The sequence below is a fragment of the Elgaria multicarinata genome, chromosome 1, assembly GCF_023053635.1.
Source record: "Elgaria multicarinata webbii isolate HBS135686 ecotype San Diego chromosome 1, rElgMul1.1.pri, whole genome shotgun sequence".
Classification (NCBI taxonomy): Eukaryota; Metazoa; Chordata; class Lepidosauria; order Squamata; family Anguidae; genus Elgaria; species Elgaria multicarinata.
The window spans coordinates 129,340,385-129,462,280 of record NC_086171.1 but is presented as its reverse complement, the minus strand read 5'-3'; the positions used below and the strand labels follow the sequence as shown (position 1 = coordinate 129,462,280).

The 121,896-nt window shown below is 43.2% G+C and overlaps 2 protein-coding genes across 5 annotated transcripts; both read left to right on the top strand.

The window, feature by feature from the left end:
- Nucleotides 1–9,262: 9,262 nt before the first annotated feature.
- Nucleotides 9,263–44,951, top strand: LOC134405460 (calcium-activated chloride channel regulator 2-like). The gene is made up of 14 exons (XM_063136707.1): nt 9,263–9,347; nt 17,546–17,683; nt 21,806–21,956; nt 23,861–23,969; nt 24,161–24,329; nt 27,627–27,854; nt 29,215–29,442; nt 32,042–32,219; nt 34,167–34,273; nt 36,294–36,515; nt 37,000–37,270; nt 40,108–40,278; nt 41,808–42,044; nt 44,355–44,951. The coding sequence occupies exons 2-14, from the start codon at nt 17,549–17,551 to the stop codon at nt 44,750–44,752; spliced, it is 2,604 nt and encodes an 867-aa protein (XP_062992777.1). The 5' UTR covers nt 9,263–9,347; nt 17,546–17,548; the 3' UTR covers nt 44,753–44,951.
- A 7,247-nt stretch (nt 44,952–52,198) lies between these two features.
- LOC134405418 (calcium-activated chloride channel regulator 1-like) lies at nt 52,199–96,558 on the top strand. 4 transcript variants are annotated; one of them, XM_063136666.1, is made up of 16 exons: nt 52,199–52,310; nt 64,133–64,251; nt 65,713–65,897; nt 69,996–70,136; nt 73,209–73,356; nt 74,427–74,535; nt 75,510–75,678; nt 80,596–80,817; nt 81,206–81,427; nt 82,564–82,741; nt 87,461–87,567; nt 89,128–89,358; nt 89,601–89,871; nt 91,745–91,909; nt 94,169–94,408; nt 95,509–96,558. In XM_063136666.1, the coding sequence occupies exons 3-16, from the start codon at nt 65,742–65,744 to the stop codon at nt 95,979–95,981; spliced, it is 2,832 nt and encodes a 943-aa protein (XP_062992736.1). In that variant the 5' UTR covers nt 52,199–52,310; nt 64,133–64,251; nt 65,713–65,741; the 3' UTR covers nt 95,982–96,558. The 4 variants fall into 4 exon arrangements, with proteins under 4 accessions (XP_062992736.1, XP_062992743.1, XP_062992750.1 ...); XM_063136673.1 differs by lacking the exon at nt 64,133–64,251; XM_063136680.1 differs by lacking the exons at nt 64,133–64,251; nt 65,713–65,897.
- Nucleotides 96,559–121,896: the final 25,338 nt, after the last annotated feature.

The window sequence follows — 121,896 nt, the reverse complement described above, 5'->3', positions numbered from 1 at the left end:
CACACCGCCGCATTGTGTACCCTCGTGCTCTTTTCCCGCCCTCTTCACACTTGAGCCGGGAGCGGCTCTCCAGCTTTCACCTCAGCGAGTGAGCGAGCGCCTGGGTGGGCGGGGCGAGTCGCCCTCTCCCACCCGCATTACCCCCTTGCTCGGGCTGCCCTCCATCACCTGCTCACCACATTCTGGCCTTCCTTATCACATATCCCCCCCACACATAAAGACAACGGTGCTTGGCCTCTGTCTGCTGCCGCCTTTCGAACACACGCGGGGCTCGGGCACACACCTCTCGCGCCCGCGCTGCCTACCGTTGTCTGGGAAGCGCGCAGGCAAATGGACGCTGAGGCAGAGGAGCTTGAGAGGGAGGAGAAGAGGCAGCCCATCATCCACCAATGGCCCTTCTGAGAAGGGAGCGGAAGGACGATGACGGCGGGGAAGTGGTGGCTTCTGCTCCCTGAGGGAAAGCCTTTGCCCAGTTGGCCTGAGGTGGTCGTATTCTTATGTTTGTTTAGCCCATCCCTGTGGGGGGACAACACCTATAAGCACAGGTGCTTGCGTTTTGCTTTTTTCATCTTCCCTCCCAATCCCTTTTCCTTTTGTCGCCTGTCTGTTCTATTGGAAGTCTGAGGGCAGAGACTGTCCTATGGTTTGATTTTTGTAAGTTGCTCTTGGAGCCTTTTTGCCTGTTGGGGGAAAGGGGTTAAAAATGCTGAGGAGGGAGTTAATAAAACCCAAAAGCACCACCAAAGCCTTCTGCCACCCCTTCCCTCTACCAATGGAGGCTGGTGGCTCCTATTTCAGTGGGGCTGTGAATCAGTTTTGGGTTTCAGACATAACTCTAAAAGAGCTCTCCAAAGTGCTGAGCCCTAATTCTCCCATGGTGCAGTCATCTAGCGCATCACAGAGTGAGGTCTAACATAAACTGACAGCCAGTGTGGTGTTGGGATTAGAGTGCTAAACTAGGGTTGGAGAAAAGTCCAGGTTCACATTCCCACCCAACCATTAAGTGCATAGGGTGACTTTGGGCTGCTTGCTGTCCCTCTGCCCAATCTACTTCATAAAGTAGTGGTTGTTGGAGGGGGGAGAGAGAATGCTGCCTCGAGCTTCTTGGAGGAAAGGTAGCATATAAACACAGCAAAATGAAATAATTTAAATACTGCATGAAGAAAATATTTTATGCGAGGGAACAATGAAAATCTGTGACCTGTCCCCAACCTGTCGTTTGAGGTTCTTAAATTCTGTTCTTATACCACGCCTACCTCTAATTCCATCTGATACAAATACGCCTTTCAAATTCAAAAGAAGGCAATTTCCTATACGTTTAGCTTTTTCAATGACAATAAGTCACAGGGACAGGCTTTTGACAGAATCTGCCTATACCTTCTGAAACCTGTATTTAGTCACGGACAGCTATATGTTGCTCTCTCAAGAGTTCGATCATTGAGCTCATTAAGTGTTGTATCTGAGAACAACGAGATTGTAAATTGTGTTTACAAAGAAATATATGACTGAATAAAGAAATAAAATGCAATGATATTTAACGGCGTATGTTACGCCGGGTACAGCTAGTTAACAGAAGTATAGTTTCCAAATCATGCAAGTTATTGGTTTCCCTCTATTTGACACTAGTTAGGCTTCATCTCGAGTATTGCATCCAGTTCTGGGCACCACACTTCAAGAAGGATGGAGACAAATTGGAGCGTGTTCAGAGGAAGGCAATGAGGGTGATCAGGGGTCTGGAAACAAAGCCCTGTGAGGAGAGACTGAAAGAACTGGGCATGTTTAGTCTTGAGAAGAGAAGATTGAAGGGAGACATGATAGCACTCTTCAAATACTTGAAAGGTTGTCACACAGGAGGGTCAGTATCTCGTCTCGATCATCTCAGAGTGCAAGACACAGAATAATGGGCTCAAGTTACAGGAAGCCAGATTCTGTCTGGACAGCAGGAAAAACTTCCTGACTGTTAGAACACTACAACAATGGAACCAATTACCTAGAGAGGTTGTGGGCTCTCCCACACTAGAGGCATTCAAGAGGCAGCTGGATGGCCATCTGTCAGGGATGCTTTAAGGTGGATTCCTGCATTGAGCAGGGGGTTGGACTTGAAGGCCTTATAGGCCCCTTCCAATTCTACTATGATTCTATGATTCTATAAAATTTCATGAATGACTTCAGTCAAAGCCTGGACCATGTCAGGTGAGATGGGGTGTGCCTAGAGTTGGGGAAGGCATCTTGTCTCCTAGATCTGAGGCTCCAGGGGACCCGGTGAATGACTCGAACACAGAAAATCATCTCAGCGGGCGTCCTTAGCACCCCCTTCTATACCTCCATCTCCCCCTGTTCCTCAGCCACCAAGAGCACAGGACTACAGAACCTGACAGTGGCCCTTGAAGAACTCCAGTTAGTAGACAACATGGGGGGAACCACTGAAAGACCAGGTGCAGTCAGCTGTCTTAAGGCCAATGTGGATTGCAGACCTTTGCCTGAATAACAGCTCCTCATGGGAGAAGCGTCCAGTCAGCTTTTCATGCACTGTGCTCTCCAAGGTCCTGCTCTGCCTCCAGCCTTCCCTGATGTGGATACGATGTGTACACCGCTTCCCCTGGGCCTGAAACCAGGTGAGGACACCCATTCCTAAAGCTTCAGGGGAGGAAGCATTTGCAGCCAATGTCCCTCCCTTCATCCCATTCAAGGGAACATCTCCATCCTCCTCCCTCGTCTCTGTCTCCATGTGGCACAACGAAAGGTGCTTGGACTTGGCATTGGGAGAGCCTGCAATGGCAGACAGAGTGAAGAGGTCAAGGGACTCTTGGAAAGGCTACCTCACATCAAACTCTAAGCCCTCCCCCTTATTCAAAGGGGGTTTAACCCTGCATCTGCTAGAAGCCCCACCCTATCCCCGGACGTCCCAGATTGAGATGTCACCTGATGGGGTCATGTGACTCCTCTATGAATTTGTCCATTAAGCCCCTGCCATACATCTGGGACAATAAAAGCAGTTAGATACTGTGGTTAGGAAAGTCCGTCACCAAGAAATCTGGCCCTTTTGGGCTTGCTGGACTTCCGTGGCACGCCTGACTCTGGTTTGCTTTTGTGAACCGAGTCGTGCGGGTTTACAGATTTTTTTAGGGTTTTGGCTTAATTTGTGCAAATAGGGATTTGCATATATTTCGCCTGTAAATTATGCAGATTTGCATAATTTGCAGCCAAATTTGGGCAATTTTTTTTTTAACAGAGAATTCCACCAGCTGGCCCGACTCATTGCGCACTGAGAGGGGCCAGTAGGTGGAAGACATAACAGAGTTGGTGGGGCTGAGCTGACAAAAGCTTGTGAAGCTCCACCCTCAACATGGATTCCCTGACTTCCCTAACTGGAGTTCATGCTTAGGCAGGAGGGGTCGACATAGCAGTCAGGGGACAAAACACAGTCAGGCACTCACATGCGTTACACAGTCCGGAAGCAGAGTCACAGAGGAGTCCAAGGGTCAGGAGAACAGAGCATCCATTACAGGGCAAAGTCTGGGAGGCAAGGTAGCAGATATGGGATCATTTCCAACCCCATCCCAAGAATTTCCAGTTTCAAAAGTTCTGGCCTGGACAGAGGGTTTACTTGATGGGATTGTGTGACCCCTCTACGAACTCCTCATGCTATGGTGGCCGAATAGGACGACGTGGCATGATGAGTTTGTAGAGAGGTCACATAAACTCATCAGATGATCCCTTCCTCCAGGGTAGGACTTCTGGGCATAGGGTTGGAAATGGCCCCTACTGGATCTCTTCCATTCCCCCACATGTACAGCAGTGCTCTCTACCCCTCCATCCTATTGGTCCATGGATGTATGATGACTCATCTAGGAGTCATATGACCCCTATCCAGTGATCCTTCCTTCCGGGGCAGGGCCCCGGAAGTGGGATTTCCAGGGATGGGATGGGATCGGACTTTCAACAGGGGCGGAGTTAACCACCTCTCCCATTAAAATAAGGCGCAGGGCTTGCAGTTTGATGCGACATAGCCTTTTTCACTCCTCTGGTGCATGTTGTGCCCAGGGCTTGTGAGGGGGACATGACCTCTCTCTGCCCCATTGCAGGCTAAATGAGCAACAGACATGGTGTCCTTCTGAGGAGATGAATGGGGCACAGTGGAGAAGGAGGAACACCGTCAGAAAATGCTGTGGGAAATAAACGACTGGGATGGCTCAGACTCCCTGGGCATCTCTTCTTGGACTGGAAGGAGGTATATTTTCCAGAAAGGCAGCTGTGGAAGCAAGAGGCAAGCTGAAGCTGAAGTGGCCTCAGAGGCTCTGCCAGACATCTCAATGCACCAGTTGACTGCAGCCCATTCACCATAACAACAACTCCTTCTGGGAGTAACGTCCAGTCAGCTTGTGATCCAGAACAGACAGTGAACGCTGTGTATGCACTGCTTCCCGTGGGCCTGAAACCGAGTGAGGGCACCCATTCCAAGAGCTCCAGGGGAGAAAGCATTCGCAGCCACTGCCCCTCCATTTGTCCAATTCAAGGGAACATCTCCATTCTCCTCCCTCATCTCCGCCTCTATGTGGCACAACGAAAGGTGTGTGGACTTGGCATTGGGTGATCCTGCAATGGGAGACAGAGCGAAGAGGTCAAGGGACTCTTGGAAAGGCTACCTCACATCAAACTCTAAGCCCTCCCCCTTATTCAAAGGGGGGTTTAGCCCTGCATCTGCCAGAAGCCCCACCCCATCCCTGGACGTCCCAGATCAAGGCGTCACCTGATGGGGGTCATATGACTCCTTTTTGAATTTGTCCATTAAGCCCCTGCCATACATGTGGGGCACTGGAAGCAGTTAGATACAGAGGTTAGGGAAGTCCGTTGCATAATTTGCAGCCAAACTTGGGCAAAACATTTTTTAACAGAGAACTCCGCCAGCTGGCCCAATACATTGTATGCCGATTGGGGCCAGTTGGTGGAAGACACAACGGAGTCCATGGGGCTAAGCTGACAAAAGCTTGCGAAGCTCCACCCCCAACATGTATTCCCTGACATCCCTAACTGGGGTTCAGGCTTAGGCAGGAGGGGTCGACATAGCAGTCAGGGGACAAAACACAGTCAGGCACTCACATGCGTTACACAGTCCTGAAGCAGAGTCGCAGAGCAGTCCAAAGGTCAGGAGAACAGAGCATCCATTACAGGGCAAAGTCCAGGAGGCAAGGTAGCAGACACGGGATCATTTCCAACCCCATCCCAAGAATTCCCAGTTTCAAAAGTCCTGGCTTGGATGGAGGGTTTCCCTGATGGGATCGTGTGACCCCTCTACGAAGTCCTCATTCTATGGTAGCTGAAGAGGATGAGGTGGCATGATGAGTTTGTAGACAGGTCACATGACCTCGTGAGATGATCCCTCACTCCAGGGTAGAACATCTGGGCATGGGGTTGAAAATGCTCCTATGGGGTCACTTCTAGTCCCCTGCATGTACAGCACGGGTCTCCATCCCCATCCCATTGGTCCATGGAGGTATGATGACTTCATCTAGGAGTCATATGAGCCCCATCCATTGATCCCTCCTTCGAGGGCAGGACTCCGGAAGTGGGACTTCCAGGGATGGGATTGGACTTCCAGCAGAGGCGGAGTTAACCACCTCTCCCATTAAAATAAGGTGCAGGGATTCCAGTTTGATGCGACGTAGCCTTTTTCACTCCTCTGGAACATGTTGTGCCCAGGACTTGTATGGGGTTAAGGCCTCTCCCTGCCCCATTGCAGGCTCAATGAGCTACAGGGATGGTGTCCTGATGAGGTACCTTATGGGCACTGTAGACCTGCACCAGTACTCAAGACCCAGTGGGGGTTGGCACCACTGGCATGCAGACTTCCATCTTGCCCTGAGAGGAGAAGAAACAGAATCAGCTTCTCCAAGACAAAGAGTCGTTCGTTTTTTTTAATTTTTGATTGCACAATTTTATTGATTTAATTGACTCTTTCATTGTCATTGTAGCCTCGTGTGGCGCAGAGCGGTAAAGCAGCAGTTTCTGCAGCTGAAACTCTCCCCACGGCCTGAGTTTGATCCCAGCGGAAGCTGGTTTCAGGCAGCCAGCTCGGGTCGACTCAGCCTTCCATCCTCCCGAGGTCGGTAAAATGAGTACCCAGTTAGCTGGGGGAAAGGTAATAACAGCCGGGGAAGGCAACGGCAAACCACCCCACTATAAGGCCTGCCAAGAAAATGTCAGCGAAAGCTGGCGTCCCTCCAAGAGTCATTAATGACTCAGTGCTTGCACGAGAGGTTCCTTTCCTTTCCTTCATTGTCATTGACTCTTTTATTTGCCTGCTGCCTCAGTTTGTCATTGTGTGAAATAGGCTTCTTCCTCTCCCACCTCCCTTTGCTTTCAGTAAATGCGCTCTGCCACAAATGGCTTTCTTTTTGTTATTCATGAGGGGTTTCTGAGAGGGGTGATCCCCTTGGCTCTGCCTCCAGGGAAACCACTTTCCGCCCCACCAATTAGGGTTAGGTGACTGAAGTTTGGGGTGGAGGCACACATAACTGCATCACACTTAAAACTCCTGATGCCTAAACTTATTCTTGCCACTTCTCCACTGCTCCAGCACCAGCAGCCAGAGCCAGCTAAAACACCCTCAGAAGAATTAATCTGTTTATTCCATGGATCTCTTCCTTTTTTCCTCAGGACAGTAGGTCAGGAAAAATGAGAGGGGGAGGAAATAATTAATCTGTACCTTCTCCACTGTTTACTCATAAATTAATCCCACCACATTCGATGCCTCTTTTTTCTTTTACTCCATATTACAAACAATGGATTGCAATAAAAAACACCCAGCTTCATCTTCCAAAACCTCATCTTTTGGATCTTTAGATTACTATTTCACATACATTGGGTTTCCTAGGTATACAGGGCCCAGGTGTCTCGGTTTGCTCTTACTTCCCTTACACTAAGAGTCTACCTTCCTGATTCTGCCTGCACTTGTTCAAAAGTAACTATTTCCTAAGAAAAGTGTTCTGTCTGTTTAATCTGTATGTCAAGGAAATGCTTGTGTAGTGACTACTTTGTTTGAAAGCACTTTTCCTTACACTAACTTGAATTTGGCTAATACATGCAATATTTTTTTAAAAAAACCTTATTCAATATATGATTTCAGAATATATGGTTAGGATGGCAGTTTTAGTGTGAGATATACCGTTATTTTTCTTTCAGAGATCTGAACATGTGGGATACAGCCCGCCTACCTAGAAATATGCTTTGCCCCTTCTGTGCCCACCCCCCCCCTGATTTTTTTTCTGGTGTCGCCACTGGACCAACAGCATAGCACTCATGGCAAGCCTGATCCTCGGCTTACGTAAGTGCACACACTTTCACTGACTGAAGTAATCACAGGGGAATGATGAGTAACTAGTTCATCAGTATCCATTTGAATGTTCAAGACAGCTTCCTGGGTGTTTCTTTGCCCTTAATGGCAATCTTGCAGTGATTTTATCCTCCTTGCTGATCAAATGATAAAGAAATGCTCAATGAAATACTCTCTCTCACAAACCAACAAGTCCCTTCTGCCCCATGAAAATCCACTCTGGGGGACAGAGGTTCCTCCAAAACAGTGGAGGAAGTGGTGTTGAGATTTGCAGAGCGAAGGGGGAATTAGTGAAGATTGCCCTCAGCACTTCCTTGTCGGAATAAAAGTTGTATCCAGCCAAGCTATTATTAGAATGGTAAATAATAAATGTTTTTGCTTACAGCTGCTGAGATATTATTCATTGTTCTCTCTTCAGTGTCTGGTTCAAGCCTAGGCTTGCTAGATGCTTGGGTTTACCTAGGCACTTCAGGGTTTGTTCCCTGTTAACACGTTAGCACGTTTAGAGTCTGTAAAGGTATAGGATTGAGAAACGACCCTAGGTAATCTATATTTGAAGTTCAAACAGAATACTATTCATATACCTGAAAAGCAGTAACAACAAGCCTGAAGACGCTTGACATAGGCTTCGTGCTCATCTTGCTATCCCTATTTCTATTGATCCAACAGAAGTGTTGGGTGGATACTGCAAAATACAGTAGTCACTGAAAATCAATTTGGACTACACACTAGGTTAAAAGTTAATGTACATTCAATTCTATGGTATTACCTTACAGTCACAGTATGGTGGTAGTGGGTCTTTTTGGGAAATGTGGGTGGAGAATTCTATTATGTACCTGTGTTTATACTCTGAAGTAAGTCCCACTAAGCCCAATAGGGTTTACTCCCAAATAGGTGTGCATAGGATTGCAGCCATTCAGTGTAATCCTAGACATGTCAACTCTAGCGTAAGTCCCATTGAGTTTACTTCCAGTAAGATTGAATAGCATTGCACCCACAATTCAACAAGTGACTTTTCCAACAGAAAGAAGAAGACCAGATGGGAGTTTCTCAACAACTTAAGATTTTAATATTGTATTATGTTGTTGTATTTTATGGCTTTAAATTTTATTTTGTAACCCCTCCCACCAGGACTTTGGCTATTGGGAGGTATAAACAAACAATAAATCAATAGCTCTGTTTTAGACAGCAGTCTTGTACACATTTACCTGGGAGTAAGTTACACTAAATTTTATTGGGCTTCCATTTGAGTAGACATGAACAGGCTTGCTCTCTGCACGATTAACTGTGCAGTGTTGGCTTCCTCTGTTTTATGCCTTTCCATGAATTTTCCTAAGGAAGAGCAAAGGATGAGTCAGGAGCTACACGGCTCCCACCGAGAACACAAATAAGGGCTCGATCTTATGCATGTTTAGACAGACAAAAAGTTCTGCGACTCCCAGCATTCCCAAGCCAGCCATGAGAGTTTTAAGATTTCCCCCCCTGTCTAAACATGCATAGGATTGTGCCCTTAGAAAGGATCTTTCTCCCCCGGAAACATCCTGATCTAGGACACAATAGCAGAGGGAGGGAGAGAGAGAGAGAATGATCAAGTTCCAATCTGCCAAGCCAAACAGGAGTTAAGAAACGCTTTAAAACATTTCTTAATACGATCCGCCTTGTTTTGCAATTAAAAACATCAGCAACCGCCGCCCGCTCTTCCTCCTGTTTGTTGCATGTAGCCGAACAAAACCTGTTGGACACTGGCGGGCGGGCGGCGGCTGCAAGGTGAAAGCGAGCACTCACAGCAGTCCTCCGAAGTGGCATCTGCGAGATGAATAGAAAAGCCACCGAGGCTGTTGCTGCAGCTGCCGCCGTCCGCCGTCGGCGGCAGTTGAGCCTGGGCCTCCTCGCATTCCTCCAGCTGCTTGTAGGGGGCGCCGCCGTGACGCTCCAGGGCAAGGCGTACCACGGGCTGCTGGTGGCCGTAAACCCTTCCGTGGCTGAAAACCACGAGATCGTGTCCAGCATTAAGGTAAGAAGAGACCAGAGGCCCAGCTGGGGAACAGCATCTTTTTGTCAGGACTTGCGCCACCGAAACGTGCCTTTTCCTAAAAGAGGCTTCGTTGTGAATTCAAGCATCTCTTGTTACATGTGTGGGGATTTGTTCCTCAGTCCTACGTTTTAGACGACTTTCAGCGTTTCATCTCTGTTTTGTAGTGATTTGTGGTCTTATTGCATTGTACTGATTGCATTTTGTTATATTGCAATTTTGTTAGTAGTTTATTTCAATCCCTGTAAATCGCCTAGGGAACTTTAGTAATAGGTTGGTCCATAATTGGTATATACGTACGTAATATGTGTACGTATAAATGATACAGTCTTATATGGGGCTCGTCCCAATAGTATTTCATCTCACTGTTTCCCCAACTTTTAGACTGTGTCGTCTTCTGGGCAGGGACCTATTCTCTTGTACTCTCCAAAACGGTGTGTGTGGGGAGGGGAGGGCATACTCAACCTTTCTACCCTCAGGACCTCCTTGATAGAGCAGGAAATGATGGGAGTCCCACAATTTACAAAGTGATGTCGTAGCGCTGGAGCCAGTCACAAAATGGCATCAGAAAGAGGCGGAATTTGGTATTATCAGCTGGCAATTACTGATATAATCTTAATATGCAGTCCTTCTTTGGAAATTGCTACATTCTTTGCCACAATGATTTCTTTGTAGCAGGGAGTTCCATAATTCCACTGATGTTAGATACAGACATGGAGCGTCATCAGACAGAGGGAAAATCGTGTTTTCCTACCGTCGCTTTGCCTCCTGCTTCAAAGACGGCATTGTCAAAAGGACCCGCAAACATCCATCAGTGGACATTAACAAGCGTGCTATAAAACACACATCTGATGATGCTCGTTGGCTCTGGTTTGGAGGTATCATGATGCATTTCAGGCAGAAAGTGTTCATCTGGAGGACTTTTTATTTTATATCTGTCAGAATATCCTTACTAATTTCCTGCCGTTTCTTCTCTCCTGCTTTCCCCACACTGCTAGTTTCTTTCATCTGTCCCTTCTGCTGGAGGTACTGGGTGGGTTCACTGAGTCCCACCTGAGAAATGGGTAGAGACACACAGTTTAGGAAATACTGCTCTGAAGGTCTATGCACATTGATAGCACTGTATAATAAGTAATAACTACTGGCCTGTGCCAACCCAATTTAGGTTTAATAGGGCTGCAGCATCTGAGGTTGAAGAAATTAATGTTATATTCCTTACAGGTTTTTCTGAAAAGTCCCTCCCCCCACAAACCCATTTCAACAAAATCTTTGTCGTCATGTAACTTCATCTTTTTCAACACCAGGTTAACTAACAGTTTTAAACATATGCAAAGTATATTTTAATAAAAGGTGTCAGGGTGCATTACCACTGACTCGACTTTTTTCTCAGCCTATCCTGCCAAATGATATACAGTAAACAAATGTGGCTTGGCTTAGCCAGGCACACACACAGGGTTGATTCTGAATTTAGGCAGGATTGCCTGTTTCTTATTTATTTATTTATTTATTTATTATTTATTTATTTATTGCACTTATATACCACTCCCATAGCCAGGGCTCTCTGGGCAATTTACAGCAATTCTAAAATTAAGATAAAAATGAGTATACAAAATTTAAAATTCTAAAACACAGAACATACACACATAAAGCATTAAAAACCATTAAAAAACTAAACATGTGGGTGATTTATTTATTTATTATTAATTACATTTCTATACCGCCCAATAGCGGTATAGGCGGTTCACAAAAATTAAAAACATTCAAAGTATAAAACAACAGTATAAAACCATAATATAAAATACAATATAAAAGCTCAACCAGATAAGAACAGCAGCAATGCAAAATTACAAATTTAAAACACCAAGTTAAAATTTATTTATAGACTATTAAAATGCTGGGAGAATAAAAAGGTATTTTTATTATACCTGGCATCTAAAAGCATATAACGTAGGTGCCAAGTGAACCTCCTTAGGGAGCTCATTCCACAGCTGGGGTGCCACAGCAGAGAATGCCCTCCTCCTGGTAGCCACCTGCCTCACTTCCTTTGGCAGGGGCTCGCGGAGAAGGACCCCTGAGGATAACCTTAGGGTCTGGGCAGGTACATACGGGAGGAGGCGTTCCTTCAAATAGCCTGGCCCCAAACCGTTTAGGGCTTTAAATATCAATACCAACACTTTGAATTGGGCCCGGACCTGGACTGGCAGCCAATGAAGCTGGAAAAGGACTGGCGTGATGTGGTCTCGTCGGCCAGTCCCTGTTAGTAAACATGCTGCCCTGTTTTGTACCAGTTGAAGTTTCCGGACCATTTTCAAAGGCAGCCCCACGTATAACGCATTGCAGTAATCTAAACAAGAGGTTATCAGAGCATGGATAACTGTAGCTAGGCTATCTCTGTTCAGATAAGGGCGCAGTTGGTATATCAACCTAAGCTGATAAAAAGTGCTCTTTGCCACTGAGTTAACCTGTGCCTCAAGTGACAGTCCTGGATCCAAGAGCACCCCCAATCTATGGACCCGATCATTTAGGGGGAGTGCAACCCCGTCCAGGGCAGGGGAAACATCACCTCGCCGGACAGATGAACCACTCGCTAACAGTACCTCCGTCTTGTCTGGATTGCCCCGCCATATACCTGGGCAAAGAGGAAAGTCTTAACCTGGCGCCGGAAAGATAGCAGTGTTGGTGCCAGGCGAGCCTCGTCAGGGAGATCATTCCATAGTCTGGGGACCACCACCAAAAAGGCCCTGTCCCTCATTGCCACACTCTGAGCCTCTCTCGGAGTAGGCACCCAGAGGAGGACCTTAGATGTTGAACGTAGTGACCGGGTATATTCACGTCGGGAGAGGCATTCCGTCAGGTATTGTGGTCCCAAGCCGTGTAAGGCTTTATAGGTCAAAACCAGCACCTTGAATTGGGCTCAGAAACATACAGGCAGCCAGTGCAAGCGGACCATAGCAGGTGTTATATGGTTGAACCTTCTGGTTCCCTAAATCAATCTGGCCGCTGCATTTTGCATGAGCTGCAGCTTCTGAACCGTCTTCAAAGGCAGCCCTTGGTAGTGTGCATTGCAGTAATCTAACTTGGAGGTTACCAGAGCATGGACAACTGAAGCCAGGTTATCCCTGTCTAGATAGGGGTGTAGCTGGGTCACCAACTGGAGTTTGTAGAAGGCACTCCGTGCCACTGGGGTCACCTGAGCCTCAAGTGACAATGATGGATCTAAAAGAACCCCCAAGCTACAAACCTGCTCCTTCAGGGTGAGTGCAATCCCATCCAGAACCGGTAGAACACCCCCCATCCTGTCAGCGGAGTCACCTTCTAACAGGAATTCTGTTGGTGACCTTCTGTGACCTTTGTAACTTTCTGTTCCACCCAATTTCTCCATGTCTTACACACTTCATGGCAGTGGTTCCAAAACATTATGAAATCGCACCTCTTTCTGAATTTACCAGATGTTCTGGATCTAGGCTAGAAACCCCATGCAGTATACCTACCCAACAACTTTACATCCTACATGTTGTCTCCTGTCAAGTATTCAACTAGCTCCTACAGTTTTCTGTGCCACTTCCTCCTCCTGACTCCTGCATCCTATCTCTTTGCACTGCTTGTGCTCCTCTGCCCTTAAGTCACTGACCTGGATCCCAGACAGGCAGGGACTTGTAACCCTGTTCTTTCTTTTCAGTGAAGCCATGATCTGCACTTGGGGAAACTGATTGCTGGTGTGGCTATTGCCAATGAGAAGTGCAAAGCTATGTCCACATAACCCATGTGGCAGCTTTTCTTAACCTGCTGCCCTCCAGATGTGTTGGACTGTCATTCCCATTGCTCCCGTCTGGCATGGCCAATGACCAGGAGCAGCAACAGATGTATTATAGACAGCCCTGAATATTGATGCCAATGGAAGTCCCCCCACTCTGCTTGATTGCCACGCAGGGCACAATTTTCACAGGGGATTTCCCCTTCCTACATGCTGCAACATCCTCCCCCAAATCTTCCCCTGCATGTCAATTAAGCTTAGAAAAAAACCTTTTCCATTGGGTTGGGATGATCTGGGCCATGGTGCAAATTAATTGAAGAATTTATTTTATTTGACATGACTTGGGTGAGAAATGATTTGGCTGGCTTTGCCTCCTCTGAAATTTAAACCCTAGTAATTATTTTGAAATTTGCATTGTGTCCGAGGGGCCTGAACCGCAACTCTTTTCAGTAGCTAGGAATGCCTCTGCCAATGGTCAAGTTAACCAGGAAAAAGGTATCAAGTTGGGGAAGGCTGCTGTATGGGACCCCAACCCCCATCTCCAAATTGCCAACCTCTGCTTTTATGGGGATCTCCTCTGTCATTGCTGTCTCTGACGGGGCATGCTAAGGATCCAAGCAAATGTGTCTAGGAAGGTGTGGGGGGAGGGGAATTAAGGCTACAATCCTATTCTTACTTACATGGGCGTAATCCCACTGAACAGAGTGTGACTTATTTCTGTGTAGCTGCAACCCTACTTACCAAGGAATAAAACACCTTTGGAGATGGTGGGACTTTGGAGCAAAGATGTGTAGAATTTCATTGTACATCGGTTTCTAGAATTTATTGTGACTTTCTTGTCTTTGTTGTGCGAACAGAATTTGTTCTGTCAAGGGTAGGCCCAATCATGACAGTAAACTTGTTCCCTTTGACAAAATAATTACTAGAAATTAATACAAAAAACTCACAAAAAGGACCAGCTTGGTTTGATAATCTCTGTGGGTTTCATAGCAGAAACAGGTGCACTATGTTGGTACTGCGGTGCTTGAACATTGATATTAAGACGGTGGATTTAAGGAGTGGCCTAGAAATGCCTGAAGGTATACATGTGAACCTGCAGAAACAAGAAGCCAATTGTGGCTATTTAAGTCAATGTCTATTGTTCCGAAACTTATGAAAGCAATTATAATTGCCCAGGCAAGCTATTGGCAGCTTAAGAATTGAATCACACTTTGCTAAAACTGCCTGTGAAGTGTGCAAAAGTTCTCCTCTTCAAAGTGGCGATATGAAATGGGTAGGATAGTCCTTGTGCTATTGCACTCTCTGGCAAAATGTCTGCGCAATTGTCTCTCTTTAGTTATCATACAGCATGATGGGCAATGTTTTCATAAGCATCAAACGGTTTCAGGAATGTGTTATTCCTCAGCCATTCTGAGCAAAACTTCATTGGCATTTTTCCTGCTTTCACCAGGCCTGCAGCTGCTTATTATCATTTCTATTTCTCTCTCCTTCCCCCTCTCTTAGGTTATATTCAGCCTACAAATTTATATTAGTTTTATATCAGTTTGTCATGACTTGTCCCAAAGAATCCTTCTTGGGTTTTATCCCTGGGTTGTCCCTAGGTCATCCCTGTGCATCCACATGACACACAGGGAATCCCAGGAGCAACCAGGGACAACCTCTCCATTCTCCTGGGATAACTGGTTCCCCAGTTATCCCGATTTTCCCCACAGTCCCAGGGCTGTCCCGAGACCATGGGAGGTGTGGGCTCCTGTCCTGCCTTGTGCTCACTTACTTGTGAGTAAGCATGGCACCAGAAATGGGCACAGAGCTGCGCTGTGCATCTCCGTGCCCATCAAGGAGTGGGTGGCAGCAATTTAGCCACCCCTGGGATGGCAGGGAGGAGGTTTGGGAGCTAATTTCGGGGGGAAAGTTTTCTTCCTTACTTTTTGTTGGAGTGGGGCCTCGTTCTTGCACAACTGGCCCTGCTGTTTCCAAATTTGTTTTTTTACAAAAATGGTGGCCATGATGTCCTTCTTCCTCCCTGGACATCGCACACTGCATGTGAATCTAGGGAGAGGATCTTGCGATCACCATATTGTGAGAGACTCCCCCATCCCTCCCTAGGTGGAGACATGCCCTATATCTTCCCTTCTCAGAACAATAATTTTCCAGGGTTCAAATCAGTTGAATTCTGTAGGATAGAAATCCCCTTAGGTTTCTTCCACAGCTTGGCTCCCATTGTTGGGCTTGGAAAGGTAGAGGCACCTCCAGGCATGCACCAGCATGACATTTGGCAACCTTTGCTTTGGGCTATAAGATTTTGGCTATCTGAAGCGGTCCTCAGTTCAACGCCTCCAGCATGACTTGCAGCCCAATCTTATGTATGTTTATTCCAAAGAACATTTTATGGTATTCAATGGGGCTTACTCCCAAATGAGTGTACATAGAATTGCAGCTATGTAATGCAAGCCCAAGCATATTTACCCCAAAGTAAGTTCATCTGAGTTCAATGAAATTTAGGGTGCTTCCACACAGAGCGTTCCTCTTCACGCTACCAATCAAAAGGCATTGTGTACAGCTATCCCAACTTTCCCTCCTTAATGGACTTTTTGTGGAATGAAAAAAGATGGAAGAAGCAATGAGAAAACATGGGATGGTTGCCAACAGAAGATCACAAAATCTGGATTCCCTGTAAAATTCTGTGAATGAGGCAGGACAGTTACAGGAAAAAAGCCTTGTTGGGGAGCACCTTAGGATTCGGCTATTGGGCGATAAGCTTCGCCCAATAGCCGAAGAGAGCTTCGGCTATTGGGCGGTATAAAAATGTAATAAATAAATAAATAAATAAATAAATTCAGAAGCATGTTTAGGACTGCAGCCTTAGGTTTTGATCCTAAGTACTTTTATTTGGAAGTAAGCCCTATTGGATGGATGCAGATAGTTAGGCCCAGGGGCCAAATCCAGTTTGCCTGGGTTCTCCGTCTGGCCCTCTGCATTTCCCCAGGCTGCCATGCCCACTTCTCCCCAACCACTGAGTGTTTGGTGTTCTCCCTAGCTTTGGTGCTGTTTCCCTGTTCTAATCTAAAGGATTGAAACGACTCCAATAACGTGTAGTTGCTGGCAGTAAGAGCTTTAAGCTAGAATATACTGGTATTTGCGGGTGGGTGGGTTGATCCCATTCACCCCTGGAATGCAACCCCTCAGAACTTAATCAAAAATGGAATTCAGCTGTCGGGCTGAAAGAGGCTCTGCGTTCCTGCCGTACTGCAATCAGTTAGATTTACTTCCATGATTTGCATCTTAGCACTTCATTGGGTTTCCACTTCACATTTATTATAAAGCAGGCTCAGTACTTGGCTGCTTGATGTATAGAACTAGTGTGCACGACCAAGAGATAGGTACTCCTGAAGACTGATCACATGTGATCTGAAACTCCCCCAAGAAGTTGTGTGTGGGGGACGGACGGACAGAAAGTCATGGTACCTCAGCTTTGAAATTCCCTCCTCATGAAGGTTCACCTGTCACTGTCCTTGTTTTCTTTACTGCTTCAAGTGAAAACCTTGCTGTTTACCCAGGTCTTTGAGGTTCTTGAAGGCAGTGTTATTCCTGTGCTGGTATTTTATGCTGTCTTGCTGGGACATTTTATTGTGTATTACATTACCATATCGTTTTATTGCTTGATTCCAAAAGGTACTCTGAGAGCTTTGACTGAAGAGCACCTAATAAATATTTTAAGCAAAATAATTTAATCCATGTCTGATTTGGGGCTGGTGGAAACAAAGTACCTTACACTCTACTCACATCCTACCTTGGGGTTCCTTTTCTGAGACAAATTTGCTAGAACGAATACGTCTCAGTTAACTTCAGAGCAACATTGCCAGAACAATTTTTCCTGTCTATTTATTTTCTCTGGTAAGAGATGTGAAGGTGACCAATGGATAGGCAGGGCTTGTAAGGGCCTCCTCCATCACTACTGAAACATTGTGGATGTTCATCTTCCTGCTTCACAAAATTCTATAAGATGCTATTGGATTTGAATTTAAAGTGGCTGATAGGTGATGTTTCTTCTCTTCAGACCAGCAAAAGTATTTCATTTGTTTTGAACAAACCCTTGCTTATGATTCGGGCTTCTTAGGAGAGCAACAAGCCAGGGATCCCTGTTTGGACATAATGCTAAACCATGGATGGAGATTTCCTGGCTTGTTTAGTTGCTCCTGGTGGCAGGAGAAGAGAAGTACCAGCATTCTTGTTCATTTCCGATAAGACAGATTTCTTCAAGATTCTGTCTTGTTGCATACGAACCAGCCTTATAGTAATTTACCTAAGGCCACCTCCTGAGTTCATGGGGATGAAATCTGAAAACGGGATTTCTAGATTCACTCATATTTGCATGACCTATTGATTCTTGTTAAGACACTTTCCTGTTATTACATTCTCTTATTAGGAAATGATGACTGAGGCTTCTTTTTATTTATTCAATGCTACACACGGAAGAGTCTATTTTGGGAGTATCAAAATCTTAATACCTGCAACATGGAAAGCAAACACTTATGCGAAGCCAAAACAAGAGCTATACACAAAGGTAAAAAATTAAAGCCAATATCTCAATTTTCCAATTGTTCATTTAGAAAGCTTTCATTTATGTGGAACGTGAATGAGGAGTGTGGCATCACCAACCTCAATGATGACTATTATCAAACCTCTCTTTCGCTGCCACCACCCTTTTCTAAAAGAATGAGGAAATATTGTGTATGAGTTTGCATATGTATTGTCTACCTGAAGTAATGCAAATGACTGAGCAGATGTGGTTGTTAAACAAAATAATAACAAAGTTTATTCATATAGAAAAAGATTTTAAATGACTCTTTAAGATTATTCTACTTTATCCACGTACATCTACCTCCCTCAACCTCCCAGGGAATACTAACCACCTCCAAATCCTATAATCCCACTTTACTATCTGGAAACAAGCTTCTACTAAACTTCACTCACTCCTACCCTCACTAACTCCTTAACCCTGACTAACTGCTCAACATTCAAACTGTCTTCTTACTCCTCTCCATTCAAATCAACCAACCAATCAGAGGATACCATTCACACTGCTCACCATTCTAACTCCCCCCTCCCACTTCCCATTTCCTGAAAATAAAAGAATTGAAATCCAAACCTGAACCAAACACTTAAATATCCACATATAAAGAATAACATAATTTATCATTTCGTCACAAGGAGCTGCTTGAATTCAGGTTCAGGAAACAATTACCCTGTCAGCAGACACTAGTGAGAGAATTACAGTTGAGACAAGACACCATATTCATATAGCAAAGAGATGGGGAAGGAAAGTTAAAGAGGTTATACTTTACACTCTGTAGCATAGTTGCCTCTTTCCTTGCTTACCTATGTGGGGTATCTACCCTGACACATCCAGTTGTTGGAGTGGAGTGGGCTTGGGTGTTGGGTATTTGTGTGTGAAGTCTCAAGGTGAGGTACCACTATGTTGTCTGGGGAAGATAGGAACTATAGTCCAAGACATCTGGAGGGGACCAGGTTGTGGAAGGAAGCTGTAATGGTTCTAGGAAAAGTGTTAGCAATGTGTTCAGATTCACGTTCTGGAGAAGGGCTGTTCTGTGCAAAGTGCCCTTTTCCCATAGTATTTCCATCACCAGAGATCCCCTCCATGAGCTTTAAGTGTCTGTGCTCTGAGGTCATAGAGTTAAAGTACATGCCACACATCCTATCACCATCAGCATCATCTAATTTGTGTGCCACTTTTCCAACGTAAAATGATGCTCAAGGTGGCTTTCAGCACCATCAAGAAAAATACATAAAATACAGCAACTTTTCCAGATGACTAACAACTACAAATTACAACAAAATGTAAATAATCATACAAATAGGCTAAACATTTCAGGGTAAATAAACACCAAAATGAAATAATCTGCTACTAACAAAAGTGAAATACAAAACAATTTCTATAGGAATAAAAAATATTTTTCTCCTCTAAAGCTAGAGGTTACCTAGCCGCCAAACCTGATGTTCTCTAGGTGCCTTCAGCAGCAGAAGCAGCCTTTGTAGCTGGAGTCAGTTGGGGTCCTGTCCTCCCAGGCCAGGTGGAAAAGAGCCAGGCAGAGGAACAAGGTTCAGGTCCTGCAGAACCCCCAGTGGGATGGCCTCTAACATCTGAGATTCGTACTTCCTGCAAGGCGTTTAAATACTCATGGTGGTGTACTGTGACTAGGTGCTAAGTTACACCATGCCGTATGCTCTGTCATCGCAACATGGAGTTGATCTAATGTACCTTCAATAGGGGTACACCCGAGTCCAGAGGAGTATAGGAAAGGTGTAACAATGCTGAATGTGACTTCACCCTGTTGGGCTATTCTGCCAGCATATCTTTGCTAGCAGAACAGCTTCAGCAGCAGAGTGTTCCACTAGCATATCAGCCATGGCGACAGTGTATCTCATGTTTCGCCGCAGTGACAGAGTTTTTGACAAATCCTAGAACCCCTTGGCCCAGTGTAACTTGGGTATTTATTATATAATAAATCAGACTATCATCCTTAAAACCTTTCAATTATAAATCTTATTAAAACAACTGTGAGTGTGTGTGTGTGTGTGTTTGTGTGGGAGGAATACAAAAGAAATCTTCAATAATAATTTTAAAAATTAAGTTGGGAATCCTTTTTCCCTTGCAGCAAATTACCAAAAGCAATGGGCAAAATTAATTTAAAAATAATCAAGAATTTTTCCTCTCCTAAACGTACAAATGAACCTGCAAAGAAAAACAACAAGCTCAGAATCCTAATTCAGCAAAATTGAGATTAAATTGAGAGTTATTCCAGGCAACTCATATAAAAGCCTTAAAAATGGCTCTTTAAAGTATGGGAGTTTTTTATCATGCAAAAATGGGCATTTCAAATGAAGAACATGTTTGTGTCAGTGTGGGGTATATTAATGTATTTAAAGAACCCTTTAATAACTTATTTAACACCACTGAATTATGTATTGATGTTAAGATTAGTAAATGATTACTGTGAGATATATCTAACAATTTAATGTTTGTTTGTTTTTCCTTAAAACTGTGTGTCATGTGTTGGAGTTGCATGTATTATATTGCAGCATTTTATTGTACAATAAAAAGTAAGAATAAAGTTGAAAAGTTGACTGAGTTTAGGGATAAGGGAGGGTAGAAGTGGGGGATTAATGGACTACAGTGCCTGGGCACGGTAATGGACTGGATGAGGGCTAATAAACTGAAACTCAATCCAGACAAGACGGAGGTACTGTTAGCGGGTGGTTCATCTGTCCGGCGAGGTGATGTTTGCCCTGTCCTGGACGGGGTTGCACTCCCCCTAAAGGATTGGGTTCGTAGTTTGGGGGTGCTCTTGGATCCAGAACTGTCGCTTGAGGCACAGGTGAACTCAGTGGCAAAGAGCACCTTTTATCAGCTTAGGTTGATATACCAACTGTGCCCTTATCTGGACAGAGATAGCCTAGCTACAGTTATCCATGCTCTGATAACCTCTCGTTTGGATTACTGCAATGCGTTATACGTGGGGCTGCCTTTGAAAACAGTCCAGAAACTTCAACTGGTACAAAACACGGCAGCACGGTTACTAACAGGGACTGGCCGACAAGACCACATCACGCCAGTCCTTTTCCAGCTTCATTGGCTGCCAGTCCAGGTCCAGGCCCGATTCAAAGTGCTGGTATTAACTTTTAAAGCCCTAAACGGCTTGGGGCCAGGCTATCTGAAGGAACGCCTCCTCCCATATGTACCCTAAGGTCATCCTCAGGGGTCCTTCTCCGCGAGCCCCTGCCAAAGGAAGTGAGGCAGGTGGTTACCAGGAGGAGGGCCTTCTCTGCTGTGGCACCCCGGCTGTGGAATGAGCTCCCTAAGGAGGTTCGCTTGGCACCTACATTATATGCTTTTAGACGCCAGGTGAAGACCTTTTTCTTCTCCCAGCATTTTAATAGTCTATAAATAAATTTTAACTTGGTGTTTTAAATTTGTAATTTTGCATTGCTGCTGTTCTTATCTGGTTGAGCTTTTATATTGTATTTTATAGTATGGTTTTATATTGTTGTTTTATACTTTGAATGTTTTTAATTTTTGTGAACTGCCCAGAGAGCTCCGGCTATTGGGCGGTATAGAAATGTAATAAATAAATAATAAATACTACAGCCAGGGGACTTTTTGGCTCAGAGTGCGGGGGGCGGGGGCGTAAGAAACATTGGCCCTGTTCAGACAACATGCTAAACTATGATGGTTAAGTGTTTTGAGCTAAACATTACGGCTTAGCATGTTGTGTGAACCATTCATAAACATGTGTCAGGTACAGGTACAAGGCCGGCCTTGTACCTAGTAGGTACCTAGTAGGTAGCTTTATTAGGAAATAGTTTGAGAACTCATTAGGGTTTACTTTTGAGTAGATATGCATTAAATTGCACTGTTTGAGTAATTCCCTTTTCCTTTAGATAATAGAGGTGAATAAAGAGGGTTCAAATTGCTATTATTGCATTAAAAATATACTTAGTGTATTTTCCAACAAACTTGTTTACCAAGCCTGCTGGAATAAAATGAATATTATTATGAAATCTGTATATGACACAATAGTAATGGTGGGATTGCAATGTCCTTTCCCCCATTATTTAATCAATCTACTTATTCAAACTGGTTCACAACATTTTTCTTTGCTTTTAGGCAGATGTCATTGTTGCTCCTCCTTACTGGAAACATGGACATGATCCATATACATTACAGTATGGAGGGTGTGGAGAAAAGGGGAAATATATACATTTCACCCCTGACTTCCTAGTAAATGATAGTTCAATTGGAATCTATGGATCACGCGGTAATTCTGAATGCTTCTCTTCCTTTTATTGTTGTTTGTGTTTTGAAAAAGTACATTTTCAAAAATCTCATATTGTTCTCATCAGAATCAACAAAGAGTACAGTTAATAACAGAAGAGTACCAGTATGTGCCTCCTGTTAGTTTTTCATTAATGTTCACTACGCTGTAAAGTACTACATATTACATCCTATATATGTCAGTAAGATTAATCCAACTTTAGATAACATTTTGTTTCGAAACAAGGGGATTAGTTCTTCTAAAATCAATATTATATAGAAATAAAATACTGATTGTTGCTGAATTGCATAGGAGATTTTATAACTTTTCTTGCTAATACCCAATATAACTACTTGGGACATATAGTATGTCCTGTGTGAACCAAAATATTTTGGGGGCCTTTCTAGACTGGAGTGGGGAAAACATAATTGCTTATACCATCATATTCCCATAAATCTCAGAGTATCCCTACATACTAGTGAGGCTGCAGCAGAGGGAGAAGCAATGGGAATCAGGGCCATTCCATCAGTTCTGCTGAAATAGGGTGACCATATGGAAAGGAGGTCAGGGCTCCTGTATCTTTAACAGTTGTATAGAAAAAGGAATTTCAGCAGGTGTCATTTGTAAGCATGCAGCACCTGGTGAAATCCCCTCTTCATCACAACAGTTAAAGCTGCAGGAGCCCTGCCCTCTTTTGTATCTGGTCACCCTAGCTGAAAGAGCAGCTCCATCAGACTTCTCCTCTCCATGAACTGTTTTCAGGTAGTTGCTACAACTACTACTATTTATCTTTAAGAACTGGCACCGGATTTTGTTTTTCTCTGTTCCCTCCCTGTTCCTCCCCCCCCCTTTGTTCCATACCTTTTGGACATGAAAGCCTGTGGGCAGGGACTGGCTTGTTTTTACTGATTGTACATAAGCCACACTTGGCTGAAAAGCAAGATAAAAATGGTAATGCTAATAACAATAATAATAATAATATCTTGTCCTCACGCAATGAACCGGGAGAGGCGTAGCTAAGCATCTTCCAGGCTTATCAACTGCAGGCCTTTTTGTTGGTTGATTTTCTTTTAGCAATACTTACTTTTAAGTAAATAAGTTTAGTATCACAACTGCACGATGTTTATTCCCTTTCGCCAACCAACCCTTCCAAGATATGTAGTCTGTAGTTCTGTTTTACAGGTGACGAACTATGGGTTGTATCCATTGCTGTTGCTCCACTGACAGAACCAGCTCTGTCAGCAGAACTGGGAAGGGGGGAATTTCCCCACCCCTTGTGCACCCTCAAAATTCTTAAGAAGCCCCCCCGAACAGATTTTGGGGCCGCGTGGAGGGCTGCGGGGAGATAAAAGAGGGAGAATGTCCTGTCATACTAGGAGATGCCTGTTAATGCAACATTGGATTTAACCCTAACGCTGCAAACCTATAAATACTTATTTGCTCGCATTAAATCTTGTTGAACTCAATGGGATTTACTTCTGTATAATCATGTAAAGGCTGTGTATTGTGCTCATGGATGCTTGAACCCCTGTTTTCTGGGTCTAAATCACATATTGCCTTGATACACTAGGCATCAAAACAGAATAGAAGATAGTCTTAAGTGCCTGAAAACTTTTTAATATGCCCTATGCATTTCAGAAAGGACTTTCCTTCCTCAGGGCCCCTTTATCTTTCTCCAAATACAGCGCGGATAAACTTTCCAATGTTTCCTCTGTTTCGAAATGCTCAGGCACCTGAGAATACAGTGTCTTCTCTCCTGTTTGGGGATACATAAATGCCTTCCCTTTTTACTGTTTCCCTAATATACTAGGCTGACCCTTATTAACATTTGCTACTGATCTCCTTTGGACTAAGTTAAAGAGCTACACCCAAATGTGAATTTTATGTGATTTTTGTGCTTTATACAGGTAGACTTTTTGTCCATGAATGGGCCCACCTTCAGTGGGGGGTATTTGATGAATATGATAGTGAAAAACCTTTCTACATCTCAGGACAAAATCAGGTTAAAGCAACAAGGTAACATTTGTGTGAAAAAAAAATGTTTTGTGGATGATTGCACAGATAAGTTTCCCTCCCGTAATAAAAAATGATCTCTTTTGAGTATCTATATCTGTTTTAAACATTTGTTTCCCCCCACACAAGTAGGTTTGCAGTTTCTTTGATAGGCTGACCTGTTGAAGTCCTGATTGCCCTGTGTACATTTGTAGGTGTTCCTCTGAACTTACTGGAATTTACGTCTGTGAGAAAGAAAGCTGCACCCAAGGCAACTGTGTCATCGACCAAGGGACAGGACTTTTAAAGGAAGGATGTGTTTTTATGCACGATAAGGATCAAAATGCATCATCTTCCATAATGTACATGCAAAGCTTATCTTCTGTAAGTAGAATCAGAGAGATTATTTACTACTTTGCCATAATTGCTGTTTCTTTTTTAATTATAAAATGCGTAAACCTTTGTTTCAATATATGAGGTTGGAAAGTGGAGCAAATATGAGCCCTTGAAGGAAGCAGTCATTTAACTAACAGCCCAGCAGTATGAATGCTATCCAGGGAACATGATAATTCTAATTTAAGGGGCAGCTGTAGCTGTAGTTTTGACCCACAAATCCGTACAGCCTCTGTCAGCACTAGCTGATGATCATGGAGAACAAAACAATCCCCCAAAAGGTGGTGGTGTTTTTTTTAATGCTAATTATTTTCCTATTGAGTCTACTGAAATTCATTGTATGTTTCTCTCTCTGCTTATAGCCTGCTTTTCAGACAACTGCCTTTCTGGGTGGCTCACAGCATGATAAACCATTAGATTATAACAGTCAAATGTCATAAAGCAAAATTGAAACAGCCATAAAATGACAGATAAAAACAGCCAGTTCAGCAAAAGATAAAAACAATATAAAATGGAGCAGAAAGAATTAGTCCTCCTCTGGCTGCTTCATTCCTCCTCCATCCCTCCCAGTGCTCAGCTCAATGGCAGCTACTGCAGAAAGTCCAAACTTGTGTTCCTTCCCATGCAGATGCCCGGAAGGAACACAAGTGTGGGAGCCGGAGCCTCGCAGCACCATAGCACTGCCATCAAGACAGGGGCTGAGTTAGTTACATGATGCACCTGCTGCTTCACCAATTTCCCTGAAGCTGCATGTTGGAAAATTCAGGGCCCTTCTGCCATGTGACCTCAATCTGGGGTCATTCCTGGGCAGGTGGTGACCGGTGAGAGAGCAGAAGGCGGGCTCCAGAACCTGGATGACCACTGGGAAGCTCCCTCCTGGAGCGGGCATTTCCCTCCCTCATCCCGCAGCAGCAATACCACGGGTTTCAGGGGGAAGGAGCAGTGAAGTGGTGGCATGAAAACAGGCCCCCTCTCTCTAACAAGCACTCCTCTCCTCTCTGAAGGTTTGAGGCACCTGGAGAGAAATGTCAGAGGAAGACGTTAACATGCAGGATTTTTCATATGGGCAGGTTTATTACTAGGTGTGCACCTTATCAGCAAGATTATTTTCCTGGTATTACATTCTCAGGAGTGTTATTCAGAATGAAAAGGCCAAACTACATGTAATGTAATGTAATGTAATATTAAATGGATCTTTGTATTTAACACCCAGGTTTTTAAAAATCACAAATTATACTAGCCCAGGGGACTGATAATTAACAGAATCACAGCAGGCAGGGGAATTCCCCCCCCCTCTGAAGTTGGTAATTGCATTTGGAGAAATTCCCCCCACCCAACTGATATCAACTTCAGAAAATTTATTTATTTATTGCATTTTTATATTTCCCAATAGCCAAAGCTCCCTGTTTGCATTTATTGTTGTGTCTCAATCATCTTTCTCTGTTCTCATACAGTGCAATTTGGACAATATGAAGTCATGAATAGTACCAAAAGGCATGTCTTTAATTAACAGCAGTGACTTACTGAACAAATGCATATATTTGTTCAGTGGCTGGCAGATTTGAGGCAGGAGCTCGTAGATCTGCCTATTTCAGGAATCTGACCAAGGATTGTGACTGAGGCGCGGGACCTGGGTGTTATTCTTGACCAGTTCCTAACTATGTCATCACAAATGGGGGCCGTGGTTTGGAGTTGCTTTTATCAACCCCATGTGCTCCGCCAAGTTCGCCCCTTTCTGTCAGAGGCTGATCTTACCACCGCAGACCAGGCCCTGGTTCTTTCCAGATTGGACTATTGCAACCTGTTGTATACAGGGCTTCCCTTGAAGCAAATCCAACGCCTACAGGCTGTACAAAATGCAGCAGCCAGGTTGGTCAAGGGGCTCCCAAAGTGGTCTTCTTTCACTTTGGTGCTTCAAGAGCTCCATTGGCTGCCGGTGGCTGCTATGGTGCGCTACAAGGTCTTGTTGACCATGTATAAAGCCCTGCATTGCTTGGGTCCTGGATACCTGAGCATTCTCCTTTCTCCTGTGTCTCACCATTGGCAGACTCGCTCTCAGGAGCAGGGTGCCCTGATGGTCCCCCGCTACAAATTGGAATGTGCCGGGGCCAGGGCTTTTTCAGTGGCTGGTCCCGGGTTATAGAACAATGTGCCACTGGAGATTAGACAGGCTCCCACTTTCAGTTGCTTCAAACGCCTTTGTAAGGTGTTTTTATTTTCACAAGAGCCTGGGGTTTAAATTGGGGTTGAGGGCTTTTAATGGTTTGAGGGTGAGGGTTTTAATGGAATTGTCTTAATGTGGGTTGAGGGTTTTAATGGAATTGTTTTATATGTTATTGTAAAGCGCCTCGATGCCAGAAATGGTGAGGCGGCGCTATAAAAATACTTTAAATAAATAAAAATAAAATAAATAATATATAGGAAAGAGGACTTCTATCTCCCCTGGTGCTTACTTGATATCTTGAACATAGTGCCATTAACCTATTCACAGTGCTTAATTTTTTAGTGGGGGCGGGGCGAGACGCAGGGCTTCAAGTCTCTCTGCAAACACCAACCTCTGATCTGGAAGCCTTTCTGTCGTTGATGCATTTTGGAGTCCCTGTAGGGCTAAACTATACATTGCATTAAATGCCTAGCATGCAAATGATCCTAATTTTCTATTTTACATTCAAGTAAGTTCACAGTGCCCTGATCTGCATCGTGAGTGTTGGAGGTTTAAACTTCCCATCCAGCCACGTTCTCTCCCTAAGTTTGTCCCGCTTGTAGGGGCAGGGACTCTTTTTAGCCCCCATGCAGGGCAGTGAGCAGCAAATTTAGAGGAAATCGCTTCTGTTCCTATTTCTCATCTTCTACAGTTGAACCCCAGCACAAATGAAACCCCTGATTCTCTAGTTCTGTTTATTTGCCATTAATGTTAAGTCTTCCAAGATTTGAGGCCAAATTATGCAACCTGCAGCCAATGGGAGATGCATGCAGTGGGCTGTAGCCAGATGACTAAGTTAAGTCTCATTGATTTCAGTGGGGCTTCCCTAAGCGTGACTAAGCCTGGACCCATCCCAGTGTGTACGTTGCTAAAGGAAGGGCTGTTTATCAGCTCAGGCTACTCTACATTCACAGCCGCTCTCTGGAGGAGTGTGTGGTGTGTGTGGATGTGGGTGTGTGAGTGATTGTTCAGCCCTGATCTATGAAACCTCATGATGAGAAAAGATCCAAGTGCACTTTCTTGAAATAATCATTGCAATCTGGCCGTGTGTTGCTACATCTCTTTTGATTGTCTCCTGCTTTTAGGTCTTTGAATTCTGTGATGCAAGCAACCATAATACCGAAGCTCCCAGTCCTCAGAACAGAATGTGCAGCTATAAGAGCACTTGGGATGTAATCAGAAGCTCTGATGACTTTAAATTCAATATTCCTCTGAACAGCAGCAACTTCCCTTTGCCTCCCACTTTTTCATTATTACAGGCAACGGACAGAGTGATCTGTTTAGTCTTGGATTTTTCCAATAGCATGACTGAGGTAAAGTCTTACTCTTTAGAGAAAAAGTGGGCATCTCTTGTAGAAGTTTAATGGGCTTTCACTTTTTGATTAAAAGTGTGCTTGAAAAAACCAAACATATAGTTTATTATAGATCATTTGATGCGTATGTAAATGTCAGAGAATAATAAACATAACAATGGCCATGTCTATATTACACTGCTTTGCATCCTGATTGTCCCCATGACTACTACAAAGTGGCATGGATTTGTTTAAAAGGCAGGACTAATGTGGACCATCCAGAGAGGAAAAATCAGACAGTGGGAATGAGGAGCAGACCAAAAACAGCGAAAACCATTTTTTTCAAAGAACCCTGCACAGCTCTGAAAGCCTGTGGTAGTGCAGCTGCTCAGCTACAGTTCATTGAACTGATGTGTTTGTTCCCTAGACTGTAATACAGCCATGGCGGCCATTACTCTACTTGTCCAGCCTGCCCCTGCCCTGGTTCCTGCGCCTACCCTGCAGTGGGAACCCCCCTAGCTAGCTACACCTACTTTCCTAATCGGAAGTGAAGCCACCAGTGACAGAAAGAGGAAACAATGAGCTCCATTACACGGGGCAGAGGGGAACATGCTCCCTACCGGCACTTCTCCGCCTGTGTTTTCGTTGCTCAGTTACTTCCGCCTTCAAAAGAGGAAGTACACAACGAGCACGAAGCCAATTCAGTTGGCTGGAGAGCAGGAGAGAGAAGCAACTTTCGGGTTTAAAATATATCGGACTTTGTGGAGAGGTTTTTTTGTCACGCAAGGAAGGGAAGAAGGGGCGGAAGGCGTGCGGGAGGCAGATGATGTCATGGGAGGGACCTGCAAAAAATCCATGAGTGCCCAGTAATGAGCATGCAATGAAACGCTCATTGGATGGAGCTCAATGTGGTGACATCAGGGCAACTGAAAAAGTTGTGGTAAAACAGCATCATGAGAAAGCAGTTTCGGGGCGGGGGGGAAGCCCAACGAGGCTGTAAGCCTCTAGGCAGGGTATCGCTGTTTTATTTGTATATTTTGTACAGCACCAAGTACATTGTTGGTGCTATATAAAATAATAATAATAATAAGAAGAAGAAGAAGAAGAAGAAGAAGAAGTTGGTGACTGTGTCATATAAACGACGCAGCACCACTGCACAGCCATGATGGGGTAAATAGATCATATAGACATCCCAACAGGTACGGTATCTCACCCTGCCCTCCAAGCCAGTCTTCTCTTTTGGATTATCATATGCAGGCTTCTATGTTTTACAGAACTCTTGATCAAGCAGCGTATTCTATCTAACATTCCTCTATAGAAGCATGTGAAGTTATATTACTCTTAATTGATAAATGAACAAATGATATTTTATTTTGTATAGAACAATCGGCTCAACCGGATGCGTCAGGCAGTGGAAGCATATCTACTGCAAATTGTGGAAGAGAATTCCTATGTTGGGATTGTCACTTTCAGTAACGTAGGAGAAGTCAAATCTCAAATCCAACAAATAATCAGTGCCAATGTACGGAAGCAGCTTGCGTCAGACTTGCCGGTTGCCTCATTTGGTAAAAAGACAAATGTTTGCGCTGGATTAAAGCTGGCCTTGGAGGTGAGAGCTGTTTATTCTTGCTACTTTTGCCATATCTTAGCTCATTGTAGGAACATATTGGGTGTGCCATATGACCTAACTGGTCAGGAAATTGCACGGTTGCCTATTTGTGCTTACATGACTGAAAGCAGAGAGAAAAATGTGGCATTTGGAAGAGATATGGACCAAAAAACCCACCAGTCCTATCATCCAGGGCTGCGGTTCATGAAAGATGCTGCTTCCTAGAAGGGAGAGAAATGATGCAAGTCTCCTGGTGTAACAGGTGGCAGTAGGGCAGTGCCACAGGCAATAGGTAGGAGCAGAGTACTGTACCTACAACTGTCTCTGGCTTAGTGACACTGTGAATATGGGGATCTAGTATATTATGAATTGTGTTTGTGTATGTGAAGGGTGGATGTAGGTTGCTCTAGCTCCCAGCAGCATAGGTAGGGACAAAAGGTTGCTCGGGCTGAGCACCAGCCCAGAAAGGTAGGCTGCCACCACCCCTTACATCCGCTGCAGTCTGAACCAGGAGACTCCTAGACCTTACAGAACACCCCAAGGCGTAGGAAATAAGGAGTTGGACAGACTAGCACCTCTGTTTCCAAGGCTTAGGCCTGAAACCTTAAACAGTAGCACTAACCAAGAAGAAGACTCTGGATTTAGTACTGAAGCAATTTAAAATGAAGCACCTGGACAACCAGATCTGAGAGGTAATAAGTTTATTGGGAAAGGGAAATAAAAGGCACACAAAAACCAGTGTATGTTTGGAAACAACACTTCAAGGAAAAAATCAAGGTATCTAGAACTGTCCGTATGTACCTAGGCATGTGTCTTCAAATAGGACATGGCCCAGACACAAATGCTTGGAGTCCAAATCAAAGATTAAGACAAAGATCATGGGCAACTATAATCATCTTGGTTATATGCTTAAGTTCCTGGCAACTCTAAGGTGATCCCGTAGTTTTCTCCGGCCCCTAGAGGGAGATGAACATGGCTAAGATCACTCAGTCCAATTAACTGGGCCTTGCTCTGACCTTGGGGCTAGAGACATCACAAGATCACACACTTATGTAGCTCACCACTACGTGCAGTTTCAGCCTTGCGAAATGGCAGGTTGCTAGGATGCAAAAAGAAAAATGGAATTCTTGACTATATATTTCATTGTGGTGACACACATGGGCAGCAGCATATAATTAAGGCAATCCTGCAGGCGCCACCTATTCGTTCATTTGTTTGTGTATTTTATTATACCATCACATGTACCTTTGGTCCCCAAGCAAATGGATACCTTGAGGATAGTGTTTATATGTATGTGTGTGAGAGAAAGTCAGTGGCTCTTTTGAATACGCAATAATGTGACAGTGACTGTATGCTTTGGTATGCTCCCATCTATTCACCATGCAAAACGTTCAGGAAGAACTGGTCCGAAGGTGCCCTTCTCGACTGTTGTACAGCATCATTGGCTTTGTGAGGAGAGTGTGCACAGCTTCGTACTGTGATAAAATACACTCGATTGATGTGTTTCAGTGGTAGGACAGTGGGGACCACCCCCAAAAACAGCTGTGCAGGCTGTATGTGGCTCATGGGCTGTTTGTTGCCCAACTCTGTGATAGTGGATTGAAGTAGCCAAAGAAATGTATTTGCGTTTGTTTATTTTTAGATTTCCTTCCTTTTAAATAAATAAATAAATACTAACATCCCCAAAGAGGTTCACAACATTTGTGAGATACAGCAGTTCCATACAATTTAAAAATTAAGTCCATAAAAAGGGTAGTGCTTTCTATTTAAGGTACTTATTTATTTAAACATTTATGAATCACTTTTCTTCCCCAAAGGAACCCAAGGAAATATACATCTTTAAAAAAACAATCAAATTAAAAACAGGGCAACATATCTTTAACATTTCCAGAGAGCAGGATAAAACTATTTTAAACCCATCAAAAGCAAATCTAAACAAAACAGTCTTTATGGCCTGGCTAAGGTGAGGTGAAAATGGGGCCTTTCTTAGGGAGGGAATTCCACCATTAGGATGCTGCCACTGAAAATGCCGTCCTGTGTCCTCACTAACCTAACCTCCCTGGGTGGTGGGACACGAACAGGGTCTCTAAAGAAGATTCTAAATTACAGACTGGATTCTAAATTACAGACCGGTTTGTATGAGGGAGGTGGTCTTTCAGATATCCTGCCTGCCCCCCGCCCAACTTTTAAGTAAGAATCAGCAGCTTGAATTGGGCCCAGCAACAAATTGGGAGCCAGTTATATAGTTGGTTATATAATCTAGAAAGCATAGACCCGAAAGCAATCTGGTTGCCACATCTTACACTAGCTGCAATTTTGGAACAGTCATCAAGGGCAGTCCCAAATAGAAAGCACTGCAGTAATCTAAATTGGAGAATGGTTCACTGTGGCCAGATCCACCTTTTCCAAGAAGAGGCACAGCTGAAACTGGGCAAAGACACTCCTGGCCACAGCAACCACCTGATCTTTCAGGAGTAATGCTGGGTCCAGAAGCACCCCCCAAGCTGCTTAACTTATGACCTCCTTAACTTGTGTTCATCATTTTCTTTGCCTAGATAATTTACAATGTGTGTGTTTAATACTGAATTGTTTGCTTCAGGTACTTAAAAATCATGATGGAAATGCTTCTGGCTCTGAAATCATATTACTGACCAGTGGAGGAGACAGCACATTAAACAAGTGTTTTTCTGATGTTGTCAACGTTGGCCTAATGGTTCATACCATTGTTCTGGGACAATCTGCCTCCAGAGAACTGGAAAAACTGGGAAGAATGACAGGTAGAGTCTCTGCTTTATCCGTCTCTCTTTCTAATACCAGTTGTGCACATCCAGGCAATCAAATTGTTAGCCAGAATAGTTTAAGGACATGGTCAGGGAAAGTTCATAGTTTGCTAGCTGAGTGTGTAGTTTGCCTGCAGATTTGTCCAGTGGAGAGGATCTTTGATACTAGGGCTGGTAAAATTTTATCTGGGACCTTGGACAACCATTGCCAGTAGAATATAATGGACTAGATTAGTGGTGGGCAACTTTGGGGGCTCTGGGAGGTACTTTCAATCCCCCCGCGATATCCCCCACAGACTACTTTCCTGCCACAGCCCCACCACCGAATTCTGTGGTGGTGGTGGTGATGGTGGTGGTGGTGGCAAAAAGTAACTTCAGCTAAACTTGGACTTTTTGCCAAACCACCAGGGTTTTTTACTAGTGGAAATTTCAGCTGCCCATGGACCACATGTTGCCAACCCATGGATTAGAGGGACACATGATCTGACTATAAGGCTGTGAACTGCCCAGAGAGCTCTGGCTATTGGGCGGTATAGAAATGTAATAAATAAATAAATAAATCCTTCACATATTACATAGAAGTGCATCCCATCAAACTCCGTGGGGCTTTGATTAGACATGCATAGGATTGTATTGTGTTGAACGCAAGCTTCTCGCGTTGCCATAACTAATTTGTTTGTATTAGCGACTGATGCTTATTTATATTACAAGGATTCCTTGTGGGATGAGGGGTTGGGTTCTATTTTTATGGTGGTGTTCATTTTACATTTCTAAAAAAGCAGAAACAAAATGTGAAAGTTGTGCATTTCTGATATGTAAAACAGCAAAATTGGGGACAAAATTCCATTTGGTGTAACTTCTCTTTTTTTGTGGGGGAGGGAGAGAGTATATTTTTAATATTTTAAATTTAAAAAGTTGTATTAAGCGAGCTCATCTATTTTTCTTATCAGCTTGTAATTTTCTTGGTTAGTGGGTTAAAATGAAACGGCAAAAGTAGTTTGTATGAAATTGAAACTTCTCAGAATAAAACATCTAATTCACAAAAGCCATTTATTCATCAAAATAATTCACAGAACGATCCTAAGGGGGGCAGAAGTGAAGCTGTGGTGATGGGGTGGGGGATACTTATGTATTTTTTTCCTCTGGCATTTTTTGCTCCCTCTCATTGGTTTCAGTTGTAGGAAAAATGTTTATGCTAGCCAGAGGCCGGGTGTAGGCAAGGGGCCTAATGCTGGGTCCTTACTAGGGGAGTGGAGGAACCATGGATCCAATGGATCCAAGGCTGCTCCTACCTAGAACACCTTGTTTTGGAGCCTACTGCCAGTTGGAATATCACTAACAATAGATTTAAATCCACTGAGCTTCTGTTGGTGTAATTGGAGCCTCTGGGATGGATACTGGCCCCTCTGCTGATGGAGATCCTCTCCCACCAGTAGAGGAGTATTTCAAGCTTTTCTACACAAGGCATTTTATTGTATGCTCATGATTGCTTTCTCATGGCTCTTTACGGGTTCTTTAGATGGTGTAATGGTATGGTTTCTCTTTCCTTTCCTTTGTTTTTAGGGTGGGGAAAATGGGGCATTATTTCTGAAAGTGAAAGAAAGGGTATTTCCCTACTTGTGTAATTCTGTTATTCTGCTGTAGAACAGCGCCACCTACAGGTTATGTAGTGGAAAAGCAGGAAAGAAAAGGTCCGTTTTGTAGTTTGTATCCCAGTTCTGTGACGAAAGAGAAAGTAAATGGAGCAATTAACAGCCGTGTGTGGAAAAGCTCTTCCTCCGATCCCAACCCCAGCCATCCGGCTGATCTAGAGGCTAGGATTGCTCTGTTAGTGCAGGTTAAAGTCTGGACATTTTCATTAAGCATCGTGAAAATTCTACAGCAGTCAAATGGAATGAAGTTTTTGTTAAACTTTAAAAAATCTCTAACTCTGCTGTCTTTCAGGAGGCCTGACATTTTTTGCCAGCGATAGACCGGACTCCAACAGCCTAATAGAAGCCTTCACAGCCATTGTTGCAGGTCATGGAGATACCAGCCACCAGCCTGTCCAGGTCTGTTCATATAGATCCTCTTGCTGTATGTCTTGACATAATCCCAACCTGGAGTTCCCTAGGTGCATTGGGTGACAATCCCCATGATCTGGAGAGCACCAGGTTAGGAAAGAGTGGTACATACAATAAGCAGAATACGTTTATAAGAAGGGTTGGAAGAAGTGGTCTTGGGAATGATGCATTCATTATCCATTATTTTAGAATGCCACAGATCTGTAAGTAGTAATAATAATAATAAATTTATTTCTTACCCGCCTCTCCATTTTGATCGAGGCGGGGAACAACAATAAACAATAAAATGCATAAAACTGAATTAAAACATAATATACATTGTTAAAAACGTCCTAAAAACATTCTAAAAACATCTTAAAATTCCACTGGATAGGCCTGCTGGAAGAGATCAGTCTTTATAGCTTTCTTGAATGCTAGTAGACTGTTAAGTTGACGAGTCTTTTCACAGTCTGGGAGCAGCAGAAGAGAAGGTCCTCTGGGTAACAGTTGTTAATCTAGTTTTTGCTAGCTGAAGTAGATTTTTCCCAGAGGACCTGAGTGTGCGGGGCGGATTGTACGGGAAAAGGCGATCCCACAGATAGCCTGGACCCAAACCATGTCGGGCTTTAGAGGTGATAACCAACACTTTATACTTTGCTCGGAAACGAATTGGCAGCCAGTGAAGAGATTTTAAAACTGGTGTAATGTGGTCACCCCTAGGTGTGCCGGTGACCAGCCTGGCTGCCATATTTTGAACTAGTTGAAGTTTCCAGACTAGGCACAAAGGTAGCCCTATGTAGACCATTCAACCAATGGTTACAACAAGCATAATAAAAACAATGCTAAAACAAATTATACATGCAAGATCAGAAATTTTGCTCCATACATTTGGGCTGTAAGAGTGAAGTTGGCCAATGCCAATATGACAGTCTTGTTATTGCATGTAAACAAAAAGTATATTCAGACCATGAATCACAGATCTGTAAAATAGACTGGGTGCCTCTTATTTCCCATACCACAACTCTCATACTTTTGTATGTTTTTAATTTGATAGGGCTACTTGCAGGGCTGGATTAAGACATGCTGAGGCCCTAAGCCATAGCAGAGACCCCATACCAAAAAAGAGGGGGGAAAGTGTCTTACATTATAGTAGGATGGGTAATGAAAGGGTATCACCCATCGTTAGGTGATGCTTGTAGTTAAACAGTATTTGATAGCCTTCTCGGAAGATGCTTAAAAGCACAAATAACGTAAATTGATCTGAACTTCTTTTAAACTGGCCCTAGTTTGCGCTTATTGTCCCCATTACTAAATGCTGCATTGCTGCATTTTTCTCTATATAGGGCAACTCTGCTATAAGTTTCAACATACTGTATTTCAACATACTGTTTCAACATACTGTATTTAAACCAAAGCAATTTCATCTATACAGAACTGGGCACTGCAATGACACATCTTATTACGCCTCATAACCACTATTTGAGAATATGGCTGTGGATAATTTTCAATCAGTTTTTTAAAAAAAGTTATGGAAGCAGAGTACAAGCTCCGACGGCTAGGCTACTGGCAGTGAGAGCTTTAAGCTAAAATAGGCTGGTGTTTTTTTGTTATTTTGGGGCTGCCCCCTCTGTCTTTGGTGCCACCCCATTTTCTTTTAGCACTGGCCCCCCACTGGCATACGGTCCCCAAGCACTTCTCAAAAATGGAATTAGGCCCTTGGTTGAAAGAGGTGCTGCTGCTCTGGGCTACAGGGAATGGAGTAGGGTAATTTTTTTCCAGGAATCTGGCAACCCTACAGAGGAGAAACCTGATCCATGCTCTGTATATCTGTTACATGGCCTAAAATTTTAGGCACCAGTGGCATGAAGGCACTCAGATGTTGTGCTGATGGTGATAATTGTAATAATAATGAATATAAGTTGTTAAACAAAACCTTTTAATTGGATGTTTCATTTCTTTTAAATTACTGCATGGGGAACGATGCAATGTTAAAGCTAATAAGAAGTACTGTCATTCTGATTCTGGACAGATTGAAAGTGCTGCTGAACGGGTGAATGGCAACAGCCAGATTAACAGGACAACCACAATTGACAGCACAGTGGGAAAGGACACATTCTTCCTAGTCACATGGCAGACAAAGGAACCTGCCATCAATCTTCGTGACCCCAGAGGAAAAAGCTATACCATTGGAAATTTTAACATTGACCCCATTTTGCACATCGCTCGTCTGCAGATTCCAGAGATAGCAGAGGTAATAAGGAATTATTCCCTTCAGTTGCTTCTAGCAGGACTCCTCTTTGCGAGGGAAGGCTACTTAAGTGGGGCTGTTCACACAACACGCTAACCCACACAGTGGTTGAGTGTGGGTTGTTTTGAACCGTGGGTTGTTTGTTGTTGTTGTGTTGTCTGAGCGCAGCAGGGCAGCTTGCTGACCATGAAGTGTGGCTTATTTCCTCAAACACGCCACCTTGAGAACCTAGAGTTTGTTGTTGGGTTGTTCGGGGTGGTTAACAAATCACACTACATGGTTGACAAGCACCCTAGCTGCATTCAGACAACTTGATAACCCTCCCTGTGGAAAACGTGCTGTGTTCAAACAGCAAGCTTACCCAGGATTCAACAAACAACCTGTGGTTCAAAACAAGCCACACCCAACCACTGAATGTGGGTTAGCATGTTGTGTGAACAGCCCCAGGGTCTATTACAGAGGCTGAAATTTAAAATTTGTTTTTCAGGTTGGGGATTGGACATACACACTCACTAACACTCACCCATTCCCAGATGTCTTCACAATGACCGTGACTTCTCGAGCCGTAAAGCCTGATGTGCCTGCCATCTCTGTGAGAGTCCACACAAATAAAGATACAAACCTGTACCCTAGCCCAGTGATCGTGTACGCACAGGTTAATCAAGGCTTTTCTCCCATCCTTGGGGCAAATGTCACTGCTGTTATTGAGCCAGAGGATGGGGACCCAATTATCTTGGACCTTTTCGACAGTGGTGCAGGTAACGAGCAACTTGTGAAAACACATAGGCAGAATGTAAGTGGTGGTGGTTTTTTCCGTTTGTGTTTTAGTGGTGTGTGAGAAGTACAATAAGTGTGAGATTTCTGTGCAGCGCAAGATGCTCTCAGGGGCTGCATTCCAGTAGTGGGCAGGGCTGAAGGGAAAAGGGCCAAAAATGCCAGCATGTTTTAGCTTAAAGCTCTTATTGCCAGCGATTAAACCTTAATTAAACCATTTCAAGCTGTTACAATGGGATACAAATTGTGCAGAAGCTGGGAAGCTACCAAACTATTGGTGGTTGAGGCAACCGTCCTCCAGTTGTCCGGCACCTCACCCATCTTCTATGATTTCGCAAAGATAATACACAGTGGTTCTGAGAGTTCTTTTGCTAGCTCCTTCATTACTGTAGGATGCAGTTCATCGGGCCCTGGAGATTTGAACTCGTTCAAAGAAATTAGGCATTCCTTGACCATTTGTTTATCAATCTCAAACTGATATTCTTCCCCCTCAGCTTGTGCTTTACTTTTTCCAGGGGGGTCATAGACCCGCTTTTGGGAGAAGACTGAGCCAAAGTAGGAATTGAGCACTTCGGCCCTTTCTTTGCCATCTGTTATCAATTTGCCATCCTCATTAAGCAGTTGAACCACCATTTCTTTCCTCTGTCTTTTACTATTCACATATCTGAAGAAAGCCTTTTTATTGCATCCTTATTGCATGTTTAGCATCCCTCGCTAATCTCAGCTCATTCTTAGCCTTCCTGAAAACATTTCCTGCAACATGTTTGCCTTTGCTGCTTCCTGCAGCTTTCCTTCTACTTTCCTGCTACCCTATTTTTGTGGGTCCCCAATGAAAGGCCATCAGTGTTTCTCCAGTCTTACTGTCACCCACTGCATCATTTCTAAAAAGAAAGGTGCCAGCTGGGTGACAAGCACAGGGCTGTCTCATATACAAGCTTCAAGGGTGAGGCCTGGTAAGGCCAGGCACAAATTAAATCATGCCCTTATTTGCAAAAAACAAACAAACACCAAAACCAATAAAAATGCCAGTGCTTCTCCCCAATAATAGGCCTGTGTTGCGAGAGGCACACAGTGCAGTTTCTCCCTTCTCAATAAAGAAGCTTTATTTTTCCCTTACATGACCCAGGTCCATCTCATAAACTGGGTCCAAGGGTGAGGCATGGTAAGCCCTATGTAAATGAAATCATGCAATTATTCTCAAAAAACAAGCCAATGAAAATGCCAGGGCCTCTTTCCAGGAATAGGCCTGTGTTATGAGAGCGACACAATACAGCTTCTCTCTTCTCCATAAAGGAGCTTAGTAAAGACGTTCCTTCTCACGCTCTTCACCAGTTACTGACATTGTAAGAACAAAGTTCTGAATCTAGTCATTGAAAGGAGGGGCCGTAGGTCACTGGTAGAGCACATGTGTTGCATGCAAGAAGTTCCAGTGCAATCCTCAGTATGTCCAGTTAGGATTGGAGAATCTCCTGCCTGAAATCCCAGAGAGCCACTTCCAGTCAGTGTCAGCTATACAGGGCTTAGATGGATCAAGGATCTGACTCAGTATATGGCAGCTTCCTAGGTACCTCATACTCACTTGTTGTGTGGGCGGGAATAGAAATGCACCTGAACTATGAGAACGTCTTAAGTCAGAGTCTGCATTACCACTGATTAGTACAGGGAGAGCAAGGCCTCAAGGTCCAATCCAGCCCTGAAGCTGTTCTTTCCTTTACCAGCAGTCTGTTAGAGAAGGGTTGTTTAGCCCAGGAGCCCACTTTCCCCTCCCCTCCTAAGCATTGAGCTCCTCCGTCCAGAGCTGAATTATGATGCTCACTCCAGTTTAATATTAGGGTCCATAAACCAACATTTAAACACTCGTATATGAGAGAGCAAAAATGCAGATATATTGTAGTATAAAGTGACATCAGCGACCCACAAGAATGGCCCCTGGGGGAGTTTCTGGTGCTTAGATTTCACAAGGTGGGAACCGATAGGAAAAGAATGAGTTGGTGTGACCTCAGAGTGCCAGTAAACTCTTCGGCTGAAACTAGATGTGATGATGTACACCCAGCTGCTAACAAAAACAGTAGCTACATGTTGAGTTCCTCTTCCCCCTTCCGTAAGATCTCTAGTACAAGACCTCTATCCTGATAGCACCGCATTGAACATTTCTTTTCTCCCCACAACAGCACCCAACGATGGGTGACAGAAACATACCTGATGCCATGGCATCAGGATACGATACCATGATCCAGCAGAGGCTTTTCTCAGCAGAACAGGGAGGGCAGAGATTTTTGTTGATTCTCCCTCCCCTCTACAGCCCCTGTGACACCTCCCCCCCAGAGCCATTCCAGAGGGTTGGGGGCCTCTTTGGAACAGCATGGGAGAATGAATTCCAAGTAATACACCTTTGATTCTTGTAGCAAGATTTGTAATTATAATGTATCTATCTATATCTCACCTTACCTGAAAATGGTTGCTCAATGAACCACAAAAACAAAAAAACCCACAGGTTTCCTGCCAATGCACAACTCCATTAAGTGGGTCACGCTTACTGGTTGTTGCTTCCTTGTCTGTCAGAGTCTAATGATAGGTTGAACCCTACAGTTTGGTGGTGCTTTTTTCCTCACAGTGACCTGACTTTGGCTCAGGATAGGTAGGTTTGGGTTCCAATACTGCCATTAAAAAAATGATAGAATTTATGGCTCAGAGCTACAAAATAGGGCCTGTGTTCTCAGTAGCTACTGAAGCTCTAGCACTCTCTTTGAGATGTAGATCAGACTGGAGTGTCTCCTTGTATAGAATAACATTTGTTTTTTACATTCTCTTGCTGCTGCAGGTGCAGATATTATAAAAAATGATGGCGTATATTCTAAATACTTGTTTTCTTTCACGAGGAATGGAAGATATAGTTTGAAAGTGCATGTTCAGAGAGACAATAAGGCCATTGGTGCATACCCTGCGACGTTATGGAGTCATGCCATGTACATTCCTGGCTACATAACAAATGGTAAGACACAGAGATGTCAGTCAAGCTGTGCTCTTGTGTGTTGCTTGTGATCATGCTTTTGTTCAGGAGAAGTTCAAAGTGGGTTATCTCCTTGGTGGGAAGAAGTTCTGCTTTCAGTTCACTTGTACAAGCACTATTAAAAGAGTATTGAAGTAGAGAACTAGTTTGTTCCCAACAGCTGACTCTTTGAATTATCCCTGTGGTGATAATCCTGTGGAAATATTTCGTCAGAATGTATCAGCTATTCTTTGCTGAAAGCTGAAGTTAGATTAAAAAAGAAAAACGCATCAAACTGATTGTGGGCTTGTACACAGTTGTGCCCCATCGTTTATAGGACGTAGCCGCCAACGAAACTGCTTTCTCTTAAGTGTCGATTTATCCCGATTTTTTCCATTGCTCTGATGTCACCACAGTTGTTTCTTGTCTGTCAGTGGTGGCTTCAGTTTGGGTTTTAAAAGTGGGCAGACCGAGGGGTGAGGGAATGCAGGGCAGGGGGTGGGCCAAAAAGCCTTGGAATGGTCGTCGAGGTGATGTAAAAACCGGGGAACAAAAGTCAGGGAGTTAAAATAGATATCATGCATAAATTAAAGGGACTGTAGTTTTCGAAGTTGTGCAGAATTGCCATAAAAAAGAAAAGAAAAGATTTTCGTTGTTTCCCTGGTTCCTCGAAATTTGCTCCCAATTTCCGCTGTCTGACAATGGCGCTGCGATTTCCCCCAGGCTGGATAGCCCTCACTCACTCCTGCCATGTAACTCTTTCGATTCTGCTTTGCAGCTTCAATGCTGTGGGGTTTGGGGGGAGTCAGGAGGCAAAGCGGAGTCTATAGAGACACGCTTCCGGTTTGTATGTTCATCTTTGAGTAAGGTACACGATGGTCCATTATGACGAAATCGTTTCATACACAGTAATTATTCAGAAAGTCATGATACCAACAAAACAAAACAAAACAGTTGATAATTAATGCTCTCTTTTACTTAATCTAGAAGAGCAGGGTTGGGGAACTTCTTTAGATATTGTTGGATGGGAATATTACTGGAAGAGGCTGTAGCTCAGTGGTGGAGCATCTGTTTTGCATGCAGGAGGTTCCAGGTTCAATTTCGGCATCTCCAGGTAGGGCAGGAAAAACTCCTGCCTGAAACCCTGGAGAGCTGCTGCCAGTCAGTGTTGATAATATTGGGCTAGATGGACCAAGGGTCTGACTCCGTATAAGGCAGTTTCCTATGTTCCTGTCCCTCACCATAGGCTATGCTATCTAGGCTGGTGGGAGTTGCAGTTAGATCACATCCCACCTGATACTGGGGTTGAACCTGCATGGAACCTGAGAACTTCTACATGGAAAGCATGGACTCTACCAATGAGATATGGGCTCATCGCTTCCAGTCTTTTGTTGGTTTTCTAGCCTGCTTGCCCAAAAGTCCATCAGTCACTACTAGATAGTTCTGTAGCTAGCATGCATCTGTAAGTCTCTTCCCCCACCTCACTCTCTCTTTTTCATATATTTCTATGTACATATATTAATGTGGCATAGGTACAATCCAGATGAATGCACCGAGGCCACTGATGAATAACGAAGATACGCAGCTCAGATCAGGGAGCTTCAGCAGAATAGCTTCAGGATGCACTTTCATGGTATCTGCGATTCCCACTGTCCCCTCTACTGATGTGTTCCCACCATGCAAAATTATTGATCTTGATGCTGGAACAGAAGATGATAAAGTTGTTTTAACCTGGACGGCACCCGGGGATGACTTTGATCAAGGACAAGGTAGGTTCAGTGTTTGCTCATTTACTGTGTTAGTAACTGAAAATAAGTTTAAAATAGGTGTTTTTAACCCACATTCATAAAACAAGCAAGTGAAACCCTTGGGGATGTCTATATACGTAATTAAAACAATGGTTGATGATTGTCACTATAAGCTTTGCGTATATGAACCAATTTGCTTCTGAGTTCTCAGAATTAGCTAAAACATCTAAAATTCTAATTTAAAATGGCTGTCTGTACATCCCAGTCATGCCATTCCATACTTGGACTTTAGTGATGGTTACTTACCTGACCCGAATAATTGCAAATCAAATGCTATTGAAGGAGCGAAGCCAAATAATTTCTGCCTTGTTTGTTCCTTCTGAAATCTTAAGCAAAACCAATGAGATCTGTGGATTGTGAAATACATATTGACTGGGCTTGGACGATCGCATTGGGGGAAGAAGCCATCAGGGCTTCTCCCCGCAGCCCTGCACGTGCTGTATGCACGACGGCCATGTGTGTAATTCTCTGTGCTCCAGCACAGGTTGGCATGTTGTCCGAACCTGGCACACAGCATGGTGGGGGTGACTTTGTACCCACCCTGCAACCCATGATGTGCAGTAGAGGTTGGAGGGTGGGGATGAAGCCACTGCCACACTACGTGCCAGGTTCAGACAACATGCCAATCCGTGATGCAGCACGGGGAACTATGCAAATGGCAGTCATGCCCACAGTATGCGCAGGGGCGGGGGGAGAAGCCATGATGGCTTCTTCACCCAATGTGATCATCCGAATACTCCCATTTTCAAGAGTAGTTAACCCTGGCCCTTTGTTTCACTGGTCCAAGGGTCCTCTTCCTTGTGGAATGACTACCCTGGGTTTGTGGATCAGTTGTTCAGCATGCCTTTTCTATGCAAAAAACAAGAGCCAGGGATCTTTTTAAAAAAGATCCCTGGCTCTTGCTAGATTCTGCTGCCCATAGATAACAGAGGGACCTTGTGTGCATTTGCAAGAGCAGTTCCTTCATGCTCAAGGAATTGTTTTATGTGAACATAGAAATAACAGTGATGAAGTGACGATGGCCAGTTCTACTCCAGGCTGAGTATTTGCATCTCAACACAGTGGCAAATGCATGAACTTTTTGCTTTATTTCCTATGTTAATAATAAGGTAAAAATAAAGTTTTTAAGAGTAGTACAATCAGTAAAATCAACAACATAGGAGCACAACTGCATATGTGCATCCAAATAGGTAGAAATAATAATCAGTGTCCTTATGTGTCTGGGGCTGGATCTACACTATTGCTTTAAAGCGCTTTAGAACAGTTTTATAGTGCATTAAAGCAGTTAAAGTGCTTTATAACTGTTATAAAGCGCTTTAAAGCAGTAGTGTAGATCCGGCCTGGCTCTCTTTGAACTGAGTCCATTTTTTTCACTAAAGTTTTCTTGCTCACTAGTACTGTCAATTTTTAGTGGACCAAGCCTGTAATCTTATGAGCACTGTAAGCCCATGGAAACACATACAGCCCAAACCTAGGCCTGTTTACCTAGAAATGGTTCAGGCCGGAAGTGTTTCATTTCTGAACAACTGGGCCTTCATCTTCACGACGTCCCTAATGCTGCGCCCGGCGGTGCAAGCCGGAGTGCAGCCACCGCTCCTTCCAACCATCTACATTGGAAGGAGCGCAGTCGTGAGCTTTCCTGCCCCCGCCGCTGCGCCCACCCACACGAGCACTAATGCCACTAGTCCAGGGCGCCTGGGAGCATCGGTGCCCCCTCTTCGAAGTGTAGATTTGTTTTTTTAAAAGTGGGACTGGGTGTTTTTTTATAAAAAAGCTGTATATGCGAAGGATTGCATTGGGGAACAAGGGGGTGGGAACAGGGTGCTCCCTCCCTACTGGGATTTCCACACCCCCTTTATTTCTTTTCTTTTCTTAACAAGGCTCCGCACAGGCGCGGAGCCTGGCTCCAAGCTAAAGCAGTCAGGGTAAGTCCCCAACTTTTTTAGAGCGGAGCTTTGGGGCTTTGCCCCTGGATTGCATCAGAGTGACAGCTGCATCATGTAGATCACCTGCTGCCACTCCAAAGCAATCCAGGTGCAAAGCGCCCTTGTGGACAAGCCCTGGCTTTCAGTTTTAAAATGGCTCAGTCAGATAGCTGGTGCCAGCTATCTGACTCATTCAGTTGTATAGCTGGCATAGCAAAACAAAACAAAACAACAATTTCTTGATTTTAAGCAGCATGTCAATAACTTCACTTACACGAATTAAGCATATCCTGCAAAAGTCTGTCACAATGTGTGTGTGTTTTGTTCGTTTTGTTTTGTTTTTCAGCTGGAAATTATGACATCAGAACAAGTGAAAGTCCCCTGGAATTGAGAGACAATTTTGAAATGGCTGCATCCATAAATACCTCTATCCTGACTCCTCAGCGGGCTGGCTCCAAGGAAGCATTTGTGTTTAAACCAGAAGCTTTCACAAACATGTCTCTCATTTATGTTGCTATTCGCACAACTGATAAAGCCTTCCTGTACTCTGACGTATCCAACATAGCACAGGCAGTTATTCTCCTCCAGAACGACAGGCGTGTTGCTCCTGCCAAGTATAGCGCTTTAGCAATAGTTCTGACTACATGTGGGTTGTTGTCCCTGGTTGCTTCTTGCCTTATTCTAAGCACAGGTCTATGGACTTTAAAGAAAAGAAAGAAAGAGTCAGTTGAAGATGCACTATGACACTCAGATGTATTATTCTGTTTAGGTTTTTGTGTGTTTTTAAGTGGGAATAAATATACAGATATGCATTTCTTAATTATGGAGGAAGAATGGGATAGATGTACATCATTACCCTCTTTCACACAATGTAGAAGATGCAACTTGGCAGATTTGTTATTTGTCTATGGGTAGCAAATAGTAAAAAAATCCAAAATTAGAATTTCTCATTGTGCGGTTGATAAATGTATCTTCCACCAGGTCACAACATGGTTGCCCTTGGGTGGATTTTGAGCAAAGTTTACAACATGTGTTTGTGGGGATTTTTAGTGAAGATGAAAGCAGATTTTTAAACTCTCCGAAACTGGAAATAAAGCATCCTGCCCACTATTGGGGAAAATGATTTTGGGGTTGTTGTTTTTAAAGAATAGATTTCCCATTAACATTCACAAACTTCCAGTATTGCTTCTCTAACAGAAGATTCTCAGAAGCCCGTCAACATTCACCTCTACAGTCCCATGTATTTGGCTCTGTCACATTATTTACATGTGTGTCCCTGCATCGTTGCATTATGCTGAAAAACACAGGTGGGAACCTATTTTGGCCCAAGGGCGGGTTCCATTTCAGAGAACTTCTTGGGAGCTACATTCCAGCAAGGTCTGGGGCCACAGGTAAAAGTGGGCAGGGCTGAATAACCCCAAAACCCCTAATTCCTTTATTACCAATTTAAAGTAAGAAGCATGTCTATTCAGAAATAAATATGAGCAATAGGTCTACTCCGAAATAAGCAGGATGGGCCTCTGTGTGACTACTCTGAAGTCATAGAATCAAAGAATAGTAGAGTTGGAAGGGGCCTACAAGGCCAATGAGTCCAACTCCCTGCTCATTGCAGGAATCCACCATAAAGCATCCCTGACAGATGGCTGTCCAGCTGCCTCTTGAATGCCTCTAGTGGCCACGACCTCCCTAGGCAATTGGTTCCATTGTCGTACTGCTCTAACAGGAAGTTTTTCCTGATGTCCAGCTGGAATCTGGCTTCCTGTAACTTGAGCCCATTATTCCACTTCCTGCACTCTGGGATAATGGGCTCACAGGAAGCCACATTCCGGCTGGACATCAGAAAAAACTTCCTGACTGTTAGAGCAGTACGGCTAGACATCAGGACTGAATCACTGAGAGCACTTTCAAATGGCATTTCTACCCAGACACAGGCATGAGCATCACGTCAACTCAGAAGTAAACAGGGAAAGCCTCTTCAGGACAAGGTTCAGAAGGGAGTAGAACTGGGTCCCTGAGCAGCAGTTTCCTTCCCTGGCTGTACCCCTTCTGCAAGGGAGAGCTCTTATCTGCAAGCAGCAGCTGTGAAGGGGAGCCGTTTTTAGTACTAACCGGGAGAAAGCGCTTATCTTCAATCACCATTTCCCTCTGGTAGAGAGCACAGGACCAGAGGAAGAGGTTGCCTGGCTGGATGAGGAGCCCAGTGGACTTTGGCAAGCCTTTGGGCTGGAGGTTCCCCAACCCAGCGAAAAGGCTGTCATGGTGCAGGGTTTGCATGTGAAGGAAGAAAGTAAGATTACTAGACCAAATATAGCACCACTTCCAAAAATAATGTGAAATAACACCTAGGGATGCTGCAAACATGGATGTGTGTATGTGCACGCAGTCTCTCTCTCTCTTTCTCTCTCTCTCTCTCTCTCTCTCTCTCTCTCTCTCTCTCTCTCTCTCTCTCTCTCTCACACACACACACACACACACACACACACACACACACACAGAGAGAGAGAGAGAGAGAGAGAGAGAGAGAGAGAGAGCGTCAGTTTTGCCGAGTTCAGTTATCTGAAACTTTGATAAATGTATCTGTCGTGGTTTGAGCTTTTCTGTAGGAGAAAGTAAAACCGTATCGCAGTTCATTTAAATGGCTAAACTTGGCACGACTGTTGCTCCTTGCTATCTAGTAGCAGCAGCATCTGTTCAGACTAGGAAGAATAGGCCAGGAATGAAGAAAGTCCACCTTGTGACCAGCGTGTTCTGCTGTGGTCCAGCTGCAGGATGTGGGAGGATTGTTATGTTCCCTTGCATCGGAGTGCAGAACCTCAGGTCCGTGGGCCAAATCTGGCCCTCCAGGGTTCCCCAGAAGCCCCACCCCTTTCCCCATACCACATACGTTTGGGTGGTTTCCCAGCTTTTGTGCAGGTTTTCCCCATTCCAAAATTTCTCTCCTAAGGGACTGCATCTCTCACTGTACTCCTCCAGGTAAAGATTTGTGCATAACACAATTCCTAATGACTATCCAAGCCCTGCTTCTTTGCTGGCCTAGGAGGTAGCAAGAGATATGTGTATACCAAACTTCACTTATGCACACACACATTGGTTGGCATTTTGGGGGGGGGGGATTTTCATTGTTCAGTTCATCAACTGGTGGATATATTTTCCTTTCCAGGATAACTTTGACCATAAAAATGTGTTGCTTGAAAAATTGCAAGCCTCAGAAGTACACTGGTTTAGCCTGAGTTTCTCCTCCCTACCTTAATTTAAGTAGTGGTTTATGGTTTAAGTATGGTTTATGGAATATTGTCTTCAGATTAAATATTTTACTATGGAATGTGTATCACTGTGATAAAACATAGGCACCCTACAAAGTCGTTAAAGTAAAATAAATATCTTGAAGGAGCAGAGCATTCGCTCCACACACTTTGAAGACTTGCGTTCCAGTTTTGTTTTTAGGTGTTTCCACAGATGTCGTAAAGAAAATGTAGGGTTCATGTGGTGAAGAAGATGGCTCAGGTTCTCTTCTTAAGTCGTTTGAGTTGCTGGCACTGGGGAAAGAGTCAATGGCTAGATTCACACAACAAGCCAGAGTATAGTTTGAATAATAGTTGAGTGTGGATTGTCGTTGAACCGTGGGTTGTTATTGTATCGTGGACTGTTGTGTTGTGTGAACCCAGCCACACATGGTTTGTTAAACATGCATAAACCAAAAAGAGAACCTATGGTTTGTTGTGGGGTTATGAATTGTGGGTTGTTCATAGTTAACAAATCATTATTTGTTAGTGCAGCTGGGTTCACACCACACAACAACCCATGATTCAACAACAACAAACTGCTCAATGACAATTTACATTCAACCTCGTCATGTTGTGTGAACCAAGTTAATCGCTGGACCCCCTTTCATAGGGAGATCTGGCAATTGTGTTCTCTTCTTCAGGTTACATGGCTAGAGCAAGGCTGGGGAATGTAGAAGTCCTGAAGCAAAACCCTCCCAGGACTTATCCAAATCAACAACCTGTCTGTTACCATGGCTAAGTCAGGTCAGCAGCACTGGTTTGAATCATAAAGTGTGCATATTGTTTGTTTGGTTAGATCAAGGTGCATATGAACATAGCATAAAAGAAACCAATTAAACCTTTGTCCAGATTTCGGAAGCATGATAAAATATTGTTAACTCAATAAAACTAGTTGATAGGTGATATAGCAATTTTGACTGAAGGAGAATGAGGGGAAAGTGTTGATTGGAGGAGAAGGTGGTTTTTTTTGAGGTTCACAAATGTGAAACACTTGCAAGTTACCTCCATCCATAGATGTTGGTTTAATTGGTGGAGGGGTGGGTAGGTCTCGTTTACATCATTCTTGCACAATAATTACTTATATCTGGTCTCTTTGCTCTGGGATTGGGAACTGACTCAGCCTCTCTGAGTGATGGTGGGGGTGGGTAGCAGCAGCAGTTATTAGCGCTGCTTTATGGCACTAGAACACCATGCAGCTGATTTTTCAGGAGCGGATGGAATGGGGAGGAGTGAGGATTTGCAGGGACTTTAGTGCAGAACCAGTATTGGGTGTTTGAACCACATCAACTACTGCATAGGATGGATTTGGGCTGAAAGTCTTTATGTGATCAAAAACTAGACCCTGCAACATAGAGACCCTAAAATCTTGATCCTGTGACTGTAAGATTCTATAACCGTTGCTACTTGTTTTACCTTTCAGCCTTAAGAAATTAATGTTTATATGTGCAAAGTTGCTACAAATGAGTGGCATGGAAATTTATGGGTCAGACAAAACATGCTGCAGAGATTCCGTGCGTAGTATCCAATGTTAATCCTACTTGGAGTGGAACCATTGAAATGAATGGGACTAATGTTAGTCATGACTATCTTAAGCCCCATTCATTTCAATGAGTCTACTCTAAGTAGGACCAACATTGGCTATTACTCTGTTTTTGTTGTTTTATTATATAAAGCTGGGCATTCACAATATGTTTTCTTTCTCAAAAGAAATTTTGAAGGCATGGAAAAAGCACCACATTTTTTTTATTTCCCCCTAGGAAAAAAAGCTGAACATATTTGGGATTTTTTTAGAGCTATTTACAGATCTAAAGTCATTTTGTTACATTAGGAATATTAAATGTATTATGTATAACTTGGTCTGCTCATAAAATTATCATTAAAATTTAAAACAATTGAAAGTAAACTCCAGTTAATTTGTAATTAATGTCTGAATAAGCTATGCTTTTAAATTTAATAGATGAAACACAATTATTTTAGGAGCAAACCAAGTGATACATAATACATTTTAAGGAACGTCACATTTTAAGAAACATCTGAATGGAACCCAGAAGAAGCAGGAAGAACTGGAGGCTGAGGAAGGCTGAGGAAGACTGGCAGACTGGCATCTCTTCGTGTTTTTGAGGAATTGGTTGAGCTGGTGTTTAGAGAAATCTGGTGTGAAGGAAAAGCTATTGAGAACTCATTTATCTGGGGAAGACTCTCCGGCCTATTAGGAATGATAACCAAGCATATTTAATTTCAGAACGGTGAAGCAAACTTAACCTATTATTTGAAGAGTAACATTTTCCCTCATATGTAAACAAATACCATTAATAAACATATTTTGTTCATTTTGAAATATTGTCTCTAGTGGTGATATCACTTCCATGCCTACAACCTGGGACCTCAGTTTCCTTTAAGTACAAAGGGTTTATTTTGGTGGCAGTGGCTAAAGATTTTATAGCTGAGGGAATATTCCCTAACAGTAAAGGCTAACTGGGAATTCTATTAAAAACTGGCAATGAGTTCCATAGATGCAAGCCTCAAAATTGTTTTTTTTTTAATAAATAAATGTAGGTGGGATAACCCACACGTCACATGTAGTGCCAGTGGCCGGATAACCTAGAATTTTTCTCTCAAATGTGGGTTTTAGAACTACTTATATTGGCTGCTAAAGCATCTAACTAGAACAAGCCCAGAAAAACAGGCCTCTATTATAGAACCACACTATTCAGAATGCCCATTTTCTTCACATGTTACGACAGAGTGACTCTAGTCATATCTGGGGAAATTGAGCAGGCCTTGGCGGAATTATTTCCCCAGGGCTTTCACATGTCTAGGTAGGATTCAATTGGATCAGGGTTGGGTGGAAAAGGAGTTAGCTCTGTGGCTATACTCCAACTCAGTTAGCCACCCAAAAGCATGTTCTGATAGTGTCCTAAACACTAGTTCCAAGTCTCCAAGTAGTGATATACTTCCACAGGATGTATTGCCTAAGCCTAGGTCATGGATGTGGAAGAGTGCACTTAGGGAGTTCCTGGGAAGAAGGGGAAACACCACAATGAATGTTCTCCATGAGTTTAGATTATTGGTTCACACATGGAGCTGCCTTCCATTGTGGTTTATACTGCCATGCTACCCACAGAACTGATTGAAACTGTTCTGCAAAGGTTATTTGGCAGCTTTGTGTAAATTATGATTCAACATTAAAGGGATTGTACACATGATCCAGGGCCAGCTTCATCATGAGTCAAAATGAGCCAAAATGCTCAGGCGGCAGATTTGGGCTCCTTTTCCATGGGTCGTGCCCAGACACATCCCCTCGAAACGTTGGAATCAGCCAAAGTTGCTGTATTACATGAATGCATGCATTCAATTAACTAGGGGGACAGTGGAAACTGTTATTACCCATTGCAAGCAGTGGGGTGGGGCAGCAACAACCGTGGTTTCCTGTCTTGGTTTTCGGATTCTTTTAGAAAGACCTTGCTGTGGTGTGTGTGTTGTCCTGAAGGGAGCCTAGCATCAGATAAGCACGTGTGATCTGTTGGACCACACATCCGTTAGATAAGGCTGGCTGCCCACTCACCTCATTGCAGGAAGGGGGGATCATCCCTTAAAACCAACTGGCTCCCACGCCTCCCCAGAGGACATGCTGCTGCTAGCAACTCCCAGGCTAGTCTATCTTGAGCTCTGCCGGTAAGTTTGGTTCCCTTTTGCATTTCCTTTTCTTTAGCTACTCTTATCGTTTTCCTGCACAGGAGCCTTTATCTTGTGACCAGAATGCACTACTGTATAAACCAACCTTGCACAACACCATTCGTTCTTGCTAGGCAAGGGAAAGAGTACTGTCTTGCCACAAGAATTTTGCTGGCAAATCACCGCTTTCCTCCTTTGCCTAGCAAATGCTAAAGACATTGTGCTAGAGTTGTTTAGCACTAGCATTGTGACAGCATTAACTCTCTCTGTGATTTTAAGGCAGCTTTGAGGACTAGCCTTTTCCGGCAGGCCTACCCAGACAATGTAAAATCAAGAATTTTTAAGATGTGTTGATTCTTGTACTAATGTTGTTCCCCGCCTCGATCCAAAGGGAGACGTGGGTAATAAATAAATAAAATTATATTATTATTATTATTATTATTATTATTATTATTATTATTATCTGCCCTTTGTACTGAGCAAGTCACCAGGTTCCTTTTATCCCAAATATACTGTACGTTGCTATGGTACAGATACATTATGACAACAGTTGCTCAAATGGTAAACATTAAATTAAAAATATAAAAAAAATCAAATATGGATTGTAGGGGTGGGTGGCAGATGAATTGAACTGAATACCATGGATTCATTTCATCTGGGCTGGGCTTGTTCTGTAATCCACAGTGATCTGCTTTGTGTGGATTCTGACTGAGCCCGTGTCACATACAGTATAACCCAGTCCCTGTTGGCCTTGAGGCCTACAGCTTGTGTCAAGTTATGTTAAGCAGCTGAGTAAGTCGGTTTTTAGAGAATGAATGAAATGGATGAGTATCAAACAGCTGAAAACAAACCACGAAGGGTAGAAAGCAGGAAAGAAGCTGGTAAACAAGAAAGAACTGTTGCAAAATCTACGGGCACAAGGTAACGAAACAGGCGTTAAGGCTTATTTGCACAATGCAATCCCCAGCTGTACCGAACATTCAGAAACAGCAAGGCACCCCCCAAGGGCACAAAGAAGCAGCAGGAACAAAGATTGAAAACTATGTGAGAACTGCACAAGCAATGCTGGGTGACAGCTGAGGCAAGCTGATAACGGACCAAGGCAGAAGAGACCACAGAGATCCCAACCTACGTAAGACCACAGGAAGGTGTTGACATTTCTGACAGCCATCCAGAGTGGCATAGATGGAGAAGCAAGAAACTAGAAGAGAGGGCCTCAGAGGGGGGAACTTTGAGAAGCCTCCATAACCAATGGTATATGTTTGTACACATGCAGCCTGCTTCGCCATGTCCCATCCTTCAGGACATGGGCTTATGGGTTGGCCACCCTATGCGGTGTGGATGTAAGTATGATTGCAATGCTTAGGGATTAGCTAAGCATTTAGGACTACTTTGGCTTGCTTTTAGTATATGTGTACAATTCCTTCCGTTAAAGTTATACGGACAGTGTTTTAACTATAAATACTCATGTTGGGATCTCATTCTACCCTAATAAGGTCTGCTCAACTTGAGTAACCTTTAAATTAGCTAAAAGCGGTGTGTCACGATGCCTTCACGAATTATTCTGCGGTTGGGCTCACCTCTTTGCATTATATATTTATTGTTCTTCCTTTGTGCTTGGGCTTGTCTAGACTGGCACTTTCCTCCGCGGTAGCTTCCGAGTGGCAGCAGGTGATCTACATGACACAGCTGCCACTCCAAAGCAATCCAGGGGCAAAGCCTCAAAGCTCCGCGCTAAAATAGCCAGGCACTTACCCCGACTTGTTTAGCTTGGAGCGAGGCGACGACAGCATCTGCCATCTGGCACTCTTGCTACGGAGCTGTTAAAGAAAGAAAAAAGTAAAGGGGTGTTTGGATATTCAGTGAGGGAAGGAGAACCCTGTTCTTTCCCCCTATTCCCCCTCCATTTAGCTGTAAATGTGATCCTTTGCATTTACAGCTTTAAAAAGAAAAGAAAGAAAAATACTAAACTTAGACACACACACACACACACACACACACACACACACACACACACACATCTCTATCTATCTTTCTATCTATCTATCTATCTATCTATCTATCTATCTATCTATCTATCCATCTATCTATTAGATTGTAAGCCTATGCGGCAGGGTATTGCTATTTACTGTTTTACTCTGTACAGCACCATGTACATTGATGGTGCTATATAAATAAATAAATAATTAATAATAATAATAATAATAATAATAATATCTATCTATCTATCTATCTATCTATCTATCTATCTATCTATCTATCTATATCCTTGGCGCCCCTGAACTGCCACATGTGTGCTTGCGTGGGTGGGAGCAGCAGCGACAGCACCTTCAGGAAAGCCCACAACTGTGTTCATTCGCAGTAGATGGTTGGAAGGAGCGCCAATGTGATGGTGCGCTACCCGGCGCTGCTGGAATCTGAAGTATGTTGTAATCCTTTGTACACCAATTGGAGAGTAGATTTCATTGAAATGAATGGGAAGGGCGTCTGAGCAAACATGGATAATATCAGGCTGCCTCGATAATTCCTCATGAGTCAAAGCAGCAAAGTGGGTGGGCAAAACATTATAAACCCATAGTATTCACTATAGCTTATAGAAAATATTTATGTCTGGCTTCTCCTCAGCTCTAAAGGGAGGGGAAGCAGTCAGCATGGCTGTGTGTATTATGTTTGTGTAGCACTATATACTGATCAAAAATGAAATGTTCTTTTAAAAAGAACTACGTGTATGTTCAGAGGCACTGTGCACTTTAACATTTGATTTTCTGCCATAGGCAGCAAAATGGCTTGGGCTGGCCTAGCCCCTCACACATCCCTAACAGCCTTGGATTAGTCCTGTGCTTCTATTTTTGTTATCCCCAGTAGATGAGCAGTACTAAAACCAATGACAGGGAATCCATTGGCCATTGCAATCCATTGGCTCCTTCCTAATGGCCGTGGGACTGCATGGAATTGCCAACTGGCCCTTGGAACGCATTGAGCCAAAAGTAAATGGGTGCTTAAAATGAAATTTTAGGAACTATCTCCAACCGGCCAAATGAAAAGTATTGCCCTTCTGAATGGCCACAGAAATGCTCTGGAATTGGTTAGGACCTTGACTTGAAGTTGCAAGCCTCAGAATAAAGCTATACAGAAAGCTTATTATTCAGAATAGCATTGGCCACTTAATACATTGGAATGAGCTGTGATTCTGTGTGCCAACCTGCCGGCCTAAGAATAAAGTCATACTAACACACTTTTCTGAATAGCCATTGGAATGCACTGGGATGAAGAAACTATAAGCTCCATCTGATGAGTGTTTCATTGCACGCTCGTTACTGGGCACTCACAGAGCTTGCTCAGGTCCCTCACAGGACGTCATCTGTCTTCTGCCCCTTCTGGCCTTCCTTGTGTGACAAAAAAACCCCTTCATTGAGTCCGATGTTTTTTTAAACACGGAATTGCTGCTCTCTCCTGCTGTGTGCAGGAGAAGCAGCACCATTAGAACAGCGGACTCAATGGGCCTCGTGCTCATTGTGTACTTCCTCTTTTGAAAGAGGAAGTAACTTGAAGAAAAACACGGGCGAGAAGCGAGATAGGGAATGTGCGTGATGGAGCTTTATACCTTGATAAGTTACTAGTGAGCATCAAATACACACTTCATAACTTTATTCTTAAACTGCAGGGCAGACTGGGCAGTGCATAGGATCCCAACTGATCACACTGCATTTCAGTAGCCATTACTAAGAGCAGTACTTTTCTTTTTCACCATACAAAAATCTAAGAGGCCTTCAGAAATTCTGCAGCTTGACCTTATCCTGCTTCCAGAATGGACTGGCAGTCAAAAATATGGGATGTTTAAACTTCAGTCTCAGCAAGGAAGTAGTATGATCAATATGTTTTGATCATTGTCTTTCAAATAGCATGGTTGACCAGAAGGAGAGAGAGAGAGAGAGAGAGAGAGAGAGAGAGAGAGCTAATTTGCCAATTGCATAATTTCATCCAATTTTGTTTAGATTTTGAGAACGTTTAAAGGGAATGTGGGCAGTTATCTTCATCTGTGTTCATCTGCTCGATCTTGGACTTATTTGCTCAGAGTGCAACAGCAAAGAAGCTCTGTCCAGTTAGCACTGGAATGTGGGGGCTGTTTGAAACGCATTAGAAATGGCAGCAGACCTATTAGTGGTTTAAACAGTAGTATAGTGGAGTCAGAATTTGAAATATTTTAAGTCCTGGGACTTCTGATTTCCCCCCCTCCTCACCTAAGGCTTTCCTCTGAGCTTAGCTGCAACCCTCACAGTATAATTGGGAGAAAAATGGATTTCTCCAGCAACAACATATTGTGAACTTTCTCTGTTGTAATGTGAAGTATTTTGGAATGTCTTGGCCCTGAATTGGCAGTTAAAACCCATTCGTTTTACACAAGACTTGCTCTTGTTGGAGACAAAAGTGGTTTTGTTGACTCTGCGATAAACAAAATCTTTCTCCGGTGATAGGGAAATCAGCTCTGGGAAAATCTTGAGCTGCTAGTCTGATGCTGTTCCTGTTCATTTCTTTCCCTTTTGATGCAATCTTAGGTCTCTCCAGCCAAAGTCCAACATGCTAACTACTACATGGCCTTTGCCAGCTCACTGTTTTACGACCATCAGTTCATCTTAATGAATTGGGTCTTATGATAAGGGGCTCCCCTATGAGGGAAGGTTACAACAGCTGGGATTGTTTAGCTTGGAAAAAAGGAGGCTAAGGGGAGACCTGATAGAGGTGTAGAAAATTATGCATGGTGTGGATCATGTGGATAGGAAGACACTTCCCCCCCTCTCCCATAATACTAGAACCCCATGGGTTATCCCATGAAGCTCATTGGTGGGAGATTCAGGACAGATAAAAGGATGTACTTTTCCCACAGGGCGTAGTTAAACTATGGAATTCACTACCACAAGATGTAGTGATGGCCACCAATTTGGATGGCCTTTAAAGGGGTTGAATTAATTCCTGGAAGAAAAGGCTATCAATGGCTGATTGCTATGTGCTACCCCCAGTATAAGAAGCAGTAAGGCTGTATACACCAGTTGGGTGTGAGGGTGTTGTTACACCAAGTCCTGCTTGTGGATCCCTGGTCGACAGCTGTTTGTCCACTGTGTGAGCACAGCACTGGACTAGATGGACCCTTGGTATGTTCCAGTATGGGTCTTCTTATGGTCTTATGAATGCATGGCTAGGAAGTATTAAGCCTTTCCCAATCCATGAAAGTGAGACAGAGGCCCTTTCTACACTATACTGGCGAAGAGGGAGGGAAGAGGGAGGATCTCACAATATTCTGATCACAAGATCCTCCCCTTAGTCCACATGCAGGTGTGACATCCCGAGAGAAAGGAGTGTGCTGCGCCCACCATTTTTTTCTTAAAAAAGGAGATGAGCGCACGTGCGCTCCAACTAAACGTACGGGTGTTGTTGTTTTTTTAAAAAAAAGAAGTCCCGGCCCCGCTCCCCCCACCCCTGATTCCTCCTGGCCTGGTTCCTTCCCTCTACTGATCCCCGCTACTTGCGGGGAGGAGCAAAGAAGCTGGGATGGGCGGCCCACACATCCTGTGTTCTCAGGACGATCCCAAGACTGCGGGAAGAATCGGGTTTTCCCAGAGATTATTTATCCCTGGGAAAACCCATTCTCGTCCCTCCTTCCTCCCGGGAGTCCCTGTGCATCTTTTGGACGCACAGGGACTTGGCCATGACCAGCCCGGATTTTTGGTCTGGTGTAGAAACAGCCAGAGAGTGAGGCAAGGAGAGAGTAAACTTTTCATAAGAGCCTGCATGTTATGGGTCAAAATGAGCCAAATCACACAGATGGCAGATTTGGGCTCCTCTTTGATGGGTAGCACAGCCACCCATTCCCCTTCACTGCCGCTCAAAATATTTCTTATACTGTTGAACTAAGCAAATGCAATTAGCAGCTTTTTTAAACAATAACTCCTGCATTTAATGCATTTGGCACTTAGTGTCTTAAGGCATGGCAAGCAGGTGGAGGGGCAGCAGCCTTGGCTTTTGCTTTCATTTTTTGCACCTTTTAGAAAGACCTCTCTGAGCATCATTAGATGAGCGTTTAATTGCATGCTTGCTACTGCCCACTTACAGATGTTCGCGTGTCCTTTAGACGTCGGCGTCCGCCTCCCACTCCTTCCGCTTATTTTTCCGTTGCAAAATAGAGCTCTTTGAATCCGTCTTATTTTTAAAGAATGGAATGTGCCGCCATTTCCTGCTGTGCTGGAAACGTGACATGATATAAACGGCCCTGAATGGGCCACGTGGTCGTTGCTACTTCCTCTTTCTCTCCCCATGTAAAGAGACCATCGCTATTATGGGACAGCAGAAGGAGGCCATAGCAATGGTAGGGAAACATGAAAATCTACCCATCTGATGATGCTGTCTGTGGAGTACACGGTCCTGAAGGGAGACTAGAGATGTAAACTCTCATCTAGGATTCCTGTTGAGCTGCCAATCTGGCAGATTAAGCTGCTTATCTACTCACCATCATCAAGGGAACTGGGAATATCCCCAGGGGTCAATTCCCCAGAGGATACGCCACTAGCGAGTGCCAGGCAAGTCCATCATGAGCTTCGCCTGTGGGTTTCCTTCCTTGTGGTATTACCCCACAATTGAGTATCTTGCATACTGTATGTCTAGATTAGTATGTCTGGTAAGTATGGAATAATGTTAGAACTGAGTGGGTGTGGTTTATGATGTAATAGGTGGGGGAAGGAGTATATAAGGAGAGTGTTGGGAGTCTGTGAGGTAGTATGTGTGGGAGTTTGAGTGCGTGTGAGGAGAGTAAGAAGAGTTTGGATTCTAGGGACTTAGGATTGGTGTGAAGAGAGTGAGGTGGTTGGTGTGTGGAGGGTTTAGATCAGGCAGGAGTGAAAGTATTATATCTTGATTTAAAGCTTTTAAATAACAATAAACTTATTATTTTGTTAGCTACCAAATACCACGTGTCAGCTTGGCATTATTTACCTGCCTTACAGTTATTAAACACCCACACCAGAGTATTCCCACAGTACATTTTGAGAGATCATATATTAAACCTGTTTCCCTCATAGCTAGGGGAAAGGTTTTATTTAACCCTCCCTTGGGTTTTCAGGGGCTGGTGCTTGTCCTGAGAAGGGTTTATGCGGCGGGTCTAATGTAAGGGTTTGTTACGTCGCATTCCTCTCCTAGCTTTTCTTTTTCTCTAGCTGCCCCGTCTGTCTCCTGCCATTAGGTGCCCTTTAAACGCCTTCCTCTGCCTGTGATCAGAATAAACGTACTAAGAAATGAGGCTTAGCCAGGATGTGCGAGGCGTAGTCTGTGACTTTCTTCCCCTTTCTCTACCCATATGTGCCCCTTTCCTGTTTATTCCTTTGCTGCCTTCTCCACCAACATTTTTGTGTCCCTGCCTCTCTCTGTCTTCTCCCCTTCTAAGCCTTTATCCTAGTCTCCCACTTTCTATTTCTCCCTTTCCTTATCTGTCCCCCTGTCCTTATCATCCAGTCAGGGAGAGATAGAAAGAGTGTGTGTGTATGGAAGGGTGAGGGGGAAAAAGGGGGTAAGGCGGTTGTTGGGATAATGGAAAGAAGAAAGGGATGGAGAAAGCAAGAAGTCTGGCTATACTGCCTCTCCAAAGTGGCTGCCCAATGCCTCACTCTGAGACCCCTCAGAGCGACGCATTTATTTATTTATTACATATTTATATCGCCCAATAGCTGAAGCTCTCTGGACGGTGTGCAGGCAGCTGCTGCTTGCAACCACCTCAGCAGCCACAGCCAGTTGGGGAAACGTGGTTGTGGTGGCTGCGTGCAGCCCTCTGGGGAGAGGCAGGATCTGCTGGCCCTCATAAGCTCTTCTCTCACCACGCCTCATAGGAGGGCTTCAGTTAAAATATATAGGAAAGGTAGATAGACTAACAATACAACAATTTAGTGTTAAACAATTCAGCTTCCACCTTCTTTGGTAGTTGCAATGTTAAGTGGATACTCAGAGTGGCAATTTGCTTGAAGATGAACAATCCTAAGAAGAAGAAAAACAGAGGTGTCAGTGGTAAAAAAAATCTAATGAATTGTCCTCCAGGTGAAGGCTATGTTGTTTATCTTTCATACACACTTACACAGAGACATGAAGAAGGAAAAAGCTCTCCCTTATACTCATTCAGAATTGCCACCCTACCTATTTATTTATTGCTTTATTTGCAGGCAACAACTCAGCCTTCTCCAACATGAGGACATCCAGATATTTTGGATGAGAACTCCCATCAGCCCTTACCATTGTCCATGCTGGCTGGGAGTGATGGGAATGTTAGTAAAAAAAATAAATCTGGAGGGCACCAGGTTGGGAAAGGCTGATCCCATCCCAGTTAATTCCAATAGCCATTCATAAAGAGATGTGTGAGAAGATGTTTTTAATCCTGTTGTTTGCATGTCATGGTGCAGCATCCAATCCATCCCAATGCATTCCAGTGGCCAAATTTTTTGTGTGGACAGAATGATCAGTTGTATAAGTAACCAATCATTCTGGGTTTAAGCATTGCATTGCTGATACTGTCACATCTGGCTTGGCACCTTGGTGTTACATTGCAGGAATAATTTCAAAGTCCCACATGGGAGTGCCTCCCAGTTCAGCAGCAGGTAACTTAAGTTCAATTTTGTTCTTAGTGTTAAAGATGGGAGGATAGCTCTGAGAAAATAAAAGATAAGGAGAGAATTGCGAGCGCCCTTTGAACAATTCTGTTTGTTTAATATGTACAGATCTTAAAACTCAGTAAATGACACTAGTGTCTCAGTAAAGAGACACTAATCCTATCTCTTGCTTAGTTCCTTATATTTATCTATTCTGTTTCCTGGAACTGCAGCCTCAATCATACCTTATGAATGAGTTGGGGATGTGGCCAAAGATGACATTGAGCAGGGGTCAGACTCGATGGTCTTATAGGCCCCTTACAACTCTACTATTCGATGATTCTATGTCCTATCCTCCCAATCCCCCCCCATAATGTGTAATAACACTAACCCCATGTTGGTGTTGCCAGTTCAAACTGTGAGGAGGTAACGAGTGGGGTAAACCGCAGGGCTCAGTTTTGGGCCCAGTGCTCTTCAACATTTTTATTAATGATTTGGATGAGGAAGTGCAGGGAACGCTCATCAAATTTACAGATGACACAGAATTGGGTGAGATGGGTAATACCCTGGAAGACAGAAACATACTTTGAAGTAGGGTGACCATATTTTGGAAACCAAAAAGGAGGACAACATGGTCGCCCCCAAGGGGGCATGTCCACTACCAAGGGGGCGTGCCCACCTGAACATAGCCTTGGTCACATGTCTGATTTTGCAGCACACATTTAAGACAAATCTGTTCTACATAACATCTTAATGTTAAAATCACTGAAATAAAGAACAAGTGAGAGATTCAATGTATCTGAAATTAACTTCACTCACTCCTACTTTTGTAGGTTTTGCTGTACTTTGAAGCTTTTGCTATACTCTGTGTGTTACATTCTCCCCTTCCCTCAAATATCTTTTCTGACTGTATCTTCACTCATTGCCAGCTGCTGTTGTTGTTAACAGGGTTTGCTACTGACCCCAGATCTGTTTCAAATTTGGTATGGCTAAAGCTCTACCTAAAAGCTATCATGGTGCCAACTTTCAGCTCTTTATCTTTAAAAATGACAGTTTTAAAAATAATAATTTTAAAACCTCATTTTTTAAAAAAATTCCTAAAAAATCAATGGATGAATGGATCTGTTTCAAATTTTGTATGACTAGAGCACTTCCTAAGAGCTACCATTGTGCCAAGTTTCATGTCTTTATCTTAAAAAATGACGGAGTTAAAAGCATTTTTGTTAATTCCCATTAGAGCTGTTCTTTGAAAAAAAACCCCGGATTTCCCCTCCCCCTCCCGGATTTGCCATCGAAACCCGGACAAATCCGGTCAAATCCGGTCATATGGTCACCCTATTTGAAGTGATCTTGAAAGGCTGGAGCACTGGGCTGAAAATAACAGAATGAAATTTAATAAAAATAAATGCCAAGTTCTACAACTAGGAAAAAGAAACCAAATGCACAGTTACAAGATGGGGAATACTTGGCTCAGCAATACTACAAACGAGAAGGATCTTGGAATGGTTGTAGATCACAAGTTGAATATGAGCCAACAGTGTGAAGTGGCTGCAAAAAAGGCAAATGCTATTTGGCTGTATAGCTTCCAAATCGCAGGAGGCACTGGTTCCCCTCTATTTGGCACTGGTTAGGCTCATCTTGAGTAATGCGTCCAGTTCTGGGCACCACACTTCAAGAAGGATGCAGGCAAGCTGAAGGGGGTTCAGAGGAGGGCAACAAGGATGATCAGGGATCTGGAAATAAAGCCCTATGAGGATAGACTGAAAGAACTGGGCATGTTTAGTCTTGAGAAGAGAAGACTGAGGGGAGACATGATAGCACTCATACTTTACACAGAGGACGGCCAGGAGTTCTTCTCCATCATCCCAGAGTGCAGGACACAGAATAATGGGTTCAAGTTACAGGAAGCCAGATTCTGGCTGGACATCAGGGAAACTTCCTGACTGTTAGAGTAGTATGACAATGGAACCAATTACCTAGGGTGGTTATTATTATTATTAGTATTCGTATTAGTATTAGTATTCCGCCTTTTGCCCAATACTGGGCCTCAAGGTGGTATTACAAAGTTTAAAACATATATTTTAAAACATAGGAAACGAAATGTAAAAAAAAAAAGTTTAAAATACACAACTAAATTATAAGTCAGTAGGGGGAGAAAACAAAACAAACAAACAAAGGGACAGGCCTGTGCCTTGGTGTCGCCCCCTTTGGGGGCAACCCCACTGGTGGCGGACCCACCCCCAAAGGAGCCTGCCTCTTAAGCTCCCAGTCCCAAAAAGATGTTGCTGGGGGTGAGATGGTTGTGGGCTCTCCCACACTCGAGGCATTCAAGAAGCAGCTGGACAACTATCTGTCAGGGATTCTTTAAGGTGGATTTCTGCATTGAGCAGGGGGTTGGACTCGATGGCCTTATAGGCCCCTTCCAACTCTACTATGATATGATTCTATGTTCTGTGTTTTTCTGACTGCGCCAGCAGGAGCCAATGTTGTGGAACAGAAGCAGGGAAGCAACAATGTTATGATGTCACAACATGGGACAAGTGTTACTATACATATGTCATGAATGGAGAGGGGGAGAACTCAATATGGAGATGCCAATTTCAACAGCAGCTCCATGTCATTTGTAATATGTCTTTAACACTCCTGTGCAGTCGTGTAGTAGAGCCAGGGCTCGCAGGGACACACCAACCACACCACCGGCACTTTCTGATTAGCAGGGATGCTGGGGTCATTTGCCACTTCCTTCACACTTGCCAGCTCCCTCTGAGTTTAGCTGCAGTCCTCACAACAGCTGGCAAGAAATGAATTTTTCCAGCAACCAGTTGTTCCCTATTGTCATGCAAAGTTGTTTGAGGATGGTCTGCTCTTAAATGGGCAGTTAAGACCCACCCACTTTCCAAAAGTCCTGCTCGTGGTGGTGATGAACCCTGCTAGAATCGCTTTGTTGATTAACACTATTGCTTAAAGCAGCGGTTCTCAACCTGTGGGTCGGGACCCCTTTGGGGGTCAAATGACCCTTTCACAGGGGTCACCTAAGACCATCGGAAAACACATATTTCCGATGATCTTAGGAAACTGTATTGACTGAACTATGTCATGTATCATCTTTTGTATTATTAAAGCTATTGTTATGTATTATTTTCATTAGCAAACCATCCCATGACAATGGATCGTGTAGAGAAGAACGAAAATAATTTTATGGTTGGGGGTCACCACAACATGAGGAACTGTATTAAAGGGTCGCGGCATTAGGAAGGTTGAGAACCACTGGCTTAAATTTTGGATTCTCCCCAGGGATGTGATTATGGGCCTGTGCATGATGAGCACTGCACTTCAAAATTGACCACTGCACACTGTCCCTGTGTCATTCCTAACAGCCACCTTCAGTGAGCTATTTAGCCAGGGCAGAAGTGTTTCAAATGCACCAAAACATCATAAACTCTAAAGGTTATATTGGTAATGAGATGTGACTGAGAATGTTATGCCAAGGCAGGAGTTGGTTTGTGCTGATGCCTTATTCCTACCTAAAATCATGCATATTAACCATTAGGTCCTGTATAGAATGATGTAGTGGCAAGAAGAAGTCACCCTTCAAGGAAATGTCTTAAGGAAATAAATGCCCAAAGAGAAATGGTTGGGTATCTGCTGAAAGAATTCCTGATACGTTGCTAACATGAATAACCCTGCTTAGTGTCAGCTTAAATGGCAAGAAAATAAAAGGCAAAACAAACAAACAAACATAATGGCCAAGGTAAATATATTGAGAGACTGAATACATATTTATTTAAAACATTTATATACCGCCCTATGTCATTAAGAGCGGCGTACAGATAAAAGCATACAGTATAAAACAATAAATATGCACAGTTAAAAACAAATTAAACCGTATAAAATTGGGAAGCAGAAGAAAAGAACAAAATGGAAAACTCTGTCGTAAGCAGATTCGGGAATTCTTGCATAGGCCAGGGGCAATAAATGCCTCATGTAGTTTTTATACATGAGGCATTTATTGTGTGCTTGTGATTCTTTACTTACGGTTGTTTATGGGCACTTTAGACAATATCATGACCTTCCACTTTTGATTCTGTTTTTTAAGAGCATTAACCAGGTTTTTTTTAGAGAGAGGAAAATGGAGTATTATTTCTGAAAGCAAAAGGGAAGGTGTTTTCCTACTTGTATAATTGCACTATTCTGCTATAGCAGAGTGCCACTTAGAGGTTATGTACTGGAAAAGCAGGAAAGAAAAAGCTCTTCATGTAAAGCTCAGAGCTCAGTTCTGCAGCCATACAGAAAATAGATTCAATGCTTAAACACCCTTGTGTAGAAAAGCTATTGGCCCTTCTTATGCAACTCAGCTATGTGGTTGAAGATGCTTCTAGAATAGCAGCCTCACCCTATCTTTCTATAACACCTAGAGCTACAAACGTTGGTAGAAAACCAATGTAAAGGCTTCCAGAAAATAGTGTGTGTGTACACAAGAGTCCACCACAGGCTCCTATGTAGCATTTTATTCACCTCCATGTAACATTTTATTTCCTTCATAGATGTGACGTCTTTATAGGAAATTCATCATGTGCAAAGAGTCTCTCTTGAAGAATACTGACTTCCAACTTGCTTGAGTTATATAATTCCTAGGCATGCTCTCAGTATCATCCATGCAAGGGTAAATTCTGCACTCCTATCCAAGGTTCACTGTGTCATCTAACATACAAGCTGTTGATTAATTCTACTATACTGAAGGTCTTATTTATTCTATTATAGAGAAGTTGGTTTCTTTAAAAAGAAAACATATTTTAAACATATGTTTTAAAGCTGAAGAGGTATGAGTTAGTGTGACAATGAAATTAGTTTTGTTCAGGACTGAGAGCTTTTAAGGTTATTATTTTAATATGCACATTTATGGGAGAGCAAATCACAATATTTACCAATGTGGATCAGCTGGTAGGATCACTTGCTATCAGTTTCCTTCTCACAGAACTGATAGCAGGTTAGGAGAAAGGCATGGAAGTGGTTAAACAGCCTCTCCTTCCCAGAGTGCCACAGAGAAGTTCTATGGGACTGCTAATTAGTAAAGGAAAAACTGGTACACATCATAATCTTCCATCTGCCTCAGTTCTGTAAACTTCAGACATGACACTCGTTTGTCATCTCACTACAGATCTGATATGTCATCAATTATAATACAGCTAGTGGAGAACCTCAGCCCCATTACTTAAGACTAGTCTATATTTCTTCTGTTTTGGGGTGCTAGCTCTAAACAAATCAGATGTTCCAAACTGACAGGTTTGATGCTTATGGGTTAGCTTATATGCATGGGCAGCAAGAAAGTTAAGAGCACTTTTCCTGACCTCCAATAGTATTAACTATTCCTTAATTTAAATGCTTTTAATTAATTTATATGTGAACAGCCATTGGCTATAGACAGGGCCCATTCAGAAGACACCTTAAACCATGGCTTTAACCACAGTAGTTAAGCCAGAAAGCCAGGCCGTATTCAGAAGACTCCTTAAACCACGGCTTTAATCATGGTGAATAAGGCTTTTTGCTTTATTCACTATGGTTAAAGCCATGGTTTAAGGTGTCTTCTGAACACAGCCCGGCTTTCTGGCTTAACTACCATGGTTTAAGCCATAGTTTAAGGTGTCTTCTGAACGGGGCCACTGTCAATTTCACTGACTGACATTGCAAACTGCTGTTGTAACTAACTTTACGTTCATCTTTTAACAGTGGAGGCTTTTGGCTCCTATTTCAGTAGTGTAGTAATTGTGCTCCGGGTTTCAGTCAGAACCAATCAGAACTCTAAATGAGCTATCAAAAGTGCTGAACCCTAGCCCCCAAATCATTACGGCACCTTGGATAGCTCCCTTAGAGTTCTCACTGGTTGTCAGCTAGTTTATGATAAAAGAGAAACAAGGAAATGAAGGTTTGATTTACTGAGAAATTCTTTAAGAACTCCTCAGGTTGTTAACATATAACCAAAGAAAGGATTAACACTAACAAATAGCTATATCTCCGTGACAGAACAAAGTCCTGTCATAAATCATGCAGGTTTTTTTTTCTGTGTATATGTATATATATATAAGCCCATGAATAAATAACCCATCTGTGCCATTATTCCTGTCAGTGAGGTCGGTGTAAGTGGCACAAGCAAAGATGGTGCTTAATCGATGGCTACTTTTAATGCTATTGGCGCTACTACATGAGGTGACAGGTACCATGGTAAAGCTTAACAATGGTGGATTTGAAGATATTGTTATTGCAATTAACCCTGGGTTACCAGAAGACAACAAAATAATTGACAACATAAAGGTAAGATTGTTAAATAATATAATAACTTGGCAACATAGCCCTTAGTGACTTTGCTAAATTATGATATGCTAGAAAAATTCAGCTTGCATTCTGTAACCATAAGTTCTAGACTGCTACAGGAAAGCTCCCCACCCCATCCTAACAAGTTCAATCAAGTAAGATGTACAACAAAATGTTGCAGTATGGAGTGCTGCTACTTACAGTTCCAGCCAGTCAGCCATGCCCTTTTCCAGGATACTTTATTCCATTCTCCCTCCTGACCACTTTTCAGTCAGTGTTGCATAGCCAGTGAGCATGACCAGGCCTTGTTAGGTTGTTTTGGGGGTTGGGGTTGGGGGGGGAGTGTTCCATGCCTTTAAAGCTTTTGTGCCAGAAAGAACATTGGCCTGTACTCTGAGAAATATTTTGAATTTGGATTTGACTATTAGATGTAAGATGCCCCATTACAGACTTCTCTACTAATCAGAGCATATTGGGTTATGTGTGTATGAAATTTTAGAAAAGCAGATAATATGGAAGTATGTTAACTATTTGGGGGATAACATGAAGAGGCAATGTACAAACACAGACACCTTTCTAATTTCTAAAGTAACGATGGTACCTTAGATGGCATTCACATTTAAAAAAGGAAAAAAAGAAATACATTTTAAGAATATATATGATGCTCGTCAATAAAAAATATACTTTCAGGCTGGCTTAAGAATAAAAATAACATAAATAATACATAGGGTTGGATCCAGACTAAGTTAGCTGCACTTAGTTCCTATTGAAATCAATGGGACTTGTGTTAAGTTCAACTAATTTAGTTGAGTTCAGCCAATTGAGTTCAGCTAACATCATCTGGATTCAACCATTGTAAAACATTTGTAAAAGGCAGATTGAATCAGCATAATATAGCACAGATAATATTGAAAGTTGAAAGAACTCAGGAATTAAAAAGGGTGGCACTGAAAAGACATCCGAGTAGGTATCACACAAGAGCATTCCTCACAGTGCAACTATCAAGAAGGCCCTTTCCCCCAATACCACCTGCATCACCCCAGATTACAGTGGCACCCAGAGGAGGGTCTCCAAACACGTTTTCAGCTTCTGTCTAGTGTGGGAGTAGCTCAACTATTTTGCTGTACTCTTTTGCCTTCTTCTCCCATTTTTGAAGGAGAGCTTTACAAATGTCCCACTTCAGACATTTTTATTAATCTAGACTATGTTTATTCTCCGGAGAATGGACAGATTCCTCTAATGCCAAAGATCTGCCTCCATGGGGAGGGGACTTGTGGTAGTGGGAGATTCGGTCATCAGACAGCTGGGTTTGTGATGGGCATGTAGGCTACATGGAGAATCGCCTGCCTGGTACAAAGGTCACAAACATCACATGCCATCTAGATAGCCTGGTAGATAGTGTTGGGTGGAGTTCGGGTCACTGCATCTGAAAAAAGGATATTGTAGATTTGGTAAAAGTGTAGAAAAGGACAACCAAAATGACCAAGGGGCTGGAGCAACTCCCCTATGAGGTTGCAATGTCTGGCACTGTTTAGCTTAGAAAAAAAAACGGTAGATATGCTGAAAGTGTATAGAATTATGTATGGTGTAGAAAAAGTGGATAGGGAGACATTTTTCTTCACAAAGCGCATAATTAAATTATGAAGGTCACTACCACAAAGATGTAGTGATGACCATCAATTTGGATGGCTTTATAAGCAGACTAGACAAAATCATGGAGATAAGGTTATCAACCGCTATTAGTCATGATGGCTATATACCACATCCTGAAGTATGCCTACGTACACCAGTTGCTGGGGCACATGAATGGGATGGTGCTATTGCACTCATGTCCTACTTCTGGGCTTCCCAAAGGCAGCCGTTTGGCACTATGCAAACAGAATTTTGGTCTGGTCCAGCATGATTCTTCTCATGTGCTTCTATCCGTGGTCCTAGTACACAAGTACCAGTGATGTGAGAAAATGTAGTTATGAGGTCTTGGATGACAAATTTAGGTTGCTAGGTAGAAGGTTGAAAGCCCGGACATCCAAGGTAGCTTTCTCTGAAATACTACCTGTTCCACAGAGAGGGCCAGCTATACAGGCAAAGGTGAAGAGTCTCAATGAGGCAGTTTGCATGTAATGACACCACTAGTCCCCCAAAACACTCTCATATTGAATTTACATTTAAGTATGGAATTGCCAAGGAAGTCCAACATAGTCATGTCTGACTTCAAAAGAGAAAACTTCTCTAAACTGAGGTAAAAAGAAAATTGAAAGGGAAACTCAAGAGGACCAAATCTCTTCCAAATACCTGGGGATTACTCAAAACCACCACAACAGAAACTCAGCTAGAATGTATGCTTCAGGTCAGGAAAGGTAACATGAAGGCCAAGAGGTCACCAACACCTGAACAAGTAGTGTCAAGGAAGCTGTTAGAGAACTATGGTTTTGCTACTACCGTATTTCTTCGATTGTAAGACGCACACTAATTTCAGTACCTCCAACAGAAAAAAAACCCCTAAGACACACCCACGATTCTAAGACGCACCCCATTTTTAGAGATGTTTATATGGGAAAAAAGTGCGTCTTAGAATCAAAGAAATAGGGTAAAAATTGTACAGTTGTCTGCGAATATGGATGACTTTAAAAAGGGATTAGACAAATTCCTGGAGGATGAAGCTATCATGAGCTACTAGTCATGATGGCTATATATTATCCAGAGGTGGCTTCAAGCTTTTGAGGGTCCATGGACAAGACACCTTCAGTGGGGGGCCCTACTACCCTCTCACTGCCATTGTCACTTACTGATATTGCTCTTCATCCTCTTTGTCATGATTGCTATCACTTGCTTGCGTGACAGGCAGAGAACCAGTGAGCAAGGTGGCAGTAATATCTATTGCTTCTTGTTCTCATCACCACCATTGTCTGGACCAGTATGTGGGATAGATGAACAAGCAGGTTACATTGGTGAAGAGTAGAAACAAATCCAGCGACTATTGTCAATGGGCCTCTGGTGGGGTGTGGGCCCTTGTCAAATGCCCTATCAAGCCTACCTTTGATACTAGCCCTGATATTACCTCCAGGATCAGAGGCAATATGGCTTTTTATGACAATTGCTGTAGAACACGAATGGGAGCATGCTGTTATACTCATGGCCTGCTTCTCATGAACATCTGCATGGCCAGTGCATAAATAGAATGCTGGATTAGATAGGCCCTTTGGTGAACTACAGCACAATTCTTCTTATGTTGTTGTCTGCCTACGTGCATAGTTCTCCAACTTTAATTTAGTAAGTGATGGGGATTTTTCTTTTCGGGAAAGGGGTGGTGGTTTCTAGCACTCTACAAGTGGAGTCACACATAACCGACTTGCATAGTTAATAACCTTTAAAAAACACCCCAGACCCATTCCTTTAACAGCAGGTGACATTATAGATATTTAGCAGGCACAGCTTTTCTCCCACAAGTTTCTTCATAGTGGGAATGGCTTCTCGTGCTGAATAAGTGGCGCAGAGTGGTAAAGCAGCAGTTTCTGCAGCTGGAACTCTCCCCACGGCCTGAGTTCGATCCCAGCAGAAGCTGGTTCTCAGGCAGCCAGCTCGGGTCGACTCAGCATTCCATCCCCCCGAGGTCGGTAAAATGAGTACCCAGTTAGCTGGGGGAAAGGTAATAATGGCCAGGGAAGGCAACGGCAAACCACCCCGCTATAAGGCCTGCCAAGAAAACGTCAGCGAAAGCTGGCATCCCTCCAAGAGTCAGTAATGACTCAGTGCTTGCATGAGAGGTTCCTTTCCTTTCCTTCAAGCTGCAGTTAAGGGCACAGTAGTATCTGTAAAAATACATGTCAAATGAAAATATGGGGATTGAGCCTGCCAACGTTTAGAAGATGGGGTTCAGGCCTGCCCCTCCCCCCCGCCCCAGCTGTTTCAAAAGTAACTTGCAAGAGCTCCAGCTGAACCACAGGTTCAGGAAGTGGGGAGAGGGAAAGATAGAAAATGCAAATCCTATAAATACAAGTACTAGTCATTGACTGAACACACTTCTAAATCATGTAATACACTTTTCTTTTCTTTTCCTCTAAATCACATAATACACCTTTCCTTTCCTTTCCCTGTTAGGTTATGGTTAAAGAGGCCTCTAATTATCTCTTCTCTGCTACAAAGAAACGGTTTTATTACAAGACAGTCAAGGTTATAATTCCTTTGACATGGACACCCAAGCCTGAATATAACAGAATAACCATAGAATCTTATGACAAGGTAAGTGCGAATGTATTAGTGCTATTTCTAAAAACTTTGGGGGCAAGAATTACAAAGTATGTCTGCAGTCTGATACACACCCACTAGAACTAAAGTTCTTTGAATACAACACAACTTACTTCTGAACAAATGTCCACAGAACTGGGCTGTACACAATTTAACCTTCTTATAAACACAACAATGGCTTAGGCAAATTTGAGCAATTGCCATTAGCCATTACGGCTGAATGTAGCCTTCAGGTTCAAGCAGAAGCAGTATATCGACTGCTGGTGGGAAGGACAAACAGTTGCTGAATATTGTAGCTTTCAAGTCCCGCTTGTGGATTTCCAGAAAGCATCATTATAGCCACTGTTGTAAACAGGATGCTGTATTTAGTTATACCCTTTTGTAGCTGGAACTGCAGGCCTCTTCTTAAGTTCTAGCATTACGGTTATATATACATTTAGGCTCCAATCGTACACTTATTCAGATAACAGCCCAACTGAATACACTGAGCAGGGTGGTCATGTGTCCTCTTTTACAAAGGACAGTCCTCTGTTTGAGGGGCTGTCCTCTATTTTGATTAGTGTCACACTGATTAGTGCCAGTGTGGTGTAGTGGCTAAAGTGTTGGACTGGGAGATCCGGGTTCTAGTCCCCACTTGAAACCAACTGGGTGACTTTGGGCCAGTCACAGACTCTCAGCCCAACCTACCTCACAGGGTTGTTGTTGTGAGGATATAATGGAGAGGAGGATGAGGAGGACGTACACCGCCTTGGGTTCCTTTGAGGGGGAAAAAGGTGGGATATAAATGCAATAATAATAAGGATAAAGAACCACCAGAAGGAAGAGCTGGGCCTTGAATTGGCCCATCAGCAGTACCTGAGCAGCAAACTGAGGAAGATGGTTATAGTCTTCCACACTAATCCTCAGATGTACTGCATTTCTACCTAAATTATAATAATTATAATAACTATTTCTACATTTGCATCTGGACATTTAAATTAGCATGTTCCCATTTTCTGCAAATTGGTGTCCTCTTTTGCCCTCTTTCTTGGTGATGTCTAAGTTAAAATGTGTAGTGTTCAGCTGCATGTCTCATGGGTTATACAACTCTTAAAGGAATGATGGGATCTCTTCTGCGTTAGGAGATTTCTCTGACTAGGTTCAGACAACGGACTAATCCATGATGGGTTAAATAACCCTTCTTGTATGGTTTAACCCACTGTGGGTTATCATGTCATCTGTTGTGCAACGTGGGTTAAGTTAATCACCTATAGAGTCTCACGGCAAGATGGAATCATATACAGGCTGCCACTCTATAAACCCTTGAAGGTTTGCAAGATTGGGACCACACTTCATAGGCAGCCACTCCTAGTGGGGAGGCACCCAAACTGCCTTCAAAATCCTGCGCAATTTCACCTAGGGGAGGGGAAATCCTGAATGCACCAAACAGGAGACGGCACAAATAAACCTTTGAAAAATAAGCAAAAATAAAGATAAGGTCAAAAATGCATACTGTCCCCATAGCCTAAAGTGCAAAAGGTTCAGATATGGATTCACATGAATGTGAATTCACACAATTGTGAATCTGCATGAATACGCATTTGTGTGAATTCTCATTCGGCCGAATTCATACACAATTGTGTACTTTAGGCTATAGGGGAAATTTGCATTTTTTATTCTTCCTTTATTTTTGCTTATTTCTCAAAGGTTTATTTGTGCCACACCCTTTTTGATGTACCCTGGATTTTCCCTCCCCTGGGTGAAATTGCAAAGGGTTTTGAAAGAGGATTGGGTGTCTCCCCACCAGGGGAGAGAGTGGCTGATGATTGGTCCCATACCTGCAAACTTCCAGGGTTTATTACTGCAACCCCCTTTTTGTTGCACTTAGGATTTCCCCTCCTTTGGGTGCCTCCTGATTAGGAGAGGCTATGGGCATGTGGGTGTAGAGGGGTGGAAAGGGGGCGATCCCGGACTTACCTACTTCCGGGGTCATTGCCCTGTGTCTACACATGGCACATGACGTCCCAGGAGGAAGAGGATGTCGCGCCTGCCATTTGGTGGGTTTTTTTACCGGAAAAGAGCGCACAAACACTCGATTGCAAAAGGTAGGGGGGTTGTTTTAAAAAAGACCCCGCTCCCCCACCCCCACCCCACCCCCGATGGGCATGGAGCTACAGAGGAGCCCCATGGCCCATGCCTGGCTCCTCACAGTTACTCGCAAGGAGCCAGGACAAAAACGGGATGCCCGGCCACACCTCTCGCAGTCTCTGGATCATCCCTGAACCACAGGAAGTACCGGGATTAAAGTGTAGGGCCATATCCCAGAAAGGGAGGGATCATCCCTCCCTGCTCCCGGGATTACCCTGTGCATCATGTGGATCCACAGGGACGATCCCAGGGATATTGCCCCATCTAGAGGTGCCCTATGTGTGAAGTTCTTTCTTGATCCTGCAGAGTCCCAAGGTTTTATATCCAGCACCCCGATTTTGCTGCACTTGGGAGTTTTTCTTGATGAGGTTTTGATGTTGGATCGGGTGCCTGCCGAATGTAAACATCCAGCACTTCAGAGGTGAAACAATGCCACTGCAGGGTGGGAGGATTGTAGCCAATTGATTGGAGTCAAATTCCACACAATAACTTAATAAGCTAATCACAGTAGCTAATTAGCCTGTTCATATGGTGGGGAATCATGGATTATTTTAAAAAATAAGCTATTGATCAATAAAAATAGTATTAAAAAAAATAAGCTATTGTGCATAGCTTATAACTTCTCATGGGCTATTGTGGCATCCGAATGTGGTCAATCAGGGGAAACTCCTGTTGAAGTATATATTTATACATGTGTGTGTGTGTGTGTGTGTGTGTGTGTGTGTGTGTAAATAATGTGCGTATGTATGTACGCTTGCAAAGGCATGTGTGCATATGCAGCTACTGGCTCCCTAATAGACATTACGTACCAAAAGGTTGTGCACCCCTGTTCTAGGAGATGTTTTTGCCAACACAAACATTGCCATGTACCATGAATTTTAAAAGTGCTTCTCATTTCTTTTCTGGACCATCTTTAAACCAGATCCTATTTTATTTTAGGCCGACGTCATAGTGGCAGAGCCTTTCCTGAAATATGGAGATGATCCCTATACCTTGCAGTACGGAGGGTGTGGGATACACGGACGATACATCCATTTTACATCTAACTTCCTGACAAACAATTTAGATGCTATTTATGGATCACGAGGTAGTACCTGTTATTTCAAATTTCTTTTTTTCATTATCAAAATGCTAAATAGTCAAGATTTTGAAAGGTAATAAAATAGAATAAGAAGTCCTGAGAAACCACAAATGTTTTTATTTTATGCAGTAATCTCTGAAAACGAATGGGTTTAGTTTAAGGTCTGATGGGTCCTACGTTTACATCAGAATCAGCAATATTTCAATGTTAGGTTGATCAGTACATTCTGAAGGCATGACAGCAAACTTTTTCAAGCTGGCTGGAGTTGCTCTTGTTTAGTTTCAGCAAGGTTACTGTGTCGTGTATCTTCATTCTATGCACTGTCAAGTCAGCCCTAACATTAGGCAGATGGAGATGGCTGCTTCCTAACATTAGGCAGATGGAGATGGCTGCTTTAGGTGGCAGGTGCTGGGGAGCAGGGAGTTGTGGTACAGTTTTGGAGACCAGAGCCGTGTCTGTACATAGCCTGCTTCACGCCCCTTAAGCCAGCCTGCTTCACTCATGTGCAGTGGAGGATGGTTTCCTGTTGCCAGTGTTGAAGTAAGATTCATCTGTTAATGGCCTGGATCAGACAACACGCTAAACCATGCTGCTTAACCACAAAATGGTTATGGGAATGCATTATGCGTTCCCTTAACCATTTCGTGGTTAAGCAGCATGGTTTAGCGTGTTGTCTGAACTAGGCCAATCTGTAGATGGAATGGGATCAGGGGCACCATCTTGTTCTTTGCCTCAAGCAGCAAAATTTCTTTAGCTGGTCATGACTGGGAATAAAGTGTAAAGCTTCCACATAGTGCACTGTTGTTTCCATACCACACTTTAATCTAAAGCTCTTAAAAACTGACTTAAAATGTATATAGCTGAGGAAAAAATGTGTTTATCTCTTGAACAATAGCTGCACTTTCCAAAATTACCTCAGCAGCGCAACTGTTAAAGGCATAGGAGCCATCATATTGAAGAGTTGGCTGTCTCTGTTACAGCATAGTTTCTGCTGTGACTGGACAGCATTTCTAATTTTATTTTAGTCCCTGGGGGATATTATAACCAATATATTATTTGTTTCTGGGTTTCCACAGGCAAAGTTTTTGTCCATGAGTGGGCTCATCTCAGATGGGGAGTCTTTGATGAATATAATAGTGATGCACCTTTCTATACATCTGGGATTAATCAGGCTGAAGCAACAAGGTAGTGAAAGTATTTCTAGAACAAATGTTTTACAGGTGATATTTGATTTGGGTTTGTTTGTTCAGTTGTGGACCTTCTTTAAATGAGTGATTTATAGGGTGACTGGCCACTCATGGAAGTTTGTCATTTTGACGATGACATAATCCTCCTGTGTGTCTTGTGGTCCTTTTCCCAGTTAATCTGTTCAAAAATAAACCTTGGAAAACCTGTTTCTTCTGAAATATGCCGGGATTTGTTGGGATTTCCTGTCATGTGCAGTCAAAGAGAGCCAGGGAGGTATAGTGGCTAAAGTGTTGGTCTGGGAGTTGGGAGATCCAGGTTCTAGTCCCCACTTGGCCATGGAAACTCACAGGGTGACTATGAGCTAGTCACAGACTCTCAGCCCAACCTACTTCACAGGGCGGTTGTTGTGAAGATAAAATGTAGAGGTGGAGGAGGATTATGTACGCTGCCTTGGATTCCTTGGAGGAAAAAAGGCAGGACATAAATGCAATAATAAAATAAACAAATAAATAAAGTTGCTCTATAAAACGTCCACTAAAGGGTGCTGTCCTGTTGCACTATGTAGGCTGGGGTGTGTGGTTAAATTACAGGCCATGTGGTCGCTGTTCTCTTCCCATGTAATTCAACTCTTCTCAAATGTGGAAGAGAAGCAGGAAATAGGGAAACGGTAAGGAAATGTGATTTCCCTCCTGTTTGAAAGTCCTTGTAGTGTGAATGGCTGTCCAGGAGATTAAGCAGTAATTTGTTCGTATATTTAGAGTGTTTTGTTCCAGCAGTAATGGTATGGCAAACTACATAACTTTGCACAACCATACCTTACATGTATTAACATGATCAGCCACTTGTTAGTAATATGTCTTCTCTCCTACGGATGGAGATGTCTTACCCAAAGCAACATTGCCCTGTGCCATTGCGTTGAAATTTCTTGACTTTTTCACTGGCTAATTATATTTGTTTCTAATACTGCTTAGATGCTCAGCCGGTGTCACTGGACAATATAAATTCCGAACTAGCGCAGGAACACTCAGAAACTGCAAATTTGACCACCGAACTCAGGTATACGAGGCTGGATGCCAATTTTATCCAGACAAGAAACAGAGTACTCCAGCGTCTATAATGTACATGCAAAGTCTCTCTTCAGTAAGTATGAATAATGTCAGCCAGGAAGCCATAAGATTTATTCAGATCTTATGTCCATCTTTAAAAATACAAGATATGTCTATGCCCATTTTTTTGCCAAATTAAGTATGGTTTTATGATATTGTAGTTTGAACACTTCCAGCTAATATAAAATCACCTCAAGGTTTTGCTGATAATTTCTCTAAAAAGATCACATATCTCTTGTCATCTCTCATTCCTCTTAATATTCCTTCTCCTACTATTTTTTCTTCTTCCAGATTTCTCTTTTTCCTCTCTGTTTTTCTTGATTGTTGGTTCCATTATTTGGCATTCAAAAGCTACTAATCATCCTTTGGTTCTCTTCCTTTTCTTTTTTCTGCTCTCACTTCTTCAATTTTTTCTTTCTTTCTTGTTGTTATCATTAATCTTTCTAAGACATCCATTTCTGTTCTACTCATTTCTATTTAACCATGCTGTTAGCTCACTGTTTTAAAACTTCACTTGTTTCAAGCATGTAGTGATGGCGGCACCATCCCTGATTGGTGGGCATTGGCAAAGTTTCCAGGGACTCAGAGAGCATGTCTGCCACATTTAAATCACTTCTGTATTTTCTTCTTATGTGTTTTCCCTGTGCCTTTTTGTGCTGAGCACATTGGACATGGCAGCTGTTCTGCTAACAGAATGATGGTAAATTTCCAAGCTTGGCTTAATGTGAGTACAGGATGGCTTTGTGTGCTTCTATACAAGCATTTATCATGCGCTTGTGATTGTTCACTCATGGAAGTTTGTGGATCCTTTTTCACATCATCAACCTCTAATGCCTCTCCTGCCGTTTTCAAGCGGGAATCTGCCATTTTATAAACCTTTGAAAATGCTGTAATAAATCTAAATTTCACAATAAATCAGTGCTATCTGCTGGCAGTATAAATGAAATATTGGAAGGAACCACAAAAAAAGCAGGGGGGAGTGCGTGTATTGTGTTGATCATCAAACCCACGAAGACTCTGGAAGCCCAGGTAAGGCTGTGGGATTTTTGCTAAATGTGGAGAAACCCTTTGTCAGACTTCTATTTCTCTGAGGCAATCTCCCATTTCCTGATGTGAGGCATGCCTAGCAGCACAGGTGTACAATTCTCTCATCCTCTTTCAGAGTTTTTAACACTGATGGGGCTCCACTTCCAGGTTCCCCTCCCTTTGGGAAATGGGAGACTGACTCAGAGTTTCCTGTGAAAGCCCAGTAGGAGAGGCACTGGCAGGGCTGGGCAGAGGGAGGGGGCAGTGGGTCCAGTTGGCATGGGCCTACAATTTTGAGGGGCCTACTCTGAGTCCCCCTGGTAGAGGCAAAGGGGGACCCTTTGGTAAAGATTTGTTACGAAGTAGCTCTCCTGTGAGTGAGCAGTACTGACTCCATTTTGAGACAGCCAAAAAGCCAAGGTGTCTTCACACACCCCATCTCCAGTCTTCTTTCTGTTGTTGTTGATGAATTTGCCCAAAGGAAAGCACATAAAGCATTTCTGAATGTGAAGAAGTGGTGTCTTATATCCATCTTGAATAAAAGTGCTTGCCATTACATTTTTTAATAAATTGTTCTAGTTCATATGTGTTTAGAACTGATTAAAAATACTTAATGACCAGTTTGAAATGGAGCCTACATTTCCCACCTGGTCTGGGCCTATTACCAGCTTTGCCCGGCCCTGGACACTGGAGGAAGTAGAGTACAAGTCTCTCATGCTCCAGATAGCTGGCAGCTAAAAGAAAAATGAGAAATGGGAGAACAACTCAGAAGCCCCAAAAGCAAGATGGGAGTGAGTTGGTTGAACAATACATGTTGATTTGAACTAACCAGCCAAGTTTTTAGGCTGCAGGCTTCTAGTCTTGTTCTAATTTTTATAATAAACAACTCTGTACAGTAGAATAATTCTATTATTACAATATTGCCGATGGAGTGGGAGACATGGGCTGAGGCTGAGACAGGGATGTGGAATCTTTTTCGGCCCGTGGGCTGAATTCTGTTTTGGAGAAGCTCTTGTGGGCTGCATCCCAGAGATGGGAGGGGGCTGAAGGGGAAAGGGGTGGGTCAAAAAATGCCAGCCTAGTTTAGCTTAAAATTCTTACTGCAAAAATCATAAGTTCTTTATTGTGTCTTAGCAAATTGCCATTATACACAAACACAGAATAAAACAGTATGCAATATAAAACTCCACCAACAAACAATTAAGAGTTGAATAGTTTTCATACAGCTTTTGACTTCGTGGCACGTATTTGTAGAGCATTGACAAGGAATTTGGCAGTTCTAAAGGATACATACTTCTCAGCATCAGACAATAGGAAACAAGTCTTAACAAGGGATGGCCTTCCCTTGAATGATCTTAACAACGGATGAATGTATTTGGTTCTGAGATCATTATGCAGAGAACATTCTAGCATTACATGAGTAGTGTCTTCAATTGATACTGAATTGCAACTGCATACTCTATCCTTGTTAGGAACCCCCTTTTGCCGACCCACCCAGTCTGCCAATGGAAGAGCATTTAATCTTGCCTGAGTGAAGGCTACCCACTGATTTCAACATTTCAATATTTCAAAATACCAGGTATTTTGGAAAAGATAAATACAAGGGAATATAGGAAGGATAGAAACTATTAGATTGGCAAGTCTTGATTTCAGCCACCTTAGATTGCATCTCAGTATCCTTAAACCTTTGGAGCACTAACACTTTAGCTCTATCATGACCTTGAGTTAAGAGAAAAGAGATAGAGAATCCCAAATTCATGGCAACCAGCTGCATTTTATGCTTACATGAGTCTGAGCCCATCTCTTCCAAAACCATCAGAAGAAATTCTGATACCTGCTTAAAAATGATTTTAACCAAAAAAGCAGGGCTAGCCTGAGAGCTTCAGCTTTGATTGTTATCACACCCAGTTCTGCATGGAGCAATTCTAATTTTGTAGAAGTGGAGACTGCCAGGAGTCTATGCAAAAAAAATATTTTGAGCTCTTTCTAATGGATCCAAGTTGGCTATAGCCCACAGTGGTGCTACATATAGCAATTTTGGCAGAACCCTGATCTTGTACAATTCTAGAGTGGGCTGAACCAGGTTTCCCCCTTTTGTACGATAGAATCGTAATAGTCCATTTAAAGTTCTATCTGCTAGCAAGGTGCTTGATTAAACCTGTGAAGACCATGTGCCTGTCCACTGAAACACCATGCCAAGATACTTAAAAGAAAATACTTGTTCCAGTTTATTCCCATCAAGTGACTAGTTATGTATTTTCTTAGATTTACCAAATATCAATTACTTTTGTTTTTTGGTAGTTGATAGAGAGATGCTCATTGTTGCAATATAGACTGAAGCTGTTTAACAATCTACGCAGGCCCAAATGAGTGTGGGAAATCAGGATTGCATTGTCTGTATAAAGGAGGATTGAATAATACTGGTTTCCTATTTTAACTGGAAATAACTAAACCTTACGAGAGGCATCTCAACCTTTAAAAGGGAAAGAAAGGACACAAAAGCTGGCAAACCACCAAATTGGCAGTTGTGGGGAAAGGGTGGGGCCAGGGAAGAGGGCGGGACCTCCAGGGGAACTCTGGATTGGGACCCAGCTGAGACAGATTTGGTCATTGGGCCTGAGGATCTGTGCTACTGCTTTAAAACGTCTTCTGTAGAGGCCATATTAAAATGGGGGGAGGGGCTTCTGGATTGGTATCTTTGTTTCTTAGTCAATGCAGAATTTCAGTTTATTTATTTTTATTTATTACATTTTTATTCTTTTTATTTATTACCACTAATAGCTGAAGCTCCCTGGGTGGTTCACAAAAATTAAAACCACGAAACACAGCATAAAACAATATTGAATATAAAACTACAACCAGAATAAAACCTAGCAGCTAATTCAATAAGTCCTGTAATATTAAGGGCTAAACTGCATGTGACACAGGAGAGCCATGATTGGATTTCTCAGTTTCTGCTGCTATCTGCCCAGCCCCATTCTGGCTCCTGCTGCTTGCGCACTAGAATGTGATGAAATGTCAGGAAATGGCTTCTATCTATTACAAGTGGAACCTGCAACAAAATGTTGCAGCGTGCGGAGTGCTCTAGACACTCCATTTTATTCCCCTTCCCAACAGTCAATCAGCCTTCTTTGCTCACTCGGTATGCTCAGTATTCGTTGCGTTATTTTGCTCCCCACTGCTCGTTAGGGTTTTGTGTTTTGAATAGAATGGAGTGTCTAGATTTATTGTACCTCTGCAAAACTTGGAGTCCCCCCAAATACCCCCTCATATGCCATCTTGGCTACATAAGGATCAGCACATAGAGAACTGAGCTTGCTATTAGTTTATATGAGGCTATAAGGACATTAACTCATAATATAGAAAGTAGTTTTCTTGGGCTCAGTGGGTAAACTGGGACAGACACTTTGGAGAACACTTGTCATTACATTTTTTGTGAGATTGAGAACAAAGTATGCCTAGGATTAAAAATCTACAGAGCCTCATGGATTTTTCAAACCTGGCTGCTTTTCCTCATAATCCCACCTTCTTTTGTCTGTCACTCCACCCACCTCTGAAATGCAGTACAAAGAGCTTCTCTGAAATAAAATCCAGCCATTGGGCCAAAAAAGGGTTCTTCAACCCTGGCCTAGACCCATTCAGTGTTCTATTTCTATCCCACTCACTAAATATTAACCAAGAACATGGAAAATAGCTTTCTTTGGGCTTTTGGATCAATAGGTAAACTAGGATAGACTCTTTTGATCCACTTGCCATTACATTGTTGTGAGGTTGAGGACAACGTCTGCCTAGGATTAAAACTCCACAGAGCCTCCGGAGCCCTTTTTGTATAGTAAAGAATTTTCACATTTGTGCGTGGCTATCATAAAATAGGAATTGCCGATTAGGTTGTAATCCTGAACTGTTCTTCTTACCTTTTATTTAGGTTACTCAGTTTTGTGATGAAACTAACCATAACCGTAATGCAACAAATCTGCAGAACAAACAATGCAGCTACAGAAGCACATGGGAAGTCATTATGAACTCTACTGACTATGTTAATTCATCTCCACTAAGTGCTCCTCCACCAGAACCCATTTTCTCCCTGCTGCAAGCACAAGACAGAGTTCTGTGTCTAGTACTTGATGTTTCTGGAAGTATGATTGGAGTAAGTTTATTCTTTTACATTTCCAGAAGAAATGTTTCCATACCAATAGATGGCTCCAAAATGATGAAAGGTGGGGTGGGGAGAAACGACATTATGGCCCTTAGACTGCATCCAACCCTCTTGTAGCCAGAGTGGAGAGAACCACACCAGCTCCTCTGACACAAAGGAAAGGGACCATTTTGGTGAGTAGAGGGAGAGGAAGGCACTAGAGAGGCTGGAATGTGAATAAACTTGAAGCCTCTCCAGCTTCCTTCCCTCCACCTCCATCATGCCCCAGATAGACAGCAAAAAAGCCTGTCAAGCAAAAATCCAGAGCGGGAGAAGCATGGAAGCTGTCTTTCCTGAAACACACTAACAATGACTTTCCCCTCCTTTTCTTCGCGTGCAGAGTCGCATTGCTCGTCTGAAACAAGCTGCAGAACTATTCATCTTACAGATTGTTGAAAGTGGTTCCTGGGTTGGAATCGTCACATTCAATAGTGCAGCAACAAAGAAAAGTGATTTGAAACAGATTGTCAGTAACAGTGTGCGCCAAAATCTTATAGGCTATCTGCCTACTTCAGCTAATGGAGGAACCAGCATATGTTCTGGAATACGTCTAGGATTTCAGGTGAAGGAGAACGCTTTCTAGATACTTCTATTCTCAGTTTTCTCATTTTCAGTCTTATTTTTCTAATTATGAACATTGCTGCTGGATCTATTATTGGTAAGCTTAAGGAAATGGTTACCTTTTTTGGAAGGGGTTTTTACCTAAAAGGAGAGTGACATCTAGTTATTATCAACTGGGCTGTATTTGTATTAAAGTCAATAACTAAACATCCAAGCCAGTGGATGAAAGAAAATGCAGGCTGTTCCTAACAGAAGTTGTCACTTGGTGGCAGAAGAGTGTTCCTGGCTCAGAGGTGCTCAGGGTTGTAGGCCAGTAGGAATTTTATAATGACACTGTTGTATAATGGACACAAGGACTTTCACAGACAAGGAAAAATCATTGATGTCATCCAATCAGGGCCGTGCTTGTTTGGTTTAGGTGTGGTATACAATGTGAACTTCCTCCCTCCTCTTGATTGTTTCTCAGGCCGTGGCTAGACCAGACCTATATCCCGGGATTGTCCCGGGATCATCCCTGTACATCCAAATGACACAGAGGGGATCCCGGGAGCAGGCAGGGATGACCCCTCCATTTGCCTGGGATAATCCTTAGGTCTAGCTAAGGCCTCAGTGGCAACAGCTAAAGAATGCAAATTTACCTCTTACCTCCACTAGATCCAAGAACATCTGTGTTCAGGTTAAACAACTGTTTAGAAATTATAACAAAAAGCCTTTAAAGGCCACAAACAGGCATTAGTGGAGTGTTACTCCTCACCAGTGATATGACAGGTGAATTCACTCCTAACCATGTCTGCCCAGAAGTCAGCCCCATGGGATCCAATGGGACTTACTCCCAGGAAGTAAGGCCAAAGGTACTCATGCATTCAAATTTCATAGTGAACTCAATACAACTGGTCATTGCTAGGTGAAAGGGAAATCAAAAATTTTCTGCAGTGGCATATGTTGCTTCCTTAACAATAATCAAACTTATTGCACACATTTCACCAAACTTTGCTTCTGTTCCAAATGGGAAATTAGTTCACTCACATTCAGTGCTTGTAGAGCTTTGTAGAAGTTTCTCCTGCATGTTAATTCCAACTAGCTTCTTTTGCTTCTACATTAATGCCGCTAAAAATGTAAATGCTCTTTTCCATACAGGTAGTTGCACAAAAGTATTCAACTACTGAAGGCTGTGAAATTGTGCTCTTGACTGATGGAGAAGATTCAACTGTAGCCTCTTGCTTTAGCGAAGTTAAAAGTAGTGGGTCTATCATTCACACCATTGCTTTGGGGCCAAGTGCTGAAAAAGAACTAAACATGTTGGCAGACATGACAGGTAAGTGAGGAAACAGAGTATCAAAGTCTTACAAGACTTTTTTTTAATGTTACATAGTGCCATTTGGTGCCTCCCCAAAAGTGAGGATGCTACAACTCTCAGCCACTCTGCCAAGCTTTGACTGTCCACATTTTTGACACTTCAAAAGTGTATGGAAGGTTCCTACTGAATAAGCTTCAATCTTGGGCAGAGGAAAACAATATTCTGGCTAAGGAGCAGGCAGGGTTCCGCCAAGGGAGGAGCACAATCGATCAGTGTCTTCCGGCAGGCCTATCCAGTAGAATTTTAGGATACTTTTAGGATGTTTTTAACAGTGTATACTATGTTTTTAATCAGTATTTTATGTATTTTATGCTTGCTGTTGTTCCCTGCCTCCATCCAATCGGAGAGGCGGGTAAGAAATATATTATTATTATTATTATTATTATTATTATTATTATTATTATTATTCTGCTCAGCCATCTGATCCACAAATGTTTGAGCCAACCAAGAGGTAGCTTGTATGTGGCCTTTGTGGCCTTTACCTCTACATTCAACTTAATTGATAGAGATAGCCTTTGGGATAAACTCTCGCATACTAACAGACAAGCATTTATTGTTTCTGATTCGGAAACTTTACTCATATACTGACCTATGAGTATGGATGGGCTTGTCTCTCTTATAAAGTTAATACCGGAAGAGGTGTTAGGCAGGGTTACTGGCACATTTCCAATTTCTATGTGAACAATTTAGTTTCTAATCTAAGTGCCCTGGATTGTTTTCCCCGTTCTATTGGAACCAGAAATATACCTTCTGAACTTGGAGCTTCCATTTCATTATCATGGCTGATAGGGGAGGTTCCATGCGTGGAACAAGGAGGAGGACCAGAGTGTGGACAGGCATAAGATAGAATTACTTTTTGCTGTTCTCCAGGCTGAAATCTCTAGATGAGATTTCCAGCTGCCATTATAGGAAAAGCATATCCCCAAATATTTAAAGCTAGCACATTTTTCGATCAGATGCCCATCTAAGCACCATTTATGAAGGTGTTTTCTCCTAGAGGAAACCACCACCTTAGTTTTGGAATAGTTTATTAACAGTTTCTCCTGGCTACAAATCTTGCCTAGTCTATTTAGGAGTCTCCTCAGGCCCATCTGAGTAGTAGATAGGAGGGCCATATCGTCAGCATATAAAAGCATCTGCATCTATCTTTAAGTAACAGGGGGACACTGCTCGTAAGCTTCTAAGAGGCATGTGGATGTTCACTGTTGGGAAACAGAATGCTGGATTAGTAACTTGCCCAAGGCCACAAATTGAGGGCCAAATTTGAAATGTGAGAGAGAGATAATCAGACCTTATACAGTTATACAGTTATAAGCCACCTAGCCATCCCACAAAGTGGTTTGAGGAAGTTGGTGATGGTAGAGAGTGTAAACTCTCTTCTTCCGCACTGTTGCAGTAGTTCTCTTTTGTAGCATGGATCCTTCTTCCCATCTTACCTGTGTAAGGTGCTTTGTCTTTACATGCCCAGCTGTAGGCTAGAGTGGGTGTTTGTATCTGGATTGCTGAAGCAAAGTGGTTCTTCACATGAGTGAAATAAAGCACACTCGTGACTGGTCACTCACAAGGTTTGTGCATCCTTTTGATGACAATGTCAACCTTCTGCACGTCTCCTGTGCCTTCCCCCAGTCATTCCATTCTAAAAAACAACAACAACCAGATATTCCAATTCTTCTGATATATCACAGGATTTCCCACCCTGTGCAGCTGAAGTTGTGCTATAAAGTACCCCCTACATGGTGCTGTCCTATTCAAGGCTATTGAGCACCAAGAGGATGGGAAGTTTTCAAATCTAGACCACATGGTTGCCCCTCTCCACCTATATAATGCAGCCCATTACAAATGTGCAAGAGAAGCAGGAAGCAAAGCCCTGTAAGGCAACACAATACCCCCTTATCTAAAGAAGTCTAGAATTCCTGTGAGAATACTCGGAAGACAGGTGTCAGCACTATGCTTTCCCTATATTTGTTCTGAGGCCAGGCCGTTTGTGCAAAGTGCTCCCTTTTTGTGCAAAGTGCCTGTTTTTCATATTTCTCATCACAAAAGTTTGCTCTCCAGTGATCTAAGTGTGCACAGCCGGAGGCCAGAGCAACATAGTTCCATGCCATGTGACCTATCATTGGACTTATGATCTCTCTGTTGGGAGTTTACATACTGCTTGGGGTGTTCTGTGATAGGATGCAGAATTGCTCCAAATCTTATATTCTGTCATTGTGAAATGGGTGGAGCAGGAAGGAACAATTTTTCATCTCCCTGCTTCTATTGAGTTTAATAAGTGAACATTTCCTTCTGCCTGCTCTATAGTCAGTACAAAATGGCACCACTGATGAGGGCATGGATAGTGCTGGAGGGATATTATTGATGTACTTACTTTCTTTATTGATATATTGCCATCCATGTGCATGGCGCTTTATGAAGAACAGGTATGACAGGTCCCCACTCTAAGGGGCTTACAGTTGCGAAGGATCTAATGGTGTCCTTCCTAACTCAGGGGAAGCTGGTGGATCTTGACTATAAAATGGCGGACCAAATTGTGTTTCTAGGGCAGTTTACAATCAAGGATTAAATAATACAATAATGAATAACAACACAGCAACTTTTTTTTAAAGCAGCAAATACAGTGCTTATCTTAGCCCCGAACTATTCAACAATCTGTTCAACTCCTCATTGAATATAAACCCGAATGTTCGTAGATTCGAATCTAGACAAAGTGTGGCACACTGCAGCAGCAACAGCAATTTATCTCCTAATTTTTTTTTTGTAGTGCAGTTATTAATGTGCACATACGATGATACGGAGTACAGACGAGCGAAGCTATACATTTTATCTGCGGAGCTCTGGGGGTTTGGGGGAAAGGAACGAGGCAGCAGAGGAGGATGCAAGAGGGGGAAAGCAGCGCATTGCAAAGGACAACCCTCCAAACAGAAGGGTTTTCCAAAGGCAGGAGAAGCGCAGGGTGAAGAGGTGGTCAGCTCAAGAAAGAGCAGCCTCTGCTCAGGAGTCTTACTGCCTGTTCCTCTCCTTTGTTTTAATATTATAAGCTCTATTTGCGCAGCTCCACAGAATCATATCATTGAAAATGAAAACAGTGGGAAGGAACGAGGGAGGCAGAGGAGAACGTGATAGGTGGGGAAGGCAGGAAATCGGCCAATCACTTTGTCCTGCTCTCAAAGCTATGCCCACATGTCAAAATGTGATTTAACTCCCCCAGCAACACATAATTTTAACGTGGTGCAAACTCGGATGTTGGTCCAAAAGTTGAAGTAAATCGCAACTATGAATATGCACATTATCGTGTTAAAAACCCAGCGCTACGGCGAATGGATGGCTGCATTATGTGTCCTGAAATGTGAACCTGCGCGTTTAGGGCGGGGTAAAGAACCTGTATAGACATCCCCTTAGTTTAACCAATGCATCTGTGTTCTAGCAATGCCTCCAGTTTGAAGAGAAAACAAAGGCATAGAACATAAATTTCTGTGACAACTTCAGTCCAGTTAGCAACCACCTGTAAGGAATCAGCAGGCCTCATTTCTGTTATCCTATCCCTCCTGCACAATGAAGAACCATCCGTTCATTGGCTTGGTGCTCAAGCATCATCCACAGGGGTGAACCGTTTGGAGCCCTTCTGTGAACCTACACTAGAGCAGTGGAGTAGGGCTCAGAACCTTCAAAACATATTGTTATTAAAGTCCTGCGCATCTGCAATGGTTTTTATCAAGAAAAAAAATGCTCTTAAGATTGAGGCCAGGATTTTATTTGATTATTCCTTATTAATATTGTGTAATATGCAATGCACTCCGTAATTCGCATCTAGAGTCACTTGCAACAAATAATGAGACCTCTCCTTTTCCTGTCCTGTACATTCCTATTCCCTTTCTTTTCCCCAGCATATTTACTTATTTATTACATTATTTATTTATATATTAATTACATTTTTATACCACCCAATAGCCGAAGTTCTCTGGGCAGTTCACAAAAACTTCTGCTCTCTGGGTGGTTCAGCATATAACTGCCCCATGTTTACCAGCTTTGATGGAGTAAGATACCAAAACAGTATAATTGATACTAACAATTACAAGCAGAGTTCCATTGGTGCAATAGTGCTAATTGTTCAGGGAATCCTTGGGAATTATATGGGAAGTATGAGGGGACGTCGTTGGCAGAAGGGGGAGTTGGTAGGAAAGGCAACATCCCCCATGCATGAGCAACCAGGTTTGGTGCCTCTATGTGGCATCCTTGGGCAATTTTGGGGGCTATACCCTTGCAGGGCCCACCAGGATGTCTGCCCTGGGCCTTCCCTTTAAATATCTGGGTTCCCCCACAATACTCCTCAGAATCCTTACATGAAGTTCCACATTTTGTAAAGTTCTTTTTAATATAGGAATATCTAGGAAGTTGTAAATGTCTTGATTTACATGAACTGAGAAGATGAAGTATTCTGGTTCATTTTGCTACATACCTTTCTACAGGAAAACAGTTCTAGCCTCACCAAAGCCACAGATCCTAATCGAACTATAGATGAGTACAGCAGTGGGCTGGTGGCTGAGCAGTTCCCAACATTAAAACCCCACCTAACAATTAAAGCCGTGTTTGAATACATTACAACAAAGAACAATACAACTATGCATTATGTTTCCTAACTGGCAGATTATTCTAATTATTCTTCCAATCACTTTACAGGAGGTTTGAAATTTTTTGCCACTGATAGTTTGGACACCAACGGCCTCATAGATGCGTTCAGTGGAATTTCATCAGGAAGTGGAAATATCAGTCAACAATCTATTCAGGTTTGGATTTCAAAGATTTGGAAGGTTCAGGGGGTGATGCTGCTATTGTTATTATTGATAGTAGTAGTAATAGTATGCATAGAATTGCTAGACACTGGACAAAAATTAAAAACAACGTTGAGTGAAATTAATTCCACAGTCCAAGTTTTGCTACTGTTGTAAAACGAGGGACCTATGAGAAATTCATAGAGGGGGGCAGACTGAGGAGGGAGATCGTTTTGGTAGAGCTGAAACAACATTTCAAAATTTACTGGGCATAGTTCATATTGTATATGAACAGTCACTTTAGTGTTTCCTATTAGGGCAAATAACAAATTGAGGGAGAGAGTTCATCAGAAAATTGCCACAGTGGAAAACTGATAAACCCTTCTAGCCCAGCACCGTGGTCCCAATCCAGATTGGACCTTAGTGGCTGCTGTTTGCCAAAATTTAGACTCAAAATCTGATCACTCATTCAGAGTGGCACTAAATCTCATATCAATTGACTATACATTTGTATTTCTTTGTCTGTGGAATTAGAATTGCACTTCCAAGGTTCAACCTCTAGTTTGTGATGACTGATTAGAAACTGTTGTATTTTTGTTATTTTTTTTTTACACATTGCTGTTATCAGGCAACCTACCAATGTATTAATTCGAATTAATGTATAATTCGAACATACCATTCAAACATACTACTAAGTTATACCTTTGCTTGATACTGGACATTTGTATATTTATTCAAATATATCCAGCTTTCAGTTGCAAAATTCTGAGGCTGTTAATAATCAATACAAATATAGAAACACACAAACAATTTCATGTAGAAAAAGATTGGTTATGGCCACACCACAGCTGCAGTGTTGTGATACGGGTCTTGTAATTGCTCCTACCTGTTAGACATAGCTTCTCATCAGCCTATCTTCATGCGTTTAGCTATGGGATGTATATTTTATCACCACTACATAACCAAGATCTCTGGGGCACAAGGCAAATCTCCTTATGGTAGTATGAGCATTTATGTCTTTCTGAGCATTCTGTATTTTGTGTAGGACACTTTGTATTATTATTATTATTATTATTTATTTATATAGCACCATCAATGTACATGGTGCTGTACAGATTACACAGTAAATAGCAAGACCCTGCCGCATAGGCTTACAATCTAATAAAGTTGTAGTAAACAATAAGGAGGGAAAGAGAATGCAAACAGGCACAGGGAAGTGTAAACAGGCACCGGGTAGGGTGAGGCTAAAAGTATAGAGTCAGAACAAACTCAACATTTAAAAGCTATAGGGAAAAGAAAAGTTTTTAGCTGAGTTTTAAAAGCTGTGATTGAGTTGGTAGTTCTCAAGTGTTCTGGAAGAGCGTTCCAGGCGTAAGGGGCAGCAGAAGAAAAAGGACGAAGCCGAGTAAGGGAAGTGGAGGTCCTTGGGCAGGCGAGAAGCATGGCATCAGAGGAGCGGAGAGCACGAGATACCGACCTGCTTACACTCTAAGAAGTGAAATAAATAAATATGTGTCTGTGTTTAATATATAAGTTTATTTTTCTGCTAAATCAATGTACTCTGTTTTAATACAGCTTGAAAGTAAAGGAGAAACCATCAAGCCCAGCCAGTGGCTGGATGGTACTGTAACCATTGACAAAACTGTGGGAAATGACACTTTCTTTGTAGTGACTTGGAGTGTGAGCACGTATCCACCAGGAATTTTTCTGAGAGATCCCAAAGGGAAAAAGTACAGTCAAACAGACTTTACCATTGATCCTACGAATCGGAAAACAGCTCGACTCCAGATTAACGGAACTGCAGAGGTAAGAATTGAGCTTTCTTTAAAAATATGTACTTAACCCTACAAATTTTAAGGAGCAGCCTGTTCCTTTTAGAAAAATAGGCAAATGGCTGTCCTTTGGAACCACTTGAAATGAAGCTGTGCTGAAAAAGGGTTGAATCCCTATAGCCAAAGTAACATGGTAGACTATGGAAATGCCGAAGAACCATTTACTTCCAGAAGTCCTATATGCAGCATTTTATATTTCAACGCTTTGATTTGCAGGTGGGTGATTGGACATATACGATTCAGAATACACACTCAGCAGCTCAAGTCCTGTCAGTGACGGTCACCACCCGAGCAGCAAATGCATCTCTGCCCCCAGTGACTGTGAAGCCCTATATGAATGCAGATACCAATAACTATCCTAATCCAATAATCATTTATGCAGAAGTCAGCCAAGAGTTTTCCCCTATTCTTGGTGCAAATGTCACAGCCACAGTTGAATCAGTATCAGGAAAAACTACAGAGCTACAGCTTTTTGACAATGGATCAGGTAAGTTCATTTTGTAGTATTTATGGTATTATGTAGCTTAGCGTTTTCCCGTGTGCATACTTTTCTGAAGTTTTCAACGTATAAATTGAGATTCTTTTTACCTGGAGAGGATGGAGATGGGTCCTCCTACGCGGAAAGCATGTGGTCTACCACTAAGCTGTGATCCTCCCCTCCCCCATCCTACTGAACTAACTACACACACACAGTCCCACTGCTGGCATAGGAAATAATACATTCTTGATCTGTGTGATACCATCCATAGTGCCAATGCAGACTCCCACAATCTGATGCCCTCCAGATGTTTTGGACTACAACTCGCAACATTCCAGACCACAAGCCATGCTGAAGAGCCACTTTGGCTTCTCTGGCTTGTGCAACTCTTCAGAGAGCCAGCCACGGTGCAGTGGAAATGCAAAGACAATTGTTGTTTCGAGGAGCTGGTGGTGAACCACAGTTCTCCTTGCCATGCCTAGACTTCCCATTGCTTTTTGTGGTTAGCTATATTTACCTTTAGATAGCCTCTGGCGAGCTCTCAAGGCTAGCCACTTGTATGAGAGTAGCTGGGATGGTCATATCTGTGCTGGCTGGCTGCCACTTGCTGGAGCTAATCTTTTCACTTTGCAAGAATGTATAAACATCCTCAAAGTCTTTGGAGTATAGCCAGAATATAGGGGGAATTAATGTCATCATAGTAAATGTATGTGTCCCTGAGACATTCCCAATTCAGAACCTCAGTGCAGGCTGGTCTGGAAGGAGCTGCATGCCAGGCTGTTATTGGAGTTCAATTGTCACTGATTCTGAAGGGGTTCCCAGTGGAAGTAGGGACAGGAGCTCTATAAACTTGCTCTGTAGTTTCTTGCTGCAGTGATTACCTTGCAGTGTTAAGCTTTTGTACTCTGTCCATTTGCTTAATAAGAACTTTCCTTCATAAGAACATAAGATCTATGCTGGATCAGACCAGAGGTCCATCTAGTCCAGCATTCTGTTCACACAGTGGCCAAGTAGTTGTTGACCAGGAACCCACAAGCAAGACATGAGTGCAACAGCACCCTTCCACCCATATTCCCCAGCGACTGGTGTACACAGGCTTATTGCGTCTGCTACTGGAGGAAGCATATAGCCATTAGGACTAGTAGCCACTGGTAGCCTTCTCTTCCAGGAATTTATCCACCCCCCTCTTAAAGCCATCCAAATTGGTGGCCAACACTTCCCTTGTGGTAGCAGAGTCCATAGTTTAACTTCACCCATTAACGTGCTTATTGTTTCTGAATCCTAAAAGGAACTGTTGCTTCTTGGTAACACACATGGGTAGGCCCAAACGCCTAGCTCTGAGGGGGTCCTTTCTCAGAGCCAGGCATTGTCTGAGGGCTTTTGCAGGAGGTTGTCTGTACTATGGATTATCTTCTAGGACACCCCTCCCATCGTTGTATATCAGACCACACTTCTGGGCTCACATTCTCTGCCCTGAGGTCCATCCAGGCGTGGACAGCAATATCTGTAAAACGTTGGACAGTACGATGACCCACTAATCCACTAGTTCTGAATGTCTACCCATTAGGGCTACATATAGTGCCTGTTTTGGCTGGTTGCTACAGATAATAGGGTTGTGAAGCCTGCAGCAGGCCACAATATATTCTAGTGCAGTGTGTTGCTTTTGTGGGCCACAAGTTGTGCAGGATGGTATTGTACACACATTAACATGTATGTCTGTTATGATTCCATATTACAATATTAAAAATCTGCCATTCGTCTATTTCCATGAAAACAGGAGCAGATACTGTGACAGCAATATCTCTGACATATGTTATGCATTTTTCTAATTAGCAATCAAATGTCTGCTTCAGATGCTAATTTTTAATATTTATGTGCTAAGGTGCCGATATTCTAAAGCATGATGGAATCTACTCAAAGTATTTCACAGCTTTCAAAGAAAATGGTAGATATAACATAAAAGTGCGTGTCCAAGGAAGAGACAAAACTGTCAGACGGGGCCGCAGACAGAATCGATCTATCTACGTACCAGGTTATGTAGAAGATGGTAAGGATTCACTATAAAATAACATTACTTTCTACAGTAGAATGGAGGTCAAGTGTGGACATAGGAATTCTCAGTGGGTAAAATAGGCATTTTTGAGGAAACACAGGTTTCTCCCTGCCATTCTCCCCCCATCATTGGCTTTCTGTAGATGTTGATTGAACAAGGAGGCCGATGTTTCATACACACTCACACACATGTGCACACAATCCTTACTTTCTGTACTAGAATATTCTGAGCAGATGTGTACTTGTTGACTTAGTGCATTAACTGAATGTGTTGGGAACCAATGAAGCATCTCCCTAATTCTGGCTAATTTTAAAAATACTCTGGCATCCCTCTTTTGGTCATGGTAAGTCATCTAATACTTGTGTATGGATTGCTTCCAACACTGACTGATTGTCAGTAAAACAGAAACCAATGGCAGAATGGTTTCCCTCTCCAGCTGCAGCCTCCCACATGCCACCTAAATCTGCTCTGGAGGGCTGGGGGACCCTCTGGAGGAGATTTGGGAGGTGGGTGTGGGGCTGCAGTGGGGAGGAGAATAAGGGGAAGTCTGTTCACACAGTATTAGATGTAGCCCAATGTCTAGATCAAGTTGCCTTTGTTTTGGCATAGTTACACTAGCAGATGTTGTGTGATACAGGGTATTTACAAAGTTTTATGCCCTGCATGGTGCTGATCAGGTGAGAAACAATCACATGATTGGCCTGCTCACATAGTTGTAATATGCCTGCACACACACATACATGCAGGGGGCCCTATGCGGCTCTGTGATGGAATGAAGGGGGCTCAGATTGTCCATCATGAGAAGTTGCTGTAGTATAGAATGGTGATTTTAATAATCAGGAGAAGAAAACAAACGTGAAGTATCTAAGCATTGTCATTGTTATTTATCCAGAGCCCCTTGCTATACTTGGCAACGTGCATAAATTACGAAGGTGGGGTCCATCTCCCAGTATTTTAAAATCTCACAAGACAAAATATGAGAAAAGGGAATTGGGCATGAAGGGCAGTAACACACCAAATACTTGTCAGGAACACAACACAGAGGCACAGTTAAAAAAGAATTTCAAGAGTGAAAACAATATGTTTTCAATCATGTTTAAAACACGGGGCAATGTCCAATGCTGGCAGTCAGTCCACTCTAAACACTGCTCATCTCTTCTTCTTCCCCCCTCCAGCCACAATGACAGCCTGCCTCCCCCTCCTTCTCCTTCCCCCCGCCACTGCCTTCTCTTCTTTCTTCCCCCAGCTGCTGTGGAGATGGCCCATCCGATTCCTCTCCCTCCTTCCCCACTGTCTCTCTTCTCTACCCTCCCCACTGGCTGCAGCAGTGACAGCCCAGCCTGGCCTGCCCCTCTTTGGCCACTCTCTCTTCTGAACTATCCACTCGATTCCATGCTCAGAGGGGTCCTCAAAGCAGGGCTCCAAAGAACTGTGCCAGCTGCTCTTGCCACAGCAGAATAGCCACCAGGTGGGGCGGGCAGTTCTCCTAGCGATGGAATCCTTCAGAATTTGCTGCCTGAAGTGGGGGATCCACCCCACCTCATAGAAGGGCTGGCCCTGTGATGTGGGCCCATCCCATGGTTGCTTCTTTCTGGTTGGAAGTTATGGCATAAACATCTTTGAAAAATCTGTGATGATTGCTGACGTTCATGTGTTTTTAAATTATATTCCTGTGATGTGGGGATGGGCAGATGGGCAGCAAAACTGGATACATGTGTTGTTGCCGTAGTTTCTTCTTGTTGTTATGCTCTTTTAGTTGCTTTTGTTTTCCCTTTTGCAAATAATAATTAAAAAAGCTTCTGCTGCTGCTGCTGCTGCTTGTGGATTCTACCTCCGAAGGTTCCTGGTCTAGGGACACACTGAGGATAGTAAAAAGGTTTAAGAGGAAAAACAAGGACTTCCGTTTTCTGCACATTTGGTTTTTAATTAATGCCTTGACATCCATGAAGAGACAGCTGCCAAGCAATTGGCTAGTAAAAAAACCCAGAAGGGAGTGATGGAATAAGCGGAGACATAGCTGGATATTAGCTGCATAAAAATCATACCATTCCCCAAATGAGGAAACTGTGCTTGAATATACAGAGGAAAAAGAGAGACTGCTACTCCAGATTAAAAAGGGAAAGGATTATGGTTCTACATGATGTTTAGACAAAAAGAAACAAATTAAATAGACTAGCAGGAGAATGAGTAAGTTTGGAGACTTGTAGTCACATGCTATGATGACATGTCTTTTTTAAAAAACATTTTTCATAGGTGAAATAATAATGAATCCACCAAGACCTGAACCTAGTGAAGATGACATTGAAGCAAACCTAGGAAAATTCAGCAGAACAGCATCAGGAGGTTCTTTTGTAATGGCAAACGTTCCTCCTGGAAATCCCCCAGATATTTTCCCACCCTGTAAAATCACTGACCTGGAGGTAGAGCTCAAAGATGATGACGAATTCCTTTTGTCATGGACAGCTCCTGGGGGTGACTATGATGAAGGCAAAGGTAAGTGTGATGCCATGCTAAGCAGAGGGACCTTATTAATTGTATGTAGTTAACAAACATGCTCCATGTAGCTTTATTGGCCAGTCAGAGAAATAGATTATATAAATTGAAAAGGCTAGATACTTGTTTTATTTTCACCAGAATTCTGTCCCTGAAACACTTTAGAGTAGCATTACATTATTGCTATGGCGAGAGGATATCTACCGCCCACCCCCAAATCTGGTCTAGTATTAACTATCTTTTCACACTTTCTAGAAACCACCAGGGTAGAAGAGATGGAGTCAGGATAAGTGATATATAGGAGGGATACAAGGAGAGGAGAAGGAGTTCATGACGTAAGAGAATACCAGGAATTAAGACACTGGTTGGGTGGTGGCTGATTACCACCAAAATCACAATCTTAACAATAAAACTTATCTGTAACACAAGGTAAATAGGAAGGGACCATAGGTCATAGCTTAGTGACATGCTCTGAGTTTTAAGACCTAGGGAGCATGTATGGATGCAGGTAGAGAGGAGTGTTTAGCCATCTTTTATTTTCTTATTCGCAAATGTGTTGTGAAATGGGAATTCTTTGCTCAATTATGTGTTTAGTCTTTAGTCCAGAGGAACTCCTAAGATCCATGCCCACAGGAAAATTGGAATCAGTAGAGTCCCCCAGAAGCAATGGAGACTCCATAGACTCACAGCAAGGATGTACAGGCACATTTAACTGAAATTTCCTCTATTGTTTCCTCCTGTTGGTGACTGGAATAGTGCTAATCTTATGTTAGAAATGAAGGAATAGGACATGTTGAGTTCTAGTAATTTGAGATTTCAGTCTGTCTGTAATTTTCCTCACCAGATTTAATTGTGTACATTCAACTCCTTTTAGCAAACATGGCATGCTCTGAGTTTACTTGGGATGGGCTGGCACCCCATATGAACTGAGAACATGCCTCTGAATCCTCCATGACAGGTCGATGTTTATTCCAAACCTATGTGGAGAGAGATCAGGAGGGTCAACATTTTTATTTATTTTTTGGTCACTATTAGTCTTGATCCCAGGCTGAACATCTATATTTCTAATGCACATGTGTTGTTTGTTCCTTGTATTGCAGCGGAAAGATATGAAATAAAAATGAGTGAAAATCTTGAGGAATTAAGAAATAATTTTCATAGTGCCCTTTCTGTGAACACTTCTGGTCTAACCACGGAAGTTGCCGGGGTGAAACAATCCTTTCAGTTTAAGCCAGAAAACATCAGAGAAGATAACGGCACCACAATCTTCTTTGCAATTCGAGCCATCGATAACAGCAGCAATGCTGGTGAAACATCTAATATAGTAAAAACAGTTCGGCTTCTTGCCCCATTGCCTAGTACTCCCCCAACCCACACTAGTAGCAATAATACCACCCCTACGAGTAGCAGCACTAATGCTTCTACTGATGAAAACAACTCCCCAGTGTTAAATACTGTTACCATAATCATAATCATAGTATGTGTTGCTGTAATTATCATTTGTGCTATTATAAGTATAACAATTTGTGTTGTAAATAAGCGAAAAATCGTAAGACCTGAAACTGGACTGTAATAATAATAATAGGTAGGACTCATAAACTATACAATGAAGATAAATTAATATATGTGCTATTTAGAAACGTGAAAGTTTAAACATCCCCTCTCTATATGTGCTTATGGACCACGAGGTAGGTAGTATCGGTTAATTAAAATTTCCATTTTTATTATTAAAATGCTATTTATGGATGGAAGTGTTTTATTGAATACTGGAAAACAATAATAATATAGAAATTAACATATATTCTTGTTTTGCTACTTTTAAAATCATTGGAATTGGAAGATATGTAAAACTTGATCTTACATACTTTTTAGTCTATTTGATATTTAATTCATTCTTGGATGTTTATGTGGGGTGATATGAAATATTTAATCTATTTGATTCTAAATCCATTCCTAGGTGTTTATATGTGATGTTATGTTGGGTACTTTTGCTGAGTAACTAATAAAATTGAACGTTCATAGTGATTGTGCTGAATGATGATATGCTGTATAACGTTTTATGTATTAATAAAAGCCAATTTCAACAAATAAAATGTTAAATAGTCAAGGTTTTGAAGGATAATAAAATAAGATAGATTTTTTTAAAAAAAGTCCTGAGAAACCATTGATGGCTTCATTTTATTCAGCAGTTTTCTCTGAAGGGTCCTGGGTTTACATCGGAATCAGCAGTATTTCCTTCTTAGGTTCATCAGTACATTTTTGATCCATAAAAGCAATCTTCTTGCAGCTAGCTGGACCTGATAGGTGAGAGAGGACAGCCTTCATGAAGTAGGCCTTCAGCAGGACTAGTGGAATAGCCTTGCTTTCACCTCTCATCTTCGTCAGCTCCTCATTTCAATGTAAATGATTGGGTTACAATTAGGGCACGATCTACACTACTGCTTTAAAATGGTTTATAACAGTAGTTGTTGGTTTTTTTTTCTAAAATATTTATTTATTAAACTCTATTTAACAAAGCAGTTTGAAAAAAGTTAAAAATATATATAAAAACATACAAGTCTGACAGCGTTTCTAATAAATACACAAACACGATTTCTGTAGATGCCGAACCGAGCTTGTTTCCTTCAATGTACTGTGGTCAGAGGAAGATTTGTTAAACCAGAGTTGGATGCCACATCTGTACCAAAATGGTTTATAACAGTAGTGACAACTGTTGGGGCCCAGGACACTCTCCATATATGGTTGTCAAAACTGTTATAAAGCACTTTAAAGTGCTTTAAAGCAGTAAAGTGTCATATCCTGCTCGGTGTAGATCTGGCCTAGGTTTGTTAATGCTTTTCCACAGGCAGAGTCTTTGTCCATGAGTGGGCTCATCTCAGATAGGGAGTCTTTGATGAATATAACACTTATACACCTTTTTATGCTACTGGAATAAACAAGGCTGAAGCAACAAGGTACTCTCCCTAAAGTATTCTTATTCTTATTTCTATCCCACCTGTTGCCCAATGCTGCGCCTCAAGGTCGCTTTACAAAATTAAAACATACACAATTTAAACCTATAAATAGAAATATACAAAAGTTAAAAAATGTAATTAAATGCAATTATTATTTATATAATAATTAAATGTATTCTATTTTATATTATATTTATATAATTTATAAAGTATATCTTCAACTGATATAACTAATGCTTTACAAGTGATTTTTATAAACATAAATAAAAAGTATCCAGCTCACCTCTTAAAGCGTATGGCTTAATTTTGTTATTATTTATATAGTGCTTATAGTGTTGACAGTATTTGAAGTACCACTCTGCCGCAAAGATCATCTTCTTGGCTCGCCGCTCCGACCATGTTACTCCGCTTCTGAAATCTCTCCATTGGCTTCCAATTCACTACAGAATCCAATATAAACTTCTCCTGTTAACCTTCAAAGCTTTTCACGGTCTAGCTCCTTCCTATCTCTCCTCTCTCATCTCACACTATTGCCCCGCTCGTGCTCTTCGCTCCTCTGATGCCATGTTTCTCGCCTGCCCAAGGGCCTCTACTTCCCTTGCTCGGCTTCGTCCATTCTCTTCTGCTGCCCCTTACGCCTGGAACGCTCTTCCAGAACATTTGAGAACTACAAGTTCAACCGCAGCTTTTAAAGCTCAACTAAAAACTTTTCTTTTTCCTAAAGCTTTTAAAACTTGATGTTGTGCAGACTTCTACTGTTACTTTCTACTGTTAGTTTTACCCTACCCTGTGCCTGCTTACCCTACCCTGTACCTGTTTGCATTCTCTTCCCCTCCTTATTGTTTTACTATGATTTTATTAGATTGTAAGCCTATGCGGCAGGGTCTTGCTATTTACTATTTTACTCTGTACAGCACCATGTACACTGATGGTGCTATATAAATAAATTAATAATAATAATAATAGTAATAATACTAAATGCTCGGATTTGACTCAAATGACTCAAAGTAAAGTGTGTTCCACTCATTTTTAACTGGCGCAAATGTCATCAAAGTGGAAACTGAAAAAGAAACATATTTTCAAACTAATTGAAGAAAGATTGTTTTTGTAGTTAGTACCCAAACAACAAGTAGAACCTTGAAAAAGGGTTACAGACACTTGCTTTTTGCCAGCCTAGGTCACTTCAGGGAGTACATTCCCAAAAACACAACCACTGAGCTTGGCGCCCTGGGAGACCAGCCAGCTTGCCCACTCCTAAGGCCGGCCCTGCTTGAGATTCCTCATTCATGGTAGTTTTGGGGTCTTTTACCCACCATTGTCATCCTCCAGGGTCTCTCTTGCTCTTTGTTGCCATTTCCCCAGCTTTGTTTTAGGTCAAGGAAAGTGTGGTGTTATTTGGAAATGGCAGAATTACTTTTATTTGTGCAATTCTTCTATACCACAGCACCACCTAGTGGTTGTGTAATGAAAGAAAAACTCTGGGGAGAGGGAGAAATCATGTATAAAGGAGCTGATCTTAATCCTGCAAAGGTGTGGTTTAAAAGCCTCCTGTAGAAAAGCCCTTATACCTTTGCCTCAACTTAGCTAAAATATATTAATATGATCAGCCACCTGTTAGCAACATATTCATTCATTAATTCATTCTTTTATTACATTTATATACTGCCCAATAGCCAAAGCTCTCAGGGCAGTTTACAAAGATTAAAACCCTGAAATACAATATTGCACATAATATAAAACAGTTCACATACAAACATATGAACAGCACGCACACACACACACACACACACAAATATAAACAAAGACACACACACACATATCTAAATATGTCTTCTCTCCTATGGGTGTAAATGTTTTATCCAAACCAACATAGCTTCTTGCAGGGCCTTCCACACCTTTCTGAAGCATGAGAGGAAATCATTTGCCCAAACCAAAACTCTGCAATCTTATTACTCAGTGTAGTGACATTTTTGATTACCGGTCAACACAATTCATAAAGTGCTAGTCTGAGCGCATTAAAAAGGACCAAACAGTATATTTCTTCATGATCATCCAAAAGAGCTCCAGTTCCAGGAAATTAACACAAAAAACCACACAGGATTTGAGATTAGTTTCATTATTCAGTTTTAAAACCACTAAGAAGTGAACAAACAGCATGGTATAAAAGGAACCAATAGTTCCATCCGCCTCTTTTCTTTCTTTAAAACTATCAGCCCATTTTGAAAGCCTAAGAACAGAATTTGACCTAAATGACCTCCCATTGTCCAAGGAGACACTTTCACCTGGGTCTTTGAAAATCTTACTGAGATTTAAAACTGAGAACAGTATTAGAACAGTTTGTTTAATTCCATATGTGTACGAAGTGGAAGGGAGAGGTATTCCTATCCTTACAGCCCATAGTTGCTCCCTCAAGTATTTTTCTTTCAGTTGAGCAAAGGAGCCACTGTCCTCTAAAAAATAATTGAATTCTACTCCGCAATATAAAATATACACCAGTTTAAATATATGGTTCTGATACTATCAGATTTAACCTGGCCCCAAAACATGTGCAAATGAGAACATCATCTGGAATCTCACCAGTAACTTTGAGATGCAATTTTGTCCTTGTTCAAGTGGTGATCTGAGCACCTAGGGGCTAGGTCCTTACTCATCTCCCACTCTGGTTAAACAGACAGCAATCTAGGCGTTCTGTTGTTTTAAAACCTAGAGTGGTTGGGAATGCTGTAGTATGCTGTTACACACTGCCCAGTCACACCTGTTGTGAGCAGGAGTGGGTAGTTTGCCATGATCAGCGCACCAAGAACCCTGGCTTGTCTTTGCCTGTCCTGTTCAGCAACTTGCTCTGCAAACACAGACACAGTTAACTGCAGTGAAGCAGTCGATTAAGCAAGCCCAAGAGTGAAGCAAACAAGGTTTTTCTGGAGAGAAAAGCCAACAGTGTAGCCAAGGTCAAGGACAAAGGATAACAGGCAAGCATAAAAAGAATCCAGAGACAATATCAGGCAGAAGTCCAAAATTGATAATACAGAAGTTCAAACATGAATTACGGTCAGGATGCAAGCAGCTGAAGCTGAGAACCAGTGTTATTTTCAGTCAAATCCAGAGAAAAAAAGCAGGCTATTACTTGGGCCTTCTAAGCCCCACCCATAGCTCAGCTGCCATATATTACAATCCTTATGCCTGACACATTCTTCATTGGAGTCAGGTACTCCATCTTAAAGGAGACTTATTGCTCTGCCTCTTAAGCTGACAGTGCTCTCTGAGACTGGGTGGAGGATGCTGCCTTTAAAGCAGATCTCCCCTTTTCTGGCAGAGGCAGATCTGTTGTCCTCTCCCCTGAGAGCCCAGGTTCCCCCATGTCTTCAGACATAGGTGGCTGCATGGCTTCATCTGTCTCAAGGGAGTTCTAGCTCCTCAATGGAGGAGGACGATTTCTCCAACATGGGCATGTCACTTCCTGATAAGCCAGAGATGGACTCTCGTCAAGGGAGAAAGAAGCCAGAGTTCCTGGTTCATATGTTATGGTAAATAAACTGGAGATGGAGCATTCCTGGATTGTTTAGCTGCTCCCACTTGTAACAGGAGCAATTGGGCAGTGACTTCCTCCACCCTTGACAGAGGTGCATTGGAGCTGCGAGCCCTTGATCCCCCTCATCTGCACTCCTTCCTGTTATCCGCACGACAAGGAGCGCAACTGCGGGTTTTTTTTTAGGAAGGAGCCTGCGCACCGCTGTGCATCGTTGCAGGGGCAATGGGGTGCTCTTCCCATTGTTTCCTTCCTCCTCCACCTCCCCCTGGCCAAAAACAAAGGAGGGAAGTCAGTGCTCCATTTTTGTTTTGTTTTTCAGTTTTGGGTTAATGCACAGAGGCGTGTTACCGGCTTAGCAGTTGGGCAGTTTGCTCGGTGGCCCCTTCCACTTGTCCCGGTGTGCTGCTTGGCTCCCTGTTGTTGTTTATTTTATTTTTATTCATTCTTCAACCATGCTTCTTTGCGGGCCTGCAAAGGCGCATAACTGGCACAACAGCCAGGCAGCTTGCTCGGTAGCCCCCTTGCTGCGCTCCAGTTTTTTAAAAACTTTTGTTTAATTGCAGTGTTCTGCAGAGGTGTGGAGGCAGCCCAGTGACCATTCAGCTTGCTGAAACGCCCCCTCCCCCTTTCCCGGCTGGGTGACCAATCAGGGTTCACCATTGTCTGTGGCACGCCTCTTGCAGCTCTGAAGCAAGGTGACAGACGGCAGATGCCATCGTCGCCTTGCTCCGAGAGAAAAATGTTGTGGTAAGTGCCCGACTTTTTAAACTGGAGCTTCAAGGGTTTGAGCCTTCATGGCTTTGTGATGGTGGCTGCATCCTATAGATGACCTGCTGCCACTGCAGATCCACCCTGGGGCAAAACCATAATCAAGACAAGCCCAAGATCTCCCCTTTCCGGATTTGCTGATAACTTGGGGAAGTGTGGAATGGAAGCTCAGGACACTGACCAGTGTCAGTTCAACACATAAAAATGAAAGGATAACCTTGCTAAGTGGAGGATATTGTTTTCCCCTTTTGGTGCACCACCTCCTCTTGATTCCGACCTTCCCCTTTTTCATGTTGTTTCTGTCAATTTTGCACAAATTTGGCTATATACAGTCTTGCCTTGTCAATTTCGTTATATGTTACCCATTGCACTTTGCTCCCTTTGACAGTTGAAATTTAAAAGGACTTCGAGAAGGCAGGATTATGCATATCGGACAGCTGTAAGTGCACACTTGCAAAATGCAGACAAAAGTAAAATAAAGTAAAAATTACAAATATGGTTGTACAATTTTCAGAGGCCATTTTTTAAAAAATGACAGCCCCATTTGCACATTTTTGAGGCACCAAAAATAATAACAATGAAAAGCCAGGAAGGAGGAGATATATCTTGACTTCAGCAAAGCTTTTGACAAAGTACCACATGACATTCTGATCAGCAAACTAGCTAAAAGTGGGCTAGGTGGAGCAACTATTAGGTGGATCCACAGTTGGCTACATAATCAGACTCAAAGAGTGCTTCTCAATGGTACCTTCCCAAACTGGGGTGAAGTAACAAGAAGGGTACCGCAGGGCTCAGTCCTAGGCCCACAAAATTGGGTGGGATAACTAATACCCTGGAACGTAGAAGCAAACTTCAAAGTGATCTTGATAGGCTGCAGGGCTGGGCTGAAAAAAAACCAGAATTAAATTTAACAGAGATGAATGCCAAGTTCTACACCTAGGAAAAAGAAAACAAATGTACAGTTACAAGATGGGGGGATACTTGGCTCAGCAATACTACAAACGAGAAGGATCTTGGATATGATGTTGAATATGAGCCAACCGTGTGATGTGGCTGCAAAAAAAGCAAATGCTATTTTGGGCTGCATTTATAGCAGTATAGCTTCCAAATAGCACAAGACTCTGGTTCCCCTCTATTCGGCACTGGTTAGGCCTCATCTTGAGTATTGCATCCAGTTCTGGGCACCACACTTCAAAAAGGATGCAGGCAAGCTGAAGGGGGTTCAGAGGAGGGCAACGAGGATAATCAGGGGTCTGGAAACAAAGCCTTATGAGGATAGACTGAAAGAACTGGGCAAGAGTGTTGCGTGAAGTGGCAGTTGCTGTTGCTGGCAGACTCTGGTTCCTGCCAATTTTTCTTTCTTTCTTGTGTCAGGGCCCAAACCCCATGGGGTTCCCACCAGACAACAAGCTACGATAGGCATGCACAGCACATTACATTAGGGTGTGCACCCAGGTACATTTTTTAAAAGGTAAGCATTTATTGACTACACAGTCATAAAGGGCATTCTTTTTATTCATTGATTTATGAAACACTGTAGATACTGATGCCCTACTCCTGCCAGAGAGGCTCCTACCCAGCAGAGTGATTCCGTTTCATTCCTACTGTCAGGAGCAATGGTGCTCTCTCGGAGGCAGCGGTTCTTTAGCATGGCAGCAGAGGAGCTGGAGGGCAGCCGGAGGGCTGTTACCACTGCATTTGGATCCCCCTCTGCATCCCTACTCAATGCCCCCCTCAATTCAGCTCTTATTGCTTGAGACATTAGGGTGTGCCTGGGCACACCTGGCACACCCCTTGCGCACACCTATGACAGCAACCATTATGGATGTCTGCCAGCCATCTTTCAGAAGGTAGGTAGTGGGTGGTGGTGATACCTGACCCACCATAGCGAGTGAAATCTCCCACCACATGACATGCTAACCCACCATGGAATGCATTTTTGAGCGATGCCCGGTGGGTTAGCATGTCCCTTTGAACAGGTCCAAGGAGAATCTTGAGGAGGAGGAGAAGAGTGCATAAAGCTGCAAAAGAAGAATGAAGACTGAAAGAGGGAGATCCACCAGAAAAAGAGTTCGGAGAGGAATCATTTTTTTACGCTCCAAATTATTGCGCAGGTTCTTCCTCCTCAGCAGGATCTACAGTACCACTTTAAACCGTTTATAACAGTAGTGACAGCTGTTGGGGCCCAGGACACACTCCCTATACAATTTTCAAACTGTTTTCAAAGTGTCATATCCTGTTTGGTGCAGATCTGGCCATGCTGTTACAATTGTTAAGAGCCTTTCTATACAAGGAATATATTGTGATTCCTCAGTCATGGTAGTTTGCAGGTGCTTCACACAACGTTGTCATCCTCTAGGGCCTGTTTCATCTTTCAAACATTACAGCATTTTACCCCCCAATGAGGCAAGTCGGGTATTTCCTTGAATGTTGGCATGAAACCGTAGGGCAACTCCACTATACCACAGCAATACCTAGTGGTTGCCTGACAGAACCAATGGAAAAGGCAGAGAAAAGAAAAAAAAAACTCAGGGTGGAAAAGGCATGTAATGGGACCAATCTTAATCCTACAAAGAATCTGGAAGTCTCAGAAAGGCAGCAGGTTAAAAGCCTCAAATAGAAAAGTCCCATGATGCAATCTTGACATCTGAATGAAATGGAAAAATAATTTGCAACAAAGCTCTTAGGTCCATTGGACTTGGAGAATATTTTTGTAGGGGCAGCTGGAATGTAGGCATACAGCCAACTTTTAAGAACAGGATGTTGTTGATTGGCTATTTAGAAAATTTAGGAGTGGATTTAGAAGCAGGGAAAGCAGAACAATGAAAGGGAAAATGGGAGCAAAAGTTCATGTTTCCGGCCCAATTGTCTTAGAAGTTTGCACATTGCACACAACAAGATACTGAAACCATGGGAGAGTACTCACTCAAGTTCCAGAATGCTGGTATTATAGCAGATTAAGTAGGATTGGGTGGACAAGGTAAACCAGACTTGGATGATGATGACATTGTTTGTGGCATGAAAGGCTCAAACGTAGTGGAAATTGTGTGGTAAAACCCTATGGTAAGAAACAGACTTTTGCAGATGCTTTGGATCAAGTCAAAATAGCACAAGGGCTGATACTGCAAGGCAGTTACAAGGCAGAATACAGTAATAACAAAAGGTGGCACCCATAACCTACTCAAATCATTCTAGCTATGAGAACTACAAAGATCCTCAAGAAAGGAACAACATAGATCAGAAACAACAGGGACCAAGAAGTGGTGAGTATCCCCTTGGGAGTAGCTGGCCGGCTTATTTAATTTTGCCACCTGATGCGCCCGCATCAGACTGCTTCATGAAGGGCCGGCCCTGCATTCAGGTTAAAAGCAGCTTCCAATACTGACCTGAAAAGGGATTTGAAGGAGCCAGAGTTATGGTTCCAATTCATCATTCCCATCCAGCTGGTTCCAGGGAACAGGGTGGATAGTAGGCACGTCCTTGCTTGGCCAGTTGCTTCCCTTGGGTTCACAGGGTAGGAGGTTCAACGCTGCCTACTTTGATAGGAATTCGGCTCTCAGGGCCGATATGCTCAGGACCTATGCAAATTTAGGTATGAGTGCTCTATCGGGGGGGGCACCCATTCTTGGGGTGTCCCAAGGAGAAAGGATTTAGAGGAGAAAAGGATGGGCAGGGGGATAGGAGGCCTGGCCCACAAGAGGCAGCTCCCAAAGGGCCCCAGCCCAATTCAGCCAGTTGATCATGATAAATGAGATAAAATCAGTTGCCTATGATGTATATGTCATGTACATCCTTGTTGCATGTTGTCTGTGTTATGGATCTGACATGCATTAGGTGAAAGTGGCCACACAATTGTTTTATTCGGTTCTTTTTTTCCCTGCAGGAAAAACCCTACTCTTTTTCAAAAAGAAATTTTATTTTGTGCCCAATCTTCTCACAGTGGATTTTTTCTTGTTAGGTTTTATTTGTTATACCTGAGTCATCATCCAAACGAATCCATTGGAATCCTTGTGAATAGATGCTATTTTTGAACTGATCAGAAATATGAACATATTTTGAAGGTTCCTATTACACAAGCATATCGCTGGCGTAGAGCTTTTGTTTAATAAGAATGGCATAACTTGACTAATTTTGGGTCTATTTGATGTATAGATGGGAAGATATTTTTGTTACCTGAATAAGAATAGTGATAAGTGATCAAGAATATGATTTACCATTTGAATGTAATAAAGTCCTTATATTTCCTATCACAGAGTAAAGATGTAGAGGAATCTTTATTGGTGAATGGCGGAGATGGAATAAACTAATTTGGTCTCATTGATGTGAGATCCAACTTTGTTATTAGGTAAACTGGACCTCAAGGGAACAAATGTTATTCAAGTTCCTTTTGTGGGGTGGTATTCAGGTGTTGGGAACAGAGGGCTTAAAAGGAAGCCATGGAATGGAAGTAAAGCTTTGCTATACAAGCTGGCCTGCCTTTCCTTGAGGATAGAACGTTTTTGCTGTTTGGAGTCTGAGATGTAGGAAAACACAGTTATGCTGACAAAGCTGTGGTCAGGCCATGCAACAAAAGACCAGTAGGAGAAAAGGTTATATTTGTTACTTCCTGCAAATAGCAGTCCCATGAGTTCAGGGGTTTCCCCCTGAATCCTGATATGGCCTAGTTCACTTCCAGATTCTGGTTGAGGCACATGAGAAGGAAAAAGGCTGATCAGAATGTAGGAAATTCAGTGATTTCAGTGGATAAAAAGTGACTGCAACCTGAGCAGTTTCACTTCTTTCTGTTTTACTTAATTGCCCCAAGCACGTTGTTGTTGTTTATCATCATCAGTTGTTGTTAACAGATTTTTAGTTGTTTGGGGTATTTTTGGGCCATAGTTTGCCTGTTAGCCTTCTTTTTGACAGAAGGGGTTTCTTACTTTGCCTCTGTCCCTCCCTTTGGGGGTAGTTGGCTCCTATGGAGCTTAGAACAGACCGTTAACTTTGTGTGATGTAATCTTTCCATGGAAGAGTCACCCTGCCTTTTGGTTTTGCAATTGTATTTTTTCTGTAACTAGGACATTTCCACATTTTATTTCTGCATGTAATGTTCTCTTGGGACATGTACATTGAATATAAGGCAGAGGCAGAGAATTGAACTACTGGTTGTTGATATCACAAGCCACTTTAAAACCAGCAGCAGTAATTAAAAAAAGGTGGGGTGTCTCTTCCATGGAAAGATTACATAACACCAAGTAATTAGGTCACTCCTGAAAAAGACTAATCTGAACCCAGAAAATATTAACAACTAGAGGCTGGTTGCTAATATTCCCTTTCCCGGCAAGGTGCTTGAGTAGGTGGTTGGCAGTCAAATCCAACCATTCTTGAATGAAACGAATTATCTAGTTCCATTTCAGTCTGGCTTCAGACCTGGTTGTGGAACAGAAACTGCCATGGCCTCCCTTTGGGATGACCTTTGCTGGGAGAGGGACAGGGGGAGTTTGATCCTGTTGACCTTGGACCACACAGTGCCTTTTGATACCATTGACCATGGTCTCCTTTTGGACAGCCAGCCAGTGCAAAGGGAAAAGTGATGGTATAATATGATCACATTGGCCAGTCCTTGTTAACAGTCTCATTGCCCTATTTTAGACCAGTTGAAGTTTCTGGACCATTTTTAAAGGTAGTCCCACCTATAATACATTGCATTAATCCAAACAAGAGGTTATGAAGCTTTGTACATCAATATCACCTTCCCGTCACATCAGCAGGGGTCTTCCAAGGAAATGTTTACATTTAAACCAGATGCTTTGGGAAATGTTACTTTCATTTATGTCATTGTGCACACGGCTGATAAAGCATTCCCATCCTCTGATATATCCCTCATGTACTCTGGAATATCGTTCCTGTCAAGTATAGCGCCTTAACAATAGTTCTGACAACATGTAGGCTGTTGTCACTGGTTGCTTCTTGCTTATTCTAAGCACAGAGCTGTGGATTTTCAAGAAAAAGAAGAAATTAACAATTGATGAAACTACTGTGACACTCAGATTTTTTATTATTATTGAGGCCTTTTAGAATGCAGGCCTATGTTTGGCCACTCAGAAGTATACCCTATTGAGTTCAATGAGGTTTACTCCTAGGTAAGTTTGTATAGGATTGCAGCCTCGATGTTTTAAATTGAGAATTAATATACAGGTAGGCATTTCTTCATTATGGAGGAGGAGTGGGATGTGTCATCTTTCACATGATGTAGAATCTGTGGGTAGCAATAGTAAAACACCAAAATCCGAATGTCTCATTGTGAGGTTAACAAAAGTATCCTCTACCAATTCACAACATGGGGGTCTAGATATCTTCATGCCCTGCGGTGGCTGTGAATCGGTGCTGTATCGGTTATACGACGCAGCTGCTGATTTGCAGCCACCGGGGGCTTTTCTCGGAAGAAGGGCATTAGAAAAGTCTGGGACTTATGCTGATGTTCCCCTTTGAAGTGAGATCACCACGGCCCATCCGCTGTGTGACCTCACTTTGGTGTCGAGCAGGAAGTGTTCTGGGGTCAATGGTTGCTGGAAGCTGGGCAGAGGCCAGGGGGCAGGCCTGACTAACCGAGTGGCTGCCGGAAAGCCTGCGCTGCCTTCTGCAATTTAGATTACCCACCGCCACCCCCATGGCAGCGAAACTACGGGGTTTAGTGGTAACATGGTGACAACGCAGCACTGTGAAGGCAGTGAGTAGATTATTATTCTGTGGCTTTTGAGCAGAGCCTACAATGTGTGTTTGTGGGAAACTTAGTGAATATATAAACAGATTCTTAACCTCTCCAAAACTGGAAGTAAAGTCTCCTACCAACCAGTGAGGGAAATTGTTTGGTTAGCCATGTCTATGATTTCCCATCAACTTCTGCAAAGTTTTTTTCCAACTCAGCACAGTAGGTTGTTGAGAATCCCTCCCACTCCTAGTCTGGCACAGAGAAAGAAGCAAGTTAAAGCAATTCTGTGTGATGTAGTGGCTATAGTGTCGGACTGTGAGTCGGGAGATCCGGGTTCTAGTCCCCACTCGGCCATGGAAGCTCACTGGGGGACTTTGGGCAAGTCACAGACTCTCAGCCCAATCTACCTCACAGGGTGGTTGTTATGAGGATAAAATGGAGAGGAGGAGGATTACGGACACCACCTTGGATTCCTTGAAGGAAAAAAGGTGTGCTATAAATGCAATAAATAATAATAATAAATAACAATAACAAATAATAATAATTTCTGCTGGATGGCATTGTGTTGACACTGGCCCAGTTTATACGATTATGGTATGGGAAATAAGCTTATTTCCCCACCACTGTGTGTACCTGAGTGTTTCTCTCTCTCTCTCCCATAACTAGCCTTGTGGGTGCAGATGGTGGCTTATCTCCTCCGCCCTGCATGCTTGAGGGAATTTACATAACTAACCTCACCCACACAGCTTGCCATGTTATGGAAATTTCCCCAGCATACACGATAGAGGAAATAAGCCACCATGGCTTATTTCCTCCACCTGCTACTGTGAAGGTTAAGAAAAACAACTTTCTGCCATCACCACAGTTTTAGCACGTGTGTATAGTATGCTTTCGGACTGCTATCACAACCTGGTGCCCGCATTGGCCATGTTGGCTGGGGCTGATGAGAGTTGAAGTCCAAAACATTTCATCCAGATGTTTGGGACCAGGTTGGAGAAGGCCACTTTATGGAATATTTTATACAAATGGAATGCTTTGCTATAGAATGATAATACTGTTATATAATTTAGGCAGCCTGGGAAGTCATTAAAATGAAATAAAAATCTTAAAGGAACAGAGGAAACCCTTACTTTACTCCACCCCCTCCCCCTTAAGAACTTTCATTCCAGTATTGCTTCTGGGGGTTTCTTCTCCTGTAGAGAAACCAGGCAATTTTTCTCCTTCAGGGCCAAAATAGATATTACTTTATTTATTTATTATTGCATTTATATCCCGCCTTCTTTCCTCCAAGGAACCCAAGGCGGCATACATAATCCTCCTCCTCTCCATTTTATCCTCACAACAACAACCCTGTGAGGTAGGCTGGGCTGAGAGTCTGGGACTGGCCCAAAGTCACCCAATGGGTTTCCATGGCCGAGTGGGGACTAGAACCCGGATCTCCCAACAACCAGTCCAACACTCTAACCACCACACCACAATGGCTTTACATCTTTATCTCCCAGCTAAGTCCCCCTAGCCCCCACATCTACTAAAAGAGAGGGAGAGAGAGATGCAGCTACTTGAATGCAGATTGAAAGTAAGGTCTGCTTTCGCTGTGAAATTACGCATCACAATGGACTGGGGAATGTGGAACCTTTGAGGTAAACCCCTCCCAGGACATAAGGATGCTGAAGATGGTTACCACCAGAGATGGGGAAACCGGTCAATTTCACTTTCTCCCACCTTCACATTTCTTAAATCTGAAGTTCTTTTCATCCCCTTGATGAAGAAATGTGTGGGTTTTGGTAAGTTCTTATCAGAAAACCCAATATGAACATCTGCACTAGCCAAATTTGCTAGGTACAGCTATTCTCAGCTTTGAGTGGCCTCTAATGCAGAACCCCAAATGCCAAGTTATGGGAGTGGTCCTCTCCATCTCACACTGGTGCAGAGTTCCATTGGCAAAATTAGGTTTGAAATGTGGAGCGGGTTTTAAAGATGACCGCAAGTATATTCTAAGAGTTGTGGGACAAACCTGGATTTTGCACATTATCAGTTACAGCAAAGGATTAGATCTGGCTGAAAGTCTTTATGCGATCACACTGTAGACTCCACAACATACGGTGTTAGGTTTCACTGTTTTATTGTTTGAGTCGTCTTTTACGTTTTGGCCATCAGTTGCATGGAAACTTGAGGCTTCAGCTATGGGCCAAATGAAAGATGATGCAGGAGCCCCATACTTATTTATTTATTATACAGAGTTTGGTGCTCTCAATGTATTTCTCAAAAAGAGAAGGGGCGTAGATTTGGATCAAGGGCAGGTGTAGGGAGAGTTAGGTTTCTGCCAGAGCCCTCCAAGCTGCTATTAACCATGGGGGAGGGGGGAGGGGCTTACAGACAAAAGGCCTCAAGGCAGCCAGGGGTGGGCAACTTGTAGCTCTCCAGATATTTGGCCTACAACTCCTATCATCTCCCTCCATTGACTATTCAGGTTAGGGCTGATGGAAGCTCTAGGGTAAAACATCTGGAGGGCCGGAAGTTTCCCAGCCCTCGCTTGAGCCCATAGGTTTTCCTGTCTGTGCCTGGTAGCAGCTTCAGAAATGTGTGTTGCCTGGCTCTTGTTTAGCCCGTGGTGGCTATGAGTTGGCGCTGCATTGTTTATACGATGCAGTCGCCATCTTACAGCCACCACAGGCTTTCCCCAAAAAACTGCACTTTTAAAAAGTTGCTGACTTTTCCCTTTACTCCAAGGTCACCACCTTCTTTGCTCCACCTGTCGGTGGTGACCTCACTCCAGATCGAGGCCCAGGTTCGGTCAGGGCTGCGTGGGAAGGCCGGGCAGGAGGTGGGCTTGATGAGCTGAATGGGTGCTGGCACTGCGGCTTTTTTGGGCAGTAAGCCCACGCTTCCTCCTGCTGTGGAGGTTTGCCATTCTCACCCTGCAGCTGTGATGCCACGGGGGTTTGAGGGCTCAAGCGGCAAAACTATCGTTGGCAAGACACCCCTCTGACTTGGGGCTTCAGTATGGGTGAAAAGAACTAGTTTCCCCCCACACCATGGCCCCATTCCAAATTGCGCCCCTCCCATGCCGTCAGGAACACAAAACAAAGGGATCTCATGGCACGTCTCATATGACCTTAGATTCATGATGTGGAGGTTTAATCTTGGGCTAGTTCACTTTACTACTACATTCCCAATATGGTAGGATTGAATTTTGTCACATGTACGTCTACTTCTCAATTTTACTTTAGCACATACAAAACCAACCACTCAGTCCTCTATGTATGTGGATAAAAATATAATGAAGGAAGGACAATGTGTTTATTCTGAAGAGAAAACGCATGTTTTTTTGTTTTTTAAGAAACAGTAACCCACTCAGCTATAAAAGAGTTCATCTGTAGTAGTCTTACACATGAGATCCTACCCTTTTTTTGTAGGTTTCACCGATACCCTGGCCCCTTTGTGGCGACTGGCTCAGACTCTGGGAGCAGCTGTTCAACAGTGTGTCTGTGTGTGTGTGTGTGTGTGTGTGTGTGTGTATGTGTATGTATGAGGGAGAGACAGAGACAGTGTGTCTGTGCCTTCACAGTATCAGGTTGGCATCACGTCCTTCGGAAACTCCGCACTTTCCCTCCCCCAGGGTGGCAACAGGTAATCCCAATGCCAAGGAGGGAGCATGGGGTTTCTGGGCAGCCATCTGAGAACCAGAGCCACCTCCACCTCCTTCCTGGTGGAAGGCGACTAATCACAGGTCTCCTTCCACCAGGCACTACCCAGCCAAGCCTCCACTGCAACTCCAGACAGAGGCTTTGGGGCTGTCTTGATGCCGTCTCGTGCATCCATGCCTCACTCCAGAGGAAAAAGTTGAGGTAAGTCCCTGACTTTTTGTCTCCGTAGCTTTGGTGGAAAGCCCCGGGGTGGGTGCGCGATTGCAGCAGCATCGTATAATCGACACCATGACACGGCACATTTACACAGCCCCTGGGAAAGGCCAACCACCTAAACAGGACTTTAGGCTGGAAAAGAGGCAACAAGCTTTGGCTTGCTACTGATTCCAGTAGAGTGGTCTTAGCTCTGCTCTGGGATGTGTTAAGAGGGCTAACATGTGCAAGACTGGGTAGGTGAGCACACCTGGTGGCTGACAGGCTCCTCCCCTCAGTGTGCATCTGTGCGATGCATTGGGGGGTGGGGTGGCTGCACCCCAGCCCTCCCATGACAGGTGAAATGGTGTAGTGGGAGGAGCAGTGAATGGTGTACTCCCCTCCCGCCAGGAAGGCCGGGGAAGGCTTCCTTCTCCAGTGAGTGCTGTGCATAGCCCTGTTGGCCTTTCCCTTGCCCTGGCATTTACTGCATGGAGAGAACGGCCTTGGGGCTCTTGGGAGCAAAGCTCCCCCTCTGTTTTTCTCTCCTCTCAGCATGAGTTGAAAAGTGTTCAGCTCTTCCGAGAGCCAGCCAGGCTGAACTGCCTGACTCAGAGGAAGGAGCCCCTTATAGCCAGGCATTTCTGCCAGTTCTCTGAAGAGCCACACTGGTGGAGAAATGAGGGTGTGGGGGTGGGGGTGGGGAGATCACTTGCACAAGTGGATGCTCTCACATGGCTTGGATAAGACAGCACTCCTGTGGACATCGTGGCCAGCACTCCTTTCAAATTCCTGCCACCCCTTTCCATGGAAGCGGAGAAAGCTTTTCCTGGGAATTCAAAAGTAAGACTTGCAGACTGATCCTATCTGTAGAAGTGTCTTTTAATTGTTTGATGGAACAGGCCCACAAGGATATATGTACATGATTGCTGCCATGCAACCTAGGGATGTTTATTCAGAAATAATTCTGATGAATTAAGGCTGCCTGTCCCAAAAGGATGGCTGCCTCGAGGTCTTTAACCCTTTGAGATCCCATTGCTTCTGTGAGTAATGGCTGCTGCCTGGCTTCCTATTCAATTTATTATGCCGCCTAGGATGACCACATGCAAAGGAGGACCGGGCTCTTGTATCTTTAACTGTTGCATAGAAAAGGAAATTTCAGCAGGTGTCATTTGTGTGCATTCACCACCTGCTGAAATCCCCTCTTCATCACAACAGTTAAAGCTGCAGGAGCCCTGCCCTCTTTTTTTTTTTTTTATCTAAGCAGACTTCCTTGGGAGTAATTGCTGAGGCTACTCATCAGATAAATATGCATCATATTTGAGTGATGCCTGAGAGAGAATAGTTTGCCCAATGCAGCATGCTACAATTTGCATGTTCCATGTTGTCCCTTCTATCTATATCACCTTTGAGGGTTGTTGTTGTTGTTTTTAAAAAAACTTTCATTATTTTCTTGCCATATCATTCCATATACAGTCCTAGAAAACGGCTGTGTCAGGGAAAACTCTGCAAAAGGCAGATTTCAGAATACATTACCTTTTAGTTATACTTTTTTTTTTCTAAAGAGAAGCCCACAGCTTGGTTCTCCAGTGGAGCAGTATAAAAATAACGAGGGCATAAATAACTTGTTGCACAAATTGACCGTTTATTTCTAAAGTTGCACAACTTTCAGCAGTAAATGGAGGGGAAAGTTGTGCAAATTTAGAGACAGAAATAAACAGACAGGAAATTTGCAGAACCACAGTAACTGCTCTGAGAAGGAGCTGTAAAAATGTATGGGGGGTTGGGGGGGAAATAACTTCCTAATCTGGGCTTGCTGGTGACTTGGGGAAGTGGTGAAAGGGAAGACACTTATAAGTGTCAATTCAACACTTAATAATGAAAGGATTATATTGCTAAGTGGGAGATATTGTCCGCCTCTCTTTGGTGCCTTTACTTCTCTCCCCCTTTCTCCTCTTCTTCCTCCTCCCCAATCCTTCTCAACTATGCACAAATTAGCCTATATGCAGTCTCACCTTGTCAATTGCCTTGTATGATTAGCTACCCCACTATGGTGCTTCTGTTGACAACTGAAACATACAAGGAAATTAACCAGGCAGGACTACACATTTTGGAGACCCATAAGTGTGCTCTGGCACACTTCTAATAGACTGGAAAATAATAACAATAATAGTCATCAGCATCCCTATTTGTGCAGTTCTGAAGGACTGAGGTGTTTTGTTTTTAAAGTGTCAAACAGAGTGAGCCAAAATGGGGTAGTGATTGCAGTAGCGAAGGGACAGGGACAAAGAGAGAAGACAGGCTGTACCACAAAGGACACTGGGTATGTCAGGGGTGGGTTGGAGGCTGAAGGAGTTTGAGTAGGAAACAAGCCACATGGAGCTGCCACTTGCCCAATCATCTATCAGGAGTAACATGGGTTGGCGAGTGAATAGCCAACCCACACTGGCTTAGCGTTACATGCAAAACAGCCCACACTGGCTTAGCGTTACATGCAAAACAGCCCTATGAGAAAGAAAACCGACAAGACCTACCAAACTGCTGGAGATCACTCATAAATCTTAAAATCCCTATAAATAAGAAATTTCTGGCTCTTTCTACCTCAAAATTGGCATGGATCATGCTCAGACCAACCGTTAAATCTACTGTCTCCCTTAACGGTAGGATGGAATTCATCTGACTCACCTTTAGCACAGGCCTACAGCTGTGGCCCTATCATATTTTAATGTCACGTATATAATGGAATTTATTTTTGTTGATAGGGAATAAACTTGGAAGTCTGAGTGCAGAACTGATAGCCAATCTGGTGCATTTCAATGCCTCTTTGGCTGAAAGCTATGCATATACATGGCAAGTTCTTATTTCAAACCTCACCTCCAGCACCTAATATTACAACTCTGAATACTATGGGGTCATACAAACACACACATACACACTCGGATGTTTGGGTAATAGACCAAGTTGCCACAACAAAGGAGCAGGGACAGAGTAGATACTAACAGAGGAACATTCAGAACACCCTTTCTAACAGCTTGAGGGGAGAAATAGTCAATCAGTGAGAGAGGGAGGGGATTGCAAACCAGTCTATGGACTCTGATTGGATGGTTCTTGCATAGGTGTCTGGGGTGACATAGCCAGGCAGGAAGGTTGAGGGGCTTCTGTCAATGAGTGTCATCACACAGGGGAAAATCGCGTTTGTTTCCCGTGGCTTCTCCACCCGCGCATTTGTCCCTCATTACTTCCTCTTTTGAAAGAGGAAGTAAACAACTTGCACGTGGCCCTTTCAGTGGGCTGTTTTGATCCTGCTGCTTCTCCTGTACACAGCAGGAGATAGCGGCAAGTTCTGTCTTTAAAAATAAGTCAGACTTACTGGGGTGGGTTTTTTTGTCATGTGAAGAAAGCTAGAAGGGCCAGAAGGCATGCAGGAGGCAGACAATGTCATGATAGGGACCAACGAAAATCTGCGAGTGCCCAGTAACAAGCGTGCAATAAAATGCTCGTCTGATGGAGCTCAATGAAAAACAGTTGTGTTCTGGCTGAGATACCACTTCCTTCCTGTCCTCCATATCACCCCATCACTACCCTCTAGGTGTTCACAAGAACTTCACTGCCCAGCATCAGTCAAGCAGGGTTGAAGCCATTTCTGCCGGAGCCACTGCTGCAATTCATCAAACAAAGTATCCGATCTTCCTAATTCTTCCAACTGCCAGGAAATTCCCTCCTCTGGGCTTTTTGCTGCTTTTGCCGAATTTTCTTTATTTTTATTTTTAGCTGTTATGACCCCACTTCTGCTGGTAGCATTTCACAGGATTATCTTATTCAAAGCATTCCCTTTGCAAGAAACTGAAGCCTCTCTCTCTCTCTCTCTCTCTCTCTTCTTCCCTACCTTTTCCTTTCACTGAAATCAGGGACGGCCCTAAGATTGTGCGAGCTGGGTGGTCGCCACTGGACACCGAGCTGAACTCAGTGGCCGTGGTTTTGCTTTTTTAATTCACTGTCTGGAGTGCTCGGGTAACAAAAAGCAATTGTGTCTGTAACCTTTCTTTCAAGGTTCTACAGGTTGTTTGGGTACTAAATACGAGAATGATCTTCCTTCAATTAGCTTTAAAGTACGGTGGTGGTGTTTCCCCCCAATTTCCAATCTGATGTCATTTATACTAGGTAAAAATCAGTAGAACGCGGCCTTCTTTTGAGACAATGTCACCAAGCATTTAGCACTTTGAATACTGTAAACTCTAAGCACTATTTAAATAATAATAAAATAAAGCTGTGCATTGTAAGAGGTCAGCTGGATACCATTTTTGTTTATAACTTTTCTTTATTATTTTTAAAGATAAAAAGAAAGGATTTTCTAAAATAAATAATGTTCACCAAAAGATAGGAATTGCTCCAAACAAAAAAAATATGATAAGTAAAACCCGTGATAGTTCTGCTGTGTTGCAAAGTGCACTGTCACTGCTGGGAGTGCGTCTTTTCAAACTTTGGCTTGTGCAAACTGTAGTACACTGCTAAGAGAGCAAGGTTTTGAGTGACTGCACCAGGCCCCATAAATCTTCTGAGTGGCCCTGCAAAACTGACTATGGGGAGGCACCAAAGACACTACTCGCCCAGGGCACTTTTTATCCTAAGGCCTGCCCTGATCCTTTGGGAATGCCAGCTGCAGTAGCTGTAAGTCAAGATTTACTACTGTGAGGGGGAAGGCGAGTGTGAAAACAAGAGACAGCCCTATCCTATGTATGATTACTCAGAAGTAAGCCCATTGTTTTAAATGGTACTTACTCCCAAGTAAGTGTGCACAGAATAGCAGACAAGACTAGAGAAGTAAGGAGGTAAAGAAAACTTTCATGGGAAGAACTTCCTTTTAATGTTGATATGTGAAATAACAAGATGAGTGCCACTAAGCATGTACAGAATGTCTTTCCTTCAGTCCCACATAATTGCAATTCACTTCTACAAAAGTAATGCCATGATCCACTACTGAACTAGTAGTTGTAAAGCATGGAGTGGTGGTCGGGGAAGGAATGTTCATTGTGTGCTTCACAAGGGATGGAATACACATTATTGCCATCTAAGTGGGGGTGAGCTGTATGACCATAAAGTCCAGAGTCTTAAATTATGTAGCTGCACCACTACATGCAAACACATGCAAACAAACCTTAGCTAGCTGTCCATGATGTTAGGAACAATAAACCTGAATATAGCATAAGATTGTTTTAAGGACTGTGGATGTAATGGGCCGGTTTGCACAACATAACAGCCCATTGTGGATTATTTAAAACATGGTGAGACTGTGGTATATGTGGCTGTCATTTTGTATATCCAACCCCCACTTGGGGGTTGTCCTGTCATGTGAACCTGGTGAGTGTGAGTTAATTAAATAACCTTCACATAACCCTAGAACAAAGCATGGGTTGTGAGAGGGTTGTTTAAGAGCTAGAAAAAGTGCAGAGTGGGGCAACTAAAATGATCAAGAAGCTGGAGCAACTCCCCTGTGAGGGAGGTTACAACAACTGGGATTGTTTTGCTTGGGGAAATGATAAGTAAGGGGAGACATCGCAGAGATGTACAAAATTATGCATGGTGTGAAGAAGAAAGTGGACAGGGAGACAGTTCTTCTCCCTCTCTCATAATACTAGAACCTGGGGATTGGTGGGCAATTCAAGATAAAAGGAAGTATTTCTTTGCACAGTGTATTGTTAAACTATGAGATTTGCTATCACAAGACGTAGTGGTGGCCACCAACTTGGATGCCTTTAAAAGGGGAGTTCACAAATTCCTGGAGAATGCTATCAATGGCTACTAGTCCTGATGGCTATGTGCTACCTCTGGTACCAGCTGCTGGAGAACATGGGTGGGAGGGTGCTGTTGCACTCTTGTCCAGCTTGTGGGTTCCTGGTCAACAGCTGGTTGGCCATTGTGCAGGGCCGATGCTACCATAGAGGCCACTCAGGCGGCTGCCTAGAGCGCCAAGCTAAGAGGGGCACCGGGCACAGCGCAGCACTCACACGCGTTGGCTGTGAGCCGGCCCGAGGATTCAACTGGGCCTGGGCGGGCGAGATGGTGCCCCGCGCCTGCCCAGCCGAAGCGAAGCCAGGGACACGGGTGGGGGGGTGGCTCCACGTTCGAACTTCCGGAACGCGCCCGGAAGAGAGAGAGAGAATATATGGGTGAATGGGATGCATGGGGTCTTTGAGTGAATGCATGTGTTCATGCGTGTGTTTGTTTGGAGTGAGTGATGCATATGTGTGCGCGCATGTGTGCGTTGGGGGGGGGATGATTTGGAGGTGATATTCCTATTAAATAATGCATTTTAGACCCATAGACGTTCTTTCCAATTTGTTTGCTATAATTGGCATGACGTATTTCTTGCACTTTAAAATAAATTTAGCAGTTTCAAGTTTTGTGCTTCTTATTTTTTCCAGGAAACATATGTTCTTAAAAATCAACGTTGGCATTTTTTGGGGTGTGTGAAAGTAGCTCACCTTGCCTAGGGCGCAAAATAGTCTGGCACCGGCCCTGCCATTGTGTGAACAGAATGCTGGACTAGAGAGGCCCTTGGTCGTGTCCAGCATGGCTCTTCTGATGTCCTTATGAACAAATGAAAATAATCTTGTGTTCATTTATTGAAATGGCATCCTTTTAAAATGAACAGGACAAACTGAAGAAGTGCTGTAGTTTAATTTTTGTATAAGAGATAGAGGGCAGAATCATGCTTTTTGGGTGACATGGGAATGCTATTAAAAATTGCATCCCCATATTGTCCTCTCCGTCTCCATCCAAAATACCCTGTATTTTGATGTCAGTATGTTGGGCACTTCCCTACCCCCACAAGCTGCCAGTGATATGGGTGGAGAAACCCGATGTCATGACATCACAACACAGGGCAGATATATCTACATGCTATGAATAGAGTGGAAGAGACCTCAACATGGGGATGCCAATTTCAGCAGCAGCTCCTTGTCATTGGTAACATTCTGGCTATTGGGTGGTATAGAAATATAATAAAATAAATAAATAAATAAATTCCTAGCAGCAACCACCAAGGAATGTTTCACATGCACCACAACATCATATAATTGACTCCTGTGGAGAATAATGGTTTTTTTTAAATTCATCCCTCATTTAACATTTTATTTCCTCCATAGAACTGATGTCTGTGTAGGAATTAGTTTTGTGAAGCATCTGCTTGAGTTACATGTTCTCTCTGTAGCATCCATGTGAATGTAAACTCTGTATTCCTATTTGCCATGTCATCTAACATAAAAACTATTAATTATAGTATATCTGAGTTCACATTCTATTATATCAAAGCTGGTGTCCTTAAAAGGAAAATACCTTTTAAATATGTGTTTTAGCCAGACGTTGAAAGTGCTTGAGTTGGTGCAGCACATGAAGTTGTCTTTATGATTCAGAACTTTTAAGGTCACTGATAGATAGATAGATAGATATTATTAATATGAAGGCGAATTAAGGCTTTTACGAAGTAGCACTTTCAAACTTCGGTCTCTGCTTACTTTGCAGAAGAAAGGCTCTTTAAAGTTTGCCAGGACTGTGTCTGAGGGTGGGGAGAGGTGGAGGATATTTATCATTATTATTGTATAGAATGCTAAGTGAGAAATTCATATCTGGTTTTCTTTCTTGGCCTGAGATGTGAGATTTTGAGAAAAAAATATGATTTTGCATGATCAGAACAAATATGCTATGTATCAAGTTTTGTTATCAGTAACATCTGCTTTTACAATTAGATGGAATTCTGAAAACTCATTTTTATCAGTGGTGAGATTATTTGATCCTTTATTGTGGAGTTGTTTTTCTCTCTCCTGTTTTACAGTGAACTTTGATTTTGAGCAAATAAAGATGGTTTGAAGAAAGCAAATCATGGATTTACTACAGTTTCCTATAGATGAGAGATTTACCAAGTCTGACTTCTACTTGAAGAATTTCAGAATCCAAAAATCCCCCATCATCTACTAGCTACTATTCAATAAATAAAAAACCTACGGTTTATAAAACAACATTAAGGATGTACACTTTTCCACCAAGCACCAAAAAGCGGGGAAATTGGGAGTTAAGGCTCGCCAGCCTTAACGCTACATCCTCCCTAAGGAGGCAGAAAGTACCAGTGAAATTCTCATTCTGCCAAAGCAGATAAACCATGAGGACAGGATGGAGAATAGGATATGCAGAGGTGACTGTGGGGTTGTGGAAAACTGATGACGAACAACTTAGAGCCACCTACTTCTTTTTTTGTTTAGAGCAGCCCTTCCCCAACCTGGTGCCCTCCAAAGGTGTTGGACTACAATTCCTATCATTGCAAGTCAGTATGTCCCATGGTCAGGAATGCTGGGACAGCAGGATGGGGAATGTAGGGCGGCGGCTCCAGGCAAGCCCCCACCCTACCCCACCACACTTACCTGCTCTGTCGTCGCTGGGCCCGGGCTTGAACTGAGCGCCCTGGTGCACCCGGAAGCAAGGCCACACCTGCAGCCTTGCTTCTGGGTGGACCCAGGGGCTCTATTCAAGCCTGGGCCAGGCGACGACGGAGCAGGTAAGAACCCCCCCTGCCACCTGGCCCCTTACCTGGACCTGCTGCCACCGCTGCACAAACTGCGGCAGCTCCAGGCAACCCCCCTCCTGCCTGGCCCCTTACCTGGAGCCTCTGCTGCACGAACTGCAGGGGCGGCAGCTCCAGGCAAGCCCCCCCACATCCCACCACTTACCTTCTCCGTCATGGCCAGGCGTGGGCTTGAATCGAGCCCCCGGGTCCACCCAGAAGCAAGGTTGCAGGTGCGGACTTGCTTCTGGGTGGACCAGGGTGCTCGATTCAAGCCCGGGCCCAGCGACGACGGAGCAGGTAAGTGGGGGGTGGGTGGGGGCTTGCCTGGAGCCGCCGCCGCCGTAGTCTGTACAGCGGCGGCAGCGGGTCCAGGCGGGAGGGGGGTTTCTTACCTGCTCTGTCGTCACCGGGCCCAGACTTGAATTGAGCTTCTGGGTGGACCAGGGCGCTCAGTTCAAGCCTGGGCCCAGCGACGATGGAGCAGGTAAGTGGGGTGGGGCTTACCTGGCAGCAGGGCTAGGCAGGAGAGAGGGTTTCTTACCTGCTCCATCATCGTAGTCCAACACCTTTGGAGGGCACCAGGTTGGGGAAGGGCTGCTCTGAACAAAAAAAGAAGTAAGTGGCTCTAAGTTGTTCGTCATCAGTTTTCCACAACCCCACAGTCACCTCTGCATATCCTACTCTCTATCCTGTCCTCATGGTTTATCTGCTTTGGGAAAATGAGAATTTCACTGGTACTTTCTGCCTCCTTAGGGAGGATGTGGCGTTAAGGCTAGTGAGCCTTAACTCCCAATTTCCCCGCTTTTTGGTGCTTGGTGGAAAAGTGTACATCATAGAATAGCAGAGTTGGAAGGGGCCTACAAGGCCATCGAGTCCAGCCCCCTGCTCAATGCAGGAATCCACCCTAAAGCATCCCCGACAGATGCTTGTCCAGCTGCCTCTTGAAGGCCTCTAGTGTGGGAGAGCCCACAACCTCCCTAGGCAACTGATTCCATTGTTGCACTGCTCTAACAGTCAGGAAGTTTTTCCTGATGTCCAGCTGGAATCTGGCTTCCTTTAACTTGAGCCCGTTATTCTGTGTCCTGCACTCTGGGAGGATCGAGAAGAGATCCTGGCCCTCCTCTGTGTGACAACCTTTTAAGTATTTGAA

Coding starts and splice junctions, on each gene's coding strand:
- LOC134405460 (XM_063136707.1), top strand. CDS start 17,549: ATGATGACTGAGGCTTCTTTTTATTTATTCAATGCTACACACGGAAGA. Junction 34,274..36,293: donor CCAGCCACCAGCCTGTCCAG/GTCTGTTCATAT, acceptor GATTCTGGACAG/ATTGAAAGTGCTGCTGAACG. Junction 36,516..36,999: donor AGATTCCAGAGATAGCAGAG/GTAATAAGGAAT, acceptor TTTGTTTTTCAG/GTTGGGGATTGGACATACAC.
- LOC134405418 (XM_063136673.1), top strand. CDS start 65,742: ATGGTGCTTAATCGATGGCTACTTTTAATGCTATTGGCGCTACTACAT. Junction 81,428..82,563: donor GAATACGTCTAGGATTTCAG/GTGAAGGAGAAC, acceptor TTTTCCATACAG/GTAGTTGCACAAAAGTATTC. Junction 89,359..89,600: donor AGATTAACGGAACTGCAGAG/GTAAGAATTGAG, acceptor TTTGATTTGCAG/GTGGGTGATTGGACATATAC.